This window comes from Urtica dioica, chromosome 4, assembly GCF_054948205.1.
Source record: "Urtica dioica subsp. dioica isolate 48M chromosome 4, U.dioica_male_clone48M_v1_H2, whole genome shotgun sequence".
NCBI classification, from domain to species: domain Eukaryota; kingdom Viridiplantae; phylum Streptophyta; class Magnoliopsida; order Rosales; family Urticaceae; genus Urtica; species Urtica dioica.
In genome coordinates, this window is record NC_142759.1 from 2,898,569 (window position 1) to 3,020,663 (window position 122,095).

General features: G+C 36.6%; 15 protein-coding genes and 1 pseudogene across 27 annotated transcripts; 6 read left to right on the forward strand and 10 right to left on the reverse strand.

Annotated features, from left to right (window-relative positions):
• Window positions 1-3,352: 3,352 nt before the first annotated feature.
• On the forward strand, window positions 3,353-7,709 carry RGLG3 (Copine (Calcium-dependent phospholipid-binding protein) family). Of its 2 annotated transcripts, none has more exons than XM_089612723.1 (11): window positions 3,353-3,500; window positions 4,134-4,387; window positions 4,487-4,571; window positions 4,647-4,790; window positions 4,858-4,971; window positions 5,089-5,186; window positions 5,305-5,384; window positions 5,902-6,007; window positions 6,370-6,497; window positions 6,596-6,806; window positions 7,399-7,709. In XM_089612723.1, exons 2-11 carry the CDS (start codon window positions 4,139-4,141, stop codon window positions 7,480-7,482), a joined length of 1,299 nt encoding a protein of 432 aa, XP_089468849.1. In that variant the 5' UTR covers window positions 3,353-3,500; window positions 4,134-4,138; the 3' UTR covers window positions 7,483-7,709. The 2 variants fall into 2 exon arrangements, with proteins under 2 accessions (XP_089468849.1, XP_089468850.1); XM_089612724.1 differs by lacking the exon at window positions 3,353-3,500 and adding an exon at window positions 3,622-3,802.
• A 40-nt stretch (window positions 7,710-7,749) lies between these two features.
• On the reverse strand, window positions 7,750-18,608 carry LOC149399285 (DNA polymerase delta subunit 1). 2 transcript variants are annotated; one of them, XM_089612525.1, is made up of 31 exons: window positions 18,331-18,608; window positions 18,121-18,231; window positions 17,479-17,585; window positions 17,227-17,386; window positions 16,809-17,004; window positions 16,214-16,349; window positions 15,990-16,127; window positions 15,132-15,209; window positions 14,460-14,551; window positions 14,033-14,099; window positions 13,736-13,807; window positions 13,416-13,502; window positions 12,802-12,921; window positions 12,608-12,706; window positions 11,713-11,820; window positions 11,495-11,590; window positions 11,295-11,360; window positions 11,102-11,158; window positions 10,902-10,989; window positions 10,724-10,803; window positions 10,517-10,630; window positions 10,229-10,343; window positions 10,115-10,149; window positions 9,977-10,045; window positions 9,817-9,888; window positions 9,433-9,507; window positions 9,243-9,332; window positions 8,989-9,149; window positions 8,476-8,549; window positions 8,314-8,401; window positions 7,750-8,231 (listed from the first exon to the last, which is right to left on the reverse strand). In XM_089612525.1, the coding sequence occupies exons 1-31, from the start codon at window positions 18,560-18,562 to the stop codon at window positions 8,144-8,146; spliced, it is 3,171 nt and encodes a 1,056-aa protein (XP_089468651.1). In that variant the 5' UTR covers window positions 18,563-18,608; the 3' UTR covers window positions 7,750-8,143. The 2 variants fall into 2 exon arrangements, with proteins under 2 accessions (XP_089468651.1, XP_089468650.1); XM_089612524.1 differs by having other exon boundaries at window positions 9,977-10,149.
• Window positions 18,609-28,391: 9,783 nt separating this feature from the next.
• On the forward strand, window positions 28,392-33,103 carry LOC149399286 (MLO-like protein 10). Its single transcript, XM_089611572.1, has 15 exons — window positions 28,392-28,864; window positions 29,157-29,214; window positions 29,340-29,548; window positions 29,874-29,990; window positions 30,071-30,131; window positions 30,230-30,318; window positions 30,485-30,559; window positions 30,641-30,729; window positions 30,827-30,876; window positions 30,998-31,038; window positions 31,135-31,308; window positions 31,691-31,726; window positions 31,826-31,893; window positions 32,052-32,112; window positions 32,437-33,103. Exons 1-15 carry the CDS (start codon window positions 28,664-28,666, stop codon window positions 32,845-32,847), a joined length of 1,740 nt encoding a protein of 579 aa, XP_089467698.1. The 5' UTR covers window positions 28,392-28,663; the 3' UTR covers window positions 32,848-33,103.
• A 600-nt stretch (window positions 33,104-33,703) lies between these two features.
• LOC149399287 (Got1/Sft2-like vescicle transport protein family) lies at window positions 33,704-35,370 on the reverse strand. Of its 3 annotated transcripts, none has more exons than XM_089612453.1 (7): window positions 35,307-35,370; window positions 35,086-35,136; window positions 34,901-34,992; window positions 34,706-34,786; window positions 34,378-34,475; window positions 34,207-34,281; window positions 33,704-33,955 (listed from the first exon to the last, which is right to left on the reverse strand). In XM_089612453.1, coding segments are annotated over exons 2-7 (375 nt in total). In that variant the 5' UTR covers window positions 35,114-35,136; window positions 35,307-35,370; the 3' UTR covers window positions 33,704-33,954. The 3 variants fall into 3 exon arrangements, with proteins under 3 accessions (XP_089468579.1, XP_089468582.1, XP_089468580.1); XM_089612456.1 differs by having other exon boundaries at window positions 35,086-35,153; XM_089612454.1 differs by lacking the exon at window positions 35,307-35,370 and having other exon boundaries at window positions 35,086-35,170.
• Window positions 35,371-35,855: 485 nt separating this feature from the next.
• Window positions 35,856-36,474, reverse strand: LOC149399288 (glyceraldehyde-3-phosphate dehydrogenase B, chloroplastic pseudogene; annotated as a pseudogene).
• A 907-nt stretch (window positions 36,475-37,381) lies between these two features.
• On the forward strand, window positions 37,382-43,155 carry DET1 (light-mediated development protein 1 / deetiolated1 (DET1)). Of its 4 annotated transcripts, none has more exons than XM_089613349.1 (12): window positions 37,382-37,592; window positions 37,866-37,974; window positions 38,762-39,189; window positions 39,305-39,533; window positions 40,048-40,185; window positions 40,402-40,470; window positions 40,623-40,679; window positions 41,084-41,164; window positions 41,269-41,433; window positions 41,527-41,622; window positions 41,975-42,074; window positions 42,728-43,155. In XM_089613349.1, exons 2-12 carry the CDS (start codon window positions 37,900-37,902, stop codon window positions 42,865-42,867), a joined length of 1,578 nt encoding a protein of 525 aa, XP_089469475.1. In that variant the 5' UTR covers window positions 37,382-37,592; window positions 37,866-37,899; the 3' UTR covers window positions 42,868-43,155. The 4 variants fall into 4 exon arrangements, with proteins under 4 accessions (XP_089469475.1, XP_089469476.1, XP_089469474.1 ...); XM_089613350.1 differs by having other exon boundaries at window positions 40,051-40,185; XM_089613348.1 differs by having other exon boundaries at window positions 37,383-37,668; window positions 40,012-40,185; window positions 42,728-43,154.
• A 483-nt stretch (window positions 43,156-43,638) lies between these two features.
• LOC149399290 (TAF RNA polymerase I subunit A) lies at window positions 43,639-48,255 on the reverse strand. Its single transcript, XM_089613854.1, has 9 exons — window positions 47,634-48,255; window positions 47,431-47,547; window positions 47,262-47,344; window positions 46,760-47,163; window positions 46,490-46,668; window positions 46,289-46,374; window positions 46,067-46,200; window positions 45,001-45,306; window positions 43,639-43,971 (listed from the first exon to the last, which is right to left on the reverse strand). Exons 1-9 carry the CDS (start codon window positions 48,015-48,017, stop codon window positions 43,781-43,783), a joined length of 1,884 nt encoding a protein of 627 aa, XP_089469980.1. The 5' UTR covers window positions 48,018-48,255; the 3' UTR covers window positions 43,639-43,780.
• A 5,719-nt stretch (window positions 48,256-53,974) lies between these two features.
• Window positions 53,975-57,009, forward strand: LOC149399291 (SNARE associated Golgi protein family). 2 transcript variants are annotated; one of them, XM_089613858.1, is made up of 5 exons: window positions 53,975-54,328; window positions 55,073-55,371; window positions 55,451-55,687; window positions 56,007-56,224; window positions 56,575-57,009. In XM_089613858.1, exons 2-5 carry the CDS (start codon window positions 55,123-55,125, stop codon window positions 56,837-56,839), a joined length of 969 nt encoding a protein of 322 aa, XP_089469984.1. In that variant the 5' UTR covers window positions 53,975-54,328; window positions 55,073-55,122; the 3' UTR covers window positions 56,840-57,009. The 2 variants fall into 2 exon arrangements, with proteins under 2 accessions (XP_089469984.1, XP_089469985.1); XM_089613859.1 differs by having other exon boundaries at window positions 55,079-55,371.
• Window positions 57,010-57,113: 104 nt separating this feature from the next.
• On the reverse strand, window positions 57,114-62,344 carry MLO13 (Seven transmembrane MLO family protein). Of its 3 annotated transcripts, XM_089613856.1 has the most exons (15): window positions 62,100-62,343; window positions 60,903-60,960; window positions 60,297-60,478; window positions 59,534-59,650; window positions 59,377-59,440; window positions 59,253-59,270; window positions 59,128-59,204; window positions 58,963-59,037; window positions 58,788-58,876; window positions 58,628-58,677; window positions 58,467-58,507; window positions 58,125-58,379; window positions 57,906-57,973; window positions 57,750-57,810; window positions 57,114-57,638 (listed from the first exon to the last, which is right to left on the reverse strand). In XM_089613856.1, the coding sequence occupies exons 1-15, from the start codon at window positions 62,220-62,222 to the stop codon at window positions 57,369-57,371; spliced, it is 1,548 nt and encodes a 515-aa protein (XP_089469982.1). In that variant the 5' UTR covers window positions 62,223-62,343; the 3' UTR covers window positions 57,114-57,368. The 3 variants fall into 3 exon arrangements, with proteins under 3 accessions (XP_089469982.1, XP_089469981.1, XP_089469983.1); XM_089613855.1 differs by having other exon boundaries at window positions 59,128-59,270; XM_089613857.1 differs by lacking the exons at window positions 57,114-57,638; window positions 57,750-57,810 and having other exon boundaries at window positions 57,902-57,973; window positions 59,128-59,270; window positions 62,100-62,344.
• A 433-nt stretch (window positions 62,345-62,777) lies between these two features.
• GH9A1 (glycosyl hydrolase 9A1) lies at window positions 62,778-66,828 on the reverse strand. The gene is made up of 6 exons (XM_089613706.1): window positions 66,210-66,828; window positions 65,405-65,712; window positions 64,601-65,059; window positions 64,042-64,177; window positions 63,771-63,943; window positions 62,778-63,678 (listed from the first exon to the last, which is right to left on the reverse strand). Exons 1-6 carry the CDS (start codon window positions 66,586-66,588, stop codon window positions 63,265-63,267), a joined length of 1,869 nt encoding a protein of 622 aa, XP_089469832.1. The 5' UTR covers window positions 66,589-66,828; the 3' UTR covers window positions 62,778-63,264.
• Window positions 66,829-69,505: 2,677 nt separating this feature from the next.
• Window positions 69,506-71,390, forward strand: LOC149399294 (uncharacterized). 3 transcript variants are annotated; one of them, XR_016296624.1, is made up of 3 exons: window positions 69,506-69,658; window positions 70,160-70,347; window positions 70,454-71,390. XR_016296624.1 is itself a non-coding variant. In XM_089612946.1 (3 exons), the coding sequence occupies exons 2-3, from the start codon at window positions 70,401-70,403 to the stop codon at window positions 71,081-71,083; spliced, it is 555 nt and encodes a 184-aa protein (XP_089469072.1). In that variant the 5' UTR covers window positions 69,506-69,658; window positions 70,130-70,400; the 3' UTR covers window positions 71,084-71,390. The 3 variants fall into 3 exon arrangements, 2 of the variants coding, with proteins under 2 accessions (XP_089469072.1, XP_089469071.1); XM_089612946.1 differs by having other exon boundaries at window positions 70,130-70,582; window positions 70,711-71,390; XM_089612945.1 differs by having other exon boundaries at window positions 70,160-70,582; window positions 70,711-71,390.
• A 14,918-nt stretch (window positions 71,391-86,308) lies between these two features.
• Window positions 86,309-90,928, forward strand: RUS6 (root UVB sensitive protein (Protein of unknown function, DUF647)). Its single transcript, XM_089613135.1, has 13 exons — window positions 86,309-86,779; window positions 87,229-87,327; window positions 87,437-87,550; window positions 87,796-87,867; window positions 87,967-88,077; window positions 88,434-88,553; window positions 88,991-89,092; window positions 89,199-89,271; window positions 89,356-89,439; window positions 89,529-89,593; window positions 89,685-89,786; window positions 89,901-90,083; window positions 90,578-90,928. Exons 1-13 carry the CDS (start codon window positions 86,447-86,449, stop codon window positions 90,629-90,631), a joined length of 1,512 nt encoding a protein of 503 aa, XP_089469261.1. The 5' UTR covers window positions 86,309-86,446; the 3' UTR covers window positions 90,632-90,928.
• A 202-nt stretch (window positions 90,929-91,130) lies between these two features.
• On the reverse strand, window positions 91,131-92,753 carry LOC149399296 (zinc-finger homeodomain protein 2-like). The gene has a single exon (XM_089611168.1). It carries the CDS (start codon window positions 92,183-92,185, stop codon window positions 91,337-91,339), a length of 849 nt encoding a protein of 282 aa, XP_089467294.1. The 5' UTR covers window positions 92,186-92,753; the 3' UTR covers window positions 91,131-91,336.
• A 4,691-nt stretch (window positions 92,754-97,444) lies between these two features.
• On the reverse strand, window positions 97,445-101,548 carry LOC149399297 (uncharacterized). The gene has a single exon (XM_089613242.1). The coding sequence runs from the start codon at window positions 101,546-101,548 to the stop codon at window positions 97,445-97,447; it is 4,104 nt and encodes a 1,367-aa protein (XP_089469368.1).
• A 2,383-nt stretch (window positions 101,549-103,931) lies between these two features.
• On the reverse strand, window positions 103,932-110,459 carry MMT (methionine S-methyltransferase). Its single transcript, XM_089611739.1, has 12 exons — window positions 110,082-110,459; window positions 109,496-109,689; window positions 109,193-109,399; window positions 108,891-108,986; window positions 108,409-108,597; window positions 108,136-108,324; window positions 107,790-108,026; window positions 107,245-107,379; window positions 106,807-107,127; window positions 106,563-106,742; window positions 105,132-106,100; window positions 103,932-104,563 (listed from the first exon to the last, which is right to left on the reverse strand). The coding sequence occupies exons 1-12, from the start codon at window positions 110,326-110,328 to the stop codon at window positions 104,303-104,305; spliced, it is 3,225 nt and encodes a 1,074-aa protein (XP_089467865.1). The 5' UTR covers window positions 110,329-110,459; the 3' UTR covers window positions 103,932-104,302.
• Window positions 110,460-113,138: 2,679 nt separating this feature from the next.
• On the reverse strand, window positions 113,139-117,405 carry LOC149399299 (putative WRKY transcription factor 43). The gene is made up of 3 exons (XM_089612359.1): window positions 117,061-117,405; window positions 116,775-116,945; window positions 113,139-113,472 (listed from the first exon to the last, which is right to left on the reverse strand). Exons 1-3 carry the CDS (start codon window positions 117,246-117,248, stop codon window positions 113,259-113,261), a joined length of 573 nt encoding a protein of 190 aa, XP_089468485.1. The 5' UTR covers window positions 117,249-117,405; the 3' UTR covers window positions 113,139-113,258.
• Window positions 117,406-122,095: the final 4,690 nt, after the last annotated feature.

The window sequence follows — 122,095 nt, forward strand, 5'->3', positions numbered from 1 at the left end:
AATTCATTTCATATTCTATAGATATTAAAATTGAAGAATTGTAACTTTTTTTTTCTCTCCGATACATTGATAACAAATCAATAGCATATTTGAAAAAAATATACATGAATATAAATAAAAAGTCATCATACAATTAAATGATAGTTGATTCAATAATAGTATTGTCTTTGCACTATTAACTGGAAATGGCTAATTGGTATTTCAAAACAAGTAAGTTGTATCTTTTAAAATTTGAAATTGAAGAGTTATTATTTATATTGTTACGTAATTGTAAATTGAACAATGTAATTAGTTGTGCTACTTCATCTTCACAAATTTCACTATACAGTTTTTTTTATTACTTTAGAAGCATATATACAAAATTACAAAATAAATAACATAGAAAAAATTTAATCATCTATTAAGTTATTTACTTTTATCGAAACGTAAAATTTATAACTATAAAAATGTATTGATCATCGGCTTGATCCGCCGCAACGCGCGGGCACACCCGCTTGTATATATATATGGTCTCAATCTTCCATGCCTGTAGTAAGGAAAATCATATTTTTTTCTATCTCAATATATATGTATAATTGATTATATTGAATATATATATATATATATATGCAAAATCATTTAAACTTTAATTAAGGAAAATCATTTAAACTTAAATAAAGGAAAAATTATTTAATGAAAATCTTTTATTATTTTTGGAGATTAACTTGATGCTTTTACACGGGATAAGACCTTATAAGATGAAGGTAGTGTCACTCAAATTAAATCATTAAAAGTGCTTATTAATCATGATTACTAATACTTTTATGAGCATAATTTTTTTTTTTTAACTTTTATATTCACAAAAGTCGTAATTTTAATTTATTTTTTTATATACATAGGAAAAACAAGAATTACACTCTTCTAAATTTTTCTTAATTTTCAATTGTTCATATTATCTTTACAGTCTCATCTTTAGTATAGCTCCCTCTCGGATATGTGAAGTTTAATTTTGCTTACCCATGTGTTACTAATTTTATACTAGACATCATTAAAGTTTTCTTAATCAATCATGTTGTAAACCTAGTCATGTTTGTCTCGAAAAAAGTAAGCCTCGAAATATTGAGCTTCAAAGTGTCGTCGAGAACAATACAATTTTTGAAGGCCATGTTGATGAATATATTATTATTATTCTCGTCCTAACTACTTGGCTCGATCTTTCGAATGAATAGCTGATGTGTGACTACTCTATAGCATTGTAGTTATTTCCGATTAATTAATTTGATGGCAAAGAATATATCTATAATAATATTTAATAGGCTATATTATTAGAACGCACATCACGCTTATTTTAGAGACTCATTGCAAGCAATTGCAAATCGATTGTCCCAAATCATCGCCGCCTATCATTGTAATACATTTGACAAAAACATCTCAACATCTTGTAAATGAATCTCTTAAAAAATATTAAATAGCTATAATTTATATTAAATAACGGTATTCAAAATTTTACCAAGAAATAAAAAATGTTACTAATTATTCATTTTTCCAAAACAATCACATAAAATTTACAAGATGGCTTTTAGAATAACAAAAATATTGTATGAACCAAGGTTTGAAATTTCGGGAAAACCGTACGGAAATCAGCCTGAAAACCGTTTTTTTTTCAAAGTTCCGGTACCGGTATGTACAAAACTGTTTCCTTTCCGTTTTTTTCTTGGTATAAACTAAGAAGTGCATGTAGAAATGGCTGGAGTTGGAGAAATAAACTTCGATTCTCAAAGATAAAAAGAAATGATATATCAACAAATTGCAGCTTCACTGGTATAAAATGGTAATACTAAGTATTTTTTTAAAAAAGCAACCATAGTGATAAGGGGAGACAAGTAAATTTGGGACGAGATACGATGAATCCGATGATCGCACAATGGTCTGTAATGGATTCACAGGTGTTTATTGATTGAGACAAGTAAATTTGGGATGAGATACGATGAATCCGATGACAAGTTAATTTAGGCTACATGTATTTTTTTTCAAATACAAATAAAACGTGTAAATGGTTTTTCAATAAGCGTGGATAAAAAAGAACTAATTTCAAAGCGTGCATGCAAAAACAAATTTCTCAATGATAATTCAAATTGGGATTCTACAATCTCCAGATTATTATTATTATTGTTATCATGCGACAAGAAAAGCTTAATGTAACAGAACAAGAAATGAGAGAGAGATAGAGATGTATCCCAATAATTTTTTAGTGGGCCTTGGGCTCGTATGTAAGATATGCTCTTCTCGGAAAAAATGGGTTAGAGATTTAGGCCCATATTCCACGTACAAAGCCTCACAATAGCCCACTCCAGTAAGCATTTTAAACGCTTTTTGTTTTGTTTTTCTGTCAAAATTACCAAGCTACCTTATTTTTTAAACTTTTTCCGAGAATATCAATTCTCATTCTTATTTTGGGAATACTAATTTTTATAGTTTTTTATTTGTTAGACTTATTTTTCTTTTTTATTAGACTTTTTTTATAGTTACTAGTTTTATCTAAAACTTTATTAGTTATTTACAATTTTATTTAAAATAATGGCAAGATCATCTGAAAACAAAAAAATAAGGTCTTTGTAGAGTGTTTAAAAATTGGATATTTAAGGAATTTTCCTTTTTTGTTTTGTTTTTTTAGAAAGTATTTAAAAGACATTGTCACCGAATTACTAGTCAGTAGTCACGTATCATGAAATACAACTACATTATTAACTATATTAGAAATATGTCACATCCACATTTGAACTTGAAAATCGTAAGTGTATTGAAAGATTATTAACAATCATACGTTATGAAAGATTTATCACATGGAGACGAAGTCAATGGCGTTTCACAGACACAAAAATATGAAGATAAAATATAAAATAAAAACCCAATAATCCAGCAAGTATACGAAAGTAATTAAATAGGAATTTCCATACATCAATATTTTCATTTCTTAATCTTCTATCTTGTACATACATTGGCCCTTTGGACTTAAACTTCCAGCTGTACATGTTACATGTATATGGTATGGTATTTTATAATAAATATTTCTTGATTTTTGACGTTTAGAGCGCACGTCATTTATTTGGTACACAACATGGATATCGATATTATTTATGTGTGACGACTAAGAAAAAGGAAATCCAAGCAATGGTGTTGCGTAAAGGCGGCCATAAATAATATCCAACTTAAAAAAGCAAATGAAACTACAAAACAAAATGACAAGGACATTAAGAATATAATAAGACGCCAAAAAAAATAATTTAATAATCCGTTAAAAAAATCATGGGAATTATTTGAATAGGATATGGCCAAAAAACATGAGCTTTAGTGTTAGTTGGATGATTAAAAAAATAATTATCTTATAGCAAAAAAAAAAAAAAAAAAAAAAACGACAGCTTAATATATCAAAGACTGAAAAAAGGATCAAACTTTACAGATTCTCAGACTCATACCTCTCCATCACTTTCATATTGCTGGGCATTTTTCTGAGGATCTCTGTATGTCTGAAATTCTCTCACCTTTTTTCTTTTCTTTTGGCTTTAATTGTGACGTTGACTTTTTTCATTTCAGTTCCGATGAAGTTCCGTAGCTCGGATAAACTGTTTTTTTTTTTGTTCTTTTCATTCATTTACTTATGTATTTAGAATTTTCACAATTCTTGTCGGTATGTCTTCTTGGTGGTCGAGAAGAACTGAAAATTAGCAAACATAGAATTATATTAGGAGGATAGTTTCATCAGCAGCAATGAAGAAGAGAAGAAAAGAATAGCAGATTTCTGGGGAATTTACAACATGCATAGGTTTTATTCAAAGCATTATTTATTAAAAAAAAAAAATATATTGACAAGCATCATAATTAACTTTTGACCTATAACAAAAAAAAAAAAAAAAAAAAATCCACGGAAATTGTAGTTTAAATAAAATTCTTGTACTGAGTTTTTGAAAACATGAATGTTTTTTTAGTTATTCTTATTTTGAGTTCAGATTTTCCTATGAAAGAACAAGCATTTTAATGAGCAATGCTAGCTGTTTTAAATTCACAGCTCAAATAATTAAACCTGCTCTCTAACACATTTTCTTTCCAGTGATTCTCAATGAATAATCTCCTCCATCATGTTTGAGTTGAAACAGGGTTGATGGGAAACTCGGAATCGTCGTACGACTCTTCTCCGGAAGATCTTCATTACCAACAACAACAACCACCAGAACCAGCTTTTTCTTCTTCTTCTTCTTCTCATTATCACCCGAGAGATTTGGGTCCCACAACAGCGAGCTTTCATCGGCACCAACAAGCTTCTCGCTCGGAGCCAGAGGCTCCGGCGGATTCGAGGATCAGGACTAAGCACCGCTCGCGCATAGCCGACAGCTTCGACTCTTTGGATGGGGTACTAATTAAATTACATAAACAAGAATTGATGTTCAATTTACCAAATGGGAAACCAATTTTGTGAGTTCATGTTTTGTGACTATATTATGTATTGCAGGTTGTTTCGGCTTTGAGAGAAGCGGGTCTTGAATCGTCGAATTTGATACTCGGCATCGACTTCACAAAGAGCAACGAATGGACCGGTAATCCAACGAATGGCCTTTGAATTGTTATGTAAAGCCATTGATTATTATTATTAATTTTTATTTTTTTTGTAGGCAAACATTCATTCCACAGAAAGAGCCTCCACTCGATAAGTAGTAGAACCCCGAACCCTTATGAGGAGGCGATCTCGATCATCGGAAGAACATTGTCTCCGTTCGACGAAGATGATCTCATTCCCTGCTTCGGATTCGGCGATGGTACAAATAACCCGGACAGTTCTCTTTTTTCCCACTTTTTTTTAACTTTTTTTTTTCCTTTGTGTAGCATCAACACATGACCGTGATGTGTTTAGCTTTTACTCCGATCACCGGCCATGTCATGGTTTTGCCGAAGCACTCTCACGATACAAAGAGATTGTCCCGCACTTAAGCTTGTCGGGTATTTATTTTATTTTTTTCAGCAAAATTAATCTCTTCCATTCTCTTTGTTATTTGTCACACGAATTTTATATGTATGTTTGTTCATATTTTTTTGGTTTGCCCTTTTGTTCTTTAGGCCCAACCTCGTTTGCCCCGATTATCGACGCTTCTATTGACATCGTTGAGAGAAGCAACGGTCAATACCATGTTCTCGTCATTATCGCGGATGGACAGGTATTACTAAGACTTTTCCTTATTTATTTACAATCACCCTTTCAAATACATGCTTTTATTTATTTTATTAACAATAATCTATAGCTTAATTAGCATACACGCCTATAACTTTGATTAGGTCACAAGAAATCCCGATATACCGCCCGGAAGGTTGAGCCCACAAGAACAATCGACTGTGAACTCCATAGTGGCTGCTAGGTAAATACATGTTAGGACCCCAAGGGTAATATTGCAATTAAAATTCAATATTTAATTGAATCAACTACTTACTATATAGGATGATGATGTCGCTAAATAACCAATTTAAAGTTATGAAGTTGCAAAATAGCCAATGTTTGTTTTAATTTAGTAAAATAGTCAAAATAGCCAAATTTACGATTTCAAAATTTTTTTGATCCCAAGATTAATTTTTTGAAAGTGATAAATTGTTTATAATAATCGTAAAAAAAATTAATCTTGGTTGTCAAAAAAATTTTGAAATCGTAAATTTGGCTACTTTACTGAAAAGTTGAAACTTTGATTATTTTGCTAATCAATAAGTTTCAAATGGCTATTTTGTACAATTTTTCATAGTATATATGAGAGAAGAGGGAAGGAAAAAGATAAGCAGATTTTGAGTCGAGTTGTGTGTAACCATCTTCCTATTTTGTAATGGATGATGTGAGTATGATTTTAGCAAGTCTCCGGGGTTCTAAGCGAAATGTTTTATAAACAGCCAATATCCTCTTTCGATCATATTAGTCGGAGTCGGAGACGGACCTTGGGATTCAATGCAACAATTCGATGATAACATTCCTCAACGCGCGTTCGATAATTTTCAGGTATATATGACTCGTTTATTTATCTGCGTAAGCCATTAATTACTAAAAAAAAATAAACAATATGCATTGGTGTTGAGTTTATTGCTAATATTAATCACTCTTTTGTGTTTGAGTCAATATGGCACATATGTTCTCTCTGAAAAAGGTGTGTAATATAGGAAATCGATTCTTTGACGGGTTTTTCGTAGCTTGAGCTTCTAAATAAAATATTTTTCTATTGATTCGAATTTTAGTGATTGTGAAATGTACTTAGTAAATGTGCTCCAATGTACTAAAATTGAGAAGCCAATAACAACAAACATAACGCTCAATTTTAGTATTTGAATACAGAGTTGACTTGATTGACAATTTTTTTTGTTCAGTTTGTCAACTTCACAAAAATCATGTTGGAAAACACGGAGCCTTTGAAGAAGGAAACGGCTTTCGCGCTCGCGGCCCTGATGGAAATTCCGCTTCAGTTCAAAGCCACTCTGACCTTAGATTTCAATAAGTAAGCACAAAGTCATAAATGACAATAATAATTAATATAAGATCGTAATTCCATGTATATATATATATATATATATATATATATATATATATATATAGTGGAGAAAATGTAGGAGGTAGACGGGCTAGGCTGCTTCCGCCTCCACAAAAAGTGGTGGATCACGACAATCGTGTGATTTCGATGCCACAGCCGATAGAGTTAGCAACGGCGAGTGAGGCAACGGGTGGTTCAAAGTCAGCTTCGGAGGAACCGGTGTGTCCGATTTGTCTCACAAATCCGAGGAATATGGCATTCGGATGCGGTCACACGGTGAGTATGCTCCATTAGGAAAATAGCCAACTTAAACGTTTGATATTGCTAAATAGTCGACTTTTGGTAAATAGTTATTTTCATGTATTTACAGACAAACGTAAATATTAGATAAATAGTCACCTCCATATATTAGGTCAAGTCATTATTTACGGTTATTTACCTAAAATTTACCAAACGGTGACCATTTAACAATGTCAAACGTTTAAGTTGGCTATTTTTTTAATCTTTCAGTTTTTTTTTTTACCGCGTGTATGTAAAACGGATTTAATTCTAGACAACATTACGTTTGCTTAGTTTTCTTAACCCAGGCTTAGTGATTGTTTGGTCATTGCGAAATAAAAAGGTCATATAAAAGTTATATGTCCGTGTAAGAAACCAAAAGACCAAGTCCTAATTTCTAGGTGGAAGGTCATAAAATCGCCGGATTGAAGTTCGATATTTTTTTGCATAAGATTCTTTTTAATTTTTTACTGCAATATATTATGCTCCTTTATTTTTTGTTAGTATATGTATTATGCTCTTGTTATGGCCAGGATTTTGTTTTTCATTTTACTAATTTGGCCTTCATTTTTTTTTTACTTGTTCAAAGACGTGCAAGGATTGCGCCATGACCATCTCAGTGTGTCCGTTGTGTCGAGAACCCATTTCAACACGCCTCAGACTCTACACTTAAATTTCATATCAAGTAATAAAAATGCTTCTTAAGCGTATTTATTCAACTTGAGATCTCATCACTGTGAGATGTTTCTAGCCAACGATTGTAGATATAGTGAATATTTTTTACGATGTGCCATTGTTCTCTTTTGTTCGAAGAAAAAAACGTCTCAGTTACTTTTATTGTAAAATGGTTTGTATCACTAGTTTACGAATGGATTATTTATCTTGATTTTGGTGCTTCTATACGAATTTTTTCGAGCCACTACTATTGAACAAAAGAAAATAAATTAAAATAAATAAATAAACGGATGAACTAATTCTTCCAAGAGTGATAATTATTTAGTTACACTACACAATACGCAAAAAACACAAAATTTACAAATGCCACGAACATTACAATTGACATAAATTAGTGAATGAATATAAATAAAGTGGGGGAAGAAAAAAAAAAAACCCTTCAAATAAAACAGTTGGAGAGTCATCGTCCGCTAAAGAAAACCTCTAAAAATGTACAAGCTACCATGATAAAAATCTTTCTCAGCTACAACAACATCTTTAAGTTCTAAGTGAGTATCAAAAATTCTATAAACTTGGTTATTAAAAAGGAAATATCAGTTGGGATGAACTATTAAGTAAACATACCAGTAACAACTTCAGAGATGAAAAACAAAGAAATCTCAAAAGTTCCACCGGTCAAGTAGTTGCTTTGCTTCGGTCATATCTTTTTGTGCCTTCTTTCGACGATAAAAGATTGGACAATCCCGACTGAGAACGAGTCAAAGAAAGAAGATAAATAACTGACTAACTCCAAATGTATCACCAAAAAAAAAAATGAAGAGAGAGTGACCTTGTGCAAAGCACGTCCTGGTGAAGAGAGCCTTGACACTCTTGACATTGTGTCCAGAGCCTCCCAAAAAGCATCTCTAGCTCCGACACTACAAGCATTTTAGTCACTGTTAAAATTGAGCTCATACTTGAAAGATGTTTAGACATAAAAGAGAAAACGAACCGCTAGCCACGTTTTTGCAGTAAAGTTCGGCTTCTCTTCCCTTGCAGTGAGAGCAGACAGTCTTGTCTTTACTACTGGGTACAGAAACACAGCATTGGCATAGATAGTATTAGGTTTGTTCAGGAAAAAAAAAATAAAAAAAAACCTCCTCTGATTGTAAATTTTATTCCTAAACATCAGACTAAAACAGTGTACGTCTATATCATAAACTAATTCTTCTCAACCACGAATCTAAAAAGATCAGACCTCGGAAATTGCAACATAACAACACACCTCGGTTGGTTGAATTGTATGTTCTATGAAAACCAACATATGAGATCAAATTTTCAAATCCATACCAATGTTCTTATCAACTAGCAAAAGGGTCATACAGAAATAGTTTTGATAATAACTACAAGTCCAAGAAAAAGTGGCTAGTTAAGAAAACAATATTCAGGAAAATGAGTGTTTATCTTATGAACAGCTAATTATTAACATAAAATGTGTATAAGCAATAAATTCATTGAACAATACCTAAGTAAGGCTTTGCAGCCTATGCAGCTGAGCTGCTTCTTGGCGAACTTCATTATACCACTATTGGAAGGTGTAGATATAGAGATCGATCGAGTATGACTTCCATGGAGAAGCTCCCGGCTGGCATTCTTCAGAATAGGCTCAAAGATTCTTAAAATTGGCTGTACCAGACATGGGTGAGGATAGGTGAGGATGGAATACTCACGATAAACATTTTTTCAACATTATTTAGTAATCGCGATCAAGAAACTAACCTTGCTAATCTGATTTTCAAGATAATAATGAGGGTCTATCGGTATGTTATTCTCTAGAACGTAAATGGGATCTTCTGATTTCTCGTACGCCTGCACATGAGCATAATTTTTTGGAGCACCACAAGCATAAGAATAACAAAAAAATAATAGTAAAAAGTATATATTATAGAACAAAGAAAAAAAGAATGACCTTAGCCCCTTTTGCTCCTTTAATAATGACATATGGAACTCGATCTCCAACATTTGGAGCAGTGGCAGGATCTCGCTGACCATGAAAGACAATTAACCGTTAAGCAATTGGTCATCCTTTTTTTAAAATCGAAAGAGTTATGTTACGTTATCATTTCTCTTATTTTTTTCGCCATAGGGATTATTCGTTTAAAAAAAACATATATATGTGGTTGAAATGAAGTAAAAAGGAAGGACACCGTAAGTTTAAAAAAAAAAAATCTTGTCTAGTTTATCTTTGTACATTCATTCACCAGAACCAATCGGAGGGAGATAAGTTGGATATAGGGCGGTTAATAGACCAAACAAACTTGAAGTAGTTGATTTAATGAAGCAAAAAATAAACCTTTCGCATTCGCTCAGCGAGCTCAACGTGAGCTGCCTTAACTTCATAGTCCTCTCCAGTCTTTGTCAGACCCTGAATGTGTAAGAACAACTCGTGTTGACATATCAGCCATGAAGTATTTTACAAGTACATGATCTGTGGAGACTTTATTAAACACTACCTTTGTGATGACCAGAAGTGACAAGTCCATACGGTTCATAAGAAGATCTGCAATGGTATTCTTGACATACTGAACTGCACCAGGGACATCCCTGTCAATTAGTAGTTTGTGCAGGGACTCATTTACCAGATTTTTTACCAGCAAGCAATTGTCTCTCCGGACGGTCTCAATACCTGTCGAGCAAAACATATGAATCACCAGCAATTCCAACTGAACACGGGAAAGAAAAAAAAAGATGCTTAGGTATTTTACCTTTAGTGTCCATTTTATCAAACTTCTCAGGGTTTGTCCAATACAACCCAGCATATCTCTTCTTGCTGATCAAAAGATATGGATAATAAACCTTCTCAAACTCTAGCTTGATAGGCTGCACGTAAAAATTACCGGGAAAGAAAATGGAGAAATGAAAGGAAATTAGTCAGATGCAATAGTGTTCGAGGTAAACTAAACATTCATTTTACAGCCTTATCTTCTTCTTAGCTAAATTTCACAGGTTAGTCGATCAAAATAAATAAATAAACAAAAATTAATAACTCATACCTTGATGAAAGTTCCACTAATGTAGTCAGCCGCTTCTTTCCCCAAGTTCATTGTGGCTTCCACTGTTGACACACCAAACTGCACCATAACCGAATCTGTGTCTCCATATATTACCTGAATTCGTAGTTATGCTCTCATTCATGCTAGTCGTAACTAGAACTATTAAATCAGTCATGCAACACTACAGCATAAATACAAGATATTCACCTCAGCATTGTGTTCATAGCCCGCAAGCGTTGTAAATTTATCTTCTACAAGTTTTTTGGTGTGCTCAATCATTTGCCGACCTTCATAATGCAGTTAACCGATCAGACGAAGCAAAATCCACCAAAACTTCTCTTTAAAGTCACCTAGTGGAACTAGTTTACAGAAAACGAATATTTACCATAGCTAGTAACACTTGAAGATATCTCTAAACACGGCAGCTGACCAACAGTAGCGCCAGTAAATCCATACACCGAATTCGCACTTATCTGGAAGAACGAGATTGCGGTCGAATTTAGGGCAAAGAAAATTAGAGAATTGCACAGCTTAATAATAACACTCATGAAGGAAGGTTAACATTTGGTTTTGCAGATGGCTTACTTTCAGCGCCAGTTGGCGACCATCGAGCACAGCCTTCTCAAGGGGATCCTTTGCCTCCTAGGAAATTTGAAAAGAGCTCATAAGCAGACATGTTTGTGGAAGCATACTTTGGAATAAAATATGACATACAACAACAAAAATAGAACAAAACGGCATCAAATACATGGGCTAATTTACGAAAAATTAATGATACCTTCAAGGCAGCTTTTGCTCTTTTACGTGCAGATAAAAGTTCTTCGAGAATTTCAGGAAGGATTCCCTAAAGAAACACAATGCAAATATGTATCCTTTTTAACTAGATGAAAAAGGAAAAAAAAAAAAAAAAAAAAAAAAAAAAAAACTAAACGAGGAAGCAAAAACAGAAGTCTTGTAACTGCGGTGCTAGAATTTTACCTTCTGCAAATTTGATTTAACAAATGTTTCACCAGACGGGGTTCGATTAACAGATTCTGGAGGGAGGTTGAGTTTACGGGCATCTTCAGGCGTCACCTTCAAACAAAGAAAAGTAACACATATCGTAAGAAATCGTTGACTTGATTTGGGAAAATAGATGGTTGGCTTGATTAGAACCAAGAAATGGAATAATTTACAGGAATTCACATAGGAACTACCAGAGTGCAGTAGCACAAATTATATGCCATCATAATAGATGGATACAAGGATGCAAAATCCAATGTTGCAATTGGTTTATCATAATATCCAGCTCTTGCCTCCAAAACCTACAGTTTGTAAATTTCATCAATTAAACAAAGCAAAAATGGAATAGACAAATTAATCAAGTGAAGCCAGCATAACTTTCCACGCACGAAAATAAAAAATTAAATTCGCCAGTTGTAAAGAGAACAAGAAAGAAAGAGTCCAGTGATTTATGATGAAAAATTGAGTGATATCCTGTCTGGAAATCTAAATTAGCTAAGTGTATGAAAATGGTATGAGTTACACCTCTAGATACAACTACCATATTTGTCTTCAACATGGTTTTCCATATGCAAAGTGCAAGTCATCACAAGTGAACTCGCAAAATCTTCATAGCAGTAAACTAGAAAATTTTATAACCTAAAACAAGTCTAACAACGAAAGACAATGTTACAGGAAATTATATCATGTAATCTGGCCAAGACAGTGGCTAAGCCTATAAGAAAATCCTTTGGTCAGTTTTTTTTTTTTTTTTTTTTTAGAACTCAATTAAAACAAAAGGAGAAAAGAAAGCTTTTACTATGAAAAAGCAAGATACAAGCTAAAGGGCACTAGGCCAATCTCTAGAAAGGGAAGCTAGACTATAGGAACGAAACTCGGACTCAAGGGTAGCAAGCCAAAAACCAATATTGCGGAAAAGACTATCCCAAAGGCTATCGAAACAGGGGACCAAAGATAGCACGTTACCCACAATAATACATACTGAGGGACCAAAGATAAATCTTCAGGTAAGGATACAGGTCCAAAGTAAATCCAGCAAGCAAATTCATATTTAGCGAAACAAAATTAGTAGGACAAAAGTGAACTTACAGTAGCACCTTCATACGTTCCCTGTTCTGATCCCGCGTGTTTCACATTTGGAATAACGAGATTCTTTTCCTTTGCCTTCCTAAGAAGTTGCGAAAGTACCTGAAGCCAAGGAATTAAAACCTCAAATTTGTTAAACTTTTTTGCTATTCTCAACTTAAGTTTTGCTAATTGAATATAAAAGGTAATGTTTAGACCTTAATGCTCTGCCCTCTGGAAAGAAGAAATGAGATGGGAACACCTGTAACTCGAGCCATCTCCACATAATTATAAATGTACATGAGTTTGTCGAAAAGCCTTTGCGGGAGATACGCATCCTACATGGACATAAGTCAAGCTTTTCTATCATTTTTATGTTAACCCAGAAACTCAGGTTCTCTGATCAGACTCAAACTTTACATAATGGAACCCACACAAGTACATATTTATGTAGTTCACTCAGAATTTAACACGACCATTGGATTTCTATGCCATATGGAGGTTAAATCCCAATGCATATAACATGTGGAATGAAGTTTTGATAAAAACAATAGTTTCAATATAAGAGTTCGTAATAAAGTCACTGCCAAAATTATGTAACATAAAGGGAAGGCAGAGATATGTTTAGGTCAATTAATGGAAAGGGAAATGTCAATGCCAAACTCCAAAAATAACGAGGCTTGTTTCTATAAGAATTAACCGTATTTGACTATTTTCTTATTTTCAAGTTTTACCAGACAGAATTAAGATAATGCAAACCATGGAAGGCTAGACCAAGAAAATCCTGTTAAGGAAGAGGCAACATAAGATTCCAAATATTCTAGGTATACACCTTCAGACAGTATACAGCAAGACGTCTTCTGGTTTCCGAATTTCCATTCTGTAGATCAGATATAATTGAATGGTGGACATCCTCTTTCTGCACAGATGAAAGCTACATCATCAATGTCCATTTTTACCTTGAATTAAGTTCACTTCAATGAGTTAACATAACATAAATAAATAAAACATTTCTATCCTCTTGATTTTCAAATTGGGAATCAGATCAATTTGGGAGAAAAGAGGATAGATCCTTCTGGACACGTACCCAGCATACACATGTGACAAGCAAGACAACACAAAAAAAAACTGATAACAGCTCTTAAGTCTCACCTGCTCTGAAAGAAAGTGTGCTGAGACAGAATTCAGTGAGTACGAACTTAATTTATAATCTCGTTGCATTGCCTACAACAAAAGCAAAGGCAGATCAGTAGATGCCAATGAAGGCAGATCACAACAGTGTGTCTAACATAAGACCGGCTAGCCCAAGTTTTTCAAATTCATATACTAGCAACCATCTCATAATCACGTGGTTTCAATCACAACATTAACAGAGATCTTGTCCAATGATAACGTGTAAAAGGGTTTAAGAGCTTGGAGATTAAAAATGATAAATAAATAAAACTTTACCTGGAGCAAATCAAATTGGACTCGCCCCTCAATCGCTACTTCTTTACTCTCCCGGGTACCATATTGTCTGGGGCAGCAAGTTAAAAGGTAGCAAGAAACATAAAACATAAATGAGCTTCAAAGTTCAGCAAATGCAAATAAGAATATATATATATATATATATATATATATATAACAATTGAAAAAGAGTTGCAATTTGCTTGATCGAATGATTCATGAAAGCTTTATCTACTTTTGAGGCCATTTGAAAACTCAAGAACTTTCCATTTAGCCTGCTGCTTATGTGAATGAAAATTACATAAATTATTGACAAAATTCCCAATAATCATGGAGCAAAAGGTCAAATGTATAGGCTCAAGGTAATATATACACTGACGAGTAGAAGTTTATTTCATTTCAGCAACAAGATGCAGTAATGTTTAATTACCTTGAAGAAAAAGTAGTATCTTTGACTCGAACCCTGCTGTTTCTGACACGACCAAGTATCGGAAATTCTGCTATACCCAGCGATTCAGCTCTCTGTGAACCGAAAATACATACACTTTAATCTCTCATAATACATGGAAAAACAAGAACACACAAGATCGTAACACTTCAAAAGGTTAAAATTATCCATAGCCATACTTTAGCAACATTAATTAAGCTGGCAAGTTTTTTTTTTTTAAACGGCAACTTTCTATTAAGCTTGGCAAGTTAGTCAAGTTAAAATTTTATTTGAATTGGAGTAGAATTGGGGAATTGATTCCTTATGGCCATCTACAACTAAAGATGAGTACTTGTCTCAACTAACGCACCCAAAATGACAGGAATCACTTACCAGAGAAGAAACACGAGCAATCTAATTACTAAAAAAAAAGGGGAAAAAAATATTGAGATATTTACCAATTGAAATAAGAAAAAATATCAAGAAATGTTTACCAATTGAAACAACTACTCCAGTTCTATATCTCATTAACACTGACCAATACAAGAAATGGATGTACAACATTATCCAAGTTCAATTCATATCTAAAGCTCATATAGCCTAACGATGAATGAAAAGGTGGAAGTATAGCACATATAAGACAATGAATTCTAACAGTGAGAATAAAAAACATACCTCTATAAGATAGGGCAAATCAAATTTGCAAATATTGTACCCAATCATTATGTCGGGGTCAAGTTGATTAATGAAATCCTGTCAGAAGATCAAAACGTCAGACTTTATTTTTTACCATGACGTAACTTTAATTTAAACATTAAAATTAATAAATCATCATACACATCATACTAGTATAAGTCATGAAGATTATTCACACCACATCAGATACGTAACTATATCAGTTGAAATTATAAAACAAAAACATGATCTCTGATTAACTTTATATCAAATCAGCTTTACTTTACAATTTGTTCTAATTTCGATAGTTAATGAGGATGACAAACACAATTCATGATCATCTAACTAAATATATATATATATATATATATATACATATATATATATATATATATATATATACATATATATATATATATACATATATATATATATATATATATAAATGCATTATTAGATGTGTTTCCATGTGTGTGCTTATAGAAACATCGAGACACGTATAATAGCTGAAAGGAGCTCTAATGTGATAGAAATTCACAAGTAAATGACTGACTAACGATGCACGAATTCCCATGGAAAATGATATAACCTCAAGCTTTAGGAAAATTAAAATGACTGAAAATTGTTCTATGAATGTGCAATAGGGAAGTTAGACATTCAACTAAGGCAATAAGGTTGTCAAGCTACATTTGCCACCAAAACAAAATGGATATGAATAACTCTCATGGATCCTTTATCTTATATATCTGTGAAGTATAATAAAAAAAAATCATAGGCAGTTTTTATTTTATTTTGAGACACGTGGTATAATAAAGATTTGTTTTTGTTTATGAAGACAGCAAATGCTAAAACAAATACCCTCCAAGCCAGTAAAACTTCTCTTTCTGTATCGAAGGATATCACGTCCACACCAACTATAGGAGCACATGACTTCAGGGTCATAACATTTTGGATAAATGGCTTACTCTCTCCCTGTAAAGTAACTAGATTGGCAATCTGAGAAGAAAAGAGAATTGTCAGTTTGATTACAAACTGAATAATAATACGACAATGATTCTTATATCACTGAAGCAGATAACTACCTGGATGACAGGATCATGGCTAGGCTCAGGGAAGTGACCTTTACGGCCAGCACATTCAATGTCAAAACTCACTATCCGAAATGGAGCCATCTTCGAATACTCTCCTTCAGGGGCATGGCTGATCAGTTCTGAGTATCTAAGAGCAGTTAAGGAAGATTTTCCACGAAAAAAACCTGCTGATGAAGACAAAGGAAGAAGAAGAAAATAGAAAGCATGTGGCTAGCTATAAGAACAAAATACAGTGTCTTTGCAAACAAAATGAAAATTGTTTAAACCTGGCTAGGATAATGGAACAAGATCAAGAAATTAAAACTCAATTTTATCAGCAGTCTCAGATATACAAAGCCCACCCTTTTTCAACTAAATACATTGTGAGCAACGCTCATTCTTCCCCAACTCTATATCAAGTCACTTTTTTTAGGTCATCCTTCTCATCCTTAATCTCATCTGAAGGCTAAGATAAGCTGGTATTTCTTCTGAAGCAAACAATCATACAAAGAATTGAGGATTATCTTGCACAGGTAACAATAATATAAAATAAAACTTAGTGAGCTTTCTTTGTGACCTATCAAGTGGCTCTCATCTATAAGGATACAGGCAATCGAACTCCAATTGACAATATGACAAACTATTTGCAGCCTTCTTATATTTTGTGGCAGGTGCTTCAATCCAGTTGCCACCCACCACATTGCAGTCGATCATAAAGCGGAGAGCAAAAAGAACATTGCTTTCGTATGTCAAGAAGCTCTTCATACCCAAACCATCAATTTGTATACCTCTGTCAAGAATACCTGCCATTTCAGGAGCATAATATCAACAATCTGCAGTCGTCACAGTCCTTGTATGCAAGGCTAGAGTTTGCCTTAAGAATCCAACTGTAGGTATCAGATTTCTCTGCACAATTCATTACTCAGAAGAAGGCGACTCAAAAAAGTAAAAAGAGCAAAAAAAAAAACGATTCCCAACCGTGAAAACCAGTAAACTGTCTAACATAGACAAAGATGGGACGTTACCACGACAGCTGGCTACCATTGTGGGAAGAGCAACAACAATTTTAAGGAACGGATATGAACTCTGCTGCTGGTAGTACATTATACTCCTTTTCTGAACCATCTCAATTCGCTGAATGAACTTAGGTACCCTGCTGTTTCTATTTGCCTCTCGCATCCTGCCCTGAAGCAATTATGATTCCAAGCGCAACAAAACCCCTTAGACTACATATTCAAAATAGCAGTCTTTATTGGTTGAGTGATCAAAGCAAATACCTCTAGAGCTTGATGAAACTGGGAAATATCATCGGGTCCCATCCCTTGCGGACAGCTGATGTAGAAATATGGCTCAAATCCGTGAACATTGCAACAGACGCTATGTCCTAGAAATTATAATTTACAGAAATTAAGATACAACTAAACCATCTATATTTCTAATTATATGAGAAGGTGATTCACATACATCAAACTCCTTGGTGGAAGTCAAAAATCAGATAAAGGATGAATATCATGAAAGACAACCGTGGAAACAGAGAAATATCGCTTCTTTATTCTTAGGCAAAGTTATGCTTTGTTTTAACAAAATACTGAATACAGAATACAGACCATACTGCCACATTTCGACTTCTAGTTAATCCCACTATTAGTCTTATAGACCTCTCACGTGCCCCGAGTGAGACGGAAGTCGAGAAGACAGATTTCTTTTCCGGTCAAACAAAAAAATTAAGCCCGATATACTTAAAATTAAACCCATTATCTTCTTTTACTTTTCTCAGTAAAAAAAAAAAAAAAAAAAAAAAAAGCCCTCTAAGTTGGCTGTGAACCCATTTCATCGAGAAAAACAAAACTACGATCATCCTTGTATTCCTCTAAAGAACTCCGCAATATGAATCCAACAATGAAAAGAAAAAACCTCACCTTCTTTCGTTACACCGAAAATCCTGATGATGGCGGCGGGACCCGAAGAACTCGGCATCAACTCTCTGTGACTCTCGCCGATCACATAATCAATCTCGAGTTGTTGAAAAACTACAAATGTTCAAAATTCACACAAACACAAATCAAAACCCTAATTCGCCTCGAATAGCAATCAAAAGGCAAAATGAGAAATCCAAAACCCTAACTCACCGACGTTCTCCGTTCCGGCAGCAAAGGAGGCGGATAGAGCTGGTCGCGTCCACTTATGGCTTCGGATCACAATACCGGCGACGTCGCCGGCGGCGGCGAGGGTTTCGTCCAGGAAGAAGTCCTCGTCAAAGAATTCCTCCTCCTCCGCCGCCGCGGCGTGATGCTTCGGAGGATTCACCGGCGTCGGTTGCGGAGTCGGAGGCGGGCGTTTCCGGCTTCCGCCGTTGTTCATGGCTTCGGGTTTGGCGGGAATTTCAGGACAGAGAGAGAGAGAGAGAGAGAGAGAGTGACGATGGAAAAAGTGAGTGGATGTTTCCCGCCAGTTTTTAGAGGGTTTATGTAGGACGGGTCACGTGACTGGCACGTGATTTTGCAACTAATTGCTTGGCGTTTGACACAAATGCCGTATGTAAGGGAGTTTTTTGGACAGCATTATCTTCTTTCTTGGAATAGTGACTTTTAGTTTTAGATGCTCGATTTGAGTTTCTTACAGAAATTTAGTTTAGGACTCTCTTGAAGTTTAACATGTCGATTTGATAACAAGTGGAAATTGTCCGTTTTTTTGTCCTTTCTCGCGGAAATAACATTATTAGTGTTTTTGTTATGAATTATTTTTTTAAAATTGGAAATAGTCATTTTTTTTATATTGTTTGTTATTTTGGATTCTATTTGGCTTTATTTATTGTTTGCAATATTGATTATTAGCTGGACGTGATTTTAAAAAAATCTAAAAATCTCAATTTTTAATTTTTAGAGCATGAAAGGGTATTCAATAATCTTCCTTACAAAAATTGATCAGCGAAGAAACAAATGTAAACGAAGAAACTCTTATTTCGTTTCAAAAAAAAAAAAAAAAACTCTTATTTATGTTGATGGAGATAGCTGAACATAACCGTATAAAATGTTTTTACAAAAATTATGTATCATTGTAGAAGCTTCCATTAGCTTGCATATGATTTGTTTAATTGTTAGTTTTTGTTTCTTTTTCAACCATACTTTTGTGACATGATACCCAATTCGAAAAGGTGTATACAATTTTTTTACTACATGTGTATCTTAATAAAAAAAAAATGTTAAATAATTGGTCTATGTGACAAAAGTGAAAAACTTTTCTAGTTTTCACCAAAAGAAAATAGCATAAATCGAAAGGCTCGAAGAAATCAACAAGTTTAAAGAACCCGAAAGAACAAAGGACACGAAGAGCTTGAAGGAACAAAAAATGAGAAGATCCCAAAAGATAAAACGAACCCATAAACCACTTCCGAAGAAACAGCTCAAGTAACGATCGACTTCACTATCTTTCAATTCACGTGCGATCATAGGGTCCGGCCCTATATCGAGCCACATGTGATTCTAAGTGTTTAACTCAAAACGGCGTTAACAGTAGCTAAACTCATAAGTCACATAATCGTCATCTAAGGATAAATCTAACGAACTGCTGACCTCTTGGAAGCACTTTTTTTTGGTATCGTGTTTTGTTGTCAATCGTACGCATCGCAACAGAAAAATCTATGGCATTGGTTGATGTTAACATTTCAGGTCCCCCTAAACTTCGAATAAAGCAACCGAGTTTTATCCAACCGGGACGTCCATCGGGATTCTATTGATACATTATATTTTATATTGTAACTATATGTTTGTAAAACATATTTATTTCATGAACAATTTCATTATATTTCATTCATTATGGAACATTTATGCTAGATATGTATGATTTGAAGTGTTTTAAATTTAAACTACATTTATATATATATATATATATATATATATATATATATATGTGTGTCTGTGTTTGTTTCGTCACATTATTTCCGTCAACACGTCGGTTTTCCATCGAAAACGGCATTTTTTTCCTTGCTCGGAATAACACCTGATGATGAGTGCCATGGCGATTTCCTCGTGGATCTCGATACCCTCAAACGGTTGAAAAAAAGTTTTTGAAGACAAAACTAGAGAAAATTATATTTAAAAAACTGTTTGGTATTTCTGTTTGGTAATACCAACCAGATATTTAAACTCTCAGCATATAATATCATCAGCATGTGATATAATCTAATTTCCATCTATTTCAATTCAATCTCTAACTCAATACCAATTCATAATTCAATTCAGCTACAAAAATCACATTAAACATTAGGAATCGATTATTTATTTGAAGATAAAACTAGAGAAATTTATATAGACTTATGTGTTTCGAGACGTCTCGGAGATGCACAGACGAGTTCCTTAAGAACCAATTTAAATCTTTTTGGCGGAAGGGGTATTGTAGAGCGCTATGTGAGCCGGGCATCCTAGGACCCTTTGTGGTGTAGGGTCGTTGGTTGGAAGCCTCCTTATCATTTTGATGAATGACAAACATTATCCACATCGGTTCGTATTGCTGAGCAATTAGCTCCCATTTTTCCATGAGCTTGTTGTCAATCGTACGCATCGCAGCAGAAAAATCTCTGACATTGGTTGATGTTAACATTTCAGGTCCACCTAAACTTCAAATAAATCAACCGAGTTTTATCCAACCGGGACGTCCATCGGGATTCTATTGATACATTTTATTTTATATTGTAACTATATGTTTGTAAAACATATTTATTTCATGAACAATTTCATTATATTTCATTCATTATGGAACATTTATGCTAGATATGTATGATTTGAAGTGTTTTAAATTTAAACTACATTTAAATATATATATATATATATATATATATATATATATATGTTTGTTTCGTCACATTATTTCCGTCGATACGTCGGTTTTCCATCGAAAACGGTATTTTTTTCCTTGCTCGGAATAACACCCGATGATGAGTGCCATGGCGATTTCCTCGTGGATCTCGATACCCTCAAACGGTTGAAAAAAAGTTTTTGAAGACAAAACTAGAGAAAATTATATTTTAAAAAAATGTTTGGTATTTATGTTTGGTAATACCAACCAAATATTTAAACTCTCACAATATAATATCATCAGCATGTAATATAATATAATTTCTATCTATTTCAATTCAATCTCTAACTCAATACCAATTCATAATTCAATTCAGCTACAAAAATCACATTAAACATTAGGAATCGATCATTTTTTTTAAGATAAAACTAGAGAAATTTATAGACTTACGTATTTCGAGACGTCTCGGAGATGCACAGACGAGTTCCTTAAGAACCAATTTAAATCTTTTTGGCGGAAGGGGTATTGTAGAGCGCTATGTGAGCCGGGCATCCTAGGACCCTTTGTGGTGTAGGGTCGTTGGTTGGAAGCCTCCTTATCATTTTGATGATTGACGAACATTATCCACATCGGTTCGTATTGCTGAGTCATTAGCTCGCATTTTTCCATGAGCTTGTTGTCAATCGTACGCATCGCAGCAGAAAAATCTCTGACATTGGTTGATGTTCACATTTTAGGTCCCCCTAAATTTCGAATAAAGCAAACGAGTTTTATCAAACCGGGACATTCATCGGGATTCTATTGATACATTTTATTTTATATTTTAACTATATGTTTATGAAACATATTTATTTCATGAACAATTTCATTATATTTCATTCATTATGGAACATTTATGCTACATATGTATGATTTGAAGTGTTTTAAATTTGAACTACATTTAAATATATATATATATATATATTAAATTTGAACTACATTTAAATATATATATATATATATATATATGTGTGTGTGTGTTTGTTTCGTCACATTATTTCCGTCGATACGTCGGTTTTCCATCGAAAACGGTATTTTTTTTCCTTGCTCGGAATAACACCCGATGATGAGTGCCATGGCGATTTCCTCGTGGATCTCGATACCCTCAAACGGTTGAAAAAAAAGTTTTTGAAGACAAAACTAGAGAAAATTATATTTTAAAAAAATGTTTGGTATTTATGTTTGGTAATACCAACCTGATATTTAAACTCTCACAATATAATATCATCAACATGTAATATAATCTAATTTTCATCTATTTCAATTCAATCTCTAACTCAATACCAATTCATAATTCAATTCAGCTAAAAAAATCACATTAAACATTAGGAATCGATCATTTTTTTAAGATAAAACTAGAGAAATTTATAGACTTACGTATTTCGAGACGTCTCGGAGATGCACAGACGAGTTCCTTAAGAACCAATTTAAATCTTTTTGGCGGAAGGGGTATTGTAGAGCGCTATGTGAGCCGGGCATCCTAGGACCCTTTGTGGTGTAGCGTCGTTGGTTGGAAGCCTCCTTATCATTTTGATGATTGACGAACATTATCCACATCGGTTCGTATTGCTGAGCCATTAGCTCCCATTTTTCCATGAGCTTGTTGTCAATCGTACCCATCGCAGCAGAAAAATCTCTGACATTGGTTGATGTTAACATTTCAGGTCCCCCTAAACTTCGAATAAAACAAACGAGTTTTATCCAACCGGGACGTCCATCGGGATTCTATTGATACATTTTATTTTATATTGTAACTATATGTTTGTAAAACATATTTATTTCATGAACAATTTCATTATATTTCATTCATTATGGAACATTTATGCTACATATGTATGATTTGAAGTGTTTTAAATTTGAACTACATTTAAATATATATATATATATATATATATGTGTGTGTGTTTGTTTCGTCACATTATTTCCGTCGACACGTCGGTTTTCCATCGAAAACGGTATTTTTTTCCTTGCTCGGAATAACACCCGATGATGAGTGCCATGGCGATTTCCTCGTGGATCTCGATACCCTCAAACGGTTGAAAAAAAGTTTTTGAAGACAAAACTAGAGAAAATTATATTTAAAAAAACTGTTTGGTATTTATGTTTGGTAATACCAACCAGATATTTAAACTCTCAGCATATAATATTTAGCAAACGTAAATTAAGTTGTTAGATCCTTAAGAATAAGGAATAAATGACATTTTTACCTTATAAAGTTTGAACTACATCACCTATAGCAATGTACTATTCTTAATATAAAATCGAACAACTTGCCCTTTAATATCACGTTTGTGTCAACGTTTCAAGATTATTTGAAAATTAGCCAATAAGCATGATATGTGTCAATTTGTGCATTTTTATTATGCTCATTTTATCCTTTTGATTTTTTTTTTTTTTTGTAATTTATTTATTCAATTTGTTAATTGATTGATTTTGCATATATATGATTATATTTACTTGTTCATTGTTAATCGCGTTTTTGGATTAACATTCAGAATCATCCGTGATTCGATTTAGGGTCGGACCCTATGACCGTACATTGGTCAAGTGTGGTGAAGTTATTCTATTCTTGTCATCCTTGCCTCACCGGAAAGTGGTTTCCGGCTCCTTGTCACTTCACAAATAGTCGGCATTCATGTTCTTCACGTTTTTCGTGTTCTTCAACTTGATAATCAAGAAACATGAACTAGGGGGCGCGGAGGCTTTTCCCCCCGACGCGCGTTCCGACGCTTAACATTAGTAGATATGGAGGTCTCTTTTTCAAGTCCAAAGAGAACTTACCTTGAGAGAGAGTTGAGAGGGGTATTTATAGAGGCTTGAGACTTTCTTGATTATGAGTTCAAGGAAAGAGAGGTTGGAGGTAAGTTTTGCCTTGTGGCAAGTGGGGTTGGTGGCAAGAAGCCATCGGCAGGATGGCGGCAAGGAGCCTTGGACATGGCTGCACCATCAGGTTGGTGGCGTCATCAAGTTAATGGCACCATCAGGTTGACGACGTCATCAAGTTGACGCCGTCAGGATGCTTGGCGTCATCATCAGGTTGGCAACGCTATCAGGTTGGCGTCACCTCAAGTTGGTGCCACCATCAGGTTGAAACGTGGCAGGTTGGAGACACCATCAGATTGACGTCACCTCAAATTGGTGCCACCATCAGGTTGACGGCATGGTAAGTTGGCGACGCCATCAGGTTGGCGACACCATCAAGATGACAGCGTCATTAGATTGACGTCGTCATCAGATTGGCAGCAATGCTTATATAATGGCCAAAATAGGTTGAAGACGAAGCTTGTTTTGTGGTCAAAATGCGTTGGCGTTAAGAGTCAAGGTTGACTCGAGGTTTGAGCAAAAGATTTCTCTAGTGAACTTGAGATTTATGTATGAGCTTGCATTGTCGTTTTTGCTCTCGGGGTGTCATTTCTAGCTTGTGAAAATCTGACCCAACATTAACCCTCAGTTTCTTGAGCGACTTGTCGTGCGAGAAATTTAACTTTAATTCCTCGAGAGGTTCGTAGTTGATGTCTTTGGACCGTTTTGTTTTCCATTTGTGATTCCGCGGGCGGCGCGATAGAGATATTAGAAGATTATGCCTCGAGGGCTAAGAGACTCGATCACGGAGATCGAGCGATCATAAATCACGGGGTCGGAATTTTCGAGCCCACAAGAGCTTTAAGCAACACGGTCACGGGGACCGAGCGACCCTAAACCTCGAGAGTTGGGATTTTCGAAGCCACGAGGGCCTTAAGCGACACGATCACGGGGAACGAGCGACCCTAAACCACGGAGGTCGGGATTTCCGGAGCCACGAGGGCCTTAAGCGACATGATCACGGGGACCAAGCGACCCTAAACCTCGGGGGTCGAGATTTTCGGAGCCACGGGGGCTTTAAGCGATACGATCACGGGGACCGAGCAACCCTAAACCACGGGAGTTGAGATTTTCGGAGCTACGGGGCCTTAAGCGACACGTATCAATTATGAAACTAATACACTTAGACTTTCGGAGTTACTATCAAATATTAGGTAAACAATCGCAAGCTAACGTATTTACACGTATTTATACATTTTTATTCCCGTTTTGTTGTTGTAGTTAACCTTTTTGCACGTGTAAATATTAGTTTAAGATTATTTTTGAACAAATTACTAAACATTGGTTAAATAACAAATCAGATACGTAAATAAAGTTATACGCCTAAAGCACCTTAAAAAGAAAGAGAATTGAACATTTGTCTAAATCGTCTTGAGAAGCGACTCAAGACATATAACATACAAATTCGCAAAGTTTATAATGTGAATCTTCGGTGTATATGGGCAAAAAGGGTGGGGGGAACATTCACAATCTCCATCTAAATATTAAAAACGAATTCGTCGATATAAAATGGTTCAAATCGCTCGTTACTAAAAAAAAAACGTTATAATGTTTTTCGAAACGTTTATGCCAAAACCTCTAATACTCACACTTAAAACTCAAACTGTCCGAAATAAAGGAAGATCACTCAAGCATATTAGTCGATTTGGAAGAGAAATAGAAAGCTTTAATATTAAATTCAAATCACAATCTATTCATCACGAGGTCCCTCCAAGACTTTGTCATTTATTCTCTTATGCGACGAGTCCTGGCCCATTATAATTAAAAATTCGACAATTAAGAAAAGGAATATACATTTATTATTGATTTAAAGAATACGTACACAATTATACATTAATTGCTATCTATTCACGTCCACCAAAGGAAACATGCATATTATTTTGAGAACTACCTCAAATAAAAGTCACATTCATATATTATTAACTGCTTTCCAACAACTTCGAACTTGATTTGTTTGTTTTGATTGTCTAACAAGTAGTTGGCAAATTCTATTATATTTGTTTATTCATTCATTTGTTGAATTTTCTATAACGTTAAGCGTTTAAAAAAATAGAATAATTAAATTATTTTTTGTTGAAAACAATCCAGAAAACTATGAACCGGTCTTGGTGTGTTTGAGGGGGAAAAAGAGGATTGTTTCTTTGGAATTGGATGTAGCACAGACAGATATATCATTTGACCAAGTAGTCTACGTAGCGCATATATATATATATATATATATATATATATATATATATATATATATGCATATGTATAACGTAGGATCTATATTTTCTTTCATTATAAAATTTGTTGTTGATAAAAAAAAAAAATTATTGTTTTTTAAAATAATTTTGGTTTGGATTTTTGTAGACTACTAAATATATTTTTCAAGTCAAGTCTCCGGATTTAGCTTTCGGGTCCCGAGAGTCAGAGACATTATCTTAGATTGGGCATAGATTTTTATTTCTTAGGCCCAACTTTCTAACAAAAGGGTTTAAGTTGAGTTCAAACCCGATCGGATCGGACTTAAAAAAAAATGACTTGATCTAGTCCATCCTTTTGATACGCGACAAATATATATACATATATATCATTTTAAGAAGTAAATTACATAGCAACTCATTTTCACCATGTCCCACGCGTCTTTCGTGGGATTAAAATTTGCAATGTCAATTTCTCACCACGTCACTTTTTGTATAGTTTTGATCTATGGAAGAAACTATGTATGTATCGTTACGTGCATACTGTACTATGCATGATTATAATTTATTGTGTGTGTGTATATGTATGTATGTGTCTATGGAAGAAACTATGTATGTATCTTGATTTACTTGACGTCTTTGGCGGCTTACAGTTAATCAGCTGGACCCCACGCGTTTTACTATATGTGATAATCCCGATCTAGAGAGCCTACATTAGCGTCAACTTTATTAAGGAATAATAAATAATACTACAAAAAATGGCATCTCGTGCTAATCTTAATCATGAATTATATTTCTCAACTTGGTAATACGAAAATATATAAACAAAGCCTAGCAGCTGCAAAGAGCTTTTCTCCTTCTCAGTGACCCCATTCGTTTGTCGGCTGCCATTGGTTCCTCTTCCTTTTAGGAGCAGTGACAAATTAAAAAATTAATTAATTCCAAATAATAAAATTAAGAAAAATACATACCAGCAGCCGATAATCATTGATAATTAGAATCACAGTTGTTATCCACATCTCATTTTTTTGATATATTTTTAAAAAATATTTTCCGAACTTACATAATATTCGGTATTTAAGCAAAAATTATAATGAATAACCTTTAAAGTTTAAACTTCAATTTAGCCGTGATGCTCGAAATTAATGGTAGAACACGACGGCTCTATAAACAAAAGCAAGCTCACTTTGAAATTCATGTGTATTCGTACAATATTATCAAACCAAATTTTTTTTATTTGTTAATCAAAATATATAAATTTATTTTTAATTTTCAACTATAACAAAAATTAAAGATTTTATATTTAGTATGAGAAAAACCTTACAAAACCATGTGTAAAATCTTAAACTTTAAACGACCAAATTCTTAAACATAGAAAGTAGTATCAAAATCAAACAAGTTAAGATTGACAAAATCACGTTAGCATGAATTGTTGTTTACTTTTATGGGTTTTCATCTAATGACGTATTAATGTATTATTTGGTAAGCCTTATAAAATTGTAATACTAATATAGAGTATCCATGTTTAACTAATAGATCAATAATGGTTTAAACTTTAAACTAGACTAAATGTTAGCAAAATATTTCATTTATGTTGAAGATTAATTATTATTGTAGGGTTTATTTATACTCGGAAAAAAACATTATGGAGCCAAAAAGCCGTGTTGTGATTTTTTTTTTGGTCCTCAAGGAATTGTTATAAAAAAATTCAAGATACATATATCAACTCAATTTTTGCCGCTTCACGTTATGAACCCAATTTCATACTTTATTTTACTAGTTACTACATATATTCAATCAAATATTACTAAAAGAGAAATGTGTAACTAATAAGATTGTTATATAAAAATTACTGAAAACAAATATTAATTTGTAATCAGGATATATATAAGGCAAAGTGGATCCCACATTTCCATTTTACCACCATTTTTAAAACGTGTATACGAGAGAGAGAGAGAGTCACTGTATTTGACCCTTATCATCTCAGAGTTTCTGACCCAATTTTTGCGGGTTAGGAACAATTATCAATATCATTATTCTAAGAGAACGGCACAAAGAATCAAACTTTAAATAAAAAAAAAAATTTAAAGTTGCAGAATTAAAATCCTTAATAAACGGCAGCTAGTGTTAAATTAAAGTTTTATGATCCAATCCGCTTTTCCAAATTATTTTCTGTACTGTTATTGTTTGACCCCAATTAATGCCATAAATCGAATTCGCTTTACATCCACACAGCATCGAAAAATATAATAAAAAAGATCCAAAAAAGAAAAGGTACCGAATAAAATAATAAACAAATGAAATTTGTATCAGTCAGGTCAATCTGTTTCACCACTAAAACTAGAGTTGTTCAAATCAAGACAAAGAAAGCCACCAAAGATATTTCCGAGTCTTCGTTGGTGGATCCTAAACACGCCTTTAAACTTTAATATAAAATAATTCTTAATCAAGATCTTAACCCAATATATAAACATAGAACACACAGAATTCGTCTTTCCCTATCAAATTAGAGAGCTCATTAATTTACAGTTCACCAGAAGAAGTCGTGAGAGAGAAAAAGAGAATTGCGAGGGAAATCGGATCGATGAGGCTGAAAAGTGCGATATGGATCGCCTGCTTTGTTGCTCTGAGCTCGGAGTTTGGTCGGAAAGTCACGGCGGCGAAGGAGATGGAAGGTCAATCGAGGGAGCTCGATCAGACGCCGACCTGGGCGGTCGCCGGAGTTTGTGCCGTCATAATTATCATCTCCATTGTCTTGGAGAAAGTCCTCCACAAGCTCGGAGCTGTAAGTGCTTTGCTTTGTTTCCGATGGCGGTGGAAAGTGATTAGGGTTTTGGTTTGTGTTTTTTTGACCGTTTTGAAAGGAAACTTGGTTGCTTGTTTGTTTTGTGTGTTTGATATCTTTACAAAGAGTAGAGTTGAGTTGTTTTAAACTACTCACAAAAAAATTAGTTAACCTCATTTTGCTGTCGGAAGCTATATGTTTTTTATTATACAGGCATGCAAAAAATTCAACCTCATTTTGTTTCCATTTCTTTATTTGATTGTTAAAACTAAATGTAAATATTTCATAACAGTGGTTCACTGAGAGGCACAAGAGAGCTCTGTTTGAAGCTCTTGAGAAGGTCAAAGCAGGTAGATTTTACCGAGTTCTTCTCTTCTCTCTCTCTTTTTTTTTTTTTTTTTTTTTTTTTTTTCCGAGTTGATATTGAGTTATGTGGATTCTGATTTTGTGATTCTGTGCGCAATCGATTTCACAGAGCTGATGATTCTGGGCTTCATTTCGCTCATATTGACTTTCAGTCAGACGTACATTGCGAAAATATGTATCCCCATAAAAGTAGCGGAGACCATGTTGCCATGTGCTGTCAAAGAAACTAAATCGAGCGACGAGGAACACAGGAGAAAACTCTTGTGGTTCGAGCGTCGATCTTTATCTGTTGGTAGCTACGCTGCTAAATGCGATACCGTAAGTATAAACTATTCATGGAGAACTAAAAGCTATGCCCTCGTGAGATTGCTGATAAGAAAAAATTATGAGGTTTTGGTGAACTTGAATTGTTCGATTAGGAATCATTTGCAATGGATTTCCTGACTTTCGAAACCCAACACCATCATGAGATTGATGGTTAATACGTGTAAAATATATTGTGAGCCTGAATGGCTTGATTAGGCTTGTCGAGTGTTGTCTATTACAGTTCACTTTCTGTCTTATTTTTATGAAGATTTTTGCCATTAGTGTCACATATGGGTGAACTAGAAAATGAGATGTCTAATCCGATTATTGCTGACAGGGATACGAGCCACTTATTTCTGTAAATGGGTTGCATCAGTTACACATTCTCATTTTCTTCTTAGCGTTATTTCATGTGGTGTTCAGCGGTATTACAATGATGCTCGGAAGGCTAAAGGTATGGTTAATTTTATATTTTTATATTCATTAAGTATTCAATTAGGAGCAAAACTTATATTTGTGGTTATGTTTTCTCAGATTCGTGGTTGGAAGAAATGGGAGCAGGAAACATCTACTCATGATTATGAATTTTCAAATGGTGATTTATATTTTTTTATTTGTTTCTGTCAATTTCTTATAAATCAAATGAAGTCCAGTGTTGTTCTTGCAATAACAACATGTATAATTTCACTATAGATCCTTCGAGATTCCGACTTACTCACGAGACCTCATTTGTGAGAGCACATACAAGTTTCTGGACCAGAATTCCCTTCTTCTTCTACATTGTAAGAATTTTAACTTGTTTCCTTTTGAGAACTGTTTTCTTTTAAAAAAAGTGAATAGTGCGGGAAAAGGAATTAGACTGCATAATTTTTTTGTTTGAAAAAGAGAAGGATCTAAATAAATTTCTTGTTGATATAATGCAAGGCACTTAACTTTCGTTTTTTCTAGGGATGCTTTTTCCGGCAATTTTTCAAGTCTGTCAGCAGATCGGATTACCTGACTCTGCGCAACGGATTTATAACAGTGAGTTTTGGTTGCAGAAATCTTGGAAATTTTTTGTACCGTTCGTCAAAATGAATTTGGCTGATGATACTGTATTTACAGGTTCATTTAGCTCCGGGGACTAAATTTAACTTCCAAAAATACATCAAAAGATCATTGGAAGATGACTTCCAGTTAGTTGTTGGAGTAAGGTAGTGTCTCATTTCTATCCGCGCTTGCTTTAATTACGATTTTCTTACTTAAGATTCTAATCAGCACCATGAATTGTTTTCTCCATACTACTTGCAGTCCTGTTCTCTGGGCATCGTTCGTCACCTTCTTGCTTCTGAACGTCAATGGTAAGATATTATATATATATATATATATATATATATATATATATATATATATATATATTCCTTCTATGTTCAGAACTAAGAGATTCTGATTGAAATGTCAAATTTCGTCTTCTCCTTTCAGGATGGCAAGCACTATTCTGGGCTTCATTGATTCCTCTTATTGTAAGCAAATTCTCTTACCAGGGTGTGAGATGTTCAAGTTAGTGATTTGAAAAGAAAAAGAAAATAAAAAACTAACGGTTATGCAATGGATTACAGATTATCTTAGCCATCGGAGTTGAACTTCAGTCCATCTTGACAAAGATGGCTCTTGAAATAAAAGAGAGACACGCTGTGGTGCAAGGGATTCCGCTTGTCCAGGGGTCGGACCAATATTTCTGGTTTGGTCGGCCGCGCTTGGTTCTTCATCTTATTCATTTTGCCTTGTTCATGGTATATATATATATAGCTTCCATACTTCCGAATCTGAATTTTAATACGGCCAACTTTTTATTCAAATAATTACAGCGTTTATACGAGGCTCGTGATTCTTTTGCCCAAGCTAGCTAGCAAAGTCAATGCAACATATGGCACTCTCTTTCTGTTGAATCTTTAAGATTCTTGTTTCAAAAATAAAAAAAATAGTAAATATAGGATGGTTGTTTTTTTTTTTGGCCTTTGAAAGGGAATACTTGAATATATGTTGTCATTTCATTTGAGTGCTCTGTTTTCACTAGTTTAATGTCTTATTTCACACTTCTGCAACGCTAATTGGTCTGTCTTTTTTTATTATTATTTTTTATTAATTTATTGTTATCTCTGTTTTGTTCTGCAGAATGCTTTTCAAATAACATATTTCTTGTGGATATGGGTAAGAAACTTTCTCTATAGCCAAACTGTTTCAAGTTTTCAATGTTCAAATTTGTGTTTGTTACCAACACTCTTTTTTCTGTTTTGCTTTCTGGTGCAGTATTCCTTTGGGTTGAAATCTTGCTTCCATTCCAATTTCAATATGGTCATTATGAAACTATCTTTGGGGTAAGTTTTTCTTCTTCGTGTATAAATGCTCCGGCTAATGCGCGCGCGCGCGCGCACACACACACACACACACATATATATATATATATATATATAAATGCTATACAGCCCAATTTTATGCATTGAATTGAAGGACTTTCTCTATTTCTTTGTTGCAGTATTGGTGCCCTCTGTTTGTGCAGCTATATAACTCTACCACTGTATGCCCTTGTTACACAGGTACACCTTTACAATGCCTTAAAAAGTTAATCCCAGTGACCAAATTCATAAAATATTTGGCTGTAACTTGTAATATTTTTGCTAAAAATACTGTTGTAACACTGTTCTCTTTCTTTTTTTCTTTTTTGTTTTTTTTTGTTTGTTTTTTTTTGTTTGTTTTTTTTTGTTTTTTTTTTTTGTAAACCATGATCTTATAAACCCTTCAAGTACCTTTATATTGATGACGTGGGATCTTTAAACAAATACGGATAGTAAAATTATGCTCTAGTTTTTTTGTAAAATTAACTTTTTCTTCTTTCTAAAATCGATTTTTTGTGATTGCAGATGGGTTCACGGATGAAGAAATCAATTTTCGACGAACAAACGTCGAAAGCCCTAAAGAAGTGGCACATGGCCGTGAAGAAGAAAAAAGGAGGCCGAGGAGGCTCGAAGACGCCCACGGTGACTCTTGGTGGAAGCTCGACCGTGACCAAAGTCAACTCTTCGTCGCACACGTTACACCGCTTCAAAACGACGGGTCACTCGACTCGAGGTTTCGAAGATAACGAGATCTCAGACCTTGAATCCGAGCCCTTGACCCCGAATGCCTCATCAAGTTTGATCATAAGAGTCGATCCAAACGAAGAAGTCGTCGAGCTGAACGAGATCCAAAATAGAGGAGTGATAGAAGAGGAAACGAGAAGTGAAGATGAGTTCTCGTTCGCCAAGCCCGCCCCGAAAAACGTTCAGAAATAAGCGAGCTGTCACTGTTTCTGACACATTTGTTGTTGTGTACAAAATTTTCCATGATAAAATTGTATAATTTTAGTTTGTTTGTCTGAGTTGATTGGTGATTTGCAACATTGTTTTGTACATTATTTTGTAATTTTTTAATTATTGTTAAGTGAGAAATAAGCCTTTAGATTCTTATTTTCTTTCCCACATGTGACGTGAAATTTTAATTGTAAAGCTTGGTATTCAATATAGAAAAACAAAGTTTTATTTGTTTAAACTGGCAGGGAATATTTAATTGCGAAACTCCTTTTTTTTTTTTCGACCACTATTTCTCACTTTGCAAACCATAATGAAGGAAAATATGATTGTGACTGCTTTAATCTTAGTTTTCTCAATTAATTCTTGTCTTCAAGAATAGTCCAATTTTCCCATTTTTTTTTTACACTTGGGATTAAAACCCATTTCTTTAAGGGCTAGAAACCCAATTTAGTTATTTTTTATAAAATTACATTTTAATGTAATTAGGTTGAGCAACTTTAGAAAACATGACTAATAATACACTAAATTCGGCTTTTATCTCAAAAGCGTAAAATTCAAAAAATATGACTCAATGGCCCAAATTACAATCGAAGACCAAACCAAATTGAGAAAAACTATGATTCTTAGCTCCATCGCCACATACGACCTTAAAATTTCTCATTATTTTTTAAAGAGTTGTTTTTGCAGCAACATTTCATAAGTACATTTTATAGCATTTGGATCATCAACTTAGCCACGAGATGAGGGATGGATTAACAGCTGCATGATTTTCATGAACTCAAAAGAAATTATTCCGGACATGAGTTTATAGTGTGTATATATAGTCTTAGAATGAGCATATAATCAATCCACCATATATTCTTCATTTAAATCTTCACTGATTACATCGTCTTCTGTTTTGCTTTACACATAACCAACCAAACCTTGCTAAAAGTTTGGTGCAGAAACAAGAAGAGGCCATGAAGAAGAAAAAAAAAGTATTCGGGTAATTAGTCTCGAGGACATGTTCTTCAGCTCAAAAAAGGTTTTAGGCCATATGGACTTTGGCAAGGAAAAAAAAGGAAACAGCTAGACCGAATTGAGAATCTATCTGCAAGTCAAAAATCGATATGGTAAGTAAATGGAATTTCGGACAGTTTCATCAAAAACAATTGACCTCTTGTTCAATTAAATAGAATTTCTTTGCCAAGAGATGCCGATGAAAATCAGAATCGGTGGTCATTTCATTAACTCAATTAATTTCACAATTTTTATTTTTATTTTTTTGGGTGTGGCTTCAAAGACTTGATCTGACGATTGGAAGAGTAAGACATACATATATAAAAGGCTTACGAGACTCACCAGAAAAGATAACTTATGACCCATCCAACTACTGGAATTTGATTCAGAAACGCCTTCACAGACGGCCAAAAACCACTACAAACCAACACGTATATTTCCATTCAATTTTAGGAAAGAATAAAAAAAAACTGGTTTGAGATTAGTGCTGGGAATAAAAGCCGAGAAACTAACCCGAATAGAACAATACAGCCGTATATTTGGAAGATCATGCCGACCAAAGGCCATCGAACAAAGATGAGAAACAACCCGATAAAGAACGATACTGTGCCCTGTTGAATCGAAGGAAAATTCACACTTTCATAAACCATATCAAATTTCAATCAAAATTGGATTTGCCTCTAATTAGCATGACAACAATCAATGTGAAGAGAGAGACACGAGAGACTGAAAAAGAACTGCACTTTCACAAGGACATTTAAGCTAGCAACAAAATTGTATAAGATAAAGAGAAAGAGAAAAAGAAAATTTAATTTTTAATTTTTTCATTATTGTTGAGTACCTTGTAATTTGCTTGATTGGTAAAGAGATTCCACATCGGCCGCCACCCGAGCAAAAGGGCAACTCCGGTCAGCCAGAAAATCTGAAATTCATGGGCTTTTCTGTTTCAATTCAGTTCAATTTTTGTACTTTTAACCAATTTTTTTATATAGAAATATATAATCATGAAGAAGAATGTGGTCAAGGTAAGTCTTACATTGCCCAAAGCAAGCAAACCTCTGTCAAAGAAGAGAATCACACCAAGCAATGTGAAAAATATGCCAAACCCAATAAGACCCAACCCAATCTCTGCAGTTTTTGCACATCAATCTCACAAGTTAAAAAAAAAGAAAAAAAAAGACTTGTAATAAATAAGAAAAACTGTTCATTTGAAATGCTTACTCTTTTGTTCATCGATTTCATAAGCCATTCTTGATGATTGGGCTCTGGGTTCTGTAATAAATCACAGTCTACATTTTCAACGGTACTTCGTATAAAAAAAATAAACCTTCGATTTCAGTGCTGCGAACGGTTTGTATTAGCTAAGCTAACCCTAAGCTATAAGCAACGAATTTTACAATGAATACGTGAAAAAATTATTATTTATAGAAATCCGGACAAACCTGTAGAGCGTGATGAATCAGAAAACCGTCCGGTCAAATTACTCTTTCAATTTTTTATTTATGCAAACGGAAGAAATTGCACAAAGGCCACTTATTTTAATACCTTTTATGAAATGACAAATGAGCCTGAAAGATAGGATAAATTACAATTTACTCCCTAAATTGAATACCTCCTTTCAATTTGACCTCTAAAGAAACGACATAACCATGAGGCGGAAGCTCCGCACCTGTCGTATCCCCTAGGGCATAGTGAAACCGAAATAGTCTATTTTATTAAATAAATAAATAAAAAACGACATAACCTATGAATTATGTATATGTGAATTCAAATAAAAAAAAAGAGGAAATGGCGGCATAAATGTCTAAAGTTTTCGGGTTTTTACACTTATGTACCCAAACTTTTTTTTTCGCGGCATAAGTATCCAATGTCGCTTCTCTGTCACGCTTTTAGTGTTTTTGACGTTAAATATAGACGGTCTTTGAAATGGACGGTTGTGACTGATTTGCTTAAATAAAATAATTTTGAAATGAAAAAAAAAACCTAAATCCCTAAACCATAAACCCATTCGCTCGCCCGTGTCCACCTTGCCCCACGCCGTCCCCTCCACCACCTGATCGAACACCGGCAGCGAATCTCCGCCGTCGAACCCGCCGTAGAAGTACGTCGTCCTCACCAGGTACCGCCGCCTCGCCTCCGCCGGCACCGCGAAGCAGTACTTCCGCGCCGCCGCCTCCGGGAAGTACCGCAGCGTCGCTAAGACGGGGACGGCCACAGATGCGTTGTCGAGGGCCGCTTTCTTTCCGACAGCGTCGCTTGCGGAAGGCGGCGTTGACGTCCTCCGCGGACAGGCCCTTGCGGGCCACGTTGATGACGAGGTCCACCACCGACACGTTGGGCGTCGGCACCCGCAGCGCGATCCCGTTCAGCTTCCCCTTGAGCTGCGGCAGCACCAGGGAGACCGCCTTGGCCGCCCCCGTGCTCGTCGGCACGATGTTCAGAGCAGCCGCCCGCGCCCGCCTCAGGTCCCGGTGCGACGCGTCCAGCAGCCTCTGGTCTCCCGTGTACGAGTGCGTCGTCGTCATCGTCCCCTTCACTATCCCAAACTCCTCGTCCAGCACCTTTGCAAACGGCGCCAGGCAGTTCGTCGTGCACGAAGCATTGCTCATTATGACGTGGCGGCGGCGGAGGGGAAGAGTGACGGCGGTGGCGGCGAGGGAGTGGTGGGATTCGGTGGCGTTCGATCACGCGGCGACGTTTGAGACGGTGGCGATGGAGGCGGCGGCGGCGAAGGAGGCGGTGGTGGAGGATCTGCAGAGGTTTGTGGGGAGCCGGGAGAGGTACCGGAGAGCCGGGAGGGCGTGGCGGCGGGGTTACCTTCTGGTGGGCCCGGCGGGGACGGGGAAGTCGAGCTTGATCGCGGCCATGGCCAACTACTTGAAGTTCGATGTATAAATTGTTAATATATTTATTAATTCAGACATTGTAGGATGAAGACACGTGGCTCAGGGTTTACATTTAACGTCAAAAACACTAAAAGCGTGACGGATAAGCGACATTGGATACTTATGCCGCGAAAAAAAAAGTTTGGGTACATAAGTGTAAAAACCCGAAAACTTTGGGCACTTATGCCGCCATTTCCTCTAAAAAAAAAAGTAATTGTGAATTGTGATACATTTTCCTTTTTTATCTAGATTTTTTTTTTTTTGCAAAAAGACAAAATTTCAGCAGTATTTGTACATATCTTGTTAAGATTTTTTTTTTCCTTATGTCCACCGACTCCAAGCAAATTTCAACTCAATTAACTTTTTTTATTTTATTTTATTTTTTATTAGAGGGAAATCATCATAAGTTAACTTGAAATCAGCATAAATATTGAGTAGAGTAATGTATTTTCCAATTTAGGACTAGAGATTAATTTAAGCCTTTTTTTAGAGCTATAATTTGGTCGTATTTTTATGTGCAAAAATTATGTCATGCTACAAGATAATGTTTTGGACAACATTGTCCCTCGTTTAGTAGCGAACCAAAAGAAAATTACAAAATATGGTCAAATTTATAAATCAAGGATTTAATTCTACAGAGACGCTTGAAAGGATCAGAAAAAAAAAAAAAAAAAAAAAATAAACTCTAGAAAAACAGTCTCAAAACAGTAAAGCTTTTTCCGAAGCCAAAAAATAAATATCGAATGCCGGAGAAGAACGGACCTTCATTCGCCGGCGACTTTCCATTACACCCAAGCGAACCTCTTTCCTATATTTTCACTGGTCTTTCGGTGCTCTCACCAGGTACATATACATTCACGTATACGTATACACTCTGAAAGATTTTGCTCTTCTGTTGTTGTTCTTCTTCCTAAACCAGGTATGTTTCCTTCTGCAAAAGTTTGACCTAGGTATCGAGTTTTGGATGTAAGGTTGGTTGAGGACTCGAGAGCGAGTTCAGTGAATTTAGCTTTTTTTTTTTGTTTTATGAGTGTAAATTTGAGTGGTTCATATGGACTGTGGTGCTTGTTTTATTTATTTAATTTTTTTTTTCCTTGGACGTTTTTTTTTTTGCAGGGTGTGTATAATTCGAGGTTATGCACAAGCACTAATGTTTTATAGGAGCAACAATGTTGCTGCAAGGATTTTCGAGCGCCAAATTCGCACTCCTCTCCCTGGCACAAGCGTAGGTTTCTTTTCGAGTTCTTGCTTCATTATTCGCTTGTATTTATGAAGATGTCGTAATTAGAAATGTCACCAAGCCGGGTGCTAAAAAGGAACTGAATAACCAGGAAAACAAAATAGAAAAGGCTGATCACCGTTACAGTGTTTTTAATTAATCGGACTCCTTTGGAAAAAAAAAAAAAAAATAATAGGGGAAAGAGAATGCCCATAACTTTTCGGATTCTAATTCCCGTTCGTTGGAAAAAGGGTGAGTTATGCTAGATCATGTGCCTATACGGGAGAACGGGTTCATCAAGATCGAAGTGCTTGGCTGAACGATGCTGTTTTTTTTTTTTTTTTTTTTTTTTTTTACGTCAAGTCCACAAATCTGGATCTGTGAGATCGAAAGGGACTGAACGTTCCCTTCTTCGAGCTAGACTGGAAAGCGAAAGTTTTTTTTTCTGGCTCCTCTTTTACGACAAAATCATGTCTTAATCTGAGCATTTTCCGTGAACAGAGATTGTCTCATCTTCGAATGTAGCACTGTGCTACCTTAATCTGGCACAGAGTGTATTTTCCCAAATTATGTCTTCTCCGCAAAATTCCTGGAAGAAATGCAAAACATAGTCAGGCTGCTAAATTTGTTGTCGGCTTATTTTATGATTCATTTGTATTTCGTTGTCGGCTTTTACTTTCGGGTTCACTTATTCATCAACTGATCCAGCTCTATTTAGTTTGTGTTTTGCTTTGGCCTTCCGGAAGCTTTCCGTTCTTTTCCGTTTTTAATATAATTACTTTAATGGCTTCAGGTTCATTGCGCCAGGCGATTTTACGAGAATTTAGTTCCAGGGCACACCATATACGACATCGAGTGTCCGGATTATCTGTTCCGCAAGTTTACCGAGGATGGCCGGTACCTCATTTGCTTCAACAGGAATCACCCGGAGGTGATTGTGTATAGACCGACGTGGCTTTCCTTTTCGTGCAAGGACGAAGATTGCGACTCTCACGAACTTCCTTTGAAAGCGAAGAAGTTCGAAAGCTTCTTCACCCAACTTTACTGCGTGACTCTCGCCACTAGCAATGAGCTCGTCTGCAAGGATTTCTTTCTCTACATGGAAAGCAACCAATTCGGGCTCTTTGCAACTTCCACCCCACAAGTTCTCGAAGCACCCGCCACCGGGGGAGCCGTTCAAGGAGTTCCGTCGATAGAGAAGATCACTTTTCATCTCTTGAGGTGTGTACTCGGAATATTGATTTCATAGTTTTTTTTTGTTTTTTTTGTTTTTGTTTTTTTTTTATTGGAATTTTCTGTTATGTTCTTTGGTACTGATCATATATCACACACTTAGACTAGAAGACGGCATTGTTCTTGATGAGAGGGTATTCCACAATGATTTCGTCAATTTAGCGCATAATCTCGGGGTCTTCTTGTACGACGATCTTCTTGCTATTGTCTCGCTTCGCTATCAAATGATACATATCCTTCAAATTCGAGACTCCGGGAACCTTGTTGATATACGAGAAATCGGGCCATTTTGTCGCGAAGATGATGAGCTTTTCATGAATTCAAATGCTTCGGTGAGTCTCTTTCTTTTGGCCCAGCTTTACACAATTGAATAACAATCTTCATTAGTTGAAAATTAAAAGGGCTTTTGAAGTGTAAAGGGAAAACCGTCCAGCGGACCAATGCGTCTATAAGAGCCTCTTTTTTCTATGGAGAAGCACTAAAAACAAAAGAAGTAGCTTGACAAATATTTATACTTTAGTTTTTGTCAAACTCAATCTGTACCAGCACGAAATCTGAACTCAGCGAACTTACTAATTTTGGAAAATGTGACTGGTCAATATGGTATGGAAGTTAGTAAAAATTTCTTTATACTTAAGTTGTTTTTTAATCGGCCATCTTTCCTTGGGTACGACCAATCAATATTTACTATTATTTATAATTATCTGATTTTCTTTAAATATCGGCCTTCACAATCAAGCCTTTTTTATATTTATTTATGCTATATGACGACTAAATTAAATTCAGTTCTCAACTACTGATTAATGACAGTCTACGAATATGCCTGACAAAAGTGAGCTTCATCAGCAGACTGAGAACCATGGAGAGAACGGGTTGCCTCAGAACCAGCTAAATTCGGGAACCTCTTTTCTTAGTGGCATTAAACAGCGTCTTCTTTCATTCATATTTCGAACAGTCTGGAATGAAGAATCGGATAATTCTTTGGTTGGTTATGCACCTTTCAATTTGACTCAACTTACTAATTATTGAGCATAAAATAACTAGGAAATGTTCGTTCCCTTCTTCTATGTCTATTTAAATTCGTGGGGTATTGTAGTTTGAGAAAATTATTTCATGTTTTTTTTTTCCTTTTTCCCCTGATATTAACTGTTTTTATGAATTAGTATACTGGTTGTTTATTGGATCGTTCTGTATTTTCAGAGGGCACAGCATCTAAAGAAGAAGTTCTATTTCCATTTCCAAGACTACATTGATTTGATTATCTGGAAGGTTAGACGTAAATCCCATGATTGTTCCATTTTTTAAAATTTACGTTCGAGGACAGTGATTGCATATTCCGTCTCGCCATTTGTCCCATTATCATTACACGAACTCGCTTATTCTGTTTTATTAACTATGTGGATAATAACCCTTTTCAACAGGTACAATTCTTGGATCGGCACCATCTTCTACTCAAGTTCGGCAGCGTTGATGGAGCAGTAAGATCTTCTCGCTACCATTTTAACTGTATGATATTAAGGTTGTGTATATAATATATGCAGTTCTAAACCCAAATTGACCGCTATTTTGACCATCCTTACACTTCCCGATTGGAGGAGAAAACAGGACAGGTTTCTAATGATAGGAAAGGATTTTCACCAACTAGATTTGAGCTTCGTGATTGTGCTCCTTTAATATTTTAAATTATTGGGTCAGAACTACCCACTACATCAAAGGAAATCAATGGAAACCAAAAGAGCTTTTCATAGTGCACAAAGGTCCTCAATGATAATGAACAACTATTAGTGAAATCCTATAGCTTTTAATTATTATTATTATTAGAAATAATATGTGACAATTGATTTTTTTGCTATTGTTAAGAATACAAGTTTTGAAACTTCAGGTATCACGAACTGTAGATCAACACTCAGCTTTTTTCACTGTGTATAATATGGAGACAACCGAGATCGTCGCCTTCTATCAGGTTTCACAGCTTTCCAACCCTTGTATTGTTCTTATCGGTATATTTATTTGATTTTATCTTTTAGGGATGCTCAAAATATCCAACACATTTTTTGCTTTATGTAGAACTCGGCAGATGAGCTTTTCCTCTTGTTAGAGCAGTTTTGCGACCATTTTCACATGACACCCAAAAACTTGCGACATTTGAATTTCATATCGTCCCATTCGAACAACATCCACGCCAGAGACCAACTGAGATCAGCCAAAATTAAGGCAAATAGTTCATCTCAGGTACACTTTCTCGATGACTTTTAGTCCCATTTTTTTTTACTGGTATCAAAATAGCACATGACGTACTTACGTACAATTCCTTGACGATTTCAGTTCCTGAAGAAGATGCTCGCCTCTCTCCCCGTTAATGCTCAGTCTCAGAGTCCTTCACCTTATTTTGACCAATCCCTTTATCGATACGATGAAAAGGTGCGTAGCTAGGAAGTAAAGAACAGTGATATCGAAGTTCACTTTTGGCATGTGTTTCGGGTCCAAAATGTTAGGACTGTAGATATAGTAGAACTATTATGATAAAAAGGATGAGGAAGGATTTAATATGGAGTACTTTTGAAGTTAAGCGTATAAATAAGAGGGATTTGTAGTGAAGAGGATCATGAAAATTGTAAGAGATTAGTGGGAGGGAGAGAAACCCAATGGGAGATAAAAATACATATATATATATATATATATATATATATATATATATATATATTTATTAGTTACGCACAAATCTTATGATATAATGTTTTTTTTATGAAATTTGCTATTTATATACTTGCAGTTAATCTCGCCGGTCGACCGACATAGACAGTCAACAGACCATCCCATAAAGTTCATCTTAAGAAAGCCACCGCATAGCCTCCGATTCAAGATCAAACCAGGTCGAGAAGTATTTCCTTCATTTTCTCTAGAAATAAAATCAATAAATAAATAGAAAAAAAAAGAAGCGGAATTCGACCTCCCGTGAGCTCCCAAAAGTATTTGCTTTACAGAAATTTTAGACAGATATACAAATTATGCTCAACTTTTGGAGTTATTACCGATCTTTTCATAAATATCAAGTGTACACCCAAAACTTGGTTGCTTCATTTATATAACTTACTGTACGCTTTCTGTTTCTTATTTTTCTAATTAATCCCGAATCTTGCATTTCAAACGTTCCCGGTAAAATATTTTTTTGTGGGGTTTAGCCTTTTAACTTATGTTCCAGGTATGAAGTAGGTTTATTTATTTATTATTATTTTAAATACATAAATGATGTCTAAAAAATGGATAAATGTCTAAATACCTTTTTTCTATTATACTTAAAAATATTTGTTCCAGATTTGTTAAGCTTTGACTGAGGTCTTTTTTAAAAAAATTGCATAAATATTGGGGTATAATTTAAAAGGTCAACCCAAAAAATGGACAAATGTCAGATAAAATTATTTTTCTTCCTCTTAAATTTATTTTTCTTCCTCCTCTTTTAATGTCTATTGTTTTCGGGTCTGATAAGTTTTGTGTGTGTTTGTGTGGTTGGTGTCTGGATTTCTAGGTCCTGAAGGTGGAAGCACAGACAACCGAAACAAAAGAATATCATCGTTTTTGTTTCATCCGTTTCTTCCGTTTGCGCTCTCGATTCAGCAATCGATGTATCTCCAGCCACCGGCCGTGAACATCCACTTCCGCAGATAGAAGATCATCATAATCGATCTCGATTTTCGACGGTCTCGATTCTCCGTTAAGACTCTTGAGAATATTTTTAAATAAAATGTAAAAAAATTATTGTCTTAATTTATGATTTAATTAGACAAAATTAGTTGTGGCAATATTAGTGGAATTCAACACAAGCAAGTGTTGAGCTGTTGTATAATAAAATCAGATGTCTAATTATGTGTTTGGTATTAGACTTTTTGTTTGACTTCGTATATTCTACTTTATTTTCAAAGTTTTGGCATTTTGTGTTTGATGGTATCTTTTTTCTTTGGTTTACTTTCTACAAAAGGCAAATTGTATTAGAATGGGATCTGGATTCGTCTACGAGAGTAATGTTCGAACATTTTATTTAGTGTACTTTAAAAAGAAAAAGAAATCGACACTTTTGGAGAATAAGAAGAAAACACAAATGTTTTTATTAAATAGGAAAATTTCTGGAAAAATGGATCAATGGAAGGAAAAAGAAAAAGGAACTAAGTATTATACTCATTAATGTTGCAGCATAATATGAAGACACTGATCCAAAAGTATTCAAATAAAAAAATAAAAAAGCTTTCTGCCATCCACCTTCATCATTGTTAGAAAAAGGCGTGAAAATCATCTTCTTCTTTTTCTTACGTTTAGATTTCAAGGAAATTAAAGAAACCGGATGAAGGTGGGTTCTATCTGGTTTATTTCTTCTTCTTTTTTTTTCTTTTTTTTTTTTCTTGTATTTCCATGACCCAAAAGAGAATTTATTAAGAAAATGGATACGGATTATACGTTAGATCATATCTTTCACTAAAATTAAAAAAAAAATTATAATCCTAATGTAATTGAGTATTATACGTAAGACTACAGATATGCATGATGTAAGAATGAAATATTAAGATAAAAAATAAATTATGGCATTTCAACCTTCGTTGATTTGTTTAAGGCCTGGGCACACTTGTATGGATTTTTCCATGCTCTGTTTCAAGAACTTCATCAAATCTGTTATATTATGCTTCTCTAAGGAAGCATAAACGCCAACTACGTAAGCGTTCTCACGTCCGAACATGTGCGAAGCACAAGCTGCTTTGTAAGCCGAGAGCTTCAAATCACCTGTACATGTTTTTCTTTAACATTATGAACTGCTCCGAAAATCATAAACCACTGATAAACAGGTCATATTAAAAAAAAGGCCCATGTTCCTTATCTAATTATGTGCTCAGATTCATGTGGAACTAGTTTTATGGCTTACTTACTGATGAGCAAAAGTAAATGTTTATGATGACGGGGCAGATTCAATTACACCTCTCAAGTGTCCACACAAAACTTCGAGTAATCACATATATGTATATTATTATATGTGTCCCACCCTTTTATTTTAGACTTTAACGCAAATAGTCACTGCGCTATAATGGGCATCTCATTTCAGTCACTTGAGTAGTTTTATAAGAAAACATAGCACTTAAACTAATGGTTTTGTAGCACTTGATCCTTTTCATAAGAAAATCTTAATTTTTAATGAGATCCAACACTTACAAACTTAAACAACTCGTTTATAATCTAATAAAGCTTTATTAAAACACAATCTTACTCAAACAATCCAAAAGTGTACACCTTTATTTATTGTTTTAATGGCATTACACCTTTGTTTTTTGTAACTCAGTTATTTTGCCTTCTGGTGATATATAATATTAACGTTTCTAGTAAAAAAAATATTTTATTTGATCTTTACAAGATTTCTTCGTAATCTGAGCTTAAATGTTCCATGTAATCAACTACATGATATGTATGAATGAAAAAAAAAAATAAAAATTGAAGTCTTTTTTTATATATAAAATTAAACACTTTATTAAAGTTGCCAAAGAGGTTTTGAGCTTCTTATATACATAAATATATATACATAATTGGATAAAAATGACTAAGAGGCAAAATTATTAGTTTGTGCACTGTTTTCCTTAGAAATTAGTTAAAATGACCGAAATGAGGATAGAAGCGTTAAAAAATCTTTTTTTTTAAAACATAGATTCAGCTTTCGCCGTAGATTAGCATCACTAATAATCGATTTTGTTAATTCTTCTAGCAAAAGAAATTCTGACTCTGAGACTACCCGGATCAAATGCTAGGCTAATGTTTTTTTTTTACCTGCTGCGATATCTGAGGTGAGCAAGTTACGGTTGAAGTGACGATGCAACCAAGATCGGCATCGAAGCCTCCAATTCTCTTGTGAATAACCCTCCGTGAATACTCTGGGAAGCGTAACTGGAAAGACCGAGCATTTCCGTAGTCGTTTGACTTTATTACCTTTAAGGCAGAGCGACATACCGTCCTCTTCGTTCTGTAGAATCTTTGAGAAACAGGAAGCTAGCTCTTTCCATGTCTCGTGGCTCGGGTATGTCGAGTCGAGATGCGAAGCTAGCGTCTCGAGTAGTGAGTTGTTACTATATACCCCTACAACAAACGTATGAAATCACGACTCAACGACGATATTACCTTCGAGGATTATAACTAGCAAATTTAATATAATCCACGTTATTCTAGGCATTTTATTTTCCCTTTTCATAAAGGACCAATTAGGAAAAGAAAAGAAAAAAATTGTTATAAATTGTATATCTTTTATTTGTTTAAATAAACGTGGTGCCCGGGTTAAACCTGACTAAAATCCACGACGCTCTGGCATTATCGACCAGGGGACTACCTCAGTGGCCCCAAATTTTTGCGTCCAAGGGGAATTGAACAGGGGACTTACAAGGGGTCCCAAGAACCGCCCTTACCACTAGACCAACTCGTTGGAGTTTATATAAATTATACATCAAACAATGTACTCTTGTGATATGAATTTTGGATGATATCGATCGAATCTCCTAAGAAATTCTAGATACCCGGGGCTCTCCACAATATTTTCTCAAGAATTCAATACAATAATAATTCAATACATTATCAAGTAATTCTCTCCTATTTATAGTCTAATACAGCTTCTTATAATACTATAGTAACCCCTCAACTATCTATTATTATCTAACTCCCATGTATATCTAATATCCTAACATCTTGTTTCTTTATTTATCTCAGTATTTCAATAGCGTTCATTGACGTCGTTGTACATAGACTGGGATGTCATGGAATAATGGGGGGAAATGTCATAATCTCATAAGTCATAACTTGGAAGTCAAGTCATCTAGAGACGATTAAGTTTATCAGTTTCAGTTACCCTTTTTATTCATAGTTATGAGCTTTTCCACCGCATAGCAACAACTAGGATCACTCTTCAAGATGTCTTCAAAACAAGTTGAAAGCAGAGCGCAGTTGCTGTGATCAACATGGTCCAAAATCATAGCTCTTAACCTTCAAAATAAGAAAAGATAAAAATTAAATAAAGGGTGATTATTTCAACATTACTGTTTTGGGTAACAAAAGACGACGAAATCAATACCGTCTTGGCAGTGTTGCAAATGAATTACAGCAGAGTTTTTCGAGTTCACTCAGGGCCTCGTCAACTTTACCTCCAACGAGCAACAACTGCACAGACAGTGGTAACAAACATGAAAAGAAAAATAAAATAATAATAATAAAATCAACTCCTCAAATTTATATCTATTTTTTCACGAGCTATTTCCTCGTATGAAATTCGCACCTGAATAAAAGGAAGTACGGCGTCTAATTCCGGCCGAGTGGAGCAAACAGCAGCACGGAGGTACTTTAAGGCCTCCTTATAATAGTCGTTAAAAAGTTTCATATGTCGATGATATAAATCCTCGCCTTCTTCGATAGACTGAGGCAATCGTATCGGGAACAACGATGAGCTCAAGCCTTCTGCAAAGAGACACAAAAATATTGTATCAGCAAAAAAAAGGACATCTATGGATTCAGAGCGAAGGCGCAAAGAAATTAAAAAATCACTCACGGAGAGCAGATAAAGACGAAGTGTACGGAGATACGTTGGCGAGCGTCGACGTAGAAGTCTCGTTTCCCGTGATTTCGGGGGAAACCGCTCGGATTGGGTCGGCCTCCAAGGCATGTTCTGCTTTGATGATTTCAACTCTTCGGTTGCCAGGTAATAAGGACTTGTCTTTTCGGACCGAAGTGGCCGAGTCGCACTGAAAGCTCGAGCTCGCTTCGCTCATGTCAGCTCCGTCACACTTTTCCGAGAAAGCAACCAAATCCCAAGTTAGGCTACGAGTAGAATCTTCGTCGTCCTCGGAACGTAACAAATCCTTCGGTATAGTCGAAAACCACAGCTCGTAAAACGTACGTCCCACGACCATATTCTCAGCCGGGTTTTTACCGAAATCACATTCTTGCATCAGCCTCAAAAAATTTATCAAAAAATTTAATTAACCCTTGAAACAACAATATTAGATCTAAGTGAGAAAGAGGAATCAATGGAAGAGAGGTTGATTCATTACCATAAAGCGGTTTGATGAGCATCCTTGAGATTCCCTTGGTTGAGACAGAAATTAATGAATTCCAAATGAACACTGAATATATTCTGTTCAAAACAAAATAATTACAGTTTACACATACATACATTAGATTGTAGTTCTGCAGAATTCATATACAGATATATATACCTACATGGCCTTGAAGACTTTTGGAAGGCGAGATCTTCCTAATCCAGATTTGATAAATGTCCTTGATCGTCCCGTAATTGAAATGCTCGCCGCCAACACGGGAGAGAACCTCCATCAACGCCTGAAACGGATCAATCATCGAAGCCATGTTCAGTAGAACCAAATCACGATTAGAATAGGTCTTTAAGAGAGTCGGAAATCACGAACGGTGAATTTGGCGCGGTTGTTGATAGGACACGTGTCATTGGCGGTGGCTTTGGAGAGCGTGCTGAGGACGCCACAGGCCTCGGTCCAACGGCTCTGCGACATGTAGTCGTTCAAGAGGCGGGAAAGGCCGTCGCGATTCTCGGCCCTCGGCTTCTTCGAGCCGAGCGTTATTCCGTACGACGGCCTCGAGAGCAGCCGCGCGGCGCGTTTCTCGGCTCGCTCGGAGCCGAGTGCCGTTTCGCCTCCGGACTTCCTCTTCGACTTGTTCTTCTTCTTCTTCTGTGGCGTCACATTCAATTTTTTGCTTTCTTCTTCTTCTTCTTCTTCGGGTTCTCGGATCGTCAGCTTGAGCTCGTCTCCTTCGTCTTCTTCTTCGCTCATCATGACTCGGTCTTCTAAGCCAATTAATGCCAAATCAGCGGTGAAACTTGCGACGGCGAGGAATCCGATAGACCGAGGGAACGGCGACGGAGATTGAAAGGCGGCGGCGAGATAACGGCGACGACCAGCTCAGGTCTTGTGTTCTCTGCTGTGTAGTCTCTTCTCTCCAACAGACTCTTGAGTGGAAGGCGCTAAACAAAATTAGGTCTTCTTCTAAATCTTCACTGTTGTTATTATTTCTTTTAGTATAATTTTTTTAAGTTAATTCAAGGTTTTAAATGTAGTTTTCTATGCCGTTTCAAGACAATAAAATTACGAAAAAAAATCGATGTGACATAAAAAATCAAACGAAAGTATGAAAAGGGAATTATAGACGGAAAAGGCTTTTTTTCAATAATCAAACAAATATTTATGGGATTATTCCTATTCTATGACTTGTACCATGATTTTAGACAGAAATCTACTAAACTCAAATAAATCCTAAACTATGACTTAATGAAATAAGTAATTACATATTTATCCTTCATATTTAGTTTATTTTTATTAGTTAATTAATAAAACAAAAACAATTATTTAGTTTATATTATGAAAACAAACATCATTACAAAAACCCGGAGAGCAGCCTTGGAAATCTCCGACGCTGAAGCTCCTGGGAACGACGGTCATGGTCGCCGGAGAGCAGCCCATGGCCATCCCGGTGGCGGCGACCTCGAAGTGTCCACCGGAACAGCCCGCCATGGATTCCGCGTAGAATTTCTGTGGTTTTTAAAGTTAAAAAACAAAGAAAAAACGATTCTCGGGATTCTGGATAATTTTGAAAAATTTCTGAAAATTTATGGGTTTACGTTGAAGATTTATTGACGTTTATGTCAATAAAAATGCATATTTATTGACATAAATGTCAATAAATCTTCAAATGAATTTTCCAGAATCGTTGAAGATAAATCTTCAACGAAAAAAATCTTCAACGAAAACCCAGAAACGTTGAAGATTTATTGACATTAATGTCAATAAAAATGCATATTTATTGACATTAATGCCAATAAATCTTCAACGTTTCTGGATTTTCGTTGAAGATTTGATTCTGGATAATTTTGAAAAGTTTCTGAAAGTTTCTGGGTTTTCGTTGAAGATTTATTTACATTAATGTCAAATTTTCCAGAATCCCGAGAATTTTTTTTTTATTTGTTTTTTAACTTCAAAAACCACAGAAATTCAACGACTTAAACACTTTGAATAGGATCATATTTTTTTCATGAAAATCTAACCCTAAACTAAAAAGACAAATTGAAAAAACAAAGATGACGAACTGAAAAACGAAAAGAGAGAGTGGAAGAGAGCTGAACCCAAAACGAAAAGAAAGCCAAATAATTAATTAAGAAAGAAAATCAAATATTATTAAAAGTAAGGCTATTTTTGTATTTAGTGAAAATAGGTAGTCATAGTTTAGGATTTATTTGGGTTTAGTAGATTTTGGTCCAAAATCTTGGTACAAGTCATAGAATATGAATAATCCCATTTTAAAGTGTTTGTTTAAAACTTGAATTAGGTGACAACTCGATCAAATGATAGTCCCGATTCGAATCCACTCAAAAGCAAGCTTTTGCTTCGATGTGGCAATGGGCTTTAACTTAGGGAAACTTGAGTTTTCAAGCTCCATGTTACATCACATTTGAAAATCAAGTCATACTTTACATTCTTTAGAAAAATTAAGTCTTTTGATCCCTAAAATGTCTAATATACCCTTAAAAAACATTTTATTCGCTTTCTTTTGTTTTTTTTTACTGGGACCATTTCCTTTCCCTCATACAGACCAAATTCACGCTCACTTTTCCTTTCCCTTGAAGTGAGCATGGGTTTGGTCTGTTCAAATGAAAGGAAATGAAATATTTTTTAAGGGCATTCTAGACATTTCAGGGGTCAAAAGGCTTTGTTTTATTAAACAATTTAAAATATGATTTGATTTTCAAATGTGGTGTTACATGGAGCTTGGAAACTCAAGTTTCCCTTAACTTATTGATCTTAAAATCGTCAAAAATAAAGGGAAACGAAAATTCATATTTCCGAAAATGACAACTCTTGTATTCAAACTATTTAAATTATATCATGTACCTATTAAGATCGAGTAATAGCTCGGGGTGCGCTAATAACGAGTAAAATTATCATTTCTATCTATAATCTTATAAGAAATTGTATTGAGTTTTGTCAAGTCTCGACCTTGATGATATGTTATTCATAAAAAAAAGACATTGAAAATATCAACGACAATGAATTGAACGCATTTGAGAGATGGACAAAGTTCAACAATAAAGTGAGTGAGTGTCATCGAAAATAAGTATACCATTATAGTAGTGAGAGCAACAATAAAGTGAGTGAGTGTCATCGAAAATAAGCATACCATTATAGTAGTGAGAGGAATGGTCATCTGTCGTTGATGTCAAACTTTAGTATGGAAAAGGTATGGTGTCACATTTTGCAGACCTACGAAAACACGATGTTATTCTCCCGCAAGATAGTTCAAATATTGCATATATTCTTAAAATACCGCAACGGTTGCACAAATTGCCAAAAAAAAAAAAAAAATCCTCAGTAACGCACATTTACCTCATATATATTTATATATGTGATGTGCTCCTAAATTTTTGGTATACTCCAAACAATATGCGGGTTATCAATAAGATTAGAAGTGCGGGCAGTTACGTAATTTTTTTTCTTTAAAAATTTTCTAATTTCGAATTTTTTTGATTCCGATCCACATTCAGATAATAAGTTTCATAAACGGGTCTGTTTTTATATTGTGTCTCTTTCAATAAGAATTCATGTTTTATTTTTTCCTTCTCATTCACTCGTATCTTTTCCCTTTCATCGATTTTGTACGGATCCTTATTTTAATCATTAGCTAGGACTTAGGGTTACCCGTTGATTATAAAATATTATAATTATTTTGTTTGATAAATGTGATGGATTGTGATTAGATAGACTTCATAGTATACCTAAATCCAAAACTAAATTGACTATCACCAAAATTTCAAAACTAGACCTATATTTTATATTTTAGACAGAAAATAATCTATGCCTCGAATTTGATGCTTTACTTTGTAAACAAATATAAAAAAAAAAAAAAATGTTTTGGTCAATAATCGTCATAACACGTGTTATTTGATGCTTTATTCTCATCTCATGCCAATAATTTTGACACAGCTGCCAACTCTTTTTTTTCTTTATTTCTTGGTACTTTCTTTCTTTAATTATTTGAATCATTATTTTTCTGTACGATATTGAAAACTTTAAACGAAAATATGTTATGTAATGATATAGTTGGTGGAGTAAATTTCTCGTAACTAATGTATCTTTAATATATCATTTTGGCTTCGCCAAGAAATATTTCAAGGGTCTCTATGTCAACTAATACCCTAAGCATTACTAGTAATATATGTGATTTATTGTTTACAAAATTCTCAAATGAAAGCATTGATAGTTAGTAGTGTTTTATATTAAACTCACAAGTCACAACATATTTATGTGTATCAATTTTTTGAGATATGGATCACTCGAGTTTCTCGTGGACTATACAGATATAATGAATAAAAATTCATACACGTTAACGTGTCTAGCTATTTTTTTTTTATGTGGAATCATACGTGTTCACGAACTAAGAAACATTATTATATTATTATTTAATAAATCTCTTATCCTCATTTACTTGTGTTGATTTTCCTGATTTTTGTTTCTTTTTACTCATGCCCCGGCAAGAGAAATAACGTTAGCTCATACGATTGCTAACGAAACTTTTTTTATTTTTTTTTATTTTGGTGAAAACTTATAATTTTTCAGCAATAAATGTTGGCTTGATGAATGTCCTTCTTATATTGAACTTGTTGGGAGGGCTTAGCCGATTTCATATTTGTTTTAAATATTTTATTCTTGCATTAGTAATGTGTACACTCAATTATTCTCGATGATTAATCTTACAATTTAATGTTGAATACTTTTTTTTTTATGCATTTGTGGAGATTGGATTCATAAAACAAAGCAGTGCCACTCAAACCAAACTCTTGAGGTATTATTAGCCTTAAAAAAATTACACCATTTAAAAAAAAGGTTATTTCTCGTTCATTTATTATCTCATATACGGATATACCTCACTAATAATCTATCCATTCCATGATTCTTCCCCGTTAAGAAACAAGCCTAAATGTACATGCGGCTTGAATTGATGACAAACTAATTTCCTTAATGCATTAATTTCGGTCAACTCTTGTAACTAGTTTCAAGGTTTGGGATAGGATTGACTTTTGAATATTATACCACATATAACGAAATTCGGTCACGGCATTAGAAATCGCAATATTGACATGCCATACTTTGAGTTTGAATATCTCTTCATATTTTTTTTTTCATCTCTTCTACTTGTTACGGTTCTTTTTTTTTTTAATACACCCACTTCACTCGTTGATGAAAATAAGATGTGCTTCCATTTTAAATGCATAAAAAGAAGATATTATTTAAAATAGCATAATAATTAATTCTCCATATGTATATGATAAAACACAAATGAGAAAAGAAAGAAGTAAATATTTGGAGAGAGAGAGGGAAGTGGATATAATATAATAGCTTTATATTATTTTGTTACATCTTAAATTTGACACTTGCCAAATAGTCTATGGCTGAATTTGCACGTGAAGTAGTATTGTAAAAACTAGACTTTTTCTCCCTTAAAATGCCCCAAAAAAAGATGAAAAGAATAATGGGGAGAAAGTAAAATGAGACGTTAATATAAAAACAAAAGCTTAGTATTCACTACAAAAAAAAATAGTATAAGAATATTTTATAATTTATGATAAAATTGTAAAGTTATTAAATATTATTTATTATGTATTTTTTTTTCACAGCTATGATCTATGTATCATTCCAAAATAATAACAAATATACTTTACATTACAAATATAAAAAAACAATAAGTAACTAAATATCAACAAATAAGTATTGAAGACAAGAGATAAAAAAAAAAGAAAAAAAAAAAAGAGAGAGTGTGCGAGAGATGATGTTGATGTTGTTGGGTGATGATGAAAACTCCAACAAGATCACGCAGCATACTTTACATATTTAATATTCTAGGTAATTGACATTTTGGTCCTCCAATATATTGTGATTTCACATTTTGAGTTTTAAATGTAATTTCAGACAGTTTAGTCATTCTATTGGTATTTTATATATTGGAGCTCAAGTTATCAAGATTAAAATCGAAGGAGAGGCTCTAATTAAATTCTCAATTAAACTAGCAAAAGATATTTTTTTGTCATGATAAAGAAAATAATATAATTTAAAGTTGTGAATGCTAAATGAAAAATGTTTCATGAATTTTTTTAGTATTAAATAAATATAATGATACATAGAGTTTTCATTTGAAAACAGTAAGAGAATTGGATATTACAAACATCAAATTTATTTTGACAAAATACAATTTCATTTCAGATTATGTGATCGTCATCACTAAAATTTCATGAAAATGTATGTCATCTTCTAAGAGACGAGCAACAACACATACTCAATAATTTTGAGTACATAATCAATTTTTTTAATTGTCCACCGACCAATCAAAAAGTCGTTCATCTTGTACAATAATTTTTTTTTATTTTTATAAAAGTTCACTTTAATTTAAATAGTTCATTTTATTTTATTATTTTTATACATGATTTACACTCGATTTATGTTCACGGTCTAGTGATAATTACACCTCATTTTTTTTATGTGTCTTCAAACTATTGTGTAAAGAATAATTAAACAATACTATGATAAGAATTTTCTTATGAAGTTGGGTATTTTTTTAAAAAATAAATAGAAATAGAGATCAAAATTTTAAATTCTACTTAAATTTAAAGAGTAAAAGCCTTTAACACGCATCTTATTTTTATAATCTTATTTCTAGAACACTTTACATTTGAACGAATATAATAATTTGAAGGCACTTCCTTTTGTAGAACGGTTGTTTGAAGTTGAACGATAATGGAATAAATTCCCATTTTTTGTTTCCTTTCAAACCTGAGCAAACTTACCACACTTTCAAACAAACCAACAGAGCTAATAAGCTTTTAGCCCAACCAAAAAAGAAAACTAGCAATTACCTGATTTTTTTTTTCTTCCCTTCTTCTTCTTCTTCTTCTTCTTCTTCTTCTTTCAGATTTCCCATTTTCTAGAATCCAGGAACAACGAAGTAAAGACCCAAAAACCCACAAAAAGAAGCAGAAAATCCCAACCAGTTTGTATCTTGATATCAAAGACAGAAGCTATATTTTTGCTGTCTGTTTCAATCGGTAAGTGACAAGCTTTCATTTCCAATTTTATTTTGATTTTTTGTTTTTTGTGTTAAACGATGCCGAGAATAAATAATCCATACCTAAAAAACAGCTTCGAGAGATTCAGTTTCTTAATGGGGAAAACTAAAACTTTTATTTTTCTGATTTTTCATTTTTATTTTTTTTGTTGTTGACAATGTTTTTTTTGTATCTATATTTTTCATGTTTGAATAATCCATGTAGAGATAGGGATTGAAGTGTTATCTTTATTGGGCTTACTAATCCTCGAGTAAACCTGAGTTATGTTTAAAATAAAAAAATAAAAAAACCCTCAGGTTAATGAGTGATCTTCGATTCAATATAATTTTTTTTTTTTTAATTAGATTCGAATCAGAGGAGTTAGTTTTGTTATTTTCTTCGTCATTTTTCTAAACAATGGATTCTTATAGCTGAAGAAGTAACATAAAGCAAACCCCAAAAGATGATTTATGTTTATGCTGTGTGAAATATTTTTTTCACTGTCTAAATTGGGTTTACCGTTTATTCAAATGTCAACAGTGTAGAGAGAATCATGAAACTGCATTAAATTTTGTTAGTACTTTAATACAGTGACTGAAAGTCTGAAACATATTCCATTTTTTTGACTTACATGAGCTCTCTTAACAGTGTTTGAAATATGATTAATGTTGGTCTATTCTGGATTGAATTTCTTCACTTGGGATTTTTTTTCTTTCCCCTTTCTAATTGTACTTTGCCTCTCAGTTGTAGATTTCAGGCAAAAAGCTCCGAAACCCTGAATCGGCACGGCGATCATGAACCCGTGTTCGGACTTGGAGAAGAACAATGCCAGGGACGACAGTGAGTACGCGAGGCTGGTCGATTCGGACGATCCAACAACGAGTAGGAGCGGCGAAGAAGAGGCGGGGATTTCGAATCCCGAGGGAGAATCGAGCCCCGAGTCGGTTCTCTTTTGGTGGGTCAAAGCCTCGGTCTTGTGCATCGTAATCGTTCTTCTTCTTTTGGTTCTGCTGAAATGGGGATTCCCTTTCGTCTTCGAAAAGGTTGAATTTTTTCGATTCCTCATTTCTGTCTGTGAAGGGTTGAAAAAATTTCGTCTAAAATCTGGGTTTCGTGTTGCAGGTTCTGATCCCGATATTGGAGTGGGAAGCCACGGCATTTGGGCGTCCCGTTCTCTTTGTTGTCCTCGTCGCTTCGCTGGCTCTGTTTCCTGTCTTTCTGATCCCATCCGGGCCGTCCATGTGGCTGGCCGGGATGATCTTCGGGTACGGCCTCGGGTTCGTGATCATTATGGTCGGAACAACGATCGGAATGGTCTTACCCTATTCCATTGGCTTACTCTTCCGTGATCGCATCCACGTGAGACCTCTCTCTCTCTCTCTCTATATATATATATATATGTGTGTGTGTGTGTGTGTGTGTGTGAAAAAGGAAATAATGAGCCGAGTTTACGTTTTATAATGATCCCGGATCCTATCAGTATTCGGTTTCGAAAATAAGGCCGATTTCGTAGTGTAACCTCAGAGATTGATTCACCTCTCGAAACAATGAACCGGCTTTGTCGACGAAATCACCAATTTTTGCGTTCTAAAATTATCGAATTCAGCATTCACTTTCGGAGAGAAAAAGAAAAACGATTTTGCAAACATGTATTGAATATGTGTGTGATTTTACGCAGCAATGGTTGAGAAAATGGCCTCAGAAAGCGGAGATGATCCGACTGGCCGGGGAGGGAAACTGGTTCCGACAATTCCGAGTGGTGGCGCTTTTTCGGGTGTCTCCGTTTCCGTACACGATTTTCAACTACGCAATCGTTGTGACGAGCATGAGATTTTGGCCCTATTTCTGGGGCTCAATCACCGGAATGATACCCGAAGCCTTCATTTACATCTACAGGTATGTATGCCTTCTATTTCTTATTTAATAATTTTATTAAATAAAATCCACGGAGGGTTAAAATATCATTTTTTGTGATGTCCAGAAGGGTAATTATCATTTATGTTATTCGTGTATATTTATTTGATATGATTTTAACTCTAAATAAATCATTAGGGTGAAGGAGAACAGTTATTGGTTTAGTTCATTTTTTTTCTTTCGTAGTTTGTTTTCAGAGCTACCTCAGCTAACGGATCATATTTTTGTATACAAAATACAAAACCTTATAATACATTGGAATTGATCTCAAGATTTGTTGCATTTACATTATTTAAAATTCTGAAATTTTCAATTATTTTTTTTTTACGCAGCGGGCGATTGATAAGGACACTAGCGGATGTGAAGTACGGAAATTACCACTTGACGACGGTGGAGATTGTGTACAACGTTATATCTTTCATCGTGGCAGTTATTACGACTGTCGCGTTTACGATCTACGCAAAAAGAGTGCTATACGAGCTCGAGAATCCCGAGAATATCGTAGAATCTCCGGCCCATATTCACGAAAATCTCGAGATGGGGAAGCTTTCGCTAGAAAGGCCGAAGCATATTGGTCGTTCTCATGTTGCTTGTTAGCCAAGGTAACTTAGAAATCACCTTAGTTTTTGTAGCAAAAAAAAAATCTGATACTCCTATTTTTAGGTCAGATTTTATCAATGTAATTACAAAAGGAAATGAAATTACTTGTTATTTTTTTCTTGTAGAGATGATTTCCATTTTACCCCTAAATTATGTCGATTGTGTCATTTTGCCACCTGATTATAAAAAAACCGTTCAAACTAGTCCCTGTATACTCTAAAACGTAGCACTTTAGTCCTTCTGTTAAAACTAAAAATCACCAAAATTACTTGATTTCCAAACAAACAAAAAAATTGAAATATTTTGATTGTCGACAATGTCAATTCTGACCATGAAAACAGTAAAATTCTCTCAATCGGCAATGAATTATAGGGTCTTCTTGGACTTAAAAAAATCGGGGGCGACTAGACAAGTTAATTTTCTTAGTAAAGGGTCTTCTTGTTTTGGTCAGACATTATAGAATCAGGTCATTACAAATGTACACAAGTGTTATTTTTATTTATTTTTTTATTATTTTTTTTTCTGTTCAATGCGACGAAGAGGGCGGCAAATCGGCCGTGTGATCGATACCGATTGTGGATTCTTCTCCGTCGGAAAAACCCACCGTATCTTGCTCGAAAATCTCTGATATCTCGTGTCGCTCCGAGACTTGGACGATTTCGGACAATTCCGTATTGATGCTGCGTATTTGCCCGACGTTCTGGTCGGTTTTCGCTTGCGCTTTGGTCCTCGCGTCTTGGAGCCACCTTAATATCGGATCTTCGTTTAACATGCCTTTCTTGAACGAATTTCCCATCTTCGAATTTTCCGAAATAATAATAATAATTAGACGTCGCGGATTAAGAGTAATGAAAGATGGTTAATTTTAATGTGTGTGATTAGAGAGAGAGAGAGAGAGAGATCAAACCTGAGTGACAAGTGCATATAGAGGCAATGTGCTGTAACTGCAAAGAACTTGAACAATGACACTGCACCACAAATTAATTAGACAGAGGGAAAAGAAAAGAAAAAAGATGATAAACTAAATTAGTATTATTTGTTTCTCTTTCTATAAATATATTACCCAATAAAAAGTCTAGTGATGATGAAGCCCAATTTTTCCATAATGCATGACCGAAATCCATAAGTGCTCTGAAATTGGCAAACGGTTGAAGATCATTAGGTGAATTGAATATATGTTGTAGGACTTGTTTGATATTACTTCAATTATAAAAGTGGTTTTTATTTTTTATTTTTTTTTGTACTACATATAAAATCAAAACCACTCAGGACTTAGGCTTACCCAAATCCAGAAGAAAAATGCGATCTCGAAAGAGTTTTGGAAGAGAATGAAGTGAATCAAAATAAGGACGATGCCGGGTTTTCCGAACCAAAAGTATTCGTCCGAGGGCTTCAAATCTAAATTTTCATTTTCACCGGCAATTTTAATTACTTTGTTTTGTAGTTGTGCATCTTGGCCTTCGGATCTTTTGACAGCGTTCACTTCAGCTAAATGGATTATTATGTGCTCTAATTTCGCGCCAACTATGAGTAGAAGCTTAAACAATAGAATTTAAACGATTAAAATAGTTGAAAAAAAATCTAACTAAAATTCCTAAAAATTATCAACATAGATCTCACTTACAATTAGAGGCAAGAAGGACAGCCAGAAATAAGTGTTCCACCCTAAAAATGGTAAAATATTTGCCCATTCAAAATAAGTTAATGTCTTCGTAAAAATAAAATAAAATTGATCACTATATTTAAATTTTTTTCATGAATCCAAATGTAAGAAAATAAGTGTACCGTCGATATTCAAAAGCAAAAACAGCACGACGAAAAACCATAGGTACCAACTGTGGGTGGACACAAAACCAATGTTAAGAAACAAAAAAAAAAACATATATGGTTAAATATTAAAAAATCCAAAATTTTGCCAACACTTTTTATTTTAAAATACTTTCACCTTATGCCGACGATCTTTCGAAAATCAACTTCGAGAGTTCGCACCATGTACTTGTGGAAGTCGTAAACAGGCAATGAAGGAAAATGTTTCTGTGAAGAAAATGATTCAGGAAAATAAGATAAATAAAGAGATTTTTGAAGTAGAATATCCTTTTTGATTGATCAATTAATTAAACCTTAATGAATCCTTCGCGAAGAGCAAGGTAGTCTGATTTTGTGACTGAACCATAAAACTGCTTGAAGAATGCTATCTACAAACACATCTCAAATTAATTATAAGAACAATATGACAATTTTGATATATTTTTTATGTAACCTAATTTTTTTAGGTAATTACTAACCATCCAACTTATAAGAGAAGCCTTTCTCCAAAACCCTTGAGCTCGTTTGAGGAATTCACTGTTATGGTGGTGGTGACCTTCACTGTTATGGTGGTGGTGACCTTCACTGTTATGGTGGTGGTGACCACCAAATAGACCTAGACCTATAATTATCAAGAAGATAAATATTAAATTGATATCAAATATATAAAAAAAAATCTTAAAAATGGTTTCTCATTTGTAAATATACACATTTACACAGTTACTTACTGAGCATAGTTACTCTTTTAGGGGGTGTCGTTATCGATTCCTCCCAGTGTTTCCACTGACGTATCTATTAGATTATAATAAAAGTTATTGAGCTAAAAGATCATAAAATCTGTTAGATTTAAATTCTAGGTTTAAATAAATAAAATAATGAGATTACCTTTACCCCGCCAAGAACCATTGTTGTGACACAAAAGACGACATGAACAACAGCCAATACAAATATGAAAATGTGAAGGTGATGTAAAGCTTCCAATGACAACAATGGAAGTTTCCCCTAAATAATTGTCAAGAAAAAATGGAAATTATAAAAACTAAAATCAACTAGATCATTTTACCATAAAAAAAAACGCAATTTGAGTTAAAGGTATAATTTTAGGAAAAAAGGGGACGCTATATTGATTAGGTCGTTGATTTTTTTTTTTTAATCATTCTAGTTAATTTTAACCGGGATAATTTGATTTTCTTTTGAAATATATATTTTTTTTTATGTTAACCAGAAATACATTTAATCGAGCATGTGAGTTTATTAATTACGGTAGTGACAACAAAACTAGAATCAAATGATGTAAAAATAATAATTATTAAATTAGTTCGAGCTTCTTTCAAAGAAGTTGGAATTAATATAAGGTATTAAGTTATATAACCACACGGATATAGTGGATTGAGATATAGCTCACCTTTAGTTAATTTCTTGTAAATAGCCAAGTAAACTTATTAACAGATTAATAAAAGCCTTATTTAACACAACCAAACATATATTTTAGGTAGTTAATAGGCTGCCACGTATGCAAATTGGCTATTTACAAAGTATTTACCAAATGTTGGCTAATTTACAATTCCTATAGTTTAGGTGGCTTACGTAGCCAATTTTTTGTTAATATAATAGTTATATAATGTTATATATACACGTGTATATGTACCGTATGACAATGCCCGGAAGAAGAATTTTGGTTCATAAGTCGTCGACCGTGATGTGTGGTCTCATTCATCGGCCTTCGGCACGGAAGCATGTGGTATGAAAGATGCGACGGAATGCATATTTTGCTTATTACATTTTGAAACACCGTAAGCAGAAGAGAAATGAAACCGAGAAGCATCAATTCTGTTTTTACAAGGGAAAAAATTACCAAGTGCTAAATAAGGGTTTTGAAGTAATTAAAGTTAAAAAGGAACAAGATTTTCATTTTCACATGAATGTACCACACCAAGTACTTATGTTACTTCCCTATGATTTGATAATTTCTTATGCTTAAGTCTAAAAGAGGTAGTTGTAATAAATCTTTATCAATTTATATGATGGCCACATAAATTTTTTTTTTTTAATGATATGAAAAAAGCTAAATTAAACTTTACAATTCACAATTTGATGCAAGGTTATTGTATTGTATATAATATAAAAATAACTTAATGCTTAAAAATATTTTTAAAGCATATTCCATAAAATAACACTTTAATTATAATGATATAATTAGTACTTAAATTTTTAGTTTGTCCAATGGATTGGAAGAAGGGTAAAGTATATATACCTCCTTTTAATTTCTCTAGAGCTGCATATAGTGCGTCTTGTTTCTTTCTGTGCAAGAGCTGATTTCCATTCCAAAAAAGCAAAGCAATAACATTAACTAATCTAATCATGGAGAGATATACAAAGCATATAAAAGTTATAATTGCTTGATTTTATTTTACTTATAATAAATCAAAGGAATATAAACAAAAGATATGGTGGAGGAGCAACGTCCTTCTTAGCTGTAAGACATTATTTGAGATATTTTCTGATGACAATAATTACAAGATCATGGGTTTCTTTACTTTCATTTATGAATCCTCTAAAATCTAAATGTGGTACTACAACTTTAATAATTGCCTTTAGAATAAGGGACTAAAAAGAGAAGAAGAAAAAAAAAATGCATGGTTCTCGTTTCTCTTATAATAAGGTACAATTGTCCCTTGGCCACACGCATATATTCTTCATTTTATATTTAATTTCAGGCGAATTAATAGTCAATTGTCCCACCATTATTGTCGACCGTTATTTGTTTTTATTCATTTTGTTGTGCTGAGTTTCTTCTATTTTCTATAAATGCCAGAAAATATAGAGGTACAATATTTTGTAAATTCATTTTTGTCACAAATTGGAAGGTTCTTAAAACGATAAACATAAACTTTATATTTCTTATTTCTATAGGTATTTTTTATAAAAAATTTTATAGGCGTTAATAATTACAACGATAAGAATAAACTTTACAGAGCTAAGTTACTTGGAGTTTATAAAATATAGTACAAATTTTATATTTATCATAAATAATGCTGTAAAAAAATCATGACAACAAAAATTCACCGTGGTGATAATATTTGAAAAACGGTCGCTAGAACTTGCATCTTAAGCGATGAGAGCGCTGTATTATTATTGATAAAAGACTAATCAACGCAAGATGGTAATGACAACTTACCAACCTCAACACCATGAAGTTAAATAAGTACCTAACTTTTGTAAAACAATTTATAAGTGTATGTAATAACGATGTGTGTAAGAAGTTTTTTTAGTTTCTAAGCATAGAACAATCCATCACAACCATCTTTCTATCTTATATTGCTAAGTGGTTGCTAAATTGGGCAATTATTGTCATAAATATATGAACACAAAATCAATAGTTACAAGGAAAGATAAAGAATTAAAGATGATTATCTTTTTTTATTTTATTCTCTCCTTCTCGAATACTTACCTGTCCCAATTTATGAAGAGAACGCTCGACGCATAGAGAGATGAGAACAATGCCAAAGCAGACAACAGCGACTATCCAAGTCGGCGTAAACTCCAACGAGCTAGGCTCTTCTTCGCCCATCATTTTCCTTAACTCCGATAAATTCAATCTTTTTTTTTTTGGGTATAGAAAGAAAGAAAGAAGTTGAACTTTCAAGTTCGATTGACCTTATTGTGTTTGATATCAAGTTTACACAAGAATGTATGTTATTGTAGATGGTGACACCAAGGTATGCAAGCATTGTTTCTCTCAAGCAAAGAATAGAACATTCCATGAAAATTTCAGAAGAAAGGAATATAAGTTAATTACTATGTAGCATATGTTTCACATAAAAAATAAGATGGAAGAAGCGAAAAGGTGAAAATCCTGATGAACCCTTGTTCAAGTAACAAAGCATAAAGTGGAAGGTTGTACTTGAGATCAAAATCTTATCTAATTTAACCTCAAGTCTATATGTGCCATTATTTATTAACACCAACTTTTTGTTGTTACCTTCGCATCTCTAGTTACTTAGATTCTCAACAATGACATTATATCTGTATACATTTTTCTTAATGGATTATCATCAACATTAATAAGTGATATGTTAAGTAACTGAGCAACCAAAAAATAATGAAGAAACCACATCAATTGTATTAATAAAAAAAAAATGAACAAAGTTTCAGCAAGACATCTAAAGTAAAATTTATTAGTCAACAATTATCAAACTGTTTAGTTCCAAGTGTTTCCAAAGAATGCATATTGGTTGTGTTCATACATATATATACTGTATAAAAAAAATAAAAAACCACAAAGCCCATACAGAAGAGTTGTAACAAGTAACAAGGTATAACAATAATAATAATAATAATTTTCCCAACCCTGCCCTGGGAGTCTCTCTTTGATCCTTTCATCTTTCTCACTTCTGATCTCAGACCCAGTAATGAGAAACATCACTGAACGCCATTTTCCTCTTTCTCTCCCTATTTCTTTACACAACAACTCTGTTCTCTTTTTTTTTTACTTGTCAAGGCGATCCAAAAGCTCGTCCCCCAAAACAAAACTACCCCGGAACAAAAATCATCTAATCTTTTACCTTCCCCTTTTAAAAGAAAAAAAAGGCACGCAAACGAAACAGACGAGAAATTTACGGCTTCCATGGCGCCGGAGGCGGCGGCGGGGTCGGGAACATGGGAGGAATAGCGGAGAAAATGGTGTTCTTGTCGATGGCGTTGGCGCTGTTGCTGGTCTTGTCGCCGGACAATGCCACGAGGGCGGCCACGAGGCCGGCGTTTCCGGCGAGAGTCGGCTCCGTGTAGTTGTAGTTTTTCCGGACATCACGGAATCCATCGTGCCTATCGGGACCCGCCACCATCGCTCCGACGATCACGTTCGGGTTCGCCTTGTTGGTGTCCCTCCATTTCCACCCTCCTTTGCAGTTGTACTTCACCTTGTTCTTCGGGATCGAAGCCCCTCTGTGGTGGACGTGTTTCGGGTAGTGGCTCCCAAACCCCACGATGTAGCTCATCTTCCGTGGATTGTCCCCCATGATGTACTTGATCTGTACCCCAAAAAGATTTTTTTTTTTTTTTAGATATGTTAAATTTTTTTTTTTTTTTTTTTTTTTCGATGTGGGATTAGATTGTGTGTTACCTGAGTCTGAGCGAACTCTCTCAAAACGGAGGTTTTATAGAAATTGGGTCCGCAATTCCATCCGGGTGTATCTGCAGCGTCGAGGTAATCGCTGAACAGAGTAGCCAAAAACGCAGCGTTGACGACGTACTGAAGCGGCTGAGGTCTTCCGTGATTCAGCTGGATCATTCCCGCTGGAAAGGATGAAGAAAGAATAAATCGATGAATAAGACTGTATTTCAATAATCGTGACTCGAACAAACGCCGACCGAGGGACTGAAAAATACGGTACCTCTGGTTCTGTTAAAGCTCGTGAAATACGGAAGGTAAGAGCACATGACTATGCTGGTCTGGTTGTGGAAGGTCTGCAGAATCTCTTCGTAGGGATATCCGGGACTCAAGAACAATCTCAGTCGGCTCAAAAGCACCTAAATCAGCAGAAGAATAGCACAACAAAAGCAAGAGATTCTCGGTTATAACTGACCCAAAATTAATACAAATGAACCAAAACTTGTGAAATGAAATAAAATAAAAACCCCAAAATTTTAGTTATTTAAATTAAAAACATGGTTAATTTCGGTCAACCTAACGAGATTCATTTGATGCACGCATTAAAGAAAAACAAAAAATTAACAAACCAGAGAAATTTCTAAATACCCAACGTTTTGTAAATTTTAGGCAAATAGCCAACATTTTGATAGGGCATTTCAATCAATTTACACGTGTAAATATTTGGTCATGACTATTTACTTGCTAAATGGCAATCTAAAACTGTAAATAACGTTCTATATACCTAATGGACCCCCCAAAAAAAAAAAATTAAATAAATAAATCCGTGATGATCGAGATACCTGAGCGCCGGTGAGCTTGTTGTCCCAACTGAAGACGCCGTAGTCCGGGCCGCCCCAGAAGGCTCCGGCGTGCTTAGCGAGGCCCGGAGCGGTGGCGAGCTGAAGGTAAGAGGTGTTTCCGGTGGCATAGTACATCCAAGCCCCGCCCCAGAGATACTCGTCCCAATAGCTCGTCGAGTTGTAGAAAGTCTCGGCTTCTTGCCCGACGCTGTATCTCCCTCTCCGCTCCCTCGAGAATCTGAAGAGGGTCTTCGCCCCGTGGACGAGTTTCTGAGAGTAGGCCTTGTTGTCCTTGAAAACGATGGAGGCCGAGGCCAGCGAGGCGGCCATTTCAGCAGCGAGGTCTGAGCACGCTCCGCACGAGGTGACGGGCCTATCGTAGTCGATGTCCTCAGGTCTCGTCCAGCAATAGTGGTCGTTTGGGTCGGTGTTCCCGTCTAAAGTGTTTCCAGAGCCGACCTGTAAGTAAAAGGAGAATCGGAAACGATTAGTATCATTATACCGTATTATACTAATGGGATTCTTGGTTTGGGTTGAATAAATGGTGAGTGAGATTTTAAAATGAATGTTAACAGGACTCTTAGAAATGTCTATTCGTAAAATTTTAGACATTTTTGCCATTTGGCCTCGAAACAATTCCTACCAATTACTAACCAACATCACAATCACAAACGACTCAAAAAGACATTGTTCATAAATCAAATGACTTCACTCTAGTTCTCGTCCTGAATCGCAAAGGAATCGATAAAATATAAATAAAGATGTTTAAAAAAAAAAAAAAAACTGCAAAAAATCTAATCTCACCTGCATTCCAAGCGTGTCGATCATATCAGCGGTGTGATTGAAGTTCTTGAGAAAGTAATCGGTACCCCACTTGATGATGTCCTTGACATGGTTGAGCTCGCCAGCAGCTTCGTACTTTGCGCTGTACTCGATCACGCTCCAGCTCAGCATGGTCATCGAAAAAGCCATAGGATAGTTGAACTTGATCGCATCTCCGGCGTCGTAATAACCGCCAGACAGATCCTTCAAAATAGCGTCCCCAGCTTTCCCGTCGCGGGTGCATGAGTTTCCCCTCCACGACACATTGTTATGTTTTGGAAGCTTCCCCGCTGAAAAAAAAAAAAAAAAAAACTTCAAAATTCATTTCTTTACTTTTTTTTTTCTTTGTATGCCTCAAAATTTCATCATCATACATTGAAATTCGAACCAAAAGAAGCTAGCTTTAAGCATTCTGATGCAATATTTGTTCACTAGATTAACGGAATTGTGATCGACAATCATTGGACATCAAAAAAAGACAAAGCAAAACCGAGAATGGAATTTGTCTGATCACATTAACTAAAAAAATCTCCAAAGTTGTCAAATTTTTAGGCTTTTAATAACTCTGATGCAATCACCACGAAACTATGCATAATTAAACTACAAGCCGTGAATGATGTGATAGTAAATTCACCATCAAAATTCAAGCAAATGAAATCAGACCAAAAGATTCGATTCCGAAACTTTCAGATCACAGCTCCTCAAAGAAAAAATCAACGGTCAAGATCCAACGCAGCAAAACAAAATAAAATAAAATAAAAATTTGAAACAAATCTAAGAAGCTCACATTTTTGGGCGTTGAAGAACATGAGCGCCTTGTGGAGAGCCAAGGTATAATTGTCCGGCGGAGGATGGCGATCGTTGTGCCTCGGCACGAACTTGACGATGATGGCGATTAGTCCGGCGACGAAACCGACGGCGAGGATGATCCCGACCGTCCACACGAAGATCTTACGGCTGACGATGATACACCCCAGGTCAACGTACTTCTTCTTCTTCTTCTCTCCGGTGGGACCTAGAAGCCAGCTCTGCTGAGTCTCATCCAACGGTCGCGATGAAAGCGCAGCCCTATCTAGATCTTGCAGATTCCGGCTCCGATCGTCGTCCGTCGCCGAATCTGCGCCGTTGATCTCCATCGGACCTCCCCATGGATCTCGGCCAAACATTTCGTCTCTTCAATTTATAAAGTTATCTCCGCCTTCCTCTCTGATTGGCCGGCGGAGAGAGACGACGGTGGAAAGGTAAGCACCGGATCTAAGCTCTTTTAGAGCTTTTAGAGAGAGAAAGTGCGAGTCTTTGAAGATAGAGAATTGGAAGTGAGAGTGTATGGTTTTTTTTTATGGAGAAATGAAAGGAAAGTGTCGGTCGGAGTGTCGCTAAGAAGAGAGAGACTGTCTGTGTATGTGAATGTGATAATAAATATAAAATAATTATATATAAATATGTTAGTAAAAAAAAAAAAGGCTGTGTATTATTCTAGTGTCTGTGTGACAAAATGCTAACGATAATTTTAGAGTGTAGATTGAATTATTGAAAATCAATTATTAAAATATAGTGGATGCTTCTCTGACGGTGGTTGTCTCTTTCTTACTTTCTCTCTCTCTTAACTTGAAAATAGTTGTCAATGAAATTAATAAATACCAAAAATAAAATAGTAAGTATAATGATATTTAAGATAGTTCTTTCTCTCTTTCTTACTGTTGTAATTATGGAGTTAAATAAAACTACAAAAATATAACAGACAACGCCAGTACTTGAGTTATTTTATTTTGTATTGACTAAAAAATTTGTTTTTTTTTTCTTTTATTAATGTTCAGTGTTTATTTCATTAAAATAAATGTTGCTTTGGTTGTTACCTTTAATTTAAATGGTTTTAGTCTTGTTTACTATGGCAATAGCGTGTAAGAAATTTTTGGTATGTGACAAAGACCAGCCCGCTAATGGACAATGACAGTCTGTCTAACTTTTGATTTTTTCAATTTCTAAATGTAGTATAATAATATAATGTATCTGGATATTAATATTATATACATGTATATATATATATATTTTTTTTTCTCAAACACTTGTTGTATATACATTATACGTTACAGTTGGTTAGTTCTTTTCTTGGGTTACACTCATTTTCTGGTGTCGACGAAGCAACAACTCTCTCACCACCCAGAAGCCCAAGTGGACTCATCACATTCCATGTTTTATTTATTTTTCTTTCCATTTTTTTTTCACGTATGTCTATTTTTTAAGGGGAAAAAAGTTTTTTTTTTTTTTTTTTTTGAAGGAAAGATTGTCATTAAACTCAAACACTGGACTGAATGTCCAAAGAGATACAATCAACAAGCCACGCATGTCATTTTCAAACTGGCAAAAGAAAGACGAGAAAAAAGGGTTGTTTGAAAGTTAACTCAACAAGTTTTTTTTTTCTATTTTCTAATTTTTGTAGTTGTACTGAAAAATTATTTTGCAGTTGTTTTTAAAAAGTTGTTTGATACAGTTTCATTTTTGTTTTTGAGAAATTGAAAGTGTTTGGTGCAGTTTTCATTTTTGTTTTTTAGAAATTAAAAGTATTTGGTGCAGTTTTTATTTTTGTTTTTGAAAAAATGTAAAGAGAATATGAGGAGAAGGATGAGAGAAGAGAATATATATATATATATATATATATTTTTTTTTTTTTCCAAAAACACCTTTTATTTGTTTTCAGTTTTCTTTACTCTTTTACAAAACAACTTCAAAATTTTTTAAAAAAAATTTCCAAAAATTTTACTAAACACAATTTTCACTTTTTGTTTCCTATTTTTTTAACTAAAAAACTCAAAAACACTTTTTGAGTTGATTACCAAACATAGCTCTCTGAGCTATTCTGTGCAAGGTTGGAAACATCCCAATGAAATTAACTACTTACCTATAAATATTTGTGTGAATAATTATTAAATTCATGTGATTTTATCACAATTAATTAAAATTTAAAATATAATAATCATATTACTAAATAAATTGTGGAATGACTGTGATATTTTTCATAATTTTGTGACAGCCTAGTCACAATTTTTTTTTTATGATAGTTCTTCGGTGACAAAATTTTATACTTAGTAAACGATTTTAAAATTTCGTGATAAAAATATCACAAAATATATATTTGTAAGAAAATAATTCTCTCTCCTAATTTTAATAATAAAATTGTTAAATTTTAATTTTTTATTGATTTTAATAAATTGACATGAGTTTAGTAATATTTATGGTCAAATAATTTTATTTTATTTTATTTTGGTGAGATACTAGTATAATTAAATTAATGGTTGACAAAAAAGTTTATAGTATCACTTATTTTTCATCTAAAGTATCACTCATAATTTTTTTAACATAATGTATCACTTTCAATTTAGAATGAAGAAGAAAAAAAAAACATCAAACAACGTAAAGTGTGTAAGAATTGCAAACTACACATATATAATAAATAGAAAAGTTGTTGGATTCTTTTTTCTATTTGCTTTATTTTAAATTACTATAATGAAAAATATAGGCAATATAACCGTTATTAAAACAAAAACTAAGGAGAAAACCAAAGCCGAATTAGCCCACGTTTGGATGATAGTCATCTCTTCTTAAATAAAACAAAGGAATGAAAATTTTAAAGTGATTTAACACCACCAATATTTTAGAAATGTTACTTTATAGAAACTCTATTATTATAATTTTTCTGTCTTTTTAAATCTATAATTATAATTTTTATATGTTTTTTACATTTGAATGTCAATTTTCTCGTACCAAAACAATATGTGTTATAATAATTGATAAGATCTTATATATAATTTGTTTTAAAAAATGATTATGTTGGAAATGAATTACTACTTAATTTACCTTTTAAAATAAAATAGTATAATTTATTTTTTGTGGGATGGAGACAATTGTACTATTATTGTCTTAGTTTTTTTTTTCCTCTTTTCTTTTCTTGAATATTATTATCTTAGTTAATTTTTATAGACATTCTTCGTGAATGGAAAAGGAAGAAAAGAAAGTGCATGTAACACGTCCAAATTTTCATTTTTTCATCAACCGTGAATGTATTGGGCCCACCGTGCATGGGCATGGCCCAAAGAATTAGTTGCAATAAAACGAATGAATCAAACCTCGATATCTCATTGCGGTTTTTCCGATTTCATCGTCGTTGATTTACGGCTCCGAAACTCTGAAGAAGAAAATCCTAATCTGAATACTCTCGCGCCGGAGTTTGATTCGGAGGTGAGAAGCCCTGATTTACTTCTAAAATTGATGGTTTCCAAACACGCATATTGTATACGTTTAATTGTTTTTAGGGGTGGATATTTTTCTGCTTTTAACTGTTTAGATGACCTCTCATCTCATGCCATTGTTGGTGACTTGGTATTGTTTGATGTGTTTAGAGAGCTGGTAAATGTGCAGTGTAAAAAAATTGATCAATTCAGCTTGGAATTTGCTATTCTCTAGTCATTTTTAATTTTTTTTAAGAACACTATTTGATTAGACTAATAAAAGTATTTTTGCTCTCTGGAATTTTTATTTTATTTTATTCTGGGTGAGAAACCTGATCTGTTTTAGCCTTTTTGTAGATTTACAATTCCGATTGAGAACGTAAAGAAAACCCTAATCTGAATGTCACTTACGCAGGAGTTTGATTTGGAGGCGATAAACCCGAAATCTTATTGCTTTTCTTGTTCGTTATCATTCTCGTAGATTAACAATTCCGAAATCCTGAATTTGTAGACATAAATATGGAGCCGAATGCTAAGCGTATGAAATTGGAAAGCGAGGAAGTGTGTATCATTCTGGGAGATCACAAACGTCAAACCCTCTATTCCTACTCGTTGTATTTCGTAGATCTAAACGCAAATGAGGGCTCACGTATAAAGCGTTTGAGACCCGACATTAGATTGAGCTACAAATTAGCGATGGTAAGTCCGTTTGCAGTTTTAAATTCCACGCTTTACATATTGTTGGCAGTGATATGCCTTTTTTATGCTTCAAATACAATTTGACGCCGCATCTGAAAAACCGCAGCGGTGACGCCCGTGATTTGGGGATGAACGATTTGGAGGCCATGCCCGCTATGAAATCCAGAAAAATGCTTTCCCAGGGCAGTGTGTGTGGGTCCCCGAATCTGCGTGTTCTCAAGCTATCTTTTGAAAGGTATGAATAATTTCGAGCTCTACGACCCCCGAGAACAATGAATGGTTGGTCTCTTACCTGAATGGTTTACCCACTCCTCGTGGTCGTTACGGTAAATGGGTTCATGTGATATACTTTGCCGTTGAAAGTGGAAAGCTGTCGATTACATTAGCATCACCGGCCCCTTTGCTGTTGATGAAGAGAGATCATCTATTGGTCTCGCCTCACCGGAAAGTTTACGATCTGAAGGAGCAGAGCAGAGAAGCCTCTGTGTTATCGGATCCCGAAGCTTTGTATGAGCCTCTCATGGGCAAGGAGTTTTTTCCCGCGGAGCAGTGGTATTGCTTCTCTCGACGAGTGTGGATCGAGGGAGATGATCGTGACAGCACCGATTATCATCTCGGTGTTTCTTTGGTCCAGTTTGGTGGTGATAATACTATGGTCCTCAATTCCAGATTTTTCGACTTGGGTGACAACTTCGTGTCTGATTACATTACTGTCGATGGTATATTTCGAATCTGACTATATTATTATTGACAGAAAAATAGAAACATTACTAGTCTTTTTTTTTTTTTTTTGGTTTTTAATCTTATGACTGATATCAAATTAGGGAAACGTACGTGTTCTAATGCCCAGTATTGAATATCGCTTGCAGATGGTTTTGTTAGCTTTTGTTTCTTTTTCAACTACTCAATTTTGTGAGCCCCTATTACTTTTTTTTAGAGGAATACTTTTTACCTAAAGAAGAGCATGAATCGTTGTTAAAAAACCAGGAAAAAACACTTGCATTTTAAGATGAAAAAGAAACGGTTACTATTACTAAATATGAACATGTCACCTCTATTTTGAATTGCATTTTTCACAATTGCAAAATTCATTTTTCCTCAAACAGTATAACGAGTATCTCAGAAATTCAAAACTTTTTTTTTTCGTCATAAGCATATTAATGATTTTTATAGTCTCAAATTTGATGAATTTGAAATATTGAGGGTAATGATTGGTAAATCGATTCACCCGATATTAGTAAGAAACTAAAACTAAGTAGCACGATTTGGCTCATTTACATATAAATTCATAGTTAGTGTTAGCAACTAATACTTGTATAATTAATGAAAATATAAATCGAACCTGATTGCGATTTTTCAAGGGTATATATATATATATATGTCTCTTTGATTAATTCAATGTTCTTTTAGTGTTTTTTTAGCAGCACTATGTCTTTTTTTCTTCTGATGTTACTATGTCTTTTTTTCTTCTGATGATACTATGTCTTTTTTTCCTTTTTTCTTCAAAGGAGTAGGGGCAAGGGTTGACAGAAAAATAGAAACATTACTACTCCTTTTTTTTTTTTTTATAATCTTATGACTGATATCAAATTAGGGAACCGTGGTCTAATGCCCAGTATTAAAGATCGCTTGCATATGGTTTGTGGGCCCCACATAAAGTAGTTCATGTCTGATGTGGAGTCGTATCACTTATAGAGTTGATTCATTTTGAAGGATATTCATTTTCTCGATTCAAATTCGCAAAATGGATAATTGTTGATAAATTACAAGAACGTCTTCTTGCTCTCTACATCCGGTATCAACTACTTCTTTGTGCGTTAAACACAGTGAGAAAGAAAAACAATTTTTGAGCCTATTTTACCTTTAAAATCTTAAATTTAAATGTTGTTATTAATGTTAATCCTTTTATGAGTTTATATCGTTCATCGCTGGTATATCACTCGGATAATATATTTTTGCCTTCTGGAGTGTTGTAAAAGCTGTGAGCGAGTAATGCTTTTATTCCAAATTCTTCTATATTGGAAAAACAAAGAAAGTCTACCACATGTATAGCTTCAGAACTTCTTTCAAAGGACCAAAGAAATGTAACAAAAAAAATAATGGGAAAATATCTAGAATATCCCTTATGTTTAATAGAAATGCGAGATTTATCCCCTCCATTTCTATAAATATCAGACATATCCCTTCAGTTTAATATAAATGACATATATATCCCCTAAAAAAATGTTATATTACAAATATCACCCTTTTCGTTTATTTTTTTACAAAAAAATAATTTGAACTCCTCAAAATACCCTTAATAGAATAAATATTTATTTACTATTTTATTAAAAAAAAAATCAAAATCTCTCTTTATAAAAAAAAAAACCTTAACTTTTTATAAAGAATTTTTTTAATTTAATTTTTTTGTATATAGAATAGAAGATAAAAAATTATTTCATTAAGGGTATTTAGGGGATTTCAAATTATTTTTTTGTAAAAAATAAACGAAAAATTGTGATATTTGTAATATAACATTTTTGTAGGGGATGTATATGTCATTTATATTAAACTGGATGGATATGTCTGATATTTCTAGAAATAGATGGGATAAATCTCGCATTTCGATTAAACACAAGGGATACTCTTGATATTTTCCCAAAAATAATTTAATAGTGTTTTTTTTTATTTTAGTACAAACAAAATTAACAACTAATGTTATACCGTCATTTTTCTTATGTAAAAATGACACCCCAATTGCTAAAACGTCGTTACAATATAAAAAGACAATTTAGTCAAACAGGCTAATGCGCGACAAGCGCCAAGCGCCAAGCGCAAGCGACAAGCGCCAAGCGCCAAGCGACAAGCACCAAGCACCAAGCGCCAAGCGCAAGCGCCAAGCACCAAGCGCCAAGCGCAAGCGACAAGCACCAAGAGCAAGCGACAAGCACCAAGAGCAAGCGCCAAGCGCCAAGCGACAAGCACCAAGCGCAAGCGACAAGCGCCAAGCGCCAAGCGACAAGCGCCAAGCACCGATTTTTTTCCTATAAATAGTTCATTCATTCTCAACTCAAAACTGAATTCACTCTCAAGTCATTCTCTCGACTCAAAATCCTCTCTCGACTCAAAATCCTCTCTCGACTCAAAATCTTCTCTCAACCCCAGAATTCTCTAAGCCAAATACTCTCCCAACTTCAAAATTATCCCGGATCATAAACAAAAAACCGAGAGCCACCTCTCGACGGGAGAAAGAAAAATAAAAATCCAAGAATCCACTCACATAGCAAACACACTCGCCCTGAACTACGTCATGACCTGATCCCGCAAAGCGGGTACGTAGGCAGCTCACGAAGAGCACGGTCACAACCCCCACACACCCCCCATTCACCCTACTCGCTCCTAAAAAACACAAATCCTCTTGAGAGTCGAGGAAACGTGACCCTGACAACAAAAGATCGAGACACGTCGCAAGCTCGCACCCCGACACGTGTCCCGCAAATGTTATCCGAGAAATCGCATTAACATTTTGGCGCTAGAAGGAGGGGATCCCGAGAACAACCACGTACGGGCTCTCCACCGGCAAACTCTCTTTTCTCCGAGAGGAAGGAGCTTCGACAACAACCAAGGAAATTCCACTACGCTGAGAAACCCACCATGTCGAACCACGCGGTTGTCTCCGAAAGTGCCGCCCCCCGACGAACGGAAGGCGTAGCACCCCACACGCGAGCACGAACGCAAGCGAGACATGGACAAGCACAAGGGGCCCCGTCGTCGAACGCAGGCCCATCAACAAGCGCTGCCCCGACGGCCAATCCGAACGCCACCGGCATGGCGAACCCTACCAGCCCGGTATTCATCGAGCGAGATGATCGGATGGAACGTCTCGAGAATAGCCTTTTCTTGCTGACGAGCGAGTTCGCGAGAGATAGGGAAGAACGAGCCATGAGGCGCCACGCTCGGGCAAGAGACGAGCAAGTGCAAGAGGCTTATTCGGGAAGCCATAGACACGAGCAAGGACAAGCCCTCGTTGAAGAACTCCACGATGAAGGTGGCCAAGACGACGTTCCCGATCCGAGCATCCGAGATATCGGCCACAACCACCAAGAAGAGTGGGCAGCCGTCCGCGAGCGAAGACAGCTACCTCAACACTCGGAAGCACGTCAGACCGATGGGCAAAGGGACCCGCGCCCACGATCCCGGACCAATCTTCCCCAAGCCGCTCGCTCCGCGGCAAGAGCAAGGACCGAATCACGAAGATCCGCCTTCGAACGGCTAGGACAAGGAGAAGAGGTCGCCGACAGTGGAGACGTGAGGAGGTTCTCACCACCCCGACACGCAAGGTCGCCAGGACGCCTAGAGCCACACATAGACTTGAGGCGCCACCTTAACTCCCGGTGGGAGATCCCAAGACACCAGACCGCCTCGGAGGCCCATGAACCACAAGAAATCGTCCCCCCGGCTATGACAATGCCAACGCCGCATGCGCCGCATACCACTCAAGCATCGAACGAAAGGGGACGCACTACTCGATTTGCAACTGCCACCGCACAAGCCGGGAATGAAGAATTAACCAACGTGGTCAATATACTAAGAGAAGAAGTCCGGGAGCTACGAGCGGCACAGACTAGGACCCCGCTTGTGAGAAGTATGATCGAAGGCGTAGCTTCGCCGTTCTCCGCAAACATGCTCGCCGATGATACCGTAGGGAACTTTCGCCCACCTACCATGCCACTCTACGATGGAAGCACGGACCCCCTTTACCACATCCATCAATATCAGACAAATATGAGAATGGCAGGACAGTCGCCATCGACGATGTGTCAGGCATTTTGCCTCACACTCACTGGCACTGCGTTCGAGTGGTTCCAAAGACTAGGACGAGGATCGGTCCAATCGTTCGAGGATCTCCAAGAGAGATTCCTCACTCGTTTCTCCGCCTCACGAGTACGAAGAAAGGATAAGTCTTATCTCTTGACGATCAAGCAAGGAAGCACCGAGGCGCTCCAACATTACCTCAACCGGTTCATTGAAGAATCGAACAAGGTGGACGACTATGAGGATAGCGACGCCATCTACGCCTTCATCGACGGTCTGCGTGCTTGTGACCTCTTGACGTCACTAGTGAAGCAACGACCTACCACAATGACAGAGCTCATTTCTCAAGCCACGCAACACATTTCGGTCGAGGAGTATTACGAAAGCCGAAGGATCCGTGATAGAGGAAGTCGTCGCAGGGACGAGGACGAGGCCGACAATGACCCACGACGGAAGAAAAATCGAAGCACCAATATTGCGGTCTCAACCGTCCGACCCTCTACGAACCAGAAACCCCTATTGGTCGAGAAGTTCCAGAGGAACATCGACTTTACGCCGCTCAAGACCACGCCAGACAGGATCCTAGCTTTACACGGGGACATGTTCACTGAGCCCCGACCCCTACTGAAGGACCCCTCGAAACGCAACAAGAACAAGTACTGCCATTTCCACAAAGACCACGGTCACCTCACCGCCGAATGCATCGAGCTCAGGAGGCAGATCGAAAATCACATCCAGAATGGCGAGCTGAAGGAGTTCGTGATGGCCATGGTTGCCAATCCGGACCCCGCGCCGAGGAGGCAGGTTCCCCAAAACGACAGGCGGCAGGAACGTGGGAAAGAAATTGTCGCGGGTGGAAGCTACAACAACGACACCCGAGGCAACGTGGCCAACGCCCCACTCAACTTGGTGACCACTATATTTGGAGGGCCAGAAACGGGGGATACGGCGCACGAGCGAAAAAACTATGCGCGGGCGGCGGCCGGAGAGGGCCCCTCCCACCATATCAATCTCACCCAGAGCACTTGCTCGGCCGCGCCGTTCGAAACGATCCACTTCACCGAAGAGGAAGCCCGCCAGGTGATGCATCCGCACAACGACGCCATCGTTGTCAAAGCGCAGATAGCAAACAATATGGTGAAGAGGATTCTCATCGACAACGGGAGCTCGGCCGACATCCTGTTCAAGGCCGCCCTCGACCGGATGGACCTTGGCGAAATCCGCCCGACCCCAGTCAAGACCCCGCTCTTCGGGTTCGCAGGAGAGTGCGTTTACACGGAAGGTTACATAAGCCTCCCAGTCACATTTGGACATGAGGGGGGAGCCCAGGTCACGCGCCTGGTGGATTTCCTAATTGTGGATCGACCTTCTGCTCACAATGTCATCATAGGGCGACCGACGCTCAACAGGCTCTGCGCAGTCACCTCAACATACCACCTCCTCATGAAATTCCCGACACCGAAAGGGGTAGGGGTGATGCGAGGAAGCCAAGCCGACTCCAGGGCATGCCACGTCCAGGGGTCCCGCATCAGGAAAGACAACGCCATGGTAGGGGTCATATGTCAGGTCGGAGACGACCTCCCAGGCGATATCAACAAGGCGCAAGCACTCGAGGACCTGGACCCACGAGAAGAAGCCGACACCAAAAAAGTAGAGGCGTCTAGCGATCTCGTGCCTGTGATACTCGACAATGCCAACCCCGAACAGGTCGTCATGATCGGAGCGCACCTGCCGACCGAATTAAAACACCAACTCGGAGCATTCCTCCGAGAACACAAAGACGTTTTCGCATGGACGCACGCGGACATGCCGGGGATCGACCCAGAGATCATCTGTCATCGGCTCAACGTGCTCCCCGGAGAGAAGGGGAAAATCCAGAAGAGAAGGTCGTTCAACCCAGAAAGATACCTCGCGATCAGCGAGGAAGTGGAGAAGTTAATCACCGCCAAGTTCGTCCGCGAGGCCAAATTCCCGAGCTGGATCTCCAATGTGGTCATGGTGAAGAAGTCGAACGGAAAATGGCGAATCTGCATCGACTACACCGACATCAACAAAGCATGCCCAAAAGACTGCTTTCCCCTGCCGAGAATCGACCAACTAGTCGACTCCACCGCAGGACACGAGCTCATGAGCTTCATGGACGCATACTCGGGATACAATCAGATCAGAATGTATGGACCGGACGAGCTGAAGACCACTTTCACCACCGATCGAGGACTATTCTGTTACCAGGTGATGCCGTTCGGGCTGAAGAACGCCGGAGCCACTTATCAGCGCTTGGTAAACCAAATGTTCGCCAAGCAAATCGGGAAGACGATGGAGGTCTATGTCGACGACATGCTCGTCAAAAGCCTCAAGGCGCCAGACCACGTCAAAGACCTGGAGGAAACCTTCGCCCTTCTCCGAAAGTACAAGATGAAGCTAAACCCGAACAAGTGCGCGTTCGGTGTAGAGTCAGGGAAATTCCTAGGATTTATCGTCAACCAGCGAGGCATCGAAGCCAACCCCGAAAAGATACAGGCACTCCTGGACATGAGGTCCCCAACCAAGGCAAAGGAAGTCCAAAGCCTCACTGGGCGTGTGGCTGCGCTAAGTCGGTTCGTCTCCAAGGCCACCGACCGGTGTCAGCCTTTCTTCCAAGCCATCAAAGGAGGAGCCGACTTTAAGTGGACCGACGAGTGCGAAACCGCGTTCCAAGACTTGAAGACATACTTCGCCACACCACCACTCCTAGCGAAGCCCAGAGACGGCGATACCTTCTACTTGTACCTCTCCGTGTCAACGAGGGCGATCAGCGCGGTCCTCGTCCGAGAAGAAGAGAAGATACAATGGCCCGTGTATTACGTAAGCAAAGCGCTCTTAGACGCCGAAACGCGATACCCGGAGATAGAGAAGCTGTCGCTCGCTCTGGCTATGTCCGCGAGGAAGCTCCGGCCATATTTTCAAGCACATCAAGTTATAGTAAGGACCGAGTACCCAATCAAGAAAGCCCTGCAAAAGGGCACTTCGACAAGGATGGCCGTTTGGTCCCAGGAACTAGGTGAATACGGGGTGGAGTTCCAGTCAAGAACGGCGATCAAGGGACAAACTGTCGCTGACTTTATCGCCGAGTTCACCTACGATGTGAACCTATGCCAGGATGAGGAAGACAAGCGGGGCAAAGAAGTCGTGGAAGACAAGGAAGCAGGCAAGAAGAGGAAGGCCGCCCCTGACGGGCCAGTCTGGAGTCTGCACGTAGACGGAGCGTCCAACGTCCGTGGATCAGGGGCAGGAATCGTCTTCGTCAATCCAGATGGGGAAAAGCTCAAATATGCCATCCATTTCCAGTTCAAAGCTTCGAATAATGAGGCTGAATACGAGGCCCTCCTGGCCGGACTCGACTTGGCTAGGAAGCTCGGAGCTGAGAATCTCAAGATCCACTGCGACTCGCTCCTCATCGTCAACCAAGTAAAGGGAGAATACCAAGCCAAGGAGGAAAACATGGCAGCATACCTGAAAGAAACCAAGCTTCGACTGGAGTCAGTCCCTTGGTACGAGATCGTACAGGTCCCAAGAGGCTCGAACGCCGAGGCCGACGCCTTGGCTCGAATGGCTTCAGGCAGTGACGACGAAGAGCTAGGTAAACTACCCGTCGAAACCTTGAAGCTTCTGTCCATCAGTAAGGAGGAGGTAAATCTAATCGAAGAAGAACCCCAGGCGAACTGGATGACTCCGATCATCAGGTACCTCCGTGACAATATCCTCCCCACCGACCAAGCCGAAGCCAAGAAGGTGAAGTACCACACGCATAAGTATGTCTGGAGGGGATCCACGCTGTACAAGAGAGGGTATTCGCAGCCGCTCCTTCGATGCTTAGACAGCGCTGAAGCAGACTACGTCTTGAGGGAAATCCACGAAGGAATTTGTGGAAATCACTCTGCGGGCCAGTCCTTGACCCTGAAGACGCTCAAGCAAGGTTACTTCTGGCCAACGATGAAGAAAGACGCGTTTGACTTGGCGCGAAAATGCGATAAGTGTCAGAGGTTCTCGCATGTCCCGAGGCAGGCCCCAGCTCCGCTGTGTTCGATCATCGTGGCACGACCATTCGCGAAATGGGGAGTGGACCTCATCGGGAAACTCCCAATGGCGTCAGGCCAACGAGTTTGGGCAATAGTCGCCATCGACTACTTCACCAAGTGGGTGGAGGCGGAACCCCTGGCTACAGTAACAGAAGCGAACACTACCAATTTCATATGGAAATCGATAATATGCCGCCATGGTATCCCCGCCTCGATCGTCACTGACAATGGTAGCCAGTTCGACAACGCGAAGGTCCGGAGGATATGCGAGCAGTTGAAGATTAGTAAGACCTTCTCATCGCCGCGTCACCCTCAAGCGAACGGTCAAGTCGAAGCCGTGAACAAGACGATAAAGGAAACTTTGAAGAAAAAGTTGGAAGAGAAGAAAGGCGCATGGGCCGACGAGCTCCCCCTCGTCCTCTGGGCCTACCGAACAACGACGCGAACCGCCACCGGCGAGACGCCTTTCTCCCTGACCTACGGGGTCGAGGCCGTCATCCCCGTCGAGATCGGTGCCCCATCATTCCGGACAGAAAACTTCGACGAAGAGAGCAACGATGAAGCCCTCCGGATGGAACTCGATGTGATCGAGGAGAAGAGAGCCGAAGCGTTCACCCGCCTGGCCGCACAAAAGAGGATCATCGAGAAGCATTACAACTCGAAGATCAAGGCCCGCCGTTTTGCCGAAGGAAGCCTCGTCTTGAGGAGAGTGTTCCAAAACACCCAAGTTCGCGGGGCAGGGGTGCTCGGACCAAACTGGGAAGGGCCGTACCGAGTCCGGAAGGTGATACACGACGGGACATATCACCTCGACAAGATGGACGGCACAGAGATCAGGCACCCGTGGAATGCGGAACACCTCCGCCAATACTATCAGTAGGAGTTAACATTTACTTTCCAAAAGCGGCCTTCTGCCCAAGTGTAATTTTATTTTGCCAAAACGGCCACCGGCCCAAGTGTACTTTGAATTTCTCTAAAGCAAGCAACGCGCCAAAGTAATGAATGAAGTCGAAACTCGCGTTCAGTTTGCCAAACTCATCTCCTAATTTTTCATACAATTTGACTCAAATTGCATAAAAAACTGGGGGGTTAACGGAGTAGGACGAACACCAAGCATAAAACGCAACGACAAATTAAAAAAAAAAAACCAATAGCATGCACACGTGCGAAAATGCAGGAATACAGGCGTTGCAATCATGACGATGAGGGCCTCGCGGCGTCGAGCCCCAAACGCACCTCAAAGTGTCCACGGGATCCGAGAAATGGAGTTTCGCAACGATGAAACTCCGAACACATCTCAAAAATCCCGTGCGACCCGAGATGAGGGGACTTGCGCCATCAAGTCCCCGACCGACCTCAAAGCGTCTACGGGATCCGAGAAATGTGGTTTCGCAACGATGAAACTCCGAACACATCTCAAAAATCCCGTGCGACCCGAGATGAGGGGACTTGCGCCATCAAGTCCCCGACCGACCTCAAAGCGTCTACGGGATCCGAGAAATGGGGTTTCGCAACGTTGAAACTCCGAACATATCTCAAAAAAAAAAAAAAAAAAAAAAAAAAATCCCGTACGACCCGAGATGAGGGTACTTGCGCCATCAAGTCCCCGACCGACCTCAAAGTGTCCGCGGAATCCGAGAAATGGGGTTTCGCAACATTGAAACTCCGAACATATCTCAAAAAACCCTGTGCGACCCGAGATGAGGGGACTTACGCCATCAAGTCTCCGACCAACCTCAAAGCGCCCATGGAACCCCGAGCGTATCTCAAAGAGTTCTGTGCGACCCGAGATGAGGGGGCTCGCGTCATCGAGTCCCCGACCAATCTTAAAGCCTTTACAAGATCCGAGGAGAAAATGGACTCACTGCTCCGAGACCAGAAACACAACTCAAAGAATCCTGTGAAGCCCAAAATAAGGGAACTCGCGCCACCGAGAACCCAACCCATCTCGAAGCCTGCTCAAGGCGCAAGAAGGGAAAAGGCAGCAAGAGCCCCGCACAAGCTCAGAGCATTTCCATTCAACAAACAAAAAAAAAGAAGAAAAAAAAAACAAAAAGAAAGAGCACTGACAATACTACAAAGTTTCCCGCACGACATGTCGCACGCGAAACTGGGGGGTTAATGTTATACCGTCATTTTTCTTATGTAAAAATGACACCCCAATTGCTAAAACGTCGTTACAATATAAAAAGACAATTTAGTCAAACAGGCTAAAAAAAAGCGCAAGCGCCAAGCGCCAAGCGACAAGCACCAAGCACCAAGCGCCAAGCGCAAGCGCCAAGCACCAAGCGCCAAGCGCAAGCGACAAGCACCAAGAGCAAGCGACAAGCACCAAGAGCAAGCGCCAAGCGCCAAGCGACAAGCACCAAGCGCAAGCGACAAGCGCCAAGCGACAAGCGCCAAGCACCGATTTTTTTCCTATAAATAGTTAATTCATTCTCAACTCAAAACTGAATTCACTCTCAAGTCATTCTCTCGACTCAAAATCCTCTCTCGACTCAAAATCTTCTCTCAACCCCAGAATTCTCTAAGCCAAATACTCTCCCAACTTCAAAATTATCCCGGATCATAAACAAAAAACCGAGAGCCACCTCTCGACGGGAGAAAGAAAAATAAAAATCCAAGAATCCACTCACATAGCAAACACACTCGCCCTGAACTACGTCATGACCTGATCCCGCAAAGCGGGTACGTAGGCAGCTCACGAAGAGCACGGTCACAACCCCCACACACCCCCCATTCACCCTACTCGCTCCTAAAAAAACACAAATCCTCTTGAGAGTCGAGGAAACGTGACCCTGACAACAAAAGATCGAGACACGTCGCAAGCTCGCACCCCGACACGTGTCCCGCAAATGTTATCCGAGAAATCGCATTAACAACTAATAAAATATATATATATATATATATATATATATATCTCCGAAAGAATGAATTAAAAAAAATGATTTGATTTCATAAAAAAATATATTTAAAAGGACTAAAATGTAAAATAAAGCTAGTGGGGCCACCCCTGACTTCTACTACTAAGCGATGGGCTTTCGTGTGTTCGAGCTCAGTTCTCTTGGTTAGACTCGGGCCTGTTTGATCAAATGGGTTTGAGTCAAATATGGACTTGGGCCCGTTTGATCTAATTATTTCATTGATTTAGACGTCATTTTATAATAATCAGACAGGGAAATGACCTCAATTAATAGCAATTTATTTTTTACAAAAGTAGTAGCAATTATGCTTTTAGACACTTTTACCAGTAGTTGTATACTTATATACCTACAATTAGTGTTAGTTATAGACTTGTAAGTTTACAATTTATGAGAGAAGAAGAGAGGATGTGTTTAAGCCTTCTTTTATAGGTCAAGGCAGAGTGGTTACGAATTTGAACCAAACCAAAACCGTCCAGTATTAAAGGCTTTTTATTTCCATTAACGCTCATAGTGAGTTGTTGCAAATGCTCTCAAAACCACCTAGCCTTAATGCACATGGTTACAAACCGTTGCCTTAATGCACACGGTTACATTAGCTCAAATGTTTAATTCTTAACATAACACATGAGTTATTTGAGAAATTAAAACTTTCAGAAAGTGAAATTTTCAATAAAAATATAGGAATTAGCCCAAAGCACAAGCCCGAGACATTCTCAAAACCCGAGCCTGACTCGGCCCGGCGGCGCGTGAGGGGTTAAGAGTTAACGCACTCACACTCTTTTCTCTTGCAGTTGCTTATCCACTAAAGAAAGATGATAGTATATATACATTACGCAACACACTTAACCCAACCCACGTGAGTCTCTTGCAATTCACTTCATTTACTCATAACAAATGTGTTTATTTAAGCATATTTTGAACATCAATTTATCATTCATTATAGTCATGATTTTGACAAATAAATAATCAATCTTATATTTGTCGCAACGAGGAATAAGAATACACAATAATTAACAAATTTCAATGAGTGAATCTCACTTAAATATTAGCAACAAATCACTCATACACTTGTAAATAAATTCTCTTTCTTTACAATTCTTCCAACAAGGTATTCATATTGTGCTCTTATTTAATTTATTGTATAGGCTATTATAAAGTTTATATGAATTGATTTTTATATATATTTCGAGTTTTTCTTGTTTAAACTTTAAAGATAGGAGCATGACTCATACTACTCAACACAAGTCTGTATCTATCGTTTGGACTTGAGAGAGACAGAGATTACAATTCAACAAATATACTTATTGCTGTGTACTAAACATTTTTTTTAGACCTCGTAAAGATAAATAAATTAATATATTAACATCCACGACTTTTTGCCTTAATCACCACGTCGTCTCTAGAAGAAAAAATCCTCTTGAAAACTAGGCTTGTAAATTTCTCTTTTTTTTTTAAGATACCATAAAGAAATTAAAAAAAATGTGTAACACTAATACTTTTAAATTGTTTTAAATAATACTTTTAATTTCAACTGATATTCATTTACAAAAATCGAAATGTCGCACTGAAGAGTCATGGTAAAATTGTTTTGCATCTCCATTATGCTGAGAAGTATTTAAAAATATATATATATTATTTTTCTGACATATTTTATTCATTTTCTCCATGACAATTCAAGATGTAAGTCGGTTAATTTCAAGAATACAACCTTAAAAAAAATTAAAAAAAAAATTAAAAATTCAAGCATACTCTATTATTATTACCATTTAATTTTTTTCTTAACACTTATCACGTGATATCCAAAACACGTGGACTCTTTTTTTCTTTTCTTATTGTTTCCACCGATCAATCTTTTAGTCATATCGAATCTCAAGGCTTCGTTAGATTCATTAGTTCTATAATTCCAAATGTTCAAATTATGTTTAAAAAAGCCTTGAGATCCGATATCCTAAAATGGTTTTTAGGAGAAAATGAACAAATGAAAGACACAATATCATCTGGTAGATATAGCGTTGTCTTAACCTCGGATATATGGACTAGTCAATCTAAGATTGATTTCATGAGCGTTGTAGTGCACAATATAGATGACGATTGGAACCTAAACAAACGTATCATTGCCTTTAGGAGGATAGAAGGTTCTCACACTGGTGAAAACATCTTGGACATCATAGTTAGTGTTATAGGTGAGTGGGGTTTGAACAATAGGATTATATCTGTAACCTTAGATAATGCCACAAGCAACAACGCCATGATTAGGGAGTTAAAGGAGAAACTTAACGTTGACGATACCCTTTTGCATAAACGTTGTGCTACCCATATTATAAACCTCATAGTTCAAGCCGGAGCCGCTAGTTATGACCCTTCGATCAACAAGATTATGAATTACATTAGTTGGATAAATAGTTCAACCTCTAGAGTAGATGAGCTTAAGAGACGCCTTAGACTAAACGGTCTCCAAGAACGCACCTTTCACCTAGATAACAAAATTAGGTGGAATTCTACATTTCTCATGTTGACCAACTTCTTATCCGAGCATTACGTCAATGCTATTGTTTCTTACATTAACAGCGAACATGGCGAAAACGCTATATCCGAATATGATATTAGGATGGCTGAATCATTTCTTTCTTTTCTCGACATTTTTTACAAAGAAACTTGTTATCTCTCTGCTGTTTACACTCCTACTTCTTTTCTCGGTCTTCATACTATGACCACAATTGCTGTGCATCTTGATAAATATAAAAACGAAACAATTTTTCAAGATTCTATTCAAGCAATGACAGCCAAGTTTTTAAAAAATTGGGGGGCTGGAAAGGTTCCATTATTATACGGTTTTGGAGCCATTCTAGACGCAGTACCGAGCACAACCATCTCAATCACAGACGCAGTATCCGAGAAGACACCAATACACGAATGTCTTCGTCAACGCGCCCGCGTACAGCCCATCACCTCAACAACAAGAAGCTGGGACAAGTCAGACGAGGTCGAGCGCAACCGACGCACGGTCCCATCCGGAGATCCAAGAGTACGATCGGAACGATTGGGTCAGGACGGATGACGAAGCCATCGACCTCTTGGTTTGGTGGAGACAGAATGCGAGGAGGTTCCCGGTCTTGTCATCTATGGCACAAGACATCCTCACCATCCCTGTTTCAACCGTGTCATATGAGGCGGCTTTTAGTAGCGCGGGCCGCATCATCGACGATAGAAGATGTAGCTTGAAACCGGAGATGGTCGAAGCATTGACGTGCGGTAAAGATTGGATTCAATATAGAAATCGAGCACAAGAAACATTCATGTGCTTCGATATTCTTGACGATTTTGAAGTTGATTTCGCAAATGTAAACATAAATGGTTAGACTAACTTGTATAACTAAGGGATATCCCGGCCCTTGTCCGGGATAAATTTTCAAATAATTAACGAGGAAATGGGTGCTCTTTTTCCTCGCCGTCGCACCTTTTTAGGGGTCGGTGAGGTTTTTTAGGAGGCCCATTTTTAATTTCACATTTTTTTTATTATTTTTTCTACCCATTTACTTCAAAATCTTTTCAATTAAGTCCTTGTATATAATTATTGAACTTCATTTAAATCTTCATTTCTACCCACTTAATTTAAATTCCTTTCACTTACATCCCTCTATTTATTTATTTAAATTCATTTAAAACTGACTTTTTTTATTTTTTTTTATTTTTTTTTATGCCTAACGGGGTCCCGAATTCCCGTTAGGCAAACTCCCGTCCCGTCCCATTACTTAACGGGACGGGACTCCCGTTTGACCAATTAACGGGAGTCCGAGGTTGGGCGGTAGCGGGAGGCGCGGGAGATCCCGCTAGGCCAGGTTTACTACCAGTAGAGTGTTTTTTTCCAACCAATTTGGATATCTAAAACACGTGGACTCGATTATGAAAAGAATTTACTCTCGTGAGTCACGATTGAGAGTTGGGACCACAGTTGTAAAGGGCAAAAGAACTGAGGTGCCAACTAGACTAAAATAGTAGGACCCACAAGAATAAATATAATTAAATAAAGCCGACAATTTTGGGTCTCTATAGAGCGTCCACCACAACATTGCACATGTTGTCTAGAGTCAAACAGTCCAACGGCTCAGATTCCCGGAATAGTTTTCAATTCCCATTTTACCCCTCGTATATATACAGACATATACATATACGTACATTCCTAGCTCCGACGGCCATTAAAGCTTCGACTAATGGTTGGCCAACTTCTTCTTCCACTTTGCATTGTTATCTCCGCCGATTCCAATGCAAAACAATAAAGCAATCACATAACTTAAGATCTGCAATTGCTCTGAAACCCTAGCAATGGTTTCTCCAATTAACCTTAAGAATTCTTCGACCTCTTCGTCCTCGTCCGCCGTCAAATCCATCGCCGCCTCCGGACAGGTACGCGAGGCGATCCGAATCTCAGCGAATTTGGCTTCTTCCTCTCCTTCTTCCGGTACGGACATGTCGTGCTCGTCGAATCCTCTGGTTTCCGATGAGTTCGTGAGCTCGAGCCTGAGGTTGATCTGCTGCGAAGAGCTCGACGGTCGCCGATGGCAGTACGTCGCGGAGGCTGATCCCTCCGGCAGAAAGGGCTTCAAGAAGGGATCGTTTCGCGCTCTCAGCCTGCAAACTCCTCAAGCTCCGTTTGATGTCAGTTTTCATTTCCCTCACAGTTATTGATGTTGACGAATTCGAATTCCAATTTAGATTGCGGTGACGTAAATTGAGTCTATTAAATTAGCTTTGATTCCATGACTCGTGAATTCTTTCGGTCTTGTTTTGTGGTTTTTTTAAATCCAAATTGTATAATTTTCTTTCTTTCTTTCAATACTTTACTATTTGAATTTTCTTTTGAAATAATACTATACTGTATCATATAACATCTTGTAGTAACTGGAGTGTTTCTTGGTACTGCATAAAGATGTGGTCATTTTGAAATTCTTTTTGAAGTTCTTGTTCTCATTGAGTTTTTTTTTTTTGTTACATGAAGTAAGCGAATTTGGTGCTATAATAATAAATAGTGTATTATTATTATTATTCATTTCACCGTTATTTTCAGTTCCTGAAGTGATTCTTGGTGGTTTTTCAATTTTGTGCAGGACTTGTTGTCGTTTGTTAGATCGTACGTTGTACCGGAAGGTTTCCCTGATAGTGTAACCCCGTCATATGTCCCGTATATGAAATGTAGAGCCTTGAAGGTATGTATGTATACACTCATAATTTGGGAATCAATTATAGAGAGAGAGAGAGAGAGTAATGTTTCTTTGTTCTCGATTCTTAAGTGATTGCTTCTCTTGTTTGTTGTAGCACTTCTTTGGGGGAGCAATGAGTGTTTTCACAACCCGAACTCTTTTGAACTCCGTTGGTGTCGCACAAAGCAAGTCTCTGCCTGGAGCTATTGCTATCAACTGGATTCTCAAGGTAAGATCAGTAGTTCTGTTCATTCGGAAGAAGTTTTTTTAATGTACTTTTCTATTCTTAATATATATGTAATGATTGCTGTTTTTAATATTGAACTTGTCTGTTATTGGGAGTGCATGTATGACTTCACAAACCAAGAATTCTTGGATGGGATTATGTGTTTTGCTTGCATTATAGCTAAATAGTCTATAGTGGGCTTAATTTAATTTTCATCGAGAGCTAAATAATTACTCAAAATGGTGTAGGATGGAGCTGGGCGTGTGGGAAAAATGATTTTTTCTCGGCAAGGAAAGAAATTCGATTTTGATCTAAAACAAGTAAGAGTTGATTGTTACTAACCGGTGTTCATTGTTTTTACATGATTATGTATTATTGAACTATTTTTGAAATTATATGCAAAAAATTTGTAATTGCAGTTAAGATTTGCGGGTGATCTTTTCATGGAGTTTGGTGCCGCGGTGGAGTTGGCGACAGCTGCTGCGCCGCACCTTTTTCTTCCCCTTGCTTGTGCCGCTAATGTAGCTAAGGTTGACATTTTATTTTTTCAATGCTTTTTTATGAATTATTTTTTATAGAAAATAAACATAGATGTTATTAATAAAAAGGATTTGGAGAAAAACCAAACCTAAAATTCCATCCTAGTTCCCTGAAACTTTGTGGCCAGCTTAGATTGGGTTTTGGTTTGTCTTTTCGCGGATCTATCCCAACGCACTAGTTTGTATTTCCGTGTTCATGACATTTTCCAAGTACTTTTCTACTTAATATATTATACATTATCTATTTTCTCCTATCCCGAAATAAATCGGAAAACAGATTTTTCTCATAAATTATCAATGTAGTTTCATCGTCTTTTATTGTTTGTTGCTTTGATGATTGTTCGTAGAATGTTGCTGCTGTTACATCAACGTCAACTCGCACACCGATTTACAAGGCCTTCGCTAGAGGAGAGAATATTGGGGATGTCACTGCTAAAGGAGAGTGTGTTGGAAATGTCGCCGATCTGGTATGCTTTTTAGAAACTTATTAATGATCTTATGTATGTATCGATCGACTGATATACACAACTGGTATAGAGAATAGTGGTAGCGTTGGTCCCGCATTCAAAGTGCAACTAAATTTTAACAACATGCTTCAAAATGTTTGTATGAACTCACTAGGAGGGAAACTAGTCTCTGTAAAATACTTTTTCTACTAACATGCAATATGAAATGGAAAAAAAAAAATTCACCTATGTATGGAAAAAATTGGATGGTGGTAAAAAAGTAAATGGCAAGGTTACTTAATATCCGATGCAGCATTTTTAAAAGTCATATTTGCCTCCCTTCTGCGTCCAACCAAAATTCCCATGTACTTGTGAGTTGTTGAGTTATCTTTCTGAAGTGTAAGTGTATTCTTTGTTGTATGATTATTTTAAATGAGTTTTCCTTATACTTTGTGAAGTTGGGAACTGGGATGAGCATACTGATCTCGAAGAGGAATCCTGCATTAGTACCAACGTTTGCCCTCCTTTCATGCGGATATCTCCTCAGTTCTTATCAAGAGGTATAATCATGTGCCTTATCATATACCATAACTTTTGTAATCCGGGTTTCTGATTAGTTTTTTTTTTATTATTATTTTCCCAAATCGCTTTTTCTTTTGTTTTCAGGTTAAAAATGTTGTGTTGCACACTTTGAATCGAGCAAGATTCAGCGTGGCCGTAGATTCCTTTCTCAATACAGGTTACTTCCAGCGTGATCATGGATGTGTATATTTTTGTTCGTTTTAGTGCTTACAGCCTTGTAATAATTCCGTACCTTTTATAGGACGTGTACCGTCTTTGCAAGAAGGAAACAAGAACGAAAACATACTTAGTTTCCCGTGGCTAAAAGAAAATCCTATTGTTCTCGGTGTGTATGACTACTCTGCTGATTAAATGTGCCTTTATGAACTGTGTCGTCAACCACATCTTGACATTTAACATTTCAATGACATTCAGGACCAAGATTTAAAGATGCTTTTCAAGACCCGGGAGCGTATCTTGCGTTAGAACCTTTGTTTGAGGTCTGTTCTATTTTGAGCATTTAGCTAATCCCTTTCTCTGACTATTTAACTCTGTATTCTCATATATATATGCTCTTTGAACTCGTGGCAGAGGGAAAAGTATGTTGTTACATACAACCCTTCGAAGGATAAGGTTTATGCATTGTTCAAGGATCAGGCAAAGTCAGAAGACATTTTGAAAGCAACATTCCACGTGAGACAACAATTCTCATGTTTATTATCCACAACAATGAATATAATATGCATGTCATTTTACGTTCTTCTGTCTGTACTGAATCTTTGATACACGCATAACGATCTATTACAGGCTCATGTACTCTTGCATTTCTTAAAATCATCGCACGGCAGTCAATCCGGGCCTCAGAGCCTTCAAGGATATGGTAAATCAAACTCGGTTTTAGAAGCAGGGGACGTGGAAGCTCAGATTGCCGAGTCATGTAAGGTAGTTTCAGCGTCGTACGGACTTTTCAAGCATAAAGCTGCAGAGCAGGTAATAATTATTCTCTCTCTGTAAATACTAAATTGAAATTCTATATCTATCTTCGAACTTTAAATTTTGGCCCAGATTTCTCCGGACAATATTTCTCTCAGCATTTGGCACAAGAAAAAAAAACCAACTAGAACACTAAACATACTAGGATTCAATTGCAGAACTATTTCCCAGATTCTGTTGAAACTTTGTTCTTGTCCGACTCTCACTCTGATAGTTCATTTACCTCTTTAAACGAGAAAGTGTGTCAAACCATAGATTTTACCAGCCAAAACCAACTACCATAATGCTTCTGTAGTTGATAGTTTAATTTTTCAGGGACTGGTTTGAAATTCATTCCGACCATAAAGGAAAATCTGTCATTAGTATTTGAGAGATCAACTAGCGAGAGCCAATGCCTGTACTTGTTGATTTATACATGCTACTTAGGGATATGCATATAAACATATACTAAATGCTGTGATTGACATGTAAATGGGAAATAAATTTTGTAGGGCTGGACGATGTCGGAATCGCATCTTAATCCAGGCCGTGCTCGTTTTTCTTAACGACATGAATGGGCGTAGTCCTGCAACTGTGAGCTTCGACAGGCCGGAGTGTAACTCTTTTCGAAGCTCGTCCCTAGTCACAATGATGGCATTTTGTAAAAGCTATAGAACATGTGTATTGTATAACATAGATAGGTACAACTTTTAATTTATCTTTAAGGGAGTTCTGGTTTTGTTATTTTGTTTTTGCTTCATTTCATCAGTATGGGGAGCAGTATATATATGTAGATTTGTATCTCTGTTTATAGACTATTCGACACTCCTTATATTCAACATACTGCAATTTGAACTTTCTTACTCGGTCCTCTGTGGTAAATCTCTGTAGTAATTCCTGATATTCAACATAAAAGAGTGGGATTCCTTGAATTATTTGCTTGAAAATTGAGGTAGGACCAAGTAGTGTGGAAAAGACCAAAAAAAGGCGGTATGAGAACCCAATTATTAGTAAAAATTTGGACCATAACATAACACACATACCATGCTCACTAATAAATATATGTAATATGGCAAGAAAATGATTAGTAATAATGAACTAGTCAAGAAGCTTTCTTACATGGGAGTTGGACTTCAAATGTTTTACTACATCCTTTAAGTTCCTTGAGAATACCAATGGGTTATACGTATAGAGAGAGAGAGAGAGAGAGAGAGAGAGAGAGAGAGAGAGAGAGAGAGAGAGAGAGAGAGAGAGAGAGAGAGAGAGTCTTATTAGGCAGTGGAAGAAGGTGGTGGGATTTTATTGGCTAGAGTGTGCTTGTTGTTGTGCATCCAAACCTTGAGAACCCTTTTCTTCACACCAATCTCCTCACAGAATCTCTGAACCACAGACTCCTCTTGCTTTTGAATCTTCCAACCCACTCTCTCTGCAAACCCAACCATCTTCTCTCTCTGCTCTTTGCTGAACTTTGTCCTGAACCTCCTCTTCTTGTTGCTAATCCCATTCCCATTCCCATTATTAATATTGTTATTAGGACCTCCTCTTCTCATCATCATCATCATCCCATCACCATCATGACCATGATCCTCATGTTGATGATGGGACCCCATGATGATGGGGTTTTGGTGGTTGTACGACATGATCATTGGGTGGTGGTGATGACCCATTGTGGGGTACCCCAAATTGTTCATGTTTCTTGATTTGATGATCATATTGTTGGGGTTTTGGACCAAAAGCTCTTTCCTGTGGAAGTTCCTATGGCAAGAGCAAACTGAGCAGTACATGGACTCATTGTTGGCGACGTCATCACCACCATCATGATCATGTCGTTGAGGCATGAACTCTCCACATCCATCTCTTGCATTGCCACCTATTGAGGCTGCATGGTTTCTCATGCACTCCTTGTACTTGAATCTCTCTTCCTTTCTCACCACCATTAATAAACCATCATCATCTTCTTCTTCTTCTTCTTCCTTCTTGGTGCCTTCAAGCTTGTTTGACTTTGAGGCTACTTGTAGCTCATCCTCATCCTCATCATGTGTGGTTTTGATGAGAGGGATCATCATGTGTTGTTGTTCTTGTTGATGGGGATGAAGACTAGTGCTGCTTGGGACTTCCATGATTTGAGCTAGAAATAATATTGTATTGTAGATTTTGGTTTTTGGAAAAGATAAAGAAAGAAAGAAAGAAGAAAAAAACAAATTAGATTAGGATTGGAATTATAGAAGATGAATTGGGAAAGGACAAAAGTTTCTCTTCATGACAATGCTTGGAATATCCAATAAGATCTCATTTCAACAAATAGCAGACAGATATAGAGAGTAAAGATTGAAACTTTGATAAAAGGAAAGGAAAGAATAGCAAAATATTCAAGTAGTGTAGGCAAAAGAAAATAAAAGTATCTTATGTGTGTGTGTGTGTTGTTATGTATGACTGAAAGTGGAGTGAGGGAGTGATGGATGAGAGTTATAAATTGGGTTTTACAAGCAGACACACTAAACTCGCCAACACATATACTTAGTTTTATATAGTTGTAGTAGAGAGAGAGAGAGAGAATTAATACAAAAAATGGAAGATAAAAAAGGGGGTAATGAAATGCTTGCTTTGCTTGCACTATCAGGCTCAGGCATGAGGTTTACGCTATCTGCTCACTCACTAGTGTATGTGTCAGATTATACACTGCACGCAGAGAGAGAGAGAGAGAGAGAGAGGGAGATGATACCGTTAAACTTAATATGAATGAAATAGAATCATGTTTTAATGTTAAAAAAATTAGCCCAAAAAATTAATCCTATTTTAGCAGATCCATGTTTTACTTTGACTTGCAGTTGTAGTCATTGTATTTAGGAATTTTTGTATTAACTAGCTATTTCAAACTTAGTGTTTAGCAAAATAGTCAAAGTTTTAGAAGTTAGTGAATTTTAACCACTTATAAGGTAAAAGTACTTATATACCCTTGATTATTTTCAAAATAATTAATCTAAGTTTTCAAAATTTTATTCCACTGTACTTTTTGCATTAATCCACTATTCAATAAATCAGAAGAAGAAAACGTCAAAAAATTTAATCCTGCTTTCAAAAAATTTAATCAACTCTTCGATAAACTAAAAGTAGAAAAAGAAGAAGGATAAGATGTCAAAAAAATTAATCATGTTTTCAAAAAATTTAATCCACTCTTCGATAAACCAAAAGTAGAAAAGGAAGAAGATGATGTCAAAAAATTTAATCCACTCTTCAATAAATCAGAAGTAGAAAAGGAAGAAGAATAAAATGTCAAAAAAATTTAATCTTACTTTCAAAAATTTTAATTCACTGTACAGTAAATCAGAAGAAGAAGAAGATGTAGAAAAACTCGACGATGATCTCTGACTTTCGATTTTCGACGGCGATCGAACACGAACAATCTGCTTCGCGACGGTACGAAGACATCGATAATGATGATAATGATGATGATGACGACAAGAGGAACGAGATCTTGAGCTCGAATCGAGGCGCTGAAGCTCTTTTCAGCAAGATCATGAGATCTTCATCGGTGAGAACGGAGATGAGAGAGTCGAGATCGTGATTCGCAAGATGGTATTTGAGCGCGACGACGAAGCAATCTCGAGGCTTGAGTTGAGGTGAGAGACCAGTGACGAGAGGTTCGTAACGGAGGTCGGGTTCAGGGAAACGATTTTGATCTCGCCGCAGGCCTAGCAAGGGGACTTCGTTCGCGGATGTGGTACGATGTGCCCGCCATAGCTGCACATTACCCGGAGCTTCGAAGGTACATCCATGGCGATTTTTAGGATTTGGATCAAGGACGGACAGAGGTGAACAGAGCTGAGAAGGGTTTGGAGATCTATTTGGGTCTAAGGGTATTATTGGATTTTTTCAAGCTTGGACTATTTTGCCTCAAATTATAAAAGATTGGATATTTTGCCAAGGCCAACGTTTCAAATGGCTATTTAGCCGCTAGACCTTTGTATTTAACACCAATTTTTTAACTTGATCCTAAAATTACATCTGAATTAATAAAAATTTAAAAAATATTATTTATTAATTTTTTTTCATCATATTATTTATTGCATTTTATCATGTAGGATTAAAGATTCCTATGTTGGATTATGCTCGTATGACAGGTAAATTATTCCCCAATTCCATCGGGCATATCAATAATTTTTAGGTCCAAACATCATTAGAGATCAAATTATTTGTATTTTATTTAAAAACGATAGTTATAAAATTATTTGTGAAGTGTTCACAAATTCGTAATTAGTTTAATTAGAATTTAATCAGAGAATTAAAGATCAAATTATCTTAATTATATCCTTTTTCTGTGCGTTATATTTTTTTTTACAGAATTAATCATTATGCAAAAATAAAATTATTATTTTTCTAGTGGCCAACGAGGTTACCACTAACCACCAAAACTAAAAATGTCTCAAAAATCAAAACCCAATGATGGTTTGAATGGTTTAGGCCAACACACTATAATTTTCCTTACAATGTATTTTATTTTAATCGATAAATAAATAAATAAATAATAGTTCTATCTTTTCTAAGGATTTATTCAAATCACTTTATTCCTTTTATATTATCTTTTCATATATTCCACACTACCTAGTCTCAGACTGACCACACATGAAAAAAGTCCTCAATTTTTCAATAGACCCTAAATTACTCTCTTCTAGTAATTTTCATCTCTGAATTTCACTTTTCCATTTTTGTTTGTTTTGCTTTTATTTCTACTTTTTAGGTTTCAGTTTCACATAAAAATGATATACTCTATCCATTACACATATTTATGATTTACATAAATTACATATAAAAGTTGCTGAACATTAACAAATAAATTAACAAAGTAACTAAGAATATTATCAACAGTTTGGTTTCGGAATGTGTAATTATATGCAACAATTATGCGATAATATACATGGAATCACTTACAGATAAGATCATTGTGTGATGATATATAGATAAGAATTTTTGGCATACTATGTAATTTGCATTTTCAAAATGTTTACAAATCATCTTTGAAATGCTCCAAAACTTTACAGCCATCAACATGTGTTTTTGCAACATAAAATAATCAATTTACTAGTATATAGTCAATGTAAACTTTGATTGATATGATTTTAAATTTTTTGAGGTAAATGACTGTACAAAAACCGCCTATAAATCATAGTAGTAAAGTACAATATACTTGTGTCATCTCATCATCCCTAAAATTCAAGTGGTGAGAGAAAAAGTATGTAATTTGGTAACTGGCCTAAATTATTCTTCCATTGTAATGAGCTGATGTGCCTATAATTTAAGGGTGTTTATTTATGTATATTTTTATTCATTACAAACCCTTTGTGTGTGTGTGTGTATTTTTAAAAAGGAACAAGAAAATAGGAGAGTAGTGGGAACCTGAGAAAATTAGAATATATTTACCTATAACTTCTACAGTGTTCGATGTAAAATTGAAAGGAAAGAATATATTTACCTATAACTTTTTTTAGTCGGAATATATTTACATGGTCCAAATATATTTTATTCGATTTTGGTTATTCTTAATATATATATTTTTAGCTTTATTGGAACACAACAAAAAACTAAAAGAGCTGTGTAGAACATAAAGATTATTCTATGATGCTAATTTTGCATGTTGTATTATTATCATCATCAACAAAAGAAAAAAGAAACTTTATGATATGCTTTAAAGCACAAAATTAATAAATAAATAAAAACCATATATCTTCTATATATCAAGACTGCTATATATACATATTTTTCTCATAAAAAGCCCACTTCATGTCGCCTCATATATAATTAATTAATTTTTTTTATGAGAGAGAGTGATACATCAACTCTTTTTCCCTCATAATAATAATATACAATCTCACCAAACTAAGGAGAAACTGCCTTCGTCTTAGGAAACCGATCTTACTTTAACAAGCCAATTATGGGTTTTCATTCACTAATCGAATTAAGTATCCCATATTTCTTATGATGTAACATTCTCTTCTTGTACATGTTTCTCATCAAGCAACATCAACATAATAAGCTAATATAACCCCACTCTTCTCCATAATTCCACATGGGTCTAAATTCTTTGCTTTTCCATATAATTATAACGTTGTTAAAGTATTAAGTAGTTATCTTTAGTGGCTGTCTTTGCTTGAAAACTACTCAACACAAGTTTATTCATTTTAGAGAGAGAAGGCAAAAGAGTGACCATCACAAATTTGAAAGGGTGTATCATTTTTTCACTATAACTTGATATAATGGAATGAGTGAATCCACTTTTTTCCCCTTCTCTCATACACACTTTATTTCCCTTTCACTTACTCCTTGTGAAGAAAAATGGTCTTTTTTTTTCTCCTACGGTATTATAACTTCCCTTTAATGCATGTGATTTTGTTCCTTTATTTTGAAAATTTCAGAATTATATTTGTTTATTGGGCATTTCTTTACTTCAACTATTAGCATCACAAAACAGTAACCAATTGCAATCATTCTGCTTAGTTGTTCTTTGCAATTCTTACCTTGTTTTGCAATATTGTTACCTGTATTTCCTTCCCAGTGAACATTACTCAATTTAGGTTTCTAGAACAATTTGAACTTCCACATTTCCGTTTTAAATTGTCTGGATGGCAGGATTATCCGTTAGTACCTTGGGAGTTGATTGGACTAATTAATTTGAATAAAAAAAAGTGGGATTTTTTTTAAAAGTCTTTATCCACATTTTTTTTTGAAGGCATCTTTATCCACATTTTAAACCCATATATCTCAAATAGTCCTTAAATTGTTATGCATGTGAGATTTTGCTTCATAAACTAATTGAACAAGAAAAATGGACATATTGACTTAAACATTTTCACAAACTTAAATAATTTGCTTAAACATGTTCGTTCTTTTGCAAATCTTCGTGCGAGATCTCTTCGATCCTATACACGAGTTTTCATTATTCTATATTTAGTTCTTTTTGTGTACCACTAAATCTTTGTTTTGTGTGGTTTCATTTCAATTCTCTAGATCTAAATATTATATGTAAATAGTAATTTTTTTACGGATGTGGATCTCAATCGAAAAGGCTCCGATAATGAAAGCTAATGCGGGTGGTTCATGCTACATGAAAAGTCAGGTAACCCGTGTATTCTTATTGAAATTGTATTTGTGTGCTCCTATTAATTAAAATTCTATTTCTACCATATTTAATTAAAACTCAGGCTCAAAAGAACAAAAACTAAATACAACGTCGTATAAGGAATATTTTTTTTTTGGGAAACGTGGGCGGTGCCACGGAGATATCATATAAGCCCTCACGTATGGCGGAGGAAAACCGTGGTTACAAGAGATTAGGAACAAACAAACAACCACGAAACCAACACAGAAAACCAAGTACGACAAAACTATCCCGACATGTGGGATTGAAGTTCTCTGTCATCGGCTCTAATAGCCTCTTCCGAGCACGGAGGGACAAGCCCCATCCATCTCGAATTCGAACTATGAGTAACAGCAAAGCGGGCTAAGTTGTGTGCCGCGATATTACAAAGACGAGGAATATGCAAAATTTTAAACTCAATGAAATTGTTTACGTCTCTCTTGATGTGATGCAACACCGTCCCGAGCTCGGTCGTAGGGGTCTCCCTCCCTGCCACAGCCTTGACCACCTCCGAGCAATCCGAATGAAGCTCCAACCTCGACCCGCCGATGCTCCTGGCCAAAACTACGCCTTGGAGGACCGCAACCGCCTCCGCAAGTTGGGGGGTAAAATCCCGAGCCTGGGAAAACGTTTGCGAGGCTAGCACCTTTCCGGTGTGGTCGCGAGCAATGCACCCCACACCGAACCCTCCCTGGTCCCGGTCTAGCGCAGCATCCACAGTCACCGAGATTGTTCCTTGCGTCGGAGGGGTCCATCTAGGCTTGGTCGTCCTCTTCTCTTCTCCCCGAGCAGTAGTCTTGTTCGCGTCTCTGAACTCTTCGAGGAAGCTCCCCGTCCACTGAACAAGCTCTGTCTGGCTCCAAGCTCTTTTTCCCGAGACGATATTGTTCCTGTGGTTCCACAATTCCCAGATGATAGTGATATAGAATTCAAATTTACTCACCTCAAGGGAATCAGCCGCTCTGAAAATGTTGTCAAAAGCCTCGCCCTCCCCGTGCGGTGGGAGGATCCCACCGAAGCCCGCTTCTTTCCAAACTTTCCTACTCCACTTACAGCCCCAGAGAGCATGATGAGCCGTCTCAGCCATTCCCGAACAGACAGGGCAACGGTCGTCAGTGATAATTCTCATCCTGAGAAGCACGGTGCGAGTCGGGATCCGGCCCTTGCACACTCTCCAAATGAAGAGCTTCACTTTAGGTGGGACTTTAAGTTTCCAGAATTTCCTCCACCATTCCTCCATCAGGGACCGATCAGACGTACTGGCTCCATGGATGGCCTCCATAGCCACTCGATACCCGCTCTTGACCGTGTACTCTCCATCCTCTGTGTAGTGCCAACGTCGTCTGTCCGGGATCCCCTCACCCCCGCAAGGGATGCTCAGGATAGCTCTGGCGTCTTCCTCAGTAAACATGGCCCGAATGAGCGTGTCGTCCCAATCACCGTCTAACCTCATCAGCTCCGCAACTCTCATATCGGGGGGAATCAGAGGGGGATCGAGCCACGTGAAGGATCTAGGCCTAGGGATCCACTTATCACCCATAACCATGACTGATTCGCCATCCCCAATGTTCCATCTCGTGCCAGCCAGGATGATCTCCCTTCCCCAAACTAGGCTACGCCACATGAAAGAGCTGTTCGATCCGCAATGACCAGTCAAGATGTCCCCGTGTGGATAGTAACTCTCTCTGAAGACCTTGCCCACCAGACTGTCAGGCCGTCTAAGGAATCTCCACACGTTTTTAGCAATAAGAGCTTGGTTGAACTTTTCCAAGTCTCGAAAGCCCATACCCCCATCCGTCTTGTTCTTAACGAGGACCTCCCAAGCACACCAGTGGGTCTTTTTGGCTCCGTTACAGTTGCCCCACCAAAATCTAGCAATAGCCGAGTGGATCTCGGAAACCAGGGCCTTCGGAAGCTTAAGACAGGAGGCCACGTAACTCGGGATGGCCTGAAGAATGGACTTAATAAGCACCTCTCTGCCAGCTTGTGAGAAAAAAAGACCGTTCCATCCCTTGATCTTATCCCAGATGCGCTCTCTCACATACTCGAAGAGATCTTTCTTTTTACGGCCAGAGAAAGCAGGGAGGCCCAAGTAGCGCTTATGGCAATCCGTCCTCTGAACACCTAGGGTCTCAGCTAGAAGCTCCCCTTCTTCCAACTCAACATCTCTCCCGAAACAAACATCGGATTTCTGAAAATTGACTAGCTGGCCCGACGCCCCTGAGTATAAACGTAAGATCTCTGCCACTATCTTGCACTCCTCCGGGCACGCTCTAAAGAACATCAGGCTATCATCGGCAAACAAGAGGTGAGACACTCGGAGATTTCCAAACTTGACCCCACTGATTCCACCCGCCCGTTCTCCCGCTCTGAAGAGACTCGAAAGTCCCTCTGAACAGAAGAGAAAAAGGAAAGGAGAAAGGGGGTCGCCTTGACGAAGACCTCGGTGCGGAATCACATGGCCCCGAGTGGTCCCATTAATATTAAAGGCAAAACTGACCGAGGAAACACATCTCATCACTTTTTCCACCCACTCGTCACTATACCCCAGTCTCAGCATCACCGCCTCTAGGTAGGCCAATTCAACCCGATCGTAAGCCTTAGCCATGTCTAGCTTAAGGGAGGCCCATCTACCGTTCCCAAACATGCCTCTCTTCATCGTGTGTAGCGCCTCAAAGCCCACCATGACGTTGTCGAAGATAAGCCTACCCCCCACAAACGCACTCTGATTCTCTGATATAGCCACGTGCATAGTGCCTTTGAGGCGGTTCACCAGGCACTTAGCGACAATCTTGTAGACGACGTTACACAGACTAATAGGCCGAAACTCACTCACGCTCCGCGGATCCTCAACCTTCGGGATAAGCGTGATGACTGTATCGTTAATGCTCCCCACACTTTTTCCCTCATTAAGGATTCCAAGAGATGTTTCCGACACAGACTCTCCTACCACATCCCAGTACCTCTGATAGAAGATCGCCGGGAAGCCATCTTTTCCCGGGGCCTTGATAGGGTCCATCGAGAAAAACGCATTCTTCACGTCAGCCAAATCGAACGGCCGCTCAAGCTCAGAATTCATCTCTTCCGAAATCCTAGGTTGGATACCCTCAACCACAGCCCTGATATCTTGCTGAGACGGCCCCGCAGAAGTGAAGATATTCTCAAAATACCTGGAGATCACACCCTCTATTTCCGGCCCGCTACTCCTCCAAACCTCTCCCTCGTCGAACAGTCCACTGATTCTGTTTCTCTTGCGTCTCGTGGTGGCCTTACGGTGAAAAAACTTCGTATTTTTATCTCCACACTTCATCCAGGAAGCTCTGCTCCTTTGTCTCCAAAACTGTTCTTCTTTTTCCAACAAGGCATCCAGCTGTCTCTCCTCACGACGGAATGTTTCCATACAAAAATCCGGTCCAGATCTGCCCACTAAGTCAACAATCTCCTTCTGTTTCTCGATCCGGTCTTTCATCCCCCGATTCTTCCTAATACCCCAGCGAAACAGCTCATCTCTGCACTGACCAATCGAGGTCAACAAGTCTTGCCCCGTGGCGTTTTCTCTGCCCTTCTCCCAAATTCGGCGAACCACCTCGTCACACTCGGGCTCCCCACACCAGGCCTCCTCAAAAAAGAACCTCTCAGGTCTCCTAGCCCGGTGCGCTCGTCTAAAGCCTCTCGTACTCAGCAGGAGGGGTCTATGGTCCGAATTCCAAAACCGCAAGTGGTGAACACTTGCCAGTGGAAAGAGGTCCCGCCACTCCTGGCTGGCAAGGCATCTATCCAGACGTTCCTCGATCCGACCTCTACGCCACGTCATCATGTCGCCCTCAAACCCAAGATCCTGAATCTCACAATCCACAACCATCTCACGAAAGGCCGCGAGTTGGCCAGGGCCTCTGTCACGGCCCCCTCTTATCTCCGAATTCGAAACCACCTCGTTCATATCTCCACCCACCAGCCAGGGCCCCACATGGTTAGCACGGAGCCGTCGAAGCAAGTCCCACGTGTGTTTCCTCTGCGAGGCCACAGGATCCCCATAAATCCCCACAAACCTCCAAGAAATCCCATCACTCCCAACCAAATTACCCTCGATGTGATATCTCGACATTGTCCCAAGTAGAAACTTCACCGGCTTTTTCCAGAGTAGCATTAAGCCTCCGCTCCTACCAAGACACTCAACCGTCAAACAACTCTCAAAACCTAGAAGAACTCTCACCCTCTCTGCCATATCTTTCCTAAGCCTAGTCTCCGAAAGGAAGAGAAAATCCGGCTTATAATCAACAACATGAGAGCGGAGGGCCTTCTTCGTCCCAGGGTTCCCTAACCCTTGGACGTTCCAGATAACGCCAATCATTGTGTTCGGCGGCCCTCGTCCACGAGGGGCGCCGCTCTCTCAAAAGAACCATCCTCAGTCGGATCCGCCAACGCAGAAGCTCCTAAGGTGCCAACATCTAACTCCGAGTATCCAAACAAAATAACCTCCCCAGAATCACTCGGTAATAAAGAGGAGGAAGAAGTACTAACTTGATATACGCGGGATGGGCTCTGCACGCTCTTTGGACCCACGGGGGTGTCATTGCCTGGGTGCGGGTTCCCGCCATCGCCTTCGAACATGCGGGCCATCTTTTTCACGTTCCCCACTCTAACACGCTCGTTAATTTTCCTCTTCCCGGGCCCTCCTTCGCCGTTGATTATCAGCCCGAGCCCGGACTCGTGAGCCCTCAACTTGTCGGGCGTCGTCGTGTTATTTCCCAGCGCGCGCTTCCTGGAAGTAGTGGTCTTTCTCTTGGCCACAGTAGAACTCAGCGTTAATGGGCCCTCATGAAAATGGGAGTCTGTATTGCTTTTGGGCTTTAAAATATCTCCCTGGCCCAACATCTCAGCAGAGGGAGGGAATTGGCCCATCCTGGTAGTAGGGCCCATCAGAGAATAAGTCAGAGAAGACGAGCCCATCTTAGTAGGGGACTTCACGTCAGCTGCCTCTTTCCCAACATAAGTAGGGGAAGTGCTAGGGCAAAAGGTAAAGTCAGCTTCATCTTTCCTTAAAGGGCTCTCAAAAACCTTGTCAGGTACAGAACTTTTCCCAGCCTCAGAGGTAAGACCCTCTTCCTCGCGCCCCACGCCGAGAGTCACCCCCTCTCCTTCCTTTCGTTTGTCAGACCCAGAACAGTGCACCAGATTACCAGTTTTGGCGAAGACCCCCAATTTCGGGCGAGAATCCTCCTCAGCAGATGAGCAGCAGGTTTGCTTTTTCCCTTTTTGGAGATCGGCCCCACCTCCCAACGGTCCGTTGCCAGGCTTCTCGGTCCGATGGTCTCTCTCCAGGTCTGCGCCATTTTTTCCGATCCCGAGGTTCCCAGCCGAACCACTCCGGTACTCCTCGTCAGTTTCCTTGGGCTCGGAATCGGAGATCCCAGCAGTTTTGGCGCCGTGGTGGCTTCGCAGATCTTCCTCCGCCGTCTTCCTCGGTCTACTGTTCTGCGCGTCCACCTCCATCGCCGCCGGTGAAGGATTTGAGGCGCCCGGCTGGTGAGCCCCATTAATCCCCTCCGAGCTCTGGCCTCTCCCGTTTCCCTCAGCTCTATCCCTGGGCACTCTCTGATTTTCCCTCGCCGGAGAACCACTTGATCCGGTCGGCTCAGGGGGTGGTTTTGGGCCAGACCACCCCTGCGCCACAGACGAACCCGTGCCGCTAAATTTCCGAGTTCCTCCAGCCAAGCTATTTGGGACTTCACCCCTCAGCCAAGCCCCATACTTGAGACTCCCAGCCTCGCCATCTTTTCCTTCTTTTTTCGAGAAGTCCGAGCTACCATGACCCAGGCTTCCGCAAACGTAACAAAAGTCAGCCAATCTTTCGTATCGGAAGGCTATCCACGTCTTGCTGTCACTTGTGCCCAGTTTAACGAAGATACCCCTCACCAGAGGTTTGCTCACATCCAGGGCCACACGAGCACGGATAAAATCGCCTCTGATTCTACCATCTCTGTCCTTGTCAATCCTGACCACTTTGCCAATCTTATTCCCGACCAGTTCACCCATCTTAACCGACCGGTTTGTAATCGGGATTCCGTGCAGTTAGGTCCAAAACTCCACCCATCGAAACTCGTCGTCTATGCCACACTCCGCTTCCGGGTCACTCAACACCAGAAGCGACTTGTCGAACATCCAGGGGCCCGTGTCCCAGACACGTTTTTTGTCAGCCTCCTTGACAAATCTGAAGCAGAAAACTCCATCGCCTTGGTCGCTGATTTCGAGCTTCCCAGTAGGTCTCCATATGCTCGCCATAACAGACTTGAGAGCATTACGGTTGAAGGGCTTCCTTCTTAGCAGCTTCCCGAGAAGGCATCCCGACAAGTCGGCTCTGGTACCAGCAAGCTCTTCATCTTCAAGGACCAGAACCGCGTCCTCCTCGTCCTCCTCAATGCCCAAATCGGACCACTTGTCGCATAAGTCCTCCATCTTCAGGCAGTGGAGGGACAGGCGAAAAACTCTGACTAACACACGCAGAGAGAAAAACTTTTGTTGGACCCAAAACTATTGCCTAAAACGCTCAAGTTTTTGACTCTTATACGTCGTATAAGGAATATTAGACATACGAATTTCGCAGTAGAATTTTGTTAAATTGACATGATCTTTATATGTATCGAAATATACTAGGTTTTCTATTGTTATTACATCTGTGTAGTCACTCTCTACAGTAATACAATGCTATATAGTCATTCTGATATATAAAGCAGTGAGAAAGAAAAGCTACTGAGCAAGTTTGCATGCTCTTCAATTCATATTGTTTCTTTGCAACAATGAACTGACACTGCCATAAAGCTATTTTGCCATGTATATTGTCCTTTTCCATGTAATTGACAAATTGAACCAATTCCATACGCAAAACATAATCCATTTCTTCCTTTTCACATCAGACGCACTGATAACAAACTTCACACTCAGATTGGTAAATAAAGTGACCTGAGAGAATAAGACGAGTCCTTCTGAGACAATTTTTTTATGGACCCATAAAAGTCAGTTCTGGAAGTAAACAATTTATTATTTTTAATAGTTATTCTTTGTTGTCTTGGTCAAGAAATCTTGACCACTAATCCGGAGTCACCCTTTAGTTACCGGAAGAGGTGTCGAAACTTGTAACGCAAGCCAAAGCGCGCTCGAATTCGGACTCTTCCAAAGCAAGGGCGAAGCGGCAGTAGCCCGGAATTCCGGTCCAGGAACCGCCGTTGATGCATAGGCCGGTGAGCCTGTGAACCGCTTCCCTTATATTGGACGACTCGTTCTTGCTCAGATACGCCGCCGAAGGCTTGGCCACCATGGATATCCCAGCTCGAGCCTCGATCACGTCCCATCCACACCTCTCTAGAGTCTGTTGCAATAGTAGAAACTCAGTATTCAAAGTATTTAAATGGGTCTCGGTGGTGGTGCGGGGAAAAATAGTCTTTTAATGATCTTTTCATACAATATTTTGATTCATTTAAGAGACCGAGATTTACCCGATTACCTTGAGTGAAAACTCATTATTCAATTGACTTGGTAATATAAGAGAGAAGTTTAAGGAAACTTATTAGATTATTCGACCAAGTGGAGTAGCTCAAACTGTGAGCACTTTCACCTTCGACCTCAAGTTCGAGTCACACCGAGACAATATTCCCTCAAAATATATTATCAAATAGGTCGTTCGGATAAAATATAACTGAGGTGCTCGAGAAAAATATTCTCTAGTGACTTTTCAATATAAGATTTTGATTTATTCAAAAGAATTAGAAGTGAAGGGTCTAATTTTACAAACCAGATACTAAATAAATTTGATTTTCTTCTGAAATATTGTTCAAGTCATATGATTTTAAAATAGCATAAAAGCGATTCTACAAAAAAAAAAAATTACTAAAATTTTTAGCAAAGTTAAGTAGAGTTTTTTGTTGTAGATTTCTTACCTCTTTCAAGCGCTTGGATCGATTCGCCAAAATGCCAACCTGTTTCACAACAGAATCCCAAAGATCACCCGACTTGTGGTCCCTCAATGCCAACAGCTTCTTAACTGCGTATCTGACGGTGCCGTGAGGCTTGCTTAGACTTGGGAAGCCATTGAAAGACTCCACCAAAAGAGGCTGGTTCAGGACCAGAAACCCGAACTTGAGCGCCCCAGTGAGCATCTTCAGAGACAGTCCTCCGAGCAGAGAGACGCAGAAAGAGGGATTTTCATCGGCATTCACCTTCGACAAAGTTCCCGCCAAATCCCAGCCACCCCAGCCCTCGGGGTCAAATTCCAGGCCCGAGAACGATGTGTCAATTATGACTCTAGCCCCGACTTTCGCACACACAAGAAGTATTTTCTCTATCTCCACCTTGCTGTATATCAAACCGGTCGGGCTGATCGTGGGACCGGAGATGTAAACCCATGGCTTTTCCACGGAGTTGACTGTTTCAGTTACTGATTTCTCAGTGAGCTTGAAGCCTTCTTCGGGATCGGTCGGGATATACGCCACGTTTGCCTTCAGAAACTTGGCTGCAGAGACATAGTTTCCATTGGAGCAAGAAGGGAAGCACAGAGTCCCACCTTCTTGGACGCAGCAAAGCACCAACTTGTTGAAGAGAGCGAGCGTGCTGTCAGAGTATATGAGCTCTGTGGCGGTATCGACCGGGAAGCCGTAACTAGTTTTGATGAACTGCTTGACGCTCGGAGCGACGTCCATTTCGGATTCTGACATGTTCTGTCTCGCAAAGCCTTCGAAAATGGCTGCCTTGACCTGGGACGGGATGGGCAAGAAGCTCTGGTCGGTGTCCATGTGAATCAAGGGAGAGTTCTCGGTCTCAGGGATATACAGCTCTGCATCATTGAGAACAGAAACCGCAGAGCTTGAAAACCCAATCATCTCTGCGGAATCAGCTTTTCCGGGTTCCCTCTGAAAGTTTGTACTTAGAATCAGTAAGATTAGAAACCAAATTAATGGTAGAACATATGCGTAAGCTATGTGGTCAAGTATTTGTTTCAAATGTTGAGGATTTATAGGAATGTACATTATTAGGGCTGAATGTAAAATAGTTGCATGTTGTATTACTATTGGCCTATAAATAGGAAGGTTATGGTAGACGAAAAGCACGTGGATGGTCATACATTTGTGGGGAGATGAACAAATTCCTTTTTCGGGAGACTAAGAGACCTTTAGAAAGTCTGGCCACTATCTTTGCATTCCATCTACCCTATTTTCCACCCATAAGAGTGAGGTCCTTAACAAAATGGTTAAGATGTGTTGTCATATTGAGAAATTTAAGGTTGATTGCATATAAGGAAATTAATTTTGATATTGAGACTTTTGAGGTTTGTTTGTCGTGAAAAGGTTAACACAAATGGATCAAAGACAAACCTTCACCGATGGATGCCGGTCAGTGAGCTGGAAAGCGAGAAGCTCGTGAAAAAGACACCCATAGTAGCTTTGACTAATAAGTGCTGTGTTTCCTTCAAGTAGTTCCACAGTCTTCGACAAAGCCTTGAACATGGCCTCGTCCTCAGAAATAACAAATGCTACTTCTAAATCCGCATAAACCTGGAATCGCATAACACCAAGGTCATTTGTTGAAAAAACAAGACTTGTATTCAAAATCATGTACCTGATTTTTCAGCAATCCACAAATAATTGTCGCGTGAGAGGGTAGTGGAGTTTCTGCAATGTACTTTAGAACCCCATTTGAACTTGGAAGGCTGGATAGCTCGAAGTGATCTGATATGTCTACCAAAAGACGAGATCCGATTTCTCTGGTGATTTCTAAAAGGTGCACAAATGCTGCACTAGTAACAGCCTCAAATTGGGCAATCCCAGTAACCACAACCTGTGGTTTCAGCTTTCTTATCAGCTCTATCATCAGTTCTGACTGGCGAGGAGCTTCGATAACAGTGAGCCCTTTCTCTGATAGATTTGCACTTTCCATACCCTGTTATAAGTGACAGTAAGTAAGTATTGATTGCCAATTTTTTAAATAGGATCCGACTACTAATATGAAAGTTGATACAAGCTCTGACCGAAATCCGGAGGATACAACGAGCCATACCTCAAGTGCTAGAGAAGTCAACCATTGCTTGGGAAGGTGTCGAGTCAGATGTTCGTCGACGATGGCAAGACGAGGCGAAAACAACTGAAGAGCGTTCTCGATTGCCACGGCTCTTGAGGGAAAGACGACAACATTCTGCCACAACAATGGGAAAACAAAATCCAAAATAAAGCTTACTCTAAGGAAGACAAGAGGAAAGAAAAAAACGAAATTTACCATCTAGTTTATAATTACTAATCCTAAAATATATGGAAAGAGAGGACATGAAGAAAAAGTTTATCTCATTACTGATAATCTATGATCCCACAAAACCTTCTCTTTAAATGTACAACAGCAGAAGTAACCAAGTGAGTTCAACTTATTTTTAGATAGACAAGAAAAACTTTAAGCATAGAAAAGAAAGAAAATGAGCTACACAATTGACAGACTTTTGGCTAAACTTTCTTCTTATATGAGCTGTATCTTAGTTATTTTATATAAAAAATAATAAATAAAAAAATTAGAATCAAAAGCTCATAAAGTAAGCAGATAATTTATTTTCTTACATCGGCGCTAAGTGGGATGCGGTGATACGTTTTCATAAAACCAGCAATGAGGCTGCGGAAACGTTTGCTTCCAGCTGGCGGCTCGTATGTGCAAAAAGAACTCTCACTTAGAATGGTAGCTAAGTACGCTAAGAAGGGAATCTTCTCGTCAGCCACAGAATCGTCATCGAAGGATAAATCTAATGAACTGCTGACCTCTTGGAAGCCGTTTTTAAGAAATCCGAAAATTTTCTTAACCTGTAAGTTCATTCAAAAGTCAAGTCCACGTGATCATCATGCTTCAGACTCAGATTACGCTTGTATTAGGATCTTAATAAAGAAAAATAAACAAAAATGAAGTGCTTGCCTGATTTGGATGGCGAAGTTGACAGCTATAAACTGATAAAGCATGTGAGATTCGCCCTCCAGCCTTTCCGTAGGCCCAAGCTGTACGGGCACAAATGGGTTGATCGCCAGAGAGTCCCATGAAGAATTCAAAACGGTGTGGGCTATTCTTCTCGATTTCAACCAGAGCATCTATATCTGTGTCAGAAGCCTGTGACAACAAATTTTAATAAGAGAGATAATCGGTGTCGTTGGCTGGAATTTTTTTTCTCAAGACTAAACAAAGTCTGATCACCTGAAGGATTTTAGTCTGCCAGAGTTTGTTGACTTGGAAGCCACGGCGTTCAAACAAGCGTTTACAAACACCTTGTCCCGGGCGACCTCCCATATTAAAGATCATTATGCCCATTGGCTTGATCACAGATATTCCTTCCTCTACTGCTCTAGCAATTAGGCCTAACCCGAATTGATCCTCAACAAAACCCTTCAAAGAAAAAAACACCGTTAATAATTTTTTCCCTCGATGTAAAATGAGATTTCAAGGACTTCACGTGCTATGTCTCCATTGTAGAACCTATTTATTTTCCTTTGTGAGAACTACATGCAGATGAAAACTGTCCTACAACAACTCAGCGGATTTCGTGATAATTTAGGAATGCAAGAACCGAAGATTCAAAACAGATAAGCCAAATTCAATCATATCAAAATGAGTACATAAAATATCCTTCACAACATAGAAAAAAATAACGGACAACGCTATAAAAAAAATGTTCTAACCTGAAGCGCACAATAATTGCTCAGTGAATGCAGAAACTCTTCGCTTGCATTCTCTGTAATCATCTTAGACATAGCATCTGGATTCGGATTAAGAATCTGAAATAAACAAAGGAAATTTTTTACACACGATACAAATTTTCAACCCAGTTACATCCAATAATTAGAGGTTATGCCAATCAGACTTCCATTCTTAGTAGGTAGGTCTGAAAGGAACATTTTCCTACCCAAAACATTTAAGTATTAAAATGAGATGTAATGAAAATTGAGATAAAATCAAATTTTCATCCCGGTGAAGCACAAACCTGAGGAATACAACCAACAATGCGTTCGAGCTTAATGTCATTGTCTCTACAGTAGCCCAACAGATCAGACTCGTGAAACTCCACTCTGTCCAGCAATGTCTTTTGATCCTCGTCATAGATGGGTTGACCGTTCTCGTCAAGAGCATTCAAGTACAAGTTGATCCAAGAAATCTTGACTGCTCTAGGATTTATGTCAAGCCCATAAACCTACAATCAAGAGACCAAAAAACTTATATATTCCCTAACTACCATTCATCAAAACGACAATCGCAACCAAATAAACTAAAATTACGGAAACTCCACCTTGGAAGGCAACCATTTCTCGGCAATGGCAATCGAAATCCAACCATTGCCACAGCCAAGCTCAGACACGGTCTTGTCCCTGAAAATGGAATCAGGGTGTCGGTTCAAACCCTCGTAAAACGTGTAGGACCAGTCTTCGGGGACAAAAATGCTCGGGATCACCATCATGGTCAGCTTCTTTCTTCCTTGATAACCTAAACAAAATCATCCGAAAACGAGTGCAGTCAAAACGAAGGTCAATTCAGTCATTATTGGTGTAGATTTTTCACTTTTCCCTGTTCCTTGTCGTTAATCGAGCACAGTGCAAAACTAAGACTAAAGATCTTCCAACGAAGACTTTGTAAATCGTAGCACCTTGCTCTTGAGTCCTGACATAAATGAGTTCTCTTTTCTTTATATGACTTTACAAAGCTCTTCCGAACACTTTTCAACAAAATAATCAAATCCAAACCAAAAAGCACAGTAACAAAGAAACCAACACTAACGCACGGTACTATAATAACATCAACATCATCAACGGTTCAAAGAAAAAACTTCAGTTTACGAGCGACTTACAGAGGCAAAAGAGCAATTAAGAGCGACTGACCTTCGTACTGATCGAGAACGATGTCCTCGATCCGGAAATGATAATCATCGAAGCATTTCTGCGACGCTTCCTTCGTAGGAAAGCGTCTCTGGAGAGAAGTTAGGAAGATCCGAGCCTCAGAGCGAGTGATCGGGTCGTCGAGTCGCTCGAGGAGAGACCTCAGAGCGGCGTAGGCAGAGTCGCCGGATTGCTCGCACCGCTTCAGGAACTCGTCGACCTCCGATTCGGATTCGGTTCTCTCAGGCATTTTCGTTAAAAACTTCGCGGGCTTCGAGGCCGGGAATGATGAACTATCAGTCACGGAGATTGAGAGAATCTTGATTGGCGTGTTTTTTTATGCTTCTTTCGGAAACAGAGTCCACACATAGATATATGTTATTATAATTTTCAGAGCAAAAAAAAAACGTTACAAAAATTTAGTTTTATTTTAACTTTTATTATATTTAAGTTATAAATAATAATTATGGAGAGAGCACTTTTCTTTCTTAGACCATTTCCGATCATTATGCATTTTAGTATTTTACGTCCACTTTTAGAGGTTTTGCTTCAAACAAAATACAAATTTCGATGCATTTTTTATATTTGCATCTCAATGCAATAATAGTGATCCAGATAAATTTTGCTCCAACCAATGTCTTTTTTTTGTTATTATTCACAAAATACCACTTATTGCATCTTCAATTTTATTGATAATTTACTTACCGTCTAAGATATATGGTGTAATAATTGACTAATATTAGTAGTATCGCGTACCGCGTGGCATACGTTACTGCAAAAAAATGTATTTCACAAAGTTTTTTTTTTTAAATAATATTTCACAAAGTATCTGAACAACAAATAAATTTATATGAATAATATATAATATATTTTGATAATTGTGGTGTCCAGATACACATATTGAAATATTAAATTTACATATCATCAATTAAAGGTATTTAAGTTATTTTTAATAAAATTATTAGAATTAGGATGGACATAAAGGGTATTTTTTTTTTGTTTTTATAGTATATTTGAGATATATAACAAAAATTTATAACTTCACATATATTTTTAGTGCAAATTTTATGGTATTTGTATAACTTTTGAAGCATATCAACGAAAATATTCGAATTCAAATATGCGAAAAGCGGGATACCTCTTTTATCTCAGCTAAATGTAGCAACTTTGATCGTCTATGCCTGTTGCGGTGAATTTTGGGCACCCGGACGAGGCATGTGGTGCCCGAAGATCTGTTGATTCTATGAAAACGGTGTTGTTATAGTCAACCCCAGGCGGATGTGAGCATCAAGACAAACTTTGAGCCAAGGGCCGAGGATGAGGCCAATCATCGGGCTCAAGTGCCAAGTTTTATAATGTTAATTTTGTGCAATGTAATAAAAATTGAATGAAAGTTGAGAATATTACGAATCTTTATGGAATAATCAAAAGGTTACATACAATTAAAATAATAGTCTAATTATTAAAATATAAAAAAAAAAATAGTTTAATTCATGCTTGAGCAAAAGTTTTATTATTCTTTAGGTAATTAGACTCGAATTCTAATGTAGGGGTCAAATAAGGTATAGGCCCTAACTCTTTTTTTAATTTTATGTAGAACAAAAATGAATATTAAAAATAAAAAGCTATCGGGTACATTGAATGAACCAGAAATCTTTTCATTGATTAAATTGAATAACATAAAGTATGGAAGTTTACTTCTTTTTTTTTTTCTTTTTTTAAACAGCATAACAAGTAGTTTACAAATGACCTTATAAATGCTCTTTAATTAAAAACAAAAGAAAACCTCCATGGCAGAAGTATTAATAAAATAGCAAGTGTATATGTTGAACGACTCATATGTCTTATTCAACGCAATTATTACGTAAAGTTTGGTGGTCCGTGGACTAAGTTATTTACCCCTTTTTCATATTACATGGACATAATAACCCCATTTTTACTCTAGATAGGGGAAGAAATAAACAGCTACTTATATATTAAGTACCCAAAAAAAAAAATCATATAAAAGGTCGTCGTTTTTTTCCGAACCAAATTTTATTTTGAGTTTTTTTTTTTATCATTATTGATATACATATTGAAGTGCAAAAACATATATATATATATATATATATATATATACACTAACAATGATAGTCGTCAAATTATAGTCTACCTATTAATTTTAGCTAGCCCCCACTTATATACAATTTTGGCTAATTCTTTCTGTTCCCGGGACTGAAAATTATAAGTATCCTTCCGATACTATCACAATTTTTTTTTTTCCTTCGAATAACAAAATTATAGGCTGGAATAAAACGAAAGGGAAGTTCCTCTAACATTAAGCTGAAATTTTATTTCTTAATGGTTGGAACTTGGAAGCGTTCTTTATGTTATGAAATTGAATTCTTTTGTATGGAAGTGGAATTTCCTTTCATTCCATTAGCCCAATTTACTTGTAACGCGTAATTACATTACTATCCTTGCTGCTCTATATTTGCTTCGATAAGAGAGAGAGCTGGAAATATGCGTAATATAATTTAAGGAAAATAACGCATATATTTTGTGTTTTAATGAAATGTCGAATTTAATTTTTTATTTTCAAAAATGTCGAATTCATACTCTCTATTTAACTAAAATAACGAAATTATATAATGAAATAGATAAAATTGTCACAAATCTTCTTTTTATTGACTTTTCATTGACGTTGATTATAATATTTATATGTAAATGCCAATTATCTGTATTCATTCGCGTCATATATGTAATTTATTTAAAAACTAAAAGATAAACAGCAGTCTCTTAATCGCGAAGAACACGGAAATATGCAAAGCGGTACAAATCGACAGTTGATAATCATCAAAGTCACAAATTTGAACAGAGAATTCAGGATTTAGAGTTGTAATTCCAATACGGAATGAAGTCATCTCTTTTGTGAGATATGAATTTTATTATTTAATTTCAATTTAAAGTTGGGTACTGGTTTAAATTTTATTCAATTTTTCTTATATAATAGTTAATATCAATAAAATAGAGATTTATGACACTGTTATCTATTTCATGGTATAATTTTATTATTTTAGTTAAACAAAAGATATGAACTCGATATTTTTGAAAACCAAATGTTAAACTCGACATTTCATTAAAACAAATTATATATATGTATCATATATGTGTTATTTTCCCTATAATTTAATACATAAGCTATGAAGATGAGGAAGATGGAGAAGAACTTTGAAGGGTCAACGAATTTGGGATTGGGACCAATAAATTAGGCAATTTATTGCAATAAAGCAAAGTAGGGCTTTCATGATTGTGAACTCCATCATAAGTGGTTATTACATAGCTTGAATCCTCTTTCTCTCTTTCCACCCTCTTCTTTACATCGCATCCTTCACTTTGACATTTATAGTAGTTCCTGTATTTTAAAATAAATGTGAATTTTTACTCATGTTGCAAGACAAATTTAAATAAAAATAAAAGCTACTAATACTAAATTACTAATTACCAGCTCAGTTAATTAATCAACCAATCAGTGATTATTCTCTGGTAGGAGTAGTTTATTTGTAGATGTAATAAATAAATAGGGTAGGCCATCATTTTTCCTAATTTAAAATGTACTTAAAGTTGAAAGTAATAATGAGCAAAGAAAGAGCTTTTTTTTTTAGATGGACACATTTGTTTAAAAATTATATTTATGTGTTTTTTTTAAGGGGGCTGTAGTTTAATGGCGCAAATGAAACTCTACAATTTAGATATAGCCACCGTTTGGATGAATAATAGCCAAACGGTATAAATGTTTCTTTTGATTGCCTAATTTACCCTTGAATGAAGTGCTTAAATACTTTATAATTATTATAAATTATTTTAAAAAAATGAAATTAATGTTGTGTCATTAATGGTTCCGATATTCAAGAAGCACTTCCTTACTGACGCGACTTTATGTTTTTTTTTTTTTGTTAAATAGCCCAAAATTTCCTTCATTTGATTTTTTTTAAATAAATCCCAAAATTCAGCTCTTTTAAAAAAAATGCACGACGAAGACGAAATGGATAAAAAAATATTACTAGACTGAAAGTTTAACACTGATCATTATTCGTAAATCTAAATATTGTTTGTAGTTTTTGTTGCGATGATCTTTAATGAAACAAAGATTAAAAAAAAAAAAGAACTATGTTGCCTATTCTTCGACTACGATTGTGTATGTCGAAGGCATTCATAGTTTATTGTAAAAAAAAACTTTTCAAAGCGATCCAGAAATGATTGTAAATAATATACAATAAAACGCATGAATAAAACGCACTTATTATTTTGGAAATTTGTACCAGACTCAAATAAAGACCATGATATCTCAACCATCTCGAGATTGCACCGAGATAAAGAAAAAATAACAAGAAAAATTACGTTTCAAATTATGAATTTGAAATGAACACAGAGAAATATTTTAGGATAGAAAATGAATGAGTGCTGAAACATTTGGGTGTTTCAAATTCAAATTATGGCAACTAATCAGAAATAGCTAACTTCAATAAAAACAGGAAATATAACATGTCATAATTAACAAAAAAAAATATAAGGGAAAATATCAACAGTAAATAAAAAGGGATTTTTATAAGGAATTTTTTTTAATAAAGAGGGATTTTGATTTTTTTTAAATAAAATAGTAAATAAAAATGTATTATATTAAGGGTATTTTGGAGAGTTCAAATTATTTTTTTGTAAAAAAATAAATGAAAAACAGGATAATATTTGTAATATAACATTTTTTTAAGGGAGTTATATGCAAGGTCATTTATATTAAACTGAAATGATATGTCTGATATTTCGAAAAATCGAAGGGATAAAATCTGGCATTTTTTGAGGATATATATTTTGAGGATATATATGACATTTCAACACACGAATACAACTGCCATCTCACCAGTTGGGTATTTATTTAAAAATTTGGAAACGTTAACTAATCATATAATAAAAATAATAAATTTGAGGTGGCCTACTTGGTTACAATTTTTTTTTTTAATAATATGAAGTCATTAGTAATACTACTACAAGATATAAACTTGAAACATGCAGGTTTTGTGTTGAGCATATATGAAAAAAAAAAATTAAAATATCAAAATATAAAATTCAGGGAGGTAAAAAAAACAAAAACGAAACCTTAAATTAAAATATCAAAGTGTAACTATCTGAAAATTCCAGGGTCCACTCGTTCGTTTATGTAATTCATAAATTTAATTCTAACAGAATTGTGATAAATGCACCCTATAATGATTATTAACCCATCACTGAAGTATGGACCACAAGCACAAATTATATATATATATATATATATATATATATATATATATATATATATTGTTCGTAAAATATATATAGTCCCACTTTGATAAATATATATATATATATATATATATATATATATATATACATATCTATATAGCCCCACTGCGATTATAGATAAATATGATGCTTTGAATAATTACTTCTTTAAACCCACTAGTCTGTAGCTGGGTTCGAAGTTTAACAAAGAGGACAAAATCAAAGTCAGTACACTATATATATAAAGGCCTCACATATATATATATATATATATATATATATATATATATATATACATATATACCTTTTTTCTCTTTTTTTTAAATAAATTTTTTTTTCAAGTTTGACCTCTACACATTTATTATATGGAAAAAAAAATGGAACAAGCTATATCGTTTTGAACTAACTATTTATAAATGGTAAATAAAATATTTAACATCCTATATAAATTTCAACACATGCATGGATAAGTCACTTGATGTTTTTGTGTTTTTTTTTTTTTAACAATTTTATTAATTTTAGACAAATTTTGTTTAGCATATGCATTAGATGTTTTGCATCCGTGCATCTTTATTAAATGAGCTTTGAAGTAGCGCATATCTTTATTAAAGGAGTTTTGAAGTAGTGCATTTTATTAATTGTTAAATTTCAAGTTTTAACTAATTTTGATAAAGTGACACGAATTTATTAATATTTGTGCCAAAATACCTCACTAAATAGTATAAATTATATACTAGATGTAAGAGTATTTCATACTTATAATATGTTTTAGGTAATAATATCACATTGAGGTATAACTTGCAAAATAATATCACGCGCACAAAGACTTTATTTTGAGTCAGCCCTTGTCAAAACATGACAACGATTTTCCATATATATAGCCCTTTTCGATATATCAGGAATTCAGTACAAAAACAAAGTCTATAATATGTACATATAGTATAGAATATAGACACCGACACATGAATAAAAGGACTCGAAGTATTGGTAGATCGACTATACGGAGATACTCACTATATATTAATATAAATTTCGGAAAAATGCCAATTTCTATGGTACTGTTACAGATTTAGATTTTGTTAGAAAAATTAATAGTCTTTTTCTCTGTTGTTTTCTATTTTAATTTCGATATTTCGGCCCCTTTATTCTTTTTATATGTGTTTCTTATTCTTTTATATATATATATAAATATACACACATATATATTTCGATAATTTATTGATTTTTCGTATTATTCTGTCAGATAATAAAAATGAGGTGGGAAAGAAAGTGAAGTCCGGTAATATCAGCAAATAATTTTTTTTGTAGATGACTAACAGCTTTCCAATGATTTGTAAGTTAGATAAAGAGAAGATTACTTGCAAGATATTATTAGATAACAGATAAATAAACTAAATATACCTGGGATATGGGGTGTTCTTAACAGACTTCTTCCCATACTTTCTCCATTTGAACCCATCATCCATAATCTCAAGCTCAGATTTCGTTCTAAATGCAACTCTATTATTATTTCCCACTTTATCCATATTTTTGTTTTTCCTCACCGCCCCATTAATATTATTCTTGCATATCCTGATCCCACAATAAAAAACCAGAAGAATGGAAAATAAATACAATGATCATATACATATTCTTGAACGGTAAATATATACAAGTATAATTTTAAGAATGAGAGATGTTCACTTGCATGTTTTTGTTAGATCCGGCGGCTGCCACGTGGATATTGTCTGGCGGAGCTACTGCCACATCATCAAACACGAGATAGTCAGACAGCTCAAAGCCCGTGACCACGTCATCAATCTCCGCCGGTAAGCGAACATGATCGTAATTCCAATCATTATTAGGATTAGGGTTTTCTAGATGGAAACAATTCATATTTTTCAGAGGGAGAAAAATATTGTATTTGTATAATACATAATAATAATAAATATTTAATGTTACCCTGAGCTACCAGTATGTATGTCCAGCTTTAAATTGCATATATATATATATATGTATATTTGACCTATATATTAGACACATATATACATAGACTATAAATGTATATGTGATGCATAACGTTTTAGGCGAGCTTCATGTGCAATTTCTCCTTGAGGGTAACGGAGAAGGTTCTTTCATTATTTTTGTACCACGTGGCACTCTAGGATAAGAATCGTGACGTCATCATGATGACGTCACTATCAACTTATTGAGATGCTCTTATTACTGTCGTTTTGGACTTGTGTTGTAAGCAAGCTCCGCGAAATTGTATTGCGTGACATTCATATATGGTTATCACTTATCAAGCACATGAATAATATTATTTTATTATTTTATGTGTGCGAGATGTATACACGTGTCGATATTTGGCTGGGTATGAATGAATGAACGACTAAATGAGACCATTTCTTTATTTTATTTTATTTTCGAGTTGGATCATTTTTATTTTTTTTGGACAAAAATCGGGACATGATATTACTGAATTTATCAAACGCGTTTCCATAAATATTCAAATGAGAAATTATGATACACAAAAAACCGTACGAGACTGTTTCAATAAATATTCAAATGAGAAATTATGATACACAAAAAATCGTACGAGACTGTTTCAAAAACGAAAAAAGAAAAAAAGCACGAGACATGATTTTAAACCAAGCTCTTTATCTCTTTTCCTCAATGGCTAAATACTACAAAATCCAAATAAACAAAATTATAAAAACTTGGAAGAGAAAAAAGAATTACTAATTAGGAAAATGCTAATATAAAAAAAATCCTGTCTTTTTTTATATATACACTTTTTTTTCCCGTTAGCATGAGCAAATAAATATATTTCAAATTCAACACCATATGTATGATATGTGGTACCTAGGATAGCCTAGTGGTAATTCCACACCACTTCCTGTGTGGAAGTCGTGGGTTCAATTCCTACTGCAGCAAAAGCTGCCTAAAAAAAAAAAAAAAAAAACACCATATGTATGATATAGGTAATCGAAATGATATATATCAAAGACTTGTGACTCAAAGCACGAAGTGAAGTCAAGATCCAATTTCTATTTGAATAAAGCATAACCGCATATAGTCTCTCTCTCTCTCTCTAATAAGACAATTTGGCATCTGAGTCAAGGATTTCACTGGGAAGTACCGCGAAGAGATTGAAATATTGTAATATAATATTATATCAGGAAATAAAAAAAGTTCTCTATAACACTACTCAAGGAATAATTATGAAAATGACGGCGAAAAAAATAGGGATTAAAAGAACATATGTATTTTTTTGAAGCTCAATTGAAGTTTATTATATGGTAGCACTTTTTAAAAAACTTTATAATGTAAATTACAAAATCTTATGCAACGAATATTGATGCAAACTAATGGTTAACTAAAAATAAAACATAAAACAGTATGTATTGCACACTTATGTACTAGCTTGTACAAAGACAAAGTCAGGTCAAAATATATATCATGGATTCATGATCTTCAATAGTACGAGTTCATAATAAAATAATAAATATGCACAATATCATCTACTCGTGATGGAGAATTATTGTTTGTGAAGTTTTTTGGTTGCCCGACAAAGTAAACAATAAATGTACTCCACTCGTTTTTCTCACATAGTTGATTTTGTTCAATATTATGGACATAATTTTTCTTAGATAGAAAATTGGATGGCCAAATCTAAGCTATCAAGTAAATGAAATCATGTCCGTAATCTTGTGGGTATGTATGAGTTAGTGTTACTACGTATAGATGCACTAGATTAGACGTGATTTCCTAAAACATTCAATTTAGATGTTTGACTTTGACCCCTTCATTAATCATATTTGGCCTCCTTTGATTGAGTTCCACATGATGACGTGTGCTTTTGTTTTCCCTCGCCATTGCACGCTTTTTTTTAATAATAAATAATAATTCCTCGCCGTTGGGCCTTCTAGCTCATTTAGTTTGGTTTGGGCATTACCCATTTATCGTTCTTGACCCAAATAACAGCACTGTGCTTACGTGTCATGTAGAGGAATATTTGGTTTTGGTCAAAGAAGACGAAAGGTGCAAGTTGTGTTTGAAATATTAATTTGAGAAGGGAAAATAACACATTTATACCCTATGTTTTAGTGAAATGTCGAGTTTAACCCTCGGTTTTCAAAAATGTCGAGTTCATACCCTTTGTTTAACTAAAATGACGAAATTATACCATCTGTTTAACTAAAATGACGAAATTATACCCTGAAATGAATAACAGCGTCACAAATCTCTCTTTCATTGATATTAACTCTTATATAAGAAAAACCAAATCAAATCTAAATCAGTGCCCTAACTTCCAAATTCTCAATTTTGAAATAAAAATAGCCTTAAATTGAAATTAAATAATAAAACTCATACATCCTAAGAAATGACTTCATTCCGTATTCGAATTGTAACTCTAAATCCTAGATACTCTGTTCGAATATGCGATTTTGATGACTATCAACTATCGATGTTTACCCATTTGCCTCTTTCTGTGTTCTTCACGATTAAGAGACTGTTGTTTATTTTTTAGTTTTTAAATAAATTACATATATAGCGCAAATGAATAAAGATAATTGGTGTTTATATATAAATATTACAGTCAACGTCAATGAAAAATCAATAAAAAGAATATTCGTGACACTGTTGTCTATTTCAGGGTATAATTTCGTCATTTTAGTTAAACAGATGGTATAATTTCGTCATTTTAGTTAAACAGAGGGTATGAACTCGACATTTTTGAAAACCGAAGGTTAAATTCGACATTTTACTAAAACATAGGGTATAACTGTGTTATTTTCCCATTTGAGAAAGACTCTCATAGGGAGAACCAAAAAGTTAAGATTTCAAAATAAAAATCTCTCTAAGAATAAGTTTATTAAGAGTGACACTTGTAAGTTGTAACATCGAATAAAGTGTCGTTTAGTACATTAAAAAAATCGATTAATCCCAATATTATAAATTGAGGTTATCTTATTTTCAACGTAAAAAAAATCAAAAGTTGAACTATGAGCTGGAAAAATATATATGATATTTTGAGCAAATTTCATTCTTTTGTAGCTTTGTAATATATATGTATATAAAATATTGTGAGTGAGTTAAATAGTGAAGGTTGAAGGAAGTGGCTCTTATATAGGACATGATTAATTATCACAACAAGTACTATGACGTTCAAACAAGTCTACGGTCATCGCTTACACAAGTCATAAGGGAAATTCATAAGGAAGTTTCAGTTGAAAAATTTACATAATATGATCATGACGAGCAATGAACCACACCAAAATGCAAATTATATATAAATATAAATAAAATGGATAATTAGACCTAAACCTAATAATACACTTAATTAGCTACTTAATTAGATTTGACATTTATAAAGTTTAAGACTAGATTGTGACCCAAAAAAGACCAAAATACCCTTATCTCCTAAATAAACACATATCCTTTCATTTCCTTTAATTTCTTCAAAACTATCTATTTTAAAGGCAAACTTGAGATTTTAGGAGCTTGAAGAATGAGTAAGTTTATATAATAGTTTCTATTTCAAATGTTAAATAACCAGTCTGTGGTTGAATATATGTTTAGAATATTTATGTTTTAGCAACGAGGAAGATGATGAGTGTGTGATGATGCGCGATGATCGGTGATGAACGATGAATTTGAAGCAATTTAGTCTTTTTTGGGGTAAAAAATCTATTCTATAGACTCTGTAAGTATCAAGCTTTATTAAATAAAGGTTATAGGGAAATGAACACCAGGACCGGTTACAAGTTGCTCAATTTCACAAATATTGTCTAGTTTTAATGTTTTCATGAATCCCAACTTCCTTAAAAACTGATTATTTTTACCTTGGACAAATGAGACAATCTGTTATCAAAAGAGAGGAAACATGAAAGCAAAATCTTTATATATATATCAGGGATAAAGTTTAGAAAAACGATATGTAAAAGTTAAGCCTATAAGTTTAATAAAGTTTCTAAATAATGGTCATTGATGTAATCCAGTAGTCTAAATTAAACCCAAAGCGATGGCCTAAGTGGCTATATCCGGTCTTGGTCAATAGTCAATAATAGTTAAGATTCAAGAATCACACACCCAATGGTGTATGTGACAAAGGCCACAAAATATAACTTGGACATCTTACTTGTCAATAAAACAGTATATTAGTTGTTGAGATCATAATGAGTTACCCTGAAAAACATAAATAAGCCCCGTGATTTTTTTATTATTATTTTGCATATAACTCCTTTTAATTTAGATTTTTGGTTTCGTCTCTGACTGCGAGGTGATGTGACTTTTTAGTCTCGTGGCTCCAAACAGTCTCGTTGAGCTTCGGGGATGGCATGAATGAAGCAATATTTAGTCATTTGATGAAGAAAAAATATAGCATGAGACCATAAGGTATATTGTGCGGTTGGTTGTACTTAAAACTCCTTTTAGGAAATGATTGAAAGTTTCGACTTTAATAATTATATTATAGTTATTCCAATGAACAAACAAAATCTATTAGAATCTTCCTAAACCAAATAAAAATCCAATGCAATCAAGTTCAAAATTATATATATATGACTGTCACATTGTTGTCACTAAAAAAAAAGAGAACAAGTATAAGGCAAGCACGATTGTCTAATTATATGAGGCCATGTGGACAATTATAGCCAAAAAAATACTTTATGGTATTTTTGGTTGAATAATCACATTATATTTAAATAAGATAGTTAAGCTTAGCGGGTAAAAGTTGG

Bases quoted from the DNA above. Each gene is read 5' to 3' on its own strand.
- RGLG3 (XM_089612723.1), top strand. From the start codon at position 4,139: ATGGGAAACTCGGAATCGTCGTACGACTCTTCTCCGGAAGATCTTCAT. The intron at 4,388-4,486 runs GTACTAATTAAA...TATGTATTGCAG, and splicing joins GCTTCGACTCTTTGGATGGG to GTTGTTTCGGCTTTGAGAGA. The intron at 5,385-5,901 runs GTAAATACATGT...TTTTATAAACAG, and splicing joins AACTCCATAGTGGCTGCTAG to CCAATATCCTCTTTCGATCA.
- LOC149399285 (XM_089612524.1), bottom strand. From the start codon at position 18,562: ATGAACAACGGCGGAAGCCGGAAACGCCCGCCTCCGACTCCGCAACCG. The intron at 16,350-16,808 runs GTATCCTTATAG...AACTGCTCTTAG, and splicing joins CAATTGGAGTTCGATTGCCT to ATACTCAGAACTGATCAGCC. The intron at 13,808-14,032 runs GTAAAGTTTTAT...CTTTTGTTGTAG, and splicing joins TCCAATTTGATTTGCTCCAG to GCAATGCAACGAGATTATAA.
- LOC149399286 (XM_089611572.1), top strand. From the start codon at position 28,664: ATGAGGCTGAAAAGTGCGATATGGATCGCCTGCTTTGTTGCTCTGAGC. The intron at 30,132-30,229 runs GTGATTTATATT...ATTTCACTATAG, and splicing joins TGATTATGAATTTTCAAATG to ATCCTTCGAGATTCCGACTT. The intron at 31,894-32,051 runs GTAAGTTTTTCT...TCTTTGTTGCAG, and splicing joins ATTATGAAACTATCTTTGGG to TATTGGTGCCCTCTGTTTGT.
- LOC149399287 (XM_089612453.1), bottom strand. From the start codon at position 35,113: ATGGCTTATGAAATCGATGAACAAAAGA. The intron at 34,787-34,900 runs GTAAGACTTACC...CATGAATTTCAG, and splicing joins GTTTGCTTGCTTTGGGCAAT to ATTTTCTGGCTGACCGGAGT. The intron at 34,282-34,377 runs GTTAGTTTCTCG...GTTGGTTTGTAG, and splicing joins GGCTGTATTGTTCTATTCGG to TGGTTTTTGGCCGTCTGTGA.
- DET1 (XM_089613348.1), top strand. From the start codon at position 37,900: ATGTTTTATAGGAGCAACAATGTTGCTGCAAGGATTTTCGAGCGCCAA. The intron at 37,975-38,761 runs GTAGGTTTCTTT...TAATGGCTTCAG, and splicing joins CTCCTCTCCCTGGCACAAGC to GTTCATTGCGCCAGGCGATT. The intron at 40,471-40,622 runs GTTAGACGTAAA...CCTTTTCAACAG, and splicing joins TTGATTTGATTATCTGGAAG to GTACAATTCTTGGATCGGCA.
- LOC149399290 (XM_089613854.1), bottom strand. From the start codon at position 48,017: ATGATGAGCGAAGAAGAAGACGAAGGAGACGAGCTCAAGCTGACGATC. The intron at 46,201-46,288 runs GTATTGATTTCG...CTTATTTTGAAG, and splicing joins TTTGCAACACTGCCAAGACG to GTTAAGAGCTATGATTTTGG. The intron at 43,972-45,000 runs GTAAAAAAAAAA...AAACATGTACAG, and splicing joins CACCTCAGATATCGCAGCAG to GTGATTTGAAGCTCTCGGCT.
- LOC149399291 (XM_089613858.1), top strand. From the start codon at position 55,123: ATGAACCCGTGTTCGGACTTGGAGAAGAACAATGCCAGGGACGACAGT. The intron at 55,372-55,450 runs GTTGAATTTTTT...TTCGTGTTGCAG, and splicing joins TCCCTTTCGTCTTCGAAAAG to GTTCTGATCCCGATATTGGA. The intron at 56,225-56,574 runs GTATGTATGCCT...TTTTTTACGCAG, and splicing joins GCCTTCATTTACATCTACAG to CGGGCGATTGATAAGGACAC.
- MLO13 (XM_089613855.1), bottom strand. From the start codon at position 62,222: ATGATGGGCGAAGAAGAGCCTAGCTCGTTGGAGTTTACGCCGACTTGG. The intron at 59,271-59,376 runs GTAAGTAACTGT...TGATAATTATAG, and splicing joins TAAAAGAGTAACTATGCTCA to GTCTAGGTCTATTTGGTGGT. The intron at 58,508-58,627 runs GTACACTTATTT...TACCATTTTTAG, and splicing joins TTTGCTTTTGAATATCGACG to GGTGGAACACTTATTTCTGG.
- GH9A1 (XM_089613706.1), bottom strand. From the start codon at position 66,588: ATGTTTGGCCGAGATCCATGGGGAGGTCCGATGGAGATCAACGGCGCA. The intron at 65,713-66,209 runs GTGAGCTTCTTA...TTTTTTTTTCAG, and splicing joins GTTCTTCAACGCCCAAAAAT to CGGGGAAGCTTCCAAAACAT. The intron at 63,679-63,770 runs GTAACACACAAT...TTTGGGGTACAG, and splicing joins GAGAGTTCGCTCAGACTCAG to ATCAAGTACATCATGGGGGA.
- LOC149399294 (XM_089612946.1), top strand. From the start codon at position 70,401: ATGCCTTTTTTATGCTTCAAATACAATTTGACGCCGCATCTGAAAAAC. The intron at 70,583-70,710 runs GTATGAATAATT...TGCCGTTGAAAG, and splicing joins CTCAAGCTATCTTTTGAAAG to TGGAAAGCTGTCGATTACAT.
- RUS6 (XM_089613135.1), top strand. From the start codon at position 86,447: ATGGTTTCTCCAATTAACCTTAAGAATTCTTCGACCTCTTCGTCCTCG. The intron at 89,440-89,528 runs GTGTGTATGACT...AATGACATTCAG, and splicing joins AGAAAATCCTATTGTTCTCG to GACCAAGATTTAAAGATGCT. The intron at 89,787-89,900 runs GTGAGACAACAA...GATCTATTACAG, and splicing joins TTTTGAAAGCAACATTCCAC to GCTCATGTACTCTTGCATTT.
- LOC149399296 (XM_089611168.1), bottom strand. From the start codon at position 92,185: ATGGAAGTCCCAAGCAGCACTAGTCTTCATCCCCATCAACAAGAACAA.
- LOC149399297 (XM_089613242.1), bottom strand. From the start codon at position 101,548: ATGATTGGCGTTATCTGGAACGTCCAAGGGTTAGGGAACCCTGGGACG.
- MMT (XM_089611739.1), bottom strand. From the start codon at position 110,328: ATGCCTGAGAGAACCGAATCCGAATCGGAGGTCGACGAGTTCCTGAAG. The intron at 108,325-108,408 runs GTGATCAGACTT...TTGTTGTCACAG, and splicing joins GGCAGACTAAAATCCTTCAG to GCTTCTGACACAGATATAGA. The intron at 104,564-105,131 runs GTAAGAAATCTA...CTATTGCAACAG, and splicing joins GATCCAAGCGCTTGAAAGAG to ACTCTAGAGAGGTGTGGATG.
- LOC149399299 (XM_089612359.1), bottom strand. From the start codon at position 117,248: ATGAATTGTTTCCATCTAGAAAACCCTAATCCTAATAATGATTGGAAT. The intron at 116,946-117,060 runs GCAAGTGAACAT...TTGTGGGATCAG, and splicing joins GCCGGATCTAACAAAAACAT to GATATGCAAGAATAATATTA. The intron at 113,473-116,774 runs GTATATTTAGTT...TTTAAAATACAG, and splicing joins AAGAACACCCCATATCCCAG to GAACTACTATAAATGTCAAA.